The following is a 112,348-nucleotide window of genomic DNA, read 5'->3' on the forward strand; positions in this document are numbered from 1 at the left end:
CACATCCAAATGTCATATCACAAAGGACTGGACACATCCACTTGTGATGTCACAAAATACCAGCCAAATCCACGTGTGATGTCACAAATGACTGACCACATCCAAAAGTGATGTTCCAAAGGACTGAAAACATCCAAGTTTGAATTTCACAAAGGATTTACCACATACGACTATTATGACACAAAGGAGTGCAAACATCCATTAGTGATGGCACAAAGGACTGACCTAATCTACCTGTGACATAACAAAGGATTGAGCACATCCAAATGTCATATCACAAAGGACTGGACACGTCCAAGTGTGATGTCACAAAGGATTACAAACATCCAAGAGTGATGTCACAAATGACGGTCGAAATACACCTTTGATATAACAAAGGATTGAGCACATCCAAATGTCATATCACAAAGGACTGGACACAAAGGAGTGCAAACATCCATTAGTGATGTCACCAAGGACTTGCCTAATTCACCTGTGATGTCACAAACGATTTACCATATCGAATAGTGAGGTCAAAAAGGACTTGCCAAATCTACATGTGATGTCATAAAGGATTGACTAAATCCTCCTGTGATGACACAAGGGACAACAAACATCCATTATTTATGTTACAAAGGAGAGTAAACATCAAATAGTGATGTCACAAAGGACTGAAAACATCCAAGTGTGAATCCACAAAGCATTGACCACATCCATCTGTGATGACACACAGGAGTGTAAATATCCAAGTGATGTCAAACTCTGAATAGCTCACCGTCATCATCTCCTCTGGATGTGTTTCTGTTTGTTTGTACATACTGAGTTCCTGAAGTCACTTTTCTCTTTCTGCCAGTAGGTGTGGTCTGCTGCTGGCTACTTCCCTCCACAACGATAGCATGTTTGCTGCACCTCAGTGTCTCTTTTAAATCCCACAGGACGATTTAGTCATTCCAGTCCTTTGTGATATGACATTTGGATGTGCTCAATACTTTGTTATATCACAGGTGGATTTCAACTGTCCTTTGTGACAACACTGTTTGATGTTTGCACTCCTTTTTGTCATCACAGTTGGATGTGGTCAATCTATTGTGAATTCATACTTGGATGTTTTCAGTCCTTTTTGACATCACTACTGGATGATTTCAGTCCTTTGTGACATCACTACTGGATATGTACAGTCCCTTGTGTTGTCACTACTGGATGTGGTCAATCCTTTTTTGACATCAAAGGAGGATTTGGTGAGTCCTTTGTGACATCACTGTTGGATATTTGCACTCCTTTTTGTCAACACTGTTGGATGTTTGCAGTCCTTTGTGATATGATATTTGGATGTGCTGAATCCTTTGTAACATCATAGGTGTATTTCAACTGTCCTTTGTGACAACACTGTTTGATGTTTGCACTCCTTTTTGTCATCAGAGTTGGATGTGGTCAATCTATTGTGAATTCACACTTGGATGTTTTCAATCATTTTTGACATCAATACTGGATGTGTCCAGTCCCCTGTGTCATCACTACTGGATGTCTACAGTCCCTTGTGTTGTCACTACTGGATGTGGTCAGTCCTTTGTGACATCAAAGGAGGATTTGGTGAGTACTTGTGACATCACTATTGGATGTTTGCACTCCTTTGTGACATCACTGTTGGATGTTTGCAGTCCTTTGTGACATCACTGTTGGATGTTTCAACAGTGGGATGTGTTGTCAGTACTGTGCACAACATTTGTTTTGCCTGCATACAACCAGTGTCCGGTTCTTCACACAGTGGTGTTCTTGAAGATACTCGTCACTGTTTGTAACATCCTGTCTGACGCTCACTAAGCAGACCAACACACATTTTACTACAGACTGAACACAGGCAGGAGTGAAGCAAAACATACACAGGCTCAGTTATTTGTTGGCCAACCACAAACTAACAATCACTACTGTCTTTACATGTTACAGCCCTAGGTGGTGACAGGACCACTCTATCATAGAAACTGTAATGGAGGGTGAATGTGCAGTGTGCTGCTGCAGCTCTATCTGTTTACATAGAGTTTAAAGGATACAGAAATGTTGGATTTCTCTTCATTTTTAATTAATTTCTGATTTACTTTGACAGAAAATGTCTGAAATATGTTTTCATGACCATGATATGTTCAGATTCAGCCTAGACATAGAGACTGTCGTGGAATGTATCAGTTTTGTCTAATATTGTTGGTATGATGTCAATAAGACATCAACAGATCTCATTTTGCTGCAAGATATGCCTCATGCATGAAAAACAGACAAGAGGTTGAATCTCTTGATCCTGCTACGCTGACGTGATGCGAGAGACATCTTACATAGGCAGTGTGTCCACTCTGATCCATTAACATGGGCACCAAAATGAAAACCATGTGGCGCATCCAGTGTGTCTCCGGCCTTATGTTTCCCACTGACAGCTCCTGGGGGTTTACTGGTGAACTGTTGGACTGTTGGCAAACCAGCATGCACCGTCAGCCCACACTCACTGAGGTGATGTAATGAGTTGTCATCATGAGACTGTTCACTAGTTCTGGATCAACTCTCAGCCCCAAAATACAGTGTCCTGTGTTCTCTCTGTGTGTGTGTGTGTGTGTGTGTGTGTGTGTGTGTGTGTGTGTGCGTGCGAGCGTGTGTGCGTGAGTGTGTGCGAGTACTGGACATACAGGGGAAATGTGACTGTGGCTTTTACATAAACAGCCATTAGATATAAAACTGCCATCAGGTTAGAATGGATTATTATGACTCATGTCATTTAAATAAATTAAGGTTGTTCAGTATGAGTTACTGACTGGATGGGACTTATTTTAGGATTTATTTTACACAGAAACATTAAGTATCATGAAGAATCTACAATGTACATTTTCAAAACTGTGAGAACAAAACAGTAGCTGCAGGAGAAAAACCTGATAAAAGGCTAAAAGAGCAGGAGCATCAGTGTGGTGGATGGAGAGAGCACAGAGCAGGAGGTGATAATGGTTTGATTAAAGGAAAAGCTTCACCGTGCTGAACCTCATGTCTAATTCATATGTCACACATCAGTGAGAGGAGGAGGAGGGACGGAAGCTCGTCACACTCCTCCTCTCTCACCTCCACCTGCATGAACAACTGTCATGTTTCCTGCTTCACCACTAAACTCAGTCTTTAATTTCTGCATCTGGGGGGCTGTCAGTCAAAACAGTGACTAAAGAGTTATGGGATCATGGGAGTTGTCTTCTCATGGTTTGGATCCTTCAGTGCAATTGGTTCAGGAGGTTTTTACCTGGAGCTGAATTCTCCACAGAGGTCTCCTCCTCTCCACAACAAACAGACCAGCTGGTTATAACCAGTAAAAGCACTGAATAAAACAGTTTCACATTTCAAGTCAGTGATTCACTGATGCTCTTCAGTGAAACAGGACGTCTCTGAGTGGCTGGGAGCTGAGCTGTCTAACATTTATTCAGCTTGTTTCTCTGATAACTTCAGATTCAGACGTCTGATGACTAAAATCCTTCATCTGGTTCAAATATAGAGCTGAAAACCACCAAGATGGCAAAAGTGAATCTGAAAAATGTGACTTCAAACTAGATAAAAGTCAATTTGACACATGAGCATAGAGGGTATGACGTCATTGACAGGCAACCAATGAAACAGAGCCTTATCATGATTAAAATCACAGATTTCTCTGTTTGAGAATTGATGGAAACATTTGTGATGATGTAAGAACACAACTCAACAACATATAGAACACAGGTCTGGTTGTTTTAATGAGGAACAGATTATAATTCTAACACTGAGAAGGTACAAAAGACAGAGACTGCTCCTCAGACTGACCTGACAACAGAGGCAGGAGTCCTTACGCTTACACTTCAACTGCTTTTTACCTGTCAGAGGAGAGTCACCTGCTGCATGTGATAACACCAATGCTTGCTCATCAGCTTGTCTGGACAGAGGTTATCAGCTGGCCGGGTTGTTGCAGCAACATGTGAAACAGTTTGTACATTTTGTAGATTGTGTCAACAGCTACACACTTGAATCTGTTTTATTATTGAATCTGAGTTATCTGGGTTCACTGTAGAAGCCCTGTGTTCTGCATAAGAACGACTTGACTGAGAGCTGAGGTTCATCCAGCGCCGTGGAAATATCCAGTATCAACCCACCCATTAGTTTGTGAACCATCGCCATCTTGGTTTTTTGAAACCAGAAGAAACCATATTTGAAGGAGAAGGTGGAGCTGAGGAGTGAGGGGTGGATCTGACCTGCTCTGTACTCTATCCTGATTGTTAGGCAGGTCGCCATGCGTGGTACAGTCTGTCAATCACACAGTAGCTCCATCCTAATACAAACCCTGCTTTATGGTCTGTTTTTCTCTTAATGGGACCATAATTTAAAAAATGAACATCATGTTGTATTGAAGAAGACTTGAAACCAGCGGTTGAGACCATAAACTCATTAGGAAAATGTTTACTGAGGTAATATATCAAGTGAGAAGTAGAGACATTTTCACATGGACTTCAATACAGTCAGACTTCTTTTAATAACCAGTGGAGTCGCAGTCAAGCCACTGCACAGCTGTATGATGTGTGTGTTGCTAACACACAGTACAACATGTTAGAGATGACCTCACGCTGTGACACAACAAACACTGCAACTTTAACACACCATCTCTGCAATGTACAAAATAAGAAAACACATTCAAATACAGAAATGTGCTGCAAGTAACACAGATGACAATGGATGCCTGTGCTACTCACAGTATATTTCTTTATTTGTATGTGTTTTCTTAAATGCTTTGAGCTCTCAGAGCCACCGTACTTTTGGGTATTGTTTTGTTCCTATTTGCTTTAAAGGGCAGAACTATAAGAATAAAAAATCAGTTATATCATTTTAGGTCATTATTGTGTGATCAAATGGTGTCATTTATTTCCTTCCAGTATCATAACTGCCATGAAGATGAACACAATGGACGACAGACAACAACAAATATGAACAGATGTACCAAAATGTATTGAGTGTGAGGATGTTAGATACAGCAGGAAACTGAATTTAAGATGTGACGACGACTAAGAGCTTCAACTTGAGGATGTCCACATCTGGTAAACTGCATAAAAAAATTCAGCCCTTTTTCGACGTATTCAGCTAAATATCTAACATACAGTCAGCAAAGGAGTGAAATGAAGGTTGGAATCAGGCAGACTTTACAAAACTGCAAAAAAAAAAATATAATTTGATATCATGAAAAATAAATGTGGTGGGAAATATCGCAATATTCAATAGTCAGGGAGTGCTGCACTTAAAGGTAGATGTCCATGTGTTTTTTGATTATAAAGCAGGTCAAGGTTCTATATTAATACTGTGAACGTATCAAAGTGCTCAGTCCACAGAGAAATGCACACAGCCTGTATTCAGAAACTGAGCCTTAAAACGAGCTGTCACGCAGTCACGGCCCTAGGCCACACCCCAAGCCCTGCCCACTTGGACCCACCATCCAACCTTGCAGGATTTGGTTTCTTTGAGTTTTACCTGAAATCTGCCATTTTTAGTGGATCACTCAGAAAACAGTCAGCCACTCAGAAAAGAGGCTGGGAGCCTGATGGGCTCACTGACCTGTTGTTACTAGAGCCCCAGAGAGAAGCCTGAGAGAGGAGATGTAAAACTACACTGAGATGGTTATTGGTTCTTAAAACCACAAATATATCTCATGGATATCAACCACAGACTGTAAATAAAGATGGATGTAGACTCTGTGACGTCACCCTCAGGCTTCTGGAGCTCAGAGTGAGCTGACTCCGCAGTCAGATACTGGAGCATAGATTTCTGTGCATGCTGGTTTGTGGCAAGCATATTTAGTCCTTAATAAAATGTAAACAGGTGAGTTATATAAAAATTCACCTCCATACAGTTGTCATGAAGGAGGAAATTAGCTATAGAGACTAAAACTGTTTTTTTCTGCTTTAAAGTTGGACATTTTAACATGGGAGTCTTTGGGTAGTGACTCACTATTAGAGCCATGTTGATGCTTCATGTGTAGATATCAACACTTTAAATCAAACACCAGAGAAGTGTAAAATATGGGACCTTTAGAACCACAGAGCTGGATCAGAGACACAGTGGACTGTGTCCATCCTCTCCTCAGTGTGCAACATCCCTCCTTGTCCACGCCCACTCTGGCCACATATGGCACACTGTCATCAACATGAGCTACTTTACAGCCAGGAAGCACAGCCACATGAGACTGTGTGTGATCCTGCCTAACAGAGCAGAATGACAGAGAGACCACGAGACAGATGGAGGAAGAGAGGAGGATGAGGATGGAGAGCTATACAGGGACATATAGATGGAGGACGGGAGGGTGGGTAATAATGCATGGGTGGATGCTACGTTTGACCCAGCTTGCTTATTCCAATTTCAAATGTGATTCAGCTGGAAACATTAACAACAGTGATGCTGATTGGCTAAGCCGGCTGTCAGTCGTGTCAATCCGGAGTGGGGGCGGGTCTCTCTGCCCCCGTGCTTCACGAGGGCGCAGAACGAGCCTTGAGCAGATTCTGAACAGCTGTCGACTCCTCAGTCCGCTCTCCCGCGCTCTTTTCACGGATTCATCGAACATGTCCCCCCCCACCCCCCCCGCTGCGGGTCCTGGTCCTGGTCTTTGAGGGTAGCGGAGCAGCCTGAGTTTGTGGACTCCCCCTGTTGCTACAGTATGTTTGTGACAGCCTGACCACAGCTGGAGCACTGACGCCGTTTCGCGGGGCTGAGAGCATCAGGAGCAGCGCGGAGGTTTCCGAGCCCGTGGAGAGAGATGATGATGACGAGGAGGAGGAAGAGGCTCTCCGTGGCGGGCTTTTTACTCGCCTGGAAACTAGTGCTGTTACTGAGGTAAGACCTTGCTTCAGTGGTAACCCACATGACTGTTTACTTGTCTGTGAGGTAGGAGCACAAAAGTTACAGTCGCCCTGTTCCACTCTGCACAGGTGAGAAGAGTTGTTTGCATGTGTGTCCAGAAGCACCTGGACCAGGTGCATCATGGGTCAGCAGCCATAGACACTGGAGAGGGTCATGTATTTATATATAACATATAGAATCTGTTATATCGGAGTAAATGATGGAGAATATGCAAACAGAATTAAATCATATAGATATAGATAGTTGCATTCATGATGATGATTTTTTTTTTAAATTACTCATGTGTTTGTCTTTGTATTTTATGTAATGTTGTCATATTACACTTTGTCTGAAATCAAATCGACTTTAAAGCTCAATATTTTTTGTTATAGTTTTTAAAGACAAAGAAAGTGTCATAACACACAGACATACAATATTACAACAAAACAACAGTTTCTTCTTATTGTTGTAGATTCATATTTGAGTTTATGAGAAACAGAGACATTGTTGTGTTATAGTTGAAAACAGGTGGTGCACTGTCACCTCACTGTAGAGATTCTGTCGATCCCTGGGGCCCCTCTGTGTGGAGAGTGTCCTCTTGGCTTACGGCTTGTGATTAAACTATTTTAATTTTCAGTTATAATTTTGACTTCAAGTGATTATAAAAACAATTAAATGGAGTTAAAATGATTAACCAGAAAAACTACAGAAACACTCTCTCTTCTGATATGTTTTTTTATTTTATTTTTTCCTTTTCTTTGGTAGTGCTCGATATTAGCTTTACAATCGATAAGCATGTTGCCAGGGTTGATGTGTTATATTCATATATATTTAGATATTATATATTATTTGTTTTTCCATTGAATTGTATTTAAAGTTCAAGAAAGTCCACTGTTGAAGAAGTCACTCAGTATCAGCTGGGATCAGCTCCCACCCCCCCCATGACCCTGAATAAATAGTTGAATGAATGAATGGTTGGTTGAATGAATGAATGAATGAATGAATGGTTGAAGACGTTTCTCATAAGTCAGTCGTCTGTGCTGTGATTGGCTTGTTGTCTCTGACTGTGGGTAGTTTGTGCGACACTGGACACGTCAGGATGCAGACATGTTCATAGCTGACCAGTCCCACCACAGTGATAAGGGTTCACAATTCTGGATGGCCTCTTGATGAAATGCACACGTGGATAGCACAAACTCCTTCTGATGTCTGGAGGAGAGTGGAGGTGCTTGGAGGTCTCAGACCACCGAGGTGAGACTCAGTCCTGAACTGTCTTCACCAGAACAGCCACAGTGAACATTTCTATCACCGTCACTCAGAGGGAGAATCCTGCTCACTGTTCAGGGAGGGGGACCAAAACAAATCCACAGACCAGTACTCTGAGTGGTGCTCTGCAGGAGGAACTACCCAGACCACCAAAGCAGCAACCTGACCCAAGGAGAGAAAAAGACTGGTCCATGGATGCTGATGACCCTGTTACCACGGATACAGGTGGATGTTCTGATGACCCCGTTACATTCAGGAGCTGAAATCAGGTCTGACACGTCCACAAACAGGTGATGACACTGAACTCCCTCAGTGGTAACACCACCAGTCAGGTGACAACCCAAAAAGGAAACAACACACGCAGACAGTTCTTGATACTCCAATGAGAAGTGTGTGGGTGGGATCATCTGATAACTTCCAACAGACAAACCTGAAATTCAAACTCTTCATGGTCTCTTTTCAAAGAAGCTGGAAACTGATGAATCCAAACTCCTTCAGCAGAGAAGATGTAAAATGTGAGCAGTTAAAGGACAGTAGTCAGTATAAATGAAGGAGATAACACAAGATCACAACACTACTCCATTAGCTCACTCTCTAGCTCACTGTGTGCCTGTTTCCATTTGTGTTACAATCTGTTAGTGTCGTCACGACAACAAACTGAGTGATACTGAAACGACACCACGGCAGAAACATCAGGAGTTGATGGAATAAAGAAGACAGAACATGGAGCTCTTGAACTCTAAAAATCCTCTGCTATGATTCATATTTAGTTTAGCATGTTTTCACATAACAACTGGTTTGAAGCTCATCTACTCTTTCGTCCTGACTGATAAACCTGGATCAGGCCTTGTACCATGCCCACCACCTGCTTGCTCCAGGTCTCCAGGTGAAAAAGCAGAGGGTATCAAGATGGTTAGAGGAGGAAACATCAAAGAGACCTTCCTTTACCAAAGGAAAGGAGAAAATGCCGTCCCACAAGTCTTTGCTGTTGCAACATTTAACGCAATGCACCGTAGCTTAACCACAGCAGACCCATGTAAATGTAGACACATTAGAGCAGCTGGTCTATTTTCCTCTAAATTGGACCATAATTTAAAAAATTAACATCATGTTATATTGGAGAAGACTTGAAACTAGATACTAAGACCATAAACTCATTAGGAAAATGTTTACTGAGGTAATAAATCAAGTGAAAAGTGACTTTTTCACTTAGACTTCAATACAACCAGACTTCTTTTTACAACCAGTAGGGTCACCCCCTGATGGCCATTAGATAGAATGCAGGTTTAAGGCACTTCAGCAATCGCTTCACTTTTCAGACCCGAAGTCTACGTCCAGTTTTATAAACACTCTGTGTTTCCACTGTGGCCTCTGTTATTCTTAAAGTACCGGTGTTAATAACATGGTGGAGTTTTAATAGCAGGGTGTCAACATCAACCTCCAGTTACTGTGTCATCAGTTCATTAGTTGTAATATTCAGGGCACAGCCTTCATCATCTTTCACCAGAATGAACAGGAGCTTCAGACCAGGACAGAGCAGGCCTTCATGCTGATGAAGAAGAGGGTGAAGAGGGTGTGGGTGTTATGAAGAAGACTTCTACACAGTGTCTTCACAACCAAACTTTAACACAGTCGTGAACCTGGAACTGGACAGAGAGGTGTGATCAGCAGGTACATGATCTTCAGAGACTGAACACTGTCTTCAGACTCCTTCACTTCTTCTCTTTCAAACTCACAGACATATGATGCTTTTTTGTTGCTCATCATCACTTGTCCATCTGCTAACATCAACCACAAACCAAAGGTAGTTTCCTCCTCTGGTGGAATTTAGTGATGTCACTTTGAGTCTGACGTGGATGTTTCATTTATGGCATCTCTCTAACAGTCTACTGATGGTTGAACTGACGACCAGTGGGCCAGGCCACTTGAGGTTTATGATCCTCACACCACAGGCACTTAGCTGAAGATGCACACAGGAAGTGGATCAGCAGCCGTATCGTGGATCTCTGATTGCTGATCACGTCTCGTCATTAGTCATCGTGGAAAAAAGCAGCTGAAGGTTGTATTTTAGTCAGAGGGAATAAATATCTGTTGAAGAAGCATGAGTCCCAGCAGGCAGGTCAGTGTCTGCTGATATGACACCATTTCCCTGTTCTGTCATATCTACTCTGAGCTCACCCTCTCCTCCCTCAGCTGCACATCCTTTATTTATGGGCATTCATGCATGTTCGCCGTGTTTCACTTTTACATGCTGTAGTGTTTTTAATTTCAGGCTGGTTTCCCGAAAGTTGGAGCGAGCTTTAGCATAAAAAGCAGCTGAAAAGATCAAAGCTGCAGTAAATCTTCTTAGAGGGTCATGGATGGATTCAAAGACAAAGTTTAACAGGCTTATAGTCTGTCATTCACCAGGAGCAGGACCAGATCTGCATCCAGCTCGTCACTCCTGCATAACACTGCACGTCTTTGTATCTCCTGTGTTTTCTCTTTGTCTCAGAGCAGAGGGACATTATCCACGCTCACTGCTCATATCAGACTACAGCAGAGGCCCAGCATCAATGTATTGGTTTAAGTAGACATATGCATTCCGCAGCTGTATGTTTTTATGCACTGAATGAAGACAGAGAAGTTTATGTAACAGCTGATTTCATAATACTTTAGTTTTCCCCGTGTGTGTGTGTGTGTGTGTGTGTGTGTGTGTGTGTGTGTGTGTCTCACCTCCAGGCTCCACGAGGTTACACTCCTTTAATGAAGCTGTATTTACCCATGTGATGTTTGTAGCACCGTGGAAATGATATTGTGACGCATGATGGGATTTGCCTCTGTCTCCTCTTCAGGCCTGTGTTAAACTCTGGCTCAGTTTCATGTTTTTCAGTCAGATCATGGTGATGGTGAATTTTCAGTGTTGTTTGCTGAAAGCATTTATCGAAAACAACATCTGGACAAACTTTAAAAACATGTGATTATTGTCTGGAGAGAAACCAGATCACATGACTAATTTACACTATTATTTAAGTTGACAGACAAAAAGGATTAAAATCATAACTGTCCCTTGCTGCTGTGATCTTGACTGTGTTTCCTCTGCCCTGATGTCAGACAGGAAGTCCTCAGCATTAGCCTTTTCAATTTGGTGATTATTTCCTCATAAACCAGTGAAATGTCTTCAATGTTACAATGACAGCTTTATTGGCTGGACTGCAACAGTGGGACCAGGACAGTAATCTGGACTGACTGACTGACCATATTTCCACCAAAAGGAAATGAGACAATACACTTCTTGCAGCACAGCAATAAAAGTTTCTCCACTGAAACACTAGCGGGCTTTAAATTTGAAAAGGTTTGTTTTAACACAAAATGCAGTAACTTTAACAGGAGCAGATCAAAACAAGGCTTCCTACCTAAATCCAGCTGTGACCAGTTTTCCACATATCAAACAGGGGGAGTTGGATGTAAAGTTGAGGTAAATAGGACAAAACTATTGTGGATTCGGACAGAGGCTGATCTCGGTGTGAGAGACACAATAATAAAGATATTATGTCTCTTCTAACTTTCTCCCTGATCATTTTACAGTAAACCAGCTGAAATCACAGCTCAGTCTTTGTCTTTTACTGATGTGTTTGGTGATTCTGTGAGATGACACTGTGGTTATAACATCAGGATTTGACCAGAGGTGGTCCAGACATGAACAAGGTTTAAACCTGGTCTGGTTTCAATTTGTTTTGACGTGATGCTTCTCCTTCAAACACCCTTCCTGATGAAGGCTCCCTCTCTGTATGTACACTGTAATATGTGATGAAAGTTTATTTCAGCCTCAGGAGGATGTCACATAGAGCAGGAAACATGGTCCACACTAAAAAAAAAACCACACAGATTCATGTTCTCTTGTATTAAATTCAATAGCGTAGGGGAATCTACAGCACTAGGAACATGTGCGCCCGTGGCCTGCCTCAGTACACTCCACTCTGTCAGATCATGCTTTTGTGTTTATCTAATGTTTCATTGCTGCTGGGTCATAGTGATTCTACAGTCCAGTGTATGAAGAATGAGACATGATGGCTGCAGGTCCGCTACAGCATCAAACAGTCATTAACCCAGACCAGCTGAGCTGCAAGTTCTGGAGATGATTCTGAAAACTACCTTCAGAGCAGAGCTACCTGCAGGAGAGACTCCACCTGCATCAGATTATCCTGTTCTCCAACAACTGTGTGTGTGACTATGTTATTGTGTGTTACTGTGTTTGACTGTGTGTATCTGTGTGGATGGTACAGAAGTTTGTTGTTTAATGAAGTTTTTTGTGACAGAGACACTTTGTTGTGTGAGTGTGTGTGTATTTGTGACATCCTTTGTTTACCAGGTTTTGTATTTCCTGCTCGACCAAAGCAGCAGGTTTATAAACACAACTGACTGATTGACTGACTGACTGACTGACTGACTGACTTAGTGATCATAGTTCCACCACTGGTCAACTGAATGTCACATGACCACAATGGAGTTTCCCCATTAGCTCTTTCTAAATCAACGGTTTATAGCAGGTGTCATCAAGTGAACTTGGTCCTAAGGCTGATGTTTTTGTCATCCATGGAATTGTCACAATATATAACTGATTCAGATCAGCTGATTAGACAACTTCTTTGGTGTTTATCAAACCTTTTTCTTTCAAACTCCAACAAACTATTCCCACACTACACACAGGACACAATGATTTAGACATTTTTCAACAGTTATCACTGAAAACATGTTTAAATACAGTTTTAGTCAGGAGCCAGTATGTCAGTATGTGTCAGACAGCTTCTCCAGAAATACAACAGGCTAATGTGAAGCTAGCTCTGCAGTAACATTAGAATGACATCACTCATGTAAAGTTAGTTGATGAGATGAATGTAGAGCTGTACCTGTGTGAGAAGACATATTACTGAGATCAGACTAATGTTACAGTTTAAATAGATTATCTGTGGAGATCGTTCTCTGCAAAATTTTGCCATGGTTGGAACACAGGTTTTCAAGGAGAGCTGCATGATTTCTTTGATAAAATAATAGAACAAGAAGCCTTGTTGACTAGCCTTAGATATGAGAATATAAACTCAATGAACAACATAAACATAAATACAAATTGAAATAACTGACAGCTGCTATGTTATGTGAGAGAGAATTAGTAAACCAGTGGATCAATGAGTCACCCAATTAGAGAAACAGTCAATCAGAGAAGCACTAAATCAGATGGGTGAATCACCAAATCCTGAATCAGTGAGTCCATAATCACAGAATCAGTAAATCACTAAATCAGTGAACTAGTGAATCAGAGAATCAGAGCTTGTTGCTGCTGTTGTAGCAATAAATTCTACAAAAAATAAGAAAACAGAATAGGAGAGCGAGAGAGAGAAAGTGTGTGTATGTGTGTGTCACTGCCTCAGTTGTAACAGTGCGTGTCACACTTGTTACTGCTGAAGGAAACAGGCTGAAACCACAGTTAAGTGCTGCTCTGCCTGGCTGTGTTTGTGATGGGGGGGGGGTGGTGGTCTCCACACTAAATGAACATTTGGCTGAAGGCAGTAGTCGACCCTGTCCCTGTCCCTGTCACAGCACTGGGCTGTCCTAGGCTGTAATGCCAAAAATACCCCAGGGGTATCTGGGAAATGTAGTGTTTCTGATGTATGTGTTAATCCAGCAGCTAATTAGTCCGAACAAGTACTAGAGCTGTAAATAGACTGAAGAGACTGCACACCAACACAGCTCTCACCCCTTAGGGGGGTGGATTGTCTGCACCCTCCACACTAAAACATCCACATCAGAAAATCAATATGTGACTTTAAGAGAGTGATGCTGAGGTCAGAGGTCATACAAAGTCCATCCACACATGGTGACTCTTGAATTTGATGAGTGTTTTATATGTTGAAGCAGCTCTCTGCAGCCTCTCCCCATCCCCCCACCCCCAGCCTCTGTAAGACTGGGTGGGATCATGTCATGATCTGAGGTTCCCAGGGGACATGCAGAAAGAACCACACACATCTGCTGAGTGTGTTCTCCATGAGGACATGATCAGCTGTTCTTGTGCAGGCCAGTCGTCCTGTTTGCATGTTTGAAATGCCCCATGAGGAAACTCCTACCACTGTGCTGTATTATGCCGTGATACATTATGGATTTGTGAGTCCGCTCGTGCCTGAGGTAACAGCGCCCTGCAGCCAATGATCACGTCCTCTACATCTAGAGCAGTGGTTTTGGTTGTGTCAGTGCACCAGCTGATGACTGTTGTCTCTCTGCATTGTCAGAAGAGCTGAAACAACGAGCCTCTGGCAAATAATTAATTATGTTCTGCTGAAGCAGAGCGCAAAAGTGCATCCATATTTCAAGCTGAACATTTTGGCCCCAGATTAAATTATGGAAACACATCATCCATGCAGAGTAGATGCTGATCCGGTGGCTCCAGTACAGAAGGTCCCTCTCCTCCTCCAGCAGTGTCTCTGTTTTTGAATCCTAATGCACCTTTTTAAAACCAGACTCCTTTCTCTTTATTTCTTCAAGCTGGTGCTGCTCAGAACTTACACAACCTCACTGATTCCTCTTCTTTTTGGCTCTGACATCTCTTCTGTTTCAGTGGTACAGTCACTGGAATTGTACCTTGTCCTCTCACCTGCCATTGTCTACAACATCTTACTTAAATGACCCTTTTCCTGCTGACACATGCAGCAGATGTGTAGTACAGTTGGGGTGGTTGAATACATTGGTGACTGACTGAGTTCATTGTCTGTTGTTTTTTTTGCAGTGGGTTTTTTTGTAATTTTATTTTGCTAATTTAATAAACATTCAACATAACATAATAAATAACATAATAAATAATTAACCTGTAAAGCACAGGTCACAGTGTGTGTTGACAGGAACAGGCAGTTGGAGTTGGGATGTATTTGCACGTATGATTTCCATCATAATAAAACAGGGCAGAGACTAAGTGGTAACTGTGTGAAAAACTCACTCAGTTCATTCATCATATCTGAGAACTGGACCAAAAACTGTCGGTGTAGTTGTTCACCAACGTAATAGTCACCTATTGGTTCATGTGGAAGCTGCAGGAGGAGACATCCTTCATCTGATGCCAACAGACTCTTTTGGTTGGACTGAGGTCAACCCTTAAACACTGACTGATCATATTTCCACCTTTAGTCATTGAATGCCACGTGACTGAGTTGGAGTTTCCCCATTAATTGTTGCTCTTTGAAAATTATACGGCACAGTTTCTGTGAGGGGGTGTTAACAGTGTGCAGTGTTGACATTAGATGTAGAGACCAGCACAGCTTCTTTATGTCTAACTCCCTCTGTTTGACATGTAGAACTGGTCACAGCTGTATTTTACTACGGAGCCTTGTTTTGATCTGCTGGTGTTAAAGTAACTGCATTACATTTTAATATAAACTCAACACTTCCTGTAATCTTTTCAAATTTAAATCCCTCTGCCGTTTCAGTGGACAGAAACTTTTATTGCTGTGCTGCAAGAAGTGTTTCTGTTGCTTACATGTTATTCAGATCTGCCAGTTTCTTTAGCAGTTAGCGATGACTTCTCTCTTTCCTTCCCTCTCTCTCTCTCTTCTTGGTGTGTGTTTTGATTAGTTATACCTCTGCTTCCTTTAGTAATAATGATACATGTTTATTTGCTGTAATGGAGGCAAGGCTCAGTGTATTGAAGCATCCCTCCTCTTCTCTGCAGTTCCTGAGCAGCTGGGAAACCAGAGCAGCTCAGTACCAGGATTATACCCAGTCTCGTTTAAATAGTGTTGGACTGTTGAGTCTTTACAGCTTATTGCTTATCAAAGATGATCCAGGTGACTTGTTTTCGATGACAGCAGTCTCTCGACTGTAACATGTCAATAAAACTATATTTTCACCTGCACGTGTGCATCAGCGGACTGATGATGAAAATTCTTAACATGTTGTTGAATCCAGAACGTCTGCAAACCAACCTTCATTATAAACACTTCTACAGTTATCAATGCATCAGTTATGGACATTAGTCCACCTCTAACAGGTGAACGGTGGAGCAGATGTCTGCAGTGTCATGTTCTGATTCATGAGTGAAATAGTTTCCACTTCATAGCATGGTGCAGTCTGTTAATGTAGATTGATGTAGATTATGAAAATGTTTATTGGCCAGAAAGATAAAGATGCAGACAAAAGATCAGTCCAAGCATTTCACTGAGACACAGATCTGACTCCATAATAATGGAGCCTTGGTCATTTTCCTGTTCAACCTCAGCTGTGTGTATGTTGCATGCTTGTTGCCATGCTGATAGAGATAGTGTGTTATGTAATTGCAGTGTTAAACCAAGGTCTCCCAGGCACACTCGATATGGCCAGATGCAGAGGGCCTCTTCTCTGTGTCTCTTCGCGTTGGCTTCATGGGGATGTTTTGTTGCATAATCAGAGAGCTAGTTATAAATAATTCTGTCAGCACTTCAAACCTCTCCCAGACAGGGCTGGGCCTTTTAGTGTCTCAGCTGCAGAGAGCAGGTGATATGTTGTTCCTGTGTCCAGATGAATGCTGATGCTGAAGTTGTGAGTCTGTTGTTGTGTGTTTGAAGAAATAACTTTTACACCTGCAGCAACAGAGCCTGAACGTCCACAGCATCAGTGTCTTTCATTATTTATGGGCTAGAATCTGATTTTTATATATGTTAAATAAGTGTGACAGCTCAGATGTGATCATCATGTATTTGTGTCTTTGTTTTGACTTTAATTCAACCTATTTTGTTTGGTACCCCAAGTATGCTGACTGTTGCAGCCTCAAACTTTGGTGCTCTGGCTGCTCATTTTAAACCAGCTGTAAATAATCTGGGGGTTATATTTGACAGTGGTTTAAGGTTTGACAAATAGACTCTGTTGTCAAAACTAGCTTTTTCCAGCTTCGTCTTTTAGCAAAGGTAAAACCCTTCTTTAATGACCTAGAGAAGGCCATTCATGCCTTTATTAGCTTAAGGCTAAATTACTATAATGCATTTTATGTTGGTGTTAACCAGTCTTCCCTTGTCCGCCTCCAACATGTGCAAAATGCTGCTGTTCACCTTTTAACAAACACTTCCCGACGTGAACATATAACCCCCATACTCTATTCACTTCATTGGCTTCCAATTAATTTTAGAATTGATTTTAAGATGTTAATGTTTGTTTAAAGCCATTAATAGCCTTGCCCCACCTTATTTATCTGAGATTTTAACTTTCCGTAACCACAGTCGGGCATTGCAGCCATCTGGTCAACATCATCCTGAGGTCCCAAGGTCAAGATATAAGCTGTGGGGTGACCATGCGTTTGCGTTGCTGCACCTAAACTTTGGAATAAGTTACCCCCCTGGCATACACACAATTACTGACCCAGCACTTTTTAAATCTAAACTCAAAACTTATTTATTTAGAATGGCTTTTAATACCTAGTAGCACTGTGACATTTTTATTTTGTCTTTTTATGTACATTTATGCTTTTCGTGATTTTATTGTATATTGTGTTCTCTCAATTTTTACTGTGAAGCACTTTGGTCACCTTTTGGTTGTTTTAAAGGGCTATATAAATAAATGTTGATTGATTGAAGCTCAACAATATGTAAAAAGTCCTGCTGTGATTATTTTGACAGATGTTGTGATTGCAACTATTATAATGACGATGTGATGTTTGCTGGGGTCTGTATCAAACAAACTTGTTCCCTTATGTTTGGAGACAATGAATTGTAGGCCGGGGCTCTAACACAAGTATCAACCCACTGTGACGTCACCCATTGGTTTGTGGGCTGCCATTTTGAAGCCTCCAGTTTTTAATGTGTCCATTGCCATCTTGGTTTTTTGAAACCAGAAGAAACCATATTTGGAGAAGAAGGTGGAGCTGAGGAGGAATGAGGGATGGATCTGACCTGCCCTGTACTCTATCCTGTACAGGGCTGTCAATCACAAAGTAGCCCCACCCTAATGCATACCCTGCTTATGGTCTTTTTTCCTCTAAATGGGACCATAATTTAAAAAATGAACATCATGGTGTATTGAAGAAGACTTACAGTGCATCCAGAAAGTATTCACAGCGCTTCACTTTCACATTTTGTTATGTTACAGCCTTATTCCAAAATGGATTAAATTCATTTTTTACCTCAAAATTCTACACACAATACCCCATAATGAGAAAGTGGAAAAAAGTTTCCTTAAAACATTTTTGCAAATGTATTAAAAATAAACAAAAACAGAACATGTACATAAGTATTCACAGTCTTTGCTCAATACTTTGTTGAAGCACCTTTGGCAGCAATTACACGCTCAAGTCTTTTTGAGTATGATGCTACAAGCTTGGCACACCTATTTTTGGGCAGTTTCTCCCATTCTTCTTTGCAGAACCTCTCAAGCTCCATCAGGTTGGATGGGCCACTCAAGGACATTCACAGAGTTGTCCCAGAGCCACTCCTTTGTTATCTTGGCTGCGTGCTTAGGGTTGTTGTCCTGTTGGAAGATGAACCTTCGCCCCAGTCCGTGGTCCAGAGCACTCTGGAGCAGGTTATCATCAAGGATGTCTCTGTACATTGCTGCATTCATCTTTCCCTCGACCCTGACTATTCTCCCAGTTCCTGCTGCCTAAAAACATCCCCACATCATGATGCTGCCACCACCATGCTTCACTGTAGGGATGGTATTGTAGGTGTGTTCCCCTCTCTCCACAGAGCAACGCTGGAGCACTGTCAGAGTGACCATATGGTTCTTGGTCACCACCCTGACTAAGGCCCTTCTGCCCCGATCACTCAGATTGGCGGGGGCAGCCAGCTCTAGGAAGAGCTTATTGATCTTTCTTATTTTCTACAGGGAATGACCTTGTACTTTGCCTTGGAAAAGATATGTTGAATCACAAAGAACAGACTTGACAGGTTCTGATTGGTGTGAGGTTTTTTGTTTGTTTGTTTTATTTATTAACTTATTTATTTATCTTATTTCCTATTATTTTATTATTGGAACGTGATACAAGACACTTTGTGGATACAGATCACTGTGAATCCAGTGATGCTCGAATATTCATGAAGACTAGAACAGACCAGACCAGACCAGTCAATGTGTCTGGATTCTGGAGCTTCATCCTCCTGTGTTTCAGCTTTACATATAAACCAGACCACACTCAGGCCCAGTCAACTGGACTCATTCACATAGTATAACATAATACAACCCCATTTCCAAAAAAGATGTAACACAGTGTAAAATGTAAATAAAAACAGAATCCAATGATGTGCAAATCATATAAACCAATATTTAACTGAAAATAGAACAAAGACATATCAAATGTCAAAATGCTGAAATTTTATTGTTTTATGAAAAATTTAAGCTCAATTTGAATTTGATGCCAGTAACATGTTTCAAAAAAGTTGGGACAGGGGCATGTTTACCGCTGTGTTGCATCACCTCTTCTTTTAACAACATGCTGTAAATGTTTGGGAACTGAGGACGTCAGCTGTAGTTTTGAAAGTGAAATGTTGTCCCATTCTTACCTGATATAGGAGTTCAGGGTCTCCTTTGTCATATTTTTCGTTTTAATGATGCACCAAATGTTATCAATGGGTGACAGGTCTGGACTGCAGGCAGGCCAGTTTAGCATCCAGACTTTTCTACTACGGAACCATGCTGTTGAAAAACGTGCAGAATGGGGTTTGGCATTGTCTTGCTGAAATATGCAAGGCCTTCTATGAAAAAGACGTTGTCTGGATGGCAGCATATGTTGCTCCAAAACGTGTATATATTGTTCGGCATTAATGGTGCCTTCCCAGAAGTGCAAGCTACCCAAGCCATGGGCACTAATGCACCTCCACATCATCACGGATAGTGGCTTTTGAACTGTGCTCTCATAATAAGCTGTATGGTCCCTCTTCTATTTAGCCTGGAGGTCGCAGCATTCATGATTTCCAAAAATAATTTGAAATTTTGATTCATCAGACCAAAGGACAGTTTTACATTTTGCCTCAGACCATCTTAAATGAGCTAGGGCCCAGACAAGTCATGTTTAGATATGATTTCTTCTTTGCATGGTAGAGTTTCAACCTGCATTTGTGGATGAAACAACAAACTGTGTTTATAGACAATGGTTTTCAGAAATGTTCTCTAGCCCATGCATTTATTTCTACTATAGTGCTGCCTGAGGACCCAAAGGGATTCCCTAAAGAGATTTCTCCGGATTCTCTGAACCTTTTAATGATGAACCGTAGATGCTGAAATTCCCAAATTCTTTGTAATTTTACATTGAGGAACATTATTCTTCAATTGTGTGGTGAAAAAAGTGGTGAACCTCTTCCCATCTTCACTGCACAGAAAGTCTGCCTCTCTGGGAGGCTTTTTTTAATAACCAACCATCTTACTTACCTGTTTCCAATTATCCTAATTAGTTGTGAGATATTCAACTAGGTGTTTTTTTTATATATATATATATTTTTCATAAAAAAATTAAATTTCAGCATTTCAACATCTGATATGTTGTCTTTGTTCTATTTCAATTAAATATGGGTTTATGTGATATGCAAATCATTGCATTATGTTTTTATTTACATTTCACACAATGTCCCAACTTTTTGGAAACAGGATTGTAGTCTTAGCAGACCAGTACTCTGCAGGACCTGCATCAGTCAGTCTGGCTCAGATTATGTAGGATCATGCGTGCTTCGCTGTGTGTTTACTGTGTCTGTGACTGCAGTGTGAATGACAGGAATAAGGTTAAAGTTCTCAGCTCTTTCAGATGAACTAATTATTTCTGTGTTCATGTATCTGAGGATATCAGAGGCTCACATCTGGATCAGTTGAAAGCTGCTGTGTGTGTGTGTGTTTGTGTGTGTGGTGCACATCTTTACAGTTGACCATTACAGATAGATTAAACTAGAATCACCTCCTCCAAACAGCCAGTCACAGTGTACTACTTGACTACTTAATCTGTGTCATAATTATGTATGAATTCAGGAGTTATGGACAAACACGTGTTTTGTGAGGTCACAGTGACCTTTGACCTGTGACCACAAAATTGTACTCATTTCATCGTCCAGATGAATGTTTGTGCTGAATTTGAAGACGTTCCCTGGAGACAAGTTCCAGCTGGTTGAATCTCATTTACCAGTTCAGTTGGAGCAGGGCTGACAGATGAGACTCATCCACAGATTAACAGCTCAGTGGTTTTTTACTCTGTTAATGGATAAATGTTGTTGACTTGACTCTTAGTCTGAGAGACCAGCTCATTTGTTCTTAGGCAGCAGTTCTGTTACCATTGTAGTAATGGCAGCAGATTAAAGCTACAGTAGATGTATCCACCTCTGCACTTTAAAGGGCCTGTGTGTGACAGAGACAGCAGTGCCAGATTAAACACTTATCCATTATTGATAAGATGTGGATGTTACACTGTGTCTCTGTACATCGCCTCCTATTGTTCTCCCATGTTTTAAATGAGCACAGTATAGATGAAAGAGATGGCAGAGGGGTTGCAGGAGAGCAGAAGAAGAGATGAGGGGAGTTAGCATTGCAGCAGCCTAAGCAGCTTAGCAACTGATTTAAGATGCTCTGAGCTGACAACTCTGCAGAAGTGTGACTGTTAAGTGAAGCATCAGTAGCTGATCCAGGTGGAGGAGAGGATGCACAGATCATTAATGAGACATTAGCAGCAGTGACTGAAGAGGTGGAGCTGACTGACTTTCATGTGCTGCTGATGTTATAAACTTCATCACAGTCACAGATGTGTTGTTAATGCTTGTGAATATTTGGAGGAAGAGGAGCGTCAGACTCCACCTTTGACCTGTGAACCTGAGTCTGTCCCAATGACAGACAGAACAGACAGCAGGAGGGACCACCAAAATGACTGGTACTCTAATAAATGTGATGTATAATTTAATGTTGGCATGAACATTTAATCTGCTAACACTGGCAGAGGAGCTGAGGCAGAAGCTCCAGCCGCACCTGAATCCACCGCCAGGTATAAACACTGTTATGTCACAGAGATAAACAGACAGGCGCACGCACGCACACACACACACATCATGTCGAGCATGACTCACACACTCCTCACAGACTGCTAGCAGACAGAGTGTGTGTCCACTCAGGTCCCGGTTGTGTGATTCTGCGTCAGCAGACTCAGACTGAGGGCAGAACGAGGGGTTGTATTGTCCCAGAAAGCACAGCACTTCAGTTAGACGTGACAGAGACAACACGTTTATACTAAACATATCATCTCCCTGAGACTGAAATACGTGTCTTTCTTAAATCTAGGATCAAAGGTCAGAGGTCATATATGAAATATTGACTTCAGTCATTTTCTCTGATGTGATTGAACTGACTGACTCCTGGGACATGAAGTCTAAATAAGTTAGTTAATTGCATTGATGGTGTTGCACTCACATTGTTGCATATTGTTGCATTTTGTTGCACTCACAGTGTTGTCCTCATGTTGTTGCGCTCACATTGTTGTATATTGTTAGATTTTGTTGCACTCATGTTGCATATTGTGCTCATGTTGTTGCATGTTTTTGTGCTCACATTGTTGTATTTTGTTGCACTCTTGTTGCATGTTGTTGTGCTCACGTTTCCTATTGTGGCATGTTGCATGCTGTTGTGTGTTGTTTGGCTGTTCTTGTGCTAATGTTGTGTTGCGCTCACATTGTTGCATGTTTCTGCATGTTATTTCACGTTGCTGCACTCACAGTGTGGCGCTCTGCTTCGCTGGTTCACTGCTCTCTGTCCTCTTCTCCCACAGCTCATTGGAAATGAATGATAGCTGGTCTCTTTGTCTCTCTCTGTCACTGCCAGTGTAAGTGTGTGTTGTGAAGAGGTTAACTGATCAGACTCATGAACACACTGACTCTATTTCTGAGTATTTTATGAGGCTACTCCCCATTGGGCTATATGTGGCTAATTTCATCTGCCAGATTAAAGGTTGATGATTCTGAAAATACACTTGGATGTTGATTAATAGGAGATGTGTGTGTGTGTGTGTGTGTGTGTGTGTGTGTGTGTGTGTGTGTCCGTCCGTGTGTGCCTGTGTGTTCAGTAGTATGACCCTTGCTGTGAGCTGGTTGGTTATTTTTGGAAATGTTCCCTCTTGTCCCAACTGACAAACACACACAAACACAGAGAAGTTTCAGGATCATCAAGCTTTACCTTGGCATTTAGAAGCTTCTGTCCATTCACCCCAGCAGACACACACATATACACACACACACACACAAACACAGACAGTTCGTACTTCTAGCTTTATGGGGACACACGTTGACATAATGTGTACCCCAGCCCTTACCCTCACCTCAACCATCACAACTAAATACCTAACCCCAACCCAGAACTAAACCTGATTCTAACCTGAACCATTAAACCAGGTCTGAACCCACAAACGGCCACATGAAGCTGTGAGGACCAGGCAAAATGTCTTAACTCTGTAACCTCTACCACACCAACAGAAGTAAGCACTAATTGTAACAGCCCTTGGTATGAAGAAGAACCACAGTGGAAAGTCTCTGACAGTGCACATATGTTTATTTCTCTGGAATCTCTTCAAGCACCGTGAAAACTATAGAAAATAAACATAAATGCCATTTGTTCACTGCTCACAAACCAAAGATGCCAAGAAATGCATAAAATTGCAGTGTAATATTTTCTCTAATTCACATAAGTTCAAATTCACCCATTTATCAACTTATTTGTTCAAAATATGTACAGCTCAAATATTTAAGTGTACAAATTAAAACCTTCAACATCTGCAGTTCATGGAACAACATCATACATCACATTCAACTATTTCACGGTACAAATCTTTCTCGTGCGTTTAACCAAGGGATGCAAAACTCCTCCGACTGCTAGCCAAACATGTGTACTGTTAGCATCAGAATGCTTCATGGAACGCTCACTCGCATGAGCATGCTAATTCCCACAGAGGCACAAACAAGCTGAGCATGAGCACTTCCCAGTGTCTGCCATATGTTTTCATAGTCTCCTGCTCTGTGGCGCTGTAACACATGACCGCCCCCCAGAACATGAATAACAAAACTACAGCTTTGACCCCATAACATGAATGAACAAATAATGACTGCTCTAGCGGCCACTTACACTAATAATATTAATAGGGCTGACAGCGTTAATGTGTTAATCACGATGAGACTTAGGACTGAGCATAACGCGTTTTTTGTTTTTGTTTTTTTTTCATCGTGTTAATCGTGTGCCGCAAAAGATTCTTTATTTTATACCACCACAGGTGCTGTTACCAAAGATTCTAGTGCGCTATGTTCTAGAATCTGTGGCTGCTATCATTTTTACCGATTACGCACCCTAACTTGTTGTCAAGCTGCCACAGACACTTGCTACAAAGATTTTACATGGCAAATCTTGGATACTTCATGGCAAGTCATGTCTATGGGAGAAAAAGGGGGACATTGCAGCCTGCATAGAGGGGCATGTCGGGAGACCTAAAGTGTTTAAATCTAATGCCTGAATCATCGTTGGTGAAGATCAAATGAGTTGGAAAATAAAAATTTTACCCAGAGCTCATCTACAGATAAATAATTATCAGACATCGTCATAATTACATGTCAGACATGCTAACTTTAGCTCATAGTTCAGGCAGTCTGACGGTTATGTGTTGTCAAGCAAGAGAAAACTGTTCTGAAATGCAAAATAATAGAATTTTAATCTTGTAATAAAATATGTAATTAATCATGATTAACTATTGAAATTCGGCAATTAATTGCGATTAAGAAAAACATTTTCCTTTGATAGCCCTTAATAATAATAATAATAATAATTTTATTTGTAGATGCCTCTCAAATAACTCAAGGACACCTTACAACACACAGAAAAAGATAAAATAGCAAGTACAAGGCATAAAATACAAAACAAATCAGAATAAATATAACTGCATAAAATAAATCTGATTGTAAATCACTGCAGTGCTGGAGTCAAACACAAAAGGCAAGATTGAAGAGGTGTGTTATGAGGTGGGATGTGAGGGGATGTCTTTTGACATGAATGAGTCAGAGTTAAGGGGCATCATGGCTGAAGGCTCTGGACCCCATGGTGCTCAGACAGGAAGATCAGTGAAATTAATGGAAGAAGACGGACAGGTTTGCAGGTGTGAAGTAGATCAGAGAGATATGGAGTGACCTAGAAGTGAGAAGGAGAATCTTGAAATCAATATGTTAGTAAACCAACATGGTTAAACTGATGAACACCTGAAGTACAACGGTTTCTGTTGTTTACACAGGTAAAAAGAATATTAAAGGGGCAGTCCTTCAGAGAAAAACACCTTTTTTCAGTCCTGTGCAAGTGGAAAGACTGGGACTGTCTTCCATCATCGATAATCATCACCAGGAAGTGAGCCTGAATGGAACCATGGTTTTAGGAAACACCTGTGTCGCTGTCATACTGTGCATGTTCATTATGTAGTTACAACAATGGTTCAAACAATGGTTTTGGGAAACAGTTGCATTGAATCAAATTTGCATCTCCATCCACAGTCAGACCCCTCACATCCTAATACAGTCAGACTCTGACAGAGATGGACAGAAAGCATCACTGTCACAAAAGGAAAATTAGTTTGGAGAGCTTCATTTATCTTTGCTTCCAAAGATGAGTTTATAAAAGTATCAGCAGTTTAGTCTCTCTCCACATGTTCTCAGAGACAACCTAAAAAACCCCAGTATAGATCTATGTTGAGACAATCAGCTGTCAACTGAGGAACACATGAACAATTGAAATCACATTAACTCCTCATATAAACTCTTCACAACAAACATGAAGTGCTGCTAAAACCAAAACAGAGCTGCACTCATTTCTGTCTGATTGTATCATACTGTTAATTGCTTTGTCTGTTTGTGTTGTTGTTGTTGTCTCCTCTTAGACTGTACGTCATGATCAGTGTATTTCAGTATGTTCTTTTAGTTTACAGTCATATTTGTAGTGTGTTGTGGTTTTATGACAATGAAAACTGTTTCAATGACACAGCACATGTAGAAGAACTAAGAGCTGAAAATTTAACAGCTACAAACATCATGAACTGTATCGTCCCTATGAAACAAACTAAAACTAAAAAAAACTGTGTTAAAACTATGTAAGCTGCTAACACACACACATCTCATCAAGCATACTGCACATAGCATCTCCACCTGTGTCAGTTTTACGGTGACACAGTCAGAATATTATTTGAATTACAGGAATGTTTCATGTTGATGTTTCTGGCTGTTTGACGTGTTTGAGTCCAGATTCAGAGTCACATGGTCCAGTAGGTCCCCTTTGTTAGGACAGACAAATGACAGGTGATTCTACTGATGGACTGAGCTTGGGTCAGCTGCAGGTGGATCCTCATCATGGTGGTCCACGTGGTCCCAGGTGTTTGAACATCAGAGCTGTTATAACCCATCAGTACACACACCCCACTGTGAGCATGTCACAGATCTCATATGTTATCTGTTGTGTCTCTGTGACAGTGTGGGTCAGTGTAAGGAGGTGGACAGTGCTGCGAGGGCACGGCAGGCCCCGATGTCTCCCTCTGACTTTCTCGACAAACTGATGGGGAGGACATCAGGCTACGATGCCAGGATACGGCCCAACTTTAAAGGTATGTGTCATGCTGTGTGTGTGTTTTCTCCACAGGAACAGACGTGTGAGGCAGTGGATGGTTGTGTAACACCGACATGATGCTCTAGTTTGATTTGAGAGGCAGCTACAGGCGTCACCTCTGTGTGACACAGAACACAGTGAAGGTTCAAGACATGAAAACTGCATACATACAGAAGCTCAGGTCATGTGACAGAAGGGGAGGGGGCAGGGTGACTCTGGTTTTCTACGTTGTCTCATGAAGTTAAACCAAAAGCCTCATTATTAGCATTTCCCTAAATGCTGACTCACTCAGCAAGAAGATGATCAGTGAAAGACCTGAGACTGTTTCAAGACAACGAGCCCATAGGTCCTCTGTCAGCAGGTTATTATGACCCATAGTTAGGTTTTGTTGCTAGGCAACATCTAGTGTCTGTAGTAATTATGACAGCAGCAAAGGGAAAAGTGTGGTGATGTAGTATATAGAGCAAAAAAGTCCGCACCAGGAGGAGGTTGTGGTGGATGGATGGGTCAACAAAACACAGGAATTTGACACAGGAGAGTGGTGTTCCATGTGAAAGTAGCAGTTTATGTTGTTTCTATTATCCATGATATATATATCATTGTTATTATTGTAACCATGACAACAAAGAATGTCTAATGTTGATATAGTAACCATGGCAACGAAGGTAGGTAAGCCACTCTCAGTACAGTCTGTGTGTTTATTATTGTAACCCTGACAACCAACCTGGTTGAAGGACTGATCAGAGGACTGGTTGGAGGACTGGTCACTGGTTAGAGGACTGGTTGAAGGACTGATCAGAGGACTGGTTGTCAACAACAACAAGCTGCTTCTGTGTTGGACCCCCATGAAGCCCTGACCCTGATGTGTTGCCACCCCAGCAGTGTTATCTTTAGTGTCCACCATCCACAACACAACGATACACAACAGACCTGAGTTCACACCTGTGTCACCTCACAATAACTGTATTATCCTTAAACTGAAGTGTAGGTATTTGACACTTGCATGTTCGCTGTGTTGCATCATCTCTACTTTTAACAACGCTCTGGAAACATTCGGGAACTGAGGACATCAGCTGCTGAAGTTTTGAAAGTGAAATGTTGTCCCATTCTTGCCTAATATATGATTTCAGCTGCTCAACAGTTCGGGGTCTCCTTTGTCATATTTTTCGTTTCATTATGCGCCAGTGTTTTCAATGAGTGACAGGTCTGAACTGCAGGCAGACCAGTTTAGTGTCCGGACTCTTCTGTTGAACTGTGTTCACAGACAATGGTTTTTGGGAGTGTTCCTGAGCCTGTTTTTAATGCAGTGCCACCTGAGGACCTGAAGATCACGGCCATCCAATACTGGTTTTCGCCTTGTCCCTCACACACAGAGATTTATCAGGATTCTCTGAATCTTTTAATGATGTTATGAACCATAGATGCTGAAATTCCCAAATTCTTTGCAATTTTATGTTGAGGAACATTATTCTTAAATTGTTGCACTATTTGTCCATGCAGTCTTTCACAGTTCCCCATCATCACTGCACAGAGACTCTGCCTCTCTGGGTGGCTCTTTTTATACCCAATCATCTACTGACCTGTTGCCAATTCAACCAGGTGTTTTTTTAGCATCACACAACTTTTCCAATCTTGTTTGCCCTGTCCCAACTTTTTTTTAAACGTGTTGCTGGTATCAAATTCAAATTGAACATATATTTTTCATTACACAACAAAATTTCAGCATTTCAACATTTGATAAGTTGTCTTGTTCTGTTTTTAATTAAATATAGGTTTACATGATTTGCAAATCATCGCACTTTTTTTGGAAACAGCGTTGTATAATCGGTTGTGAGCAGGTTAGACAGACGATAGTCAACTTCACTGTAGCTCAGGTTCTGAGTTCTAGAAGAACCTGTGGAATCCTCACTTCTGTCTTGTTTTGTCTAATGCAATATGGCTCCACATGAAGGAACTTGATAGAGAGGGAGCAGGAGCATCAGCAGGAGACTGGTCCAAGGTTTATCTGTGGGCCCTGGTGTTTTAGGGACTGATCAGACAGACTATTGTAATGTAGATTATCACTGAAAGTACTCTTGCTTTAATGATGGTGCCTTCATTAATGAATTAAAGGTTTCTTCCCAGGATGCCTTTCTAAAGTTGTCATGTCAGATTTAAGAACACACTGGATTCATGTTGGAAATGTTCAGTTTATCCCCCAAGGTTGTGCTAATCAAAGGTCACAACTTCAGGGTCAAGCCTTCATGTACTCGAGCGTCTCAGTTTTTCTTATACTGTGTGTTTATAGTGAGCCCACCTGATCATTGTGTCTCTCCTCTGCAGGTCCTCCAGTTAATGTCTCCTGTAACATCTTCATCAACAGCTTTGGCTCCATCGCAGAAACCACTATGGTAAGTAAATGAGACTCTGCAGTGAATTAGTGTAAAGGCAGTTTTACATGAAACTGATTTATGGTACATGCAACAGGCTACATTAAAAACAAAATGAACGTCCTGTGTTTTGTTTGAGGTTTACATTTTACCATCTTCAGAAACACTCAGACCAACAAACTTGTCACAGTCAAACTCATTAACTGAAGCTGCTCACCTGCTGCTGTCACACGAATGCCTGATTGGATAACTGCATGAATAAACAGTTATATAGGTGTTCCTTATAAAGTGCTCAGTGAGTGTAATTTTACTAGTAGTATCATTTATATTGATATCAGCTGAGTATTGAGCTAGTGTCAGAATGATTAGTTAATTAATGAGCAGGTTTCTTTATAGGATAATGTCGTTAACACGTACGGAGGCCAAATGATTACAGGAGGGAGAAGAAGTTGAAGTGGTCAGCTGACAGGAAGTCACAGTGACGAGCAGAGACAGTGACAGAGGGAGGCAGACGCAGATCAGAGGAGACAGACAGGCAGACAGGAATAGCAGATGTGCACTGAAGACATTTAGTGAGTCTGACAGCAAATACTTTAAAGTGACATGAAGTCAGTCCAGGCTACACAGACACACACACACACACACACACACACACACACACACACAGTTTCATGGTATGTTGTAGTGATGTTTGAAAAGTTTTCACGATTACTAAAAATGTCCCACAGTGTCAGAGTGGCATTGATCAGCATGTTATCACTGTTGTTTACCGGTGACAGTCAGGGGCCACAGCGGCCACAGTCTGACCTCTGTAAGCAGACCCCTGGCCCTGGGGCCCACAACAGGACAAACGGGATGTACCTAAGATAATGTGGTGAATGAAAAGTATCAGTGACTCATACAGGTGGATGAACTGAACTGGTGGTGGTATGTATGTATGTATGTATGTATATTGAGTGACTCCTCAGCCAGCAGAGGTCATTAAATAATATAGGTGGGTCTGTCAGAGCTGGTATGATACCACAGCTCAGTGCTGAATCCTGCAGCTGGTTAAACATTCAGTTCTCCACAGGAACCTCCAGCTGCTCTCAATTGGGTTAGTCCTGTTTTGGTAACAAGTGTTGGTTATTGAAGTACTAAGCACTTTAACCTAAACTGATTGACCAATTGGCTGACTGATAGATGGAGCTGTTTGTGTGTGTGTGTGTGTGTGTGTGTGTGTGTGTGTGTGTGTGTGTGTGTGTGTGTATGCCTGCGTGCGTGGGTGTGTGTGTGTGTGTGTGTGTGAGAAAGACAGTACCACCACCTCTGTGTTGTATAATGAGCAGAGCTGTGATCAGTGAGGCTTCTCTAAAGATGGATGATGAATCAAGTGACAAGGTCTAAGTGCTTTCTGCTGTGTGTGTGTGTGTGTGTGTGTGTGTGTGTGTGTCTGTCTCTGTATGTGTGTGTGTGCCTGCTAAGCAAGAACTGTCATGAGAAACTTCAGAATGTAAAATATTGCTTTCATTTGACTTTTATTATTTACAGACCCACATGCATTTTTCAAGCGTGTGTGTGTGTCTTTCGAGTTGCCTTTACAGCTTCTGGTTGTAGTTTCTGGGGACATCTGTAGTTCACAGCGGCCATAAACCATTAAAAGTCTTTTCACTGGTTTATATAAAAACAGTTTCTATTTCATGGCGCAAAGTAAACATGTTCTAACCTGAACAACTTGTGCTGTTTGTCGTTACCCTCTGATGTGACCACAGACTGTAAATAAAGATGGATGTAGCCTCTGTGACGTCACAAAGAGGCCATGCCCTCAATTCTAGTCCTGAATAACATAACTGTGGGTAATTAGCTTCTTCCACCAATGACCTGTAGGTTTTTTGTGACTTGATATCTATGTAGTTTTGATGGTGCTGGTCAACTGTGACAGGCTGTTGCTGACATTTAAAGCTGCTCAGTTTTTCCTCCAGAAAACAGGATCAAACCTCACAACCATGTCAGATATGTCCTATAGGTCACTGTAGGTCCTAAAGTCCTGACAGAGACATGAGAAGTAGGATGAAAGCTTTAAGCAGTGAAGACAGAGGATCAGTTTAGACTTAGAGAGAAGCAGACACACAGAGGCCATATGTCACAGTGGGATTAAAACCTTTCTCTCTTCTCACCATCTGGCTTCTCATCTACCCTCCTCACTCCAACACACAACTTCTAACACACAACAGCCCTGTCACACATCCTCAACACACAACCCAGCCCTGTCACACAACCTCAACACATAACAACACAGTCACATATGGTTTATTGCCAACACAACAGACACATTATAAATAGATAAGATGAACTGTTGCTGTCAGTATGGACACTACTACTGATGATGATGATGATGATGATGTTGATGATAGTATTAATGATGACAATGATCGTGATGGAGATGATGGTGATGATGATGATGAGGATGATAATTGTTCCTCTTCTATCCTCTGTCTGCTCTTAAAGCTACAGTATGTAAGTTCTGGAGATCAAGCTAGCTTTACCATGAGCCTCTGCTCCTAACCCATCGCTCTGATACTTTCACAGTATTAATATAGAACCTGGACCTGCTTTACAATCAAAAAAGACATGGACATCTACCTTTATAATATATGGGCCTTTTAATGACTACATGTGTCACAACAGGTTCATCTGAACCCAGCTCTTATAAAGGTGTCCCTTCTGAACACCTGTGACGTAGAAACAGATCACTTAGACTGACTTCAATTTTTATGACTCAGCTGAACCACCTGTACATTGTCAGAGGTTAGACTTATGGAGCCTGCAGTGTAGTGGTCATAAACACGAGTGTCTTTAATAATGGTGGAACATTTTAATGGTAATGAAATCGTTTGTGACGTGACACAGTTCTCCTGCTTTATTTTACCCAGAGACTGAATATAAAGGTTTTACTGTTACATCACTGAAAGACGAGGAAAAACGGAGGAGCAGGGATTCAGTGTTAATTTTTTGAATGCCCAGTGCCACACACACACACACACACACACACACACACACAGGGCTTAGAGACAGGTTGGTTCACTCTGGTCTGTACACGCTATCTATGCTAAACAGATTTACTAGAGTTAGACTCTTTTTCCATTTGTTCCCTCCATCCCTGTTAATCCACCGTGTGTGTGTGTGCGTGTGTGTGTGTGTGTGTGTGTGTGTGTGTGTGAGTGAGCAGAGTAGAGTTGATCTGACTGCACAGGGAGGAATGCGAATGAAATGGGTTCATCCTCACACAAACCACTTCCAGTTAAAACCTGTTCTCTTCTGTGTCCCTGTTTTCTTATCCTGCTGCTTTTTTATGAATCACTTCATTAATGTACATTAGTTGTCCACTCGGAGGCAGCAGAACAAGATTTACTGACATCATACTAAGTTGTTAGGGTAAACCTGTCTGTGAGCTGTGGTCAGGGCTGAGCAGTGAGTCGCTGCTTTGATTCCCGATTACACAGCATTAATAGCTTCCATTTGGAGTCATTTGTGAGTGCAAATAATGAATCTAAATCCAGTGTTTGGTTTTTCAGCTCTGTCTTGGTCTCCTCTGACAGCCTCACCTGTAACCGTGTTCTCCAGGTAGACAGTAGGTGTGTCTGGCTGCTCTGGTTTCTGTGAGATCAGCTGGTTTATGACAGCTGTGGGTGATAAACATCAGAGCTGCTGATGATGCTCAGTTTACACAGTGATGTGTGATTATTACGTCATAACAATATAAATTTTATTGATCGAACCTTTAAATGTAGAGTTTACAAAGAGCTTTGACAGCACAGCAAAGACAACAACATCAAACAACAGGAAGTAGAACAGAGACAGGACAAAGTGATAATCACAGTGAGCTGGTTCTCATGGGGTTAACACTTATTCTGTGATGTAGCTTTAACAGTGATCAGTGAAATCTTTACATCAATTCTAAAACAACAGGAAGCCAATGAAAGGGGGTGAGGATCAAAATGACATGACGTCATCTGTTAAAACCAGTAAGAAGTAAGTATAGGACCAGTTAGAGGAGGAAGAGCAGAGACAGGAGGGAGAGATCGGGGGGAGGAGGAAGGGGAGGAAGAGGAGGGAGCAACAGTACCTGGTCTTTAAAGGATCGGGCCTTGAATTTTGAATCTTGAGTTTTTCCAGATCAGGGTTTGGTTTTGGAGATGGTCCATGTTTGGAAGAAGCAGGATGTGGTTTTCAGAACATAGATTTGAATAAAGTAGAACTTCCAGGTTTCTGTTAAAGGACTGTATGCTTGGACCAGGGACCAGGACTCTGAGTGGACTGATGTGGTTTCAAACAGGATTTTTCTGGTTCTGTTGTTGAGTTTTGTGTCCTCAACAGCTGACGTCGTTGAGACAGTCCAAGGTCTTAGAGGAGCGTCTATCTGTGTGTCGACCAATCAAAAGAGACATTGTGGCGTTGTATGATTTGGCAGAGTGGAAGCATGTAGACAGAAGCCTCTTGATTGGATGACAGATTTTGCTTTATATGTACTCCCTCTTAGGTGTTTCCTCATTTTACAAATGTGGATGCATCACAGTTGAGTGGAGTCCTCCACCATCCTACAGTCCCCCACAGTCCCCCTCCATCCTCCACTGTCCCTGACTGTCCCCCACAGTCCTCCACAGTCCTCAGTCATCCACCAAAAAGACTGAGGACTGTGGACACTGTGATGATCCTGAGAGCAGAACTAGCTGCTCTGTGATAAGTGGACTGTTGTGGCCCCTGTATCTGCCAGCAGAGATCTCGTCTGTAGGTGTGGACACACAGGAGGACCCAGCAGGCAGTGAGTCACTATACAGTGGACTGTACTTCCTGTCCTCCACACTTCATCTAACAAAGACTCATGTGGGTCACAGTTACTGTTCCACCTAAATCAAACGCACCCTGCTTTAATTTCATTAGCTTCACTGTGCGATCACGCTGCCTCTGAAGTGCAGTGAACTGGAAGAATAGTGATGTCACTTCCAGTCAGTGAGCAGAGCCACTCTCTGCCTTTTATAGTGCATTCTGGGAGTTTTCTAGAGAGCTGAATTTGCAGTGTGGTGGAGAGATCCTGGTATCAGGACTCTGATCAGTGTGTAGAGACCAGTCTGAGACCTACTGAGTCCTGCACATGTTTCTGCAGCTTTACAATCACAGAGCATTTAAATCATTCAACAAACAGAAAACAACATGAAAGAGTTTCCTCCTCCACATAAGCACCGCCTTCTAAGGCTCAGCTCCTCCCACTGTGAACAGATTAAAGCTGCTGCAGGACTGTTTAACAGCTCTGAGGAAAGGTACCATTCAGACGAGTGCTTTATACAGGCATGGACACATTAGAATAAATAAAAAATATTTAAATAAATCACATCACGATAAATAAAATCATGTCAGAACCTTAGGTAAGCCTTTTAAAGGAGGAGATGCAGTGATGAAGACAACAACATTAAAGAGATGTTAGTACAAGGTTTATTGTTGAGCTGCAGAGAAGAGTGATGTTTGGTGTCCTGGTCTGGGTCAGGGCCACTCAAGTATTCAGGAAGCTTGTTCCACAGTTGAGGAGCAGAGAAACTAAAAGCATATCATCTAACACAGTAAGGTCACAATGAAGATGTTTCACTGCCAAAACAATTACATGACTTTTACTGAGATAAGGCATGTAATTGTCATGCTAGACCTGAATGAAACCCTGTTTAACAGTTGTAGAAAATCTGTAGGATCCAGAACTGAGCCAAACGTGGGTCATCATAGAAAATTAATTTGATTTTATAGACATGTCCATGTTGTTGTGTGTCCCCAGGACTACCGTGTGAACATCTTCCTTCGTCAGCAGTGGAACGATCCCAGACTGGCCTACGCTGAGTACCCAGATGACTCTCTGGACCTGGACCCCTCTATGTTAGACTCCATATGGAAACCAGACCTGTTCTTTGCCAACGAGAAAGGAGCCCACTTCCACGAAGTCACGACAGACAACAAACTGCTGCGGATATTCAAGAATGGAAACGTTCTGTACTCCATCAGGTGAGTATGATTGGTGTTCATCAGCTGCTGAAGGATCTCTCTGACTCAGAGAGGACCCAGTCCAGAGGAGGTTCAGGACAGGAACAAATGAGAACGCCAGACTCATGTTAGAATGAGAATAAACTGAGGAATTGGGCTCATTTACTGGATTTAATCAAGTTCTACTTCCTGCTTGAGTTGAGACCCTTTAGTCTTTGTCTCTGACTTTGTCTCTGTCCCTGACTCTGACTCTGTATTTGACTCTGTCTCTGACTCTGTCTCTGCCTCTGTCTCTGACTCTCATCTCTTTCAGACTAACTCTGACTCTGTCATGTCCCATGGATCTGAAGAATTTCCCCATGGATGTTCAGACCTGCATCATGCAGCTGGAGAGTTGTAAGTCCAGCTTCCACCCACACACACACACACACACACACACTTCTATTCTTGTGAGGACCCTTGTTGACTCCATGGTAAATGGTCTGCAGTTATATTCTTGCCCAAGGACACTTCGACACATTGACTAAAGGATCTGGGGATTGAGCCACAACCCGCTCTACATCCTAAGCCACAGCCACCCTAATCTTAACCCTCACAACGAAAAACTCCAACCTTTACCCTAAACTGAACCTAAACCTGATTATTAAAGATATTAAACGTCCTCCAGATGTGTTTTAAACTTTGTAAAAATTATCTGCTATGATTCATATTTAGTTTAACATGTTTTCACATAAAAACTGGCCTGAAGCTCATCTACTCTGTCTTCCTGATTGAGAAACCTTGATCAGGCTTTGTATCCCACCCACCACCTGCTTGCTCCAGGTCTCCTAGTGAAAGAGCAAAGAGTATCAAGATGGTCAGAGGAGGAAACATCAGAGATATTGGAGCCTTAATTGGACTCAGACTCAGATGAGGAGTCTGTTGAGACCAGAATCGGAGATTAGCAGATGTATCAGAACAGTTAGCGTAGTTAGCATCTTTTATTTGTTCATGTTGTTTGTTAGCTTGTAACTGGCAGTGGCTGACACAGTGTTAGTGGTTGTGCTAATGCTAACTCTGGCTCTCTGTACTGATAGGTGTATTTCAGGTATTTTCAGGTGTATTTAGCCCCACCCCCCATCCATACAAGTCCACAGGATTGGTTCATATACGTTTATATGACGTATGAATCACTGGATGTCTGAATCTGTTTTTATTAGACATACTCAGTCATGGTGTTCACTGATGATTTCATTCATTATAGGTCTTGTATTATATAAAACATCATATGGACGTTAACAAGGTCAAACACTTGATCTTCGTCAGAGGCTCTTTAAGAGAGCTCTGTTTCACCCTGACATCACACTCAGTGACAGGCCTCTATGACTTTGACTTCCTTCTCCTCCTTCTCTTCCTCCTCTGGTTTATTATTCATCACATTGCTGATGGAAGCTGTTAACACACTGGAGCTTCTGCCGATGAACACACTCACGACTGCTTCAGAAATAAAGTGTCCTACAGCTCAGCAATGTAAATCACACATCATCGATTAATAAGTTAACATTCCTGAGCCTGTGCTCCTCCTGCTCCTCCTCGCCTGCCTCCTCCTGCTCCTCTTTATTATTCATATTTGCCTCTCCTGCTCGTGCCGTATGTTCGTACCTCGGTGATGAGTCTTCAGGCTCTGAACCCACAGGGACTTTAAATGCGCACGCCACTGCCTGTGCAGCATGCTGCTGAGAGTCCTACAGGGAGCACGACTTGTAGCGCCACCTGTGCAGACAGGAAGTGGATCCTGCAAAGACCAAATTAATAAAGATATGAGGATGCTGTGTAAAGTCAGACACTGTGAGTCCAGATGTGTGGACAGATAATTCTTGTTTATTTTTTATTCATCCATGCATCGTGTTCAGTATCATCCTCCGTCCTCTTGGTTCTTTTTAAGGAAACACAGTCCTGTTTAATCATGTTGATAGAGCTCTGATGATTAGTCTATTCTCTGAGCGGGATCTGGCCCCCTGGGGCCAGAGGACACTTGGACAGTCTTCATTGGTGGCTTTATTCGGCTCCAGCCCGGAGGCATCACTACACATAGATCTAGATCTGCTTATATACAAACAGGGGGACTGGGTCCAAATACATACAATACGTGTGTATATGATGCAGCAGAGAAAGAGAACACAGCGGGGGGGGGGTGGGGGGGGGGTCTCTTCAGCGTCTCATGATGTGCAGATCTGCTGAGCTGATTACAGTATTTTTGTTATTTTTTAGATAGAAATGGGGGATGGAGAATGGTGGGTGGGCAATAAAATTCTATGACATCAACCCAGAATCATTTTACTGCTAGGCAGGAACACAAATGACCCTCCAAAGCCATGGCAGCACAGGTTATTTAATCTGTGTGGAGTTCAGTATGATTGAAATCAAGTTTTTAACTGGGTGACTTTGTTGTTAAATCAAATTTTTTTATCATTGGTGATTTCAGGGATGATGTAGAGGGAGAAACCCTGAACATCATTACGATGTTGAAATCATACATATTCAGAACCACAAAAAGACAACAATTAAACATGGAGTATTTCAAAGTGTATTTGAAGCATCAATTATTTTTCTTTTTATTTATTTATCTATTTGTCTTTTCTTTTCTCTACTCATTTTTGATATCTTTTTTGTATTGTTATTTTCATTCTGTATGTAGCCCTTTGTGTAGTAAATAAAAAAAGTAAAAATAATAATAACTTTGTATGTCACACAGTGGGATATGTAATCTGAACCCTGTAATATCTTTTCCCATTGCTCTGTGGTGGTTTTCCACTGTAACTTAATGACTATACAACAGTTATCAGTTGTGTGAGATGATAATTCATACAATAGAGACAGCTCTTCTTTGTTAATTGATGTTCCATCAACCCTTGATGATTTAAAATAAATCAGCTGATCACATCTGATTCAGTCATGTTTCCAGACTGACAAAGTAGAAATCTGAACAGGAGTGTGTGAGGTGGTGCAGGGAGATGTTGTTCTCACCAGAGGCTACTCAGACATAAAAACATCCAGAGTCAAACTCTGACGCTGGGGGCACACTCTCCTCTCGTCTGTCTTTGTTTCTCTGACTTTTCAAAATGCACACACTTCTCACACACGTTCAGCTGAACCTGAAGAGGAATGACATCTTTTGTGTGTGTCTGTAGGCGTGTACCAGATGAAGCAGCTGGTTTCTGCTTTCACCAAAAAGCCCTGCAGAGCTCTGAGTGCAGCTCTATGTTTGTCTGCATTAGTAACCTTGAGCAGGCTTAGTGTGTGTGCATGTGCATGTGTGTAATGTGTAAATAAGAATATTACTGGAGCATCCCTGGACATTGTTTTTAAAAACTTGATGGAATTCTTTTTATTTTCACAGTAGGTTTCCTTCACAGTTTTGTGCAAAATAAAAGCAGTACACTGAGTTCAGGTGAAAGTCACCTTCCAGAATTTCCTCTACTGAAGAAGAAACTACATTTTCATCTACAAAGAAAGAGGTGAGGCCAGAGCACAGTAGGATTGGACATCCATAAAGTTTTTACCTCCTCTCTCAGTGTCTAATGTTATTGATAACTTTAATATACTTACCAACACTACTGATCACTCTTCAGTTATGCTGACAGAGGCTGAAGTAGCAGCCAGCCTAACTAGAATTAAACCTGGTAAAGTACCCAGACCTGATGGATTAAAGGGTAGGGTGATTAAATCATGTAGGTTGCAGCTTACAGTAGTTTTTACAAAACTATTTCAGCTTTCATTGAATGAGCATTCTGTTCCCAAAATATGGAAAGTCTCCAATATCATTCCTGTTCCTAACAAGCAACAGAGCTAAATGATTTTAGACCAGTTGCATTGTTGCACTATCTCTCAGTGAATGGTTTGATCCACTGCAGTTTCCATATAAGAAGAGCCGAGGTACTCGAGATGCAACACTGACACTGATGAACACTGTTAATACACATCTGCAGCAGTCAAAAACCTATGGCAGACTTTTATTTACTGATTTTAGTTTAAGTTTTTTAGCTTTTAATTTTATGCAGAAAGAGACTCTGATTAGAAGGCTGTGTGACATTAACACCAACAGCCAGTTAGTGTTAATTACAGTACAGTGTATTACAGAGTTCCTCACAGATCGACCACAGAGGGTGGCGTGCTGTGGTATTACTTCTAACACGATTATTCTAAGTACAGGAGCACCTCAAGGCTGTGTGCTTTCACCTGATTTGTTCTCCTTGTACACACATGAAATGCAAATTACAGTGCATCCGGAAAGTATTCACAGCGCTTCACTTTTTCCACATTTTGTTATGTTACCGCCTTATTCCAAAATGGATTAAATTCATTTTTTATTTCAAAATTCTACACACAATACCCCATAATGAGAAAGGGAAAACAGTTTGCTTGAAACGTTTGCAAATGTATTAAAAATAAAAAACAAAAATATAACATGTACATAAGTATTCACAGCCTTTGCTCAATACTTACAGCCTCAAGTCTTTTTGAGTATGATGCTAAAAGCTTGGCACACCTATTTTTGGGCAGTTTCTCCCATTCTTCTTTGCAGAACCTCTCAAGCTCCATCAGGTTGGATGGGGAGCGTCAGTGCACAGCCATTTTCAGATCTGTCCAGAGATGTTCAATTGGGTTCATGTCTGGGCTCTGGCTGGGCCACTCAAGGACATTCACAGAGTTGTCCCAGAGCCAATCCTTTGTTATTCTGGCTGCGTGCTTAGGGTTGTTGTCCAGTTGGAAGATGAACCTTTGCCCCAGTCCAAGGTCCAGAGCACTCTGGAGCAGGTTATCATCAAGGATGTCTCTGTACATTGCTGCATTCATCTTTCCCTCGACCCTGACCAGTCTCCCAGTTCCTGCTGCCGAAAAACATCCCCACAGCATGATGCTGCCTCCACCATGTTTCACTGTAGGGATGGGATTGGCCAGGTGATGAGCGGTGCCTGGTTTCCTCCAGGCATGATGCTTGGCATTCAGGCCAAAGAGTTCAATCTTTGTTTCATCAGACCAGAGAAGTTTGTTTCTCATGGTCTGAGAGTCCTTCAGGTGGCAAACTCCAAGCAGGCTGTCATATGCCTTTTACTGAGGAGTAGCTTCCCTCAGGCCACTCTACCATACAGGCCTGATATGTGGAGTGCTGCAGAAATGGTTGCCCTTCTAGAAGGCTCTCCTCTCTCCACAGAGCAACGTTGGAGCACTGTCAGAGTGACCATCGGGTTCTTGGTCACCTCCCTGACTAAGGCCCTTCTACCTCGATTGCTCAGTTTGGCCAGGCAGCCAGCTCTAGGAAGAGTCCTGGTGGTTCCAAACTTCTTCCATTTACGGATGATAGAGGCCACTGTGCTCATTGGGACCTTCAATGCTGCAGACTTTACTTTGGTGGCCCAGAGAGCTCAAAGCACTGCAACTTCAGAAACCACCTGTAAACTGACAGAACAAAAACATATTCAGAAACATCTTCAGTTTGAGCTGCAAATACTCACAACACAACAGAAGTATTTCCAGGGGACACCAAAAAGTGATGAACCAGGCTGAGACACAGTTGTATGGATGTATTATAACATGTCATCATAACTCACCATTTTAATAACTGCTTTTAATGTGTGATTATTGATTAATGTGTGTTAATCAATGTATAGTTTTCTTTGTTTCTTTCTTTGAGTACCACCTATGAATAAAATGTATCATTATTATTATTACTACTACTACTACATGTATTATAATACATTCATGTGCACTTGTTCAAAGCTTCTAACATGTCACCCTAATTCACACTTCTGTTGTGTTGTATTTGCACCTCATGTTGTCAAACTGAAGATGTTTCTGAATGTTTGTGTTTTCTGTTTCCATGTGTTTTCTTAAGTTACAGTGCACTGAGCTCTCTGGGCCACCGTACTTTACTCATTGTATAATTAATTGTTAATATTAGTTATAATTAATAATGTCCATGTACTGTAACTCATGACTGGACCAGTGATTCACAGGCTGAAAGAAGAGACCTCAATGTTACTTCTTTTTCATGATATCTATACCTTCAGTGATTTCTGCTCCATGACCTTTGTGCTGCACTGTGCTTTGTGATGTGTTGATAAGTTGTCGTGTGCTCTTTTCAGTCGGTTACACCATGAACGACCTGATCTTTGAGTGGCAGGAGAATGGACCGGTTCAAGTGGCTGAGGGCCTCACGTTGCCACAGTTCATCCTCAAAGATGAGTCAGACCTCAGATACTGCACCAAGCACTACAACACAGGTGAAACACACACACACACACACACACACACACACACACAGACACACACACACACAAGGTGAAACAGTTGCCACATTACATCAGTCATTTTTTTCTTCTTATGGGAACAAGTTGAGGAAAAAAAACATCTTGAAGAGGGAGAATAAGACACACCCCTTTCTGTGTCATCACCAGTAGGTTTCCGAAGGATAGCAGGGAGTGAATCCTGTTTCATAGAAAATCCAAATTCAGGCAGCGGGTGAAGCGCAGGTCAATATGGAGATCAATAATTGATGACTGATAAGCTCATCATCACTGTGCTGAATCTCTCTCTGTTGACTGACTGTTGTTTGACTGTCTCTGCTCTGCTGCAGGTAAATTCACCTGTATTGAGGTGCGGTTCCACCTGGAGCGTCAGATGGGGTACTACCTGATCCAGATGTACATTCCCTCTCTGCTCATCGTCATCCTGTCCTGGGTCTCCTTCTGGATCAACATGGATGCTGCCCCAGCTAGAGTGGCACTGGGCATAACCACTGTCCTCACCATGACAACACAGAGCTCCGGCTCCAGGACTTCCCTGCCTAAGGTCTGTGCGTGCGTGCGTGAGTGCGTGCGGGTTGTGGGTTGTGGGTTGTGCATGTTGGTTTCCACCCAGATATTCCTTCTTGGTGTGAACGAGATGAAAGTGCAGAGTGAGCAATGGAAAACGTAAAGAAACAGTAATTCAACCTGCTCCATCTTCACTGAAGGGAGCATTTGACTTTATAACCTGGAGGAAGGAGAAGCTCAATCAAAAATTGTTATCTGCAGCTTTATACATTAATACATAAGGTGTATTGATTGATTTCCTAACATCAATCATGCACTGAGTAACAGACCAGCTCAGTCTGTGTAGTGTCTGGGTTAGTGGTGTCGATCAGCTGCTCAATCAGGGAGAGGAGGGGCAAGTACTGTGTGGGAGGACAGGACAGCTCTGTTGTGTAGTAGATGACAGTGGACTGAACCATGTGCTATGCTAAATCATTTGTTTGTGCTCATTGTCAGCAGAAACAGAAAACCCAGTGTTCACCAGGTGTGTGTGGTTCGGTAGCTCAGGAAGTCTTGTATTTGTTCAGCTCACCCCCATACTTACCCAAGCAGGTGGTATGGTCCTTTTTTTTTTTTTGGTCCATTTTTGTGGTTGTTATGGCCTCAGTGGTTTTTGTTAATAAATCTCACTTTTTTTCTGCCAAACTGCTTTTTGGAACATCAGCTGCCTTTTATACAGGGTGGCAGCTGTATTTGACATGTGAATGGTACTACACATGTTAAAGGGACAATCTAATGTGTCTTTGAACACGTAGAATATGTGTATATTAGTGGTATAGAAGATTAAGTCGTCTCAGGGATAGAAGAAGAACATTGGTCAAACAGTCTGAGCCTTACAAACAGCATCGAAAACAAACAGCTCATTGGTGATGTGTTATGTTGCTTCCATTATTTTTTTTAAATATTTATTTATAAGATAAATATTATTTGAGTTTCTTTCATCATTTTCCCGTCATGCTTTGGGTGATGTAAACAGAAAGTGTAATTTTGCCATAGGGTCAGCTCACTGTGGGCGAGTGTTTTTTGTATTGTGGTGAATCTACAGTCACACATCATCAGCTGCAAGTAGCTCTGTTTAGGCTGTGTGTGTGTGTGTGTGTGTGTGTGTGTGTCTGTGTCCTGGTATTACTAATGTAACAATATGAGACAGTGTAAACAAGGACATTGCGAATCTGGTAGTTGGTACAAACACCAATGAAATTCCACGATTCTTAACACTGTGCTCGCCCACACACATACACACGCAAGCCTGAACAAGCTTTAGCCTAAAGAAGCTAATGTTAGCCTAAACAAGCTGACGTTAGCCTACAAACTAATCCTTGCCTGGGCACGCTGGCGTTAGCTTAAACAAACTAATGTTAGCCTAAACAAGCTAATGTTAGCCTCTGTGAATGTTGTGTGAGGAGCATTGCTACAACAGATGTCAACTGTCACAGTTCACTGACAGTAACAGGAACATTTGAGGACATGGACATGTTGATGACATGTTAATATAAAGTGAACAACTGAAACTCATTCATCCTGAACTCCTCCTGTGGCTCCGTTTACATACTTACATCTGCTCATCTACAACCTGTTGCTGCACATTTTGTTTACTGTGCCAGTCTTCTTCTTTTTTTTTCTTCTTCTTCCTCTTCTCTCCCAGTTTGATGTCAGAATACAACAGTTGTAGTGATATTATACTGCTCTCCTCAGTCCAGGAGGAATCACATCTACAGTACCTTCAGTACCTATTCAGAAAAATGTACCATCACATTTTGTCATCAACTTAGTTATGAAGTATTGGTTCTCATGATGTCCCTATTTAGAAGGACATAGTTTATGTATGCATACAGAGTATAGGTATGGTAAAACCATAGTACAGAAACCAAACCTCTTAAGGTCATTAATGACTTAAAGCTGTTCGTTGCTGGCCCTCAGTCCATTCTTGTTCTCACAGACCAAGTTGTGCCTGGTGTCATTTTTAACTGCAGCCGCAGATAAACATGTTAAATCAATGGTTCAGTCCTGTTTTCTACATCTCAAAGATTCAACCTTTCTGTCTGTCAGACATATGGATGTTATTGCCCACACAGTCATAACCAGTCGACCACACTGCTGTCATTCCCTGCTCAGTCAAAAATCCCTCTCCTCCTTACTCCTCATCTGAAGTAAAGCAGACCTGCTAACTTGTGTTGTGACATTAAAGTACACTGGTACAATTTGCCGCTTAAGGTATGCAAAAGTTCTGAGTCCAATTGTGTACATGCAGAGGTCAACTCTAACAGCAGGGGGCAGCAGCATCCAGTCTGCTGAACAAGAGGGGTTTGACCAAAAACAGCAGATAACCATCATTTCAACACAGCAACCCCCTCACCCCCACAACTCCAACACAAGTGCTCCAACACAAAGGTGATGGTGCTGCTCCATCAGAGCTCCAGACTCTGGAGCCACTTACCCGAGGAGAAAACGGTCTCATCTTTTAAATATCTTTTAAAAACACATTTTTTCAAACTTCTCATCTGTGACTTATTTATGACTTTGTTGTTGTTTTACTCGGTTGTTTTCTTCTGTGTTTCATTGTAAAGCACTTTGTAGTTGTGTTTTCAAAAGTGCCACATAAATAAAATTTATCATTATTATCATTAATATTATTAAGTAGTGGTAGAGGGGTCAGAGTGTGCGTGTGTGAGTGTGTGTGGATGTTTGCATGGCGAGTACACATCATGCGTGTGAGGACAAGGCTTCAGTCTTGCTCTGGTATCTTGTATGCATGAGGAAAGATCAGACATGGAGCACTTTGTTACATAACCCTTATTAACACACACATCTCTCTCACACATACTGTATACATACACCTCCACAACATGACCGAGCTCTGTGTGTGTGTGTGTGTGTGTGTGTGTGTGTGTTTAGAGGTTAGGAGGTTTCTCATGTTTCCAGTGCTTAACAGAGCTTTGCACTCCAGTAGGTTACACATGTCTGAATAAGTCATTATTTCATAAAGGAATGAGGTTACCACATTTTGACGCCACACACTTCAGTGGCACAGCCACTGGGGGGGGGGGGGGCTGTAGTAGCTTTCTGAATGTACATTTAAGAAGAATAGACATGGTTCAGTAGTGAAATTAAGTTTTTGTGTAAAGATATTATTGACTTACTATTAAAGTGGGGACAGTTTTCAGTCCAGTTGAAATAGAACTATTGGATCCTGCTCTGGCTGATTGCTACAGAGCTTCAGAGGCAAAGTAAGAAACAGCCTTTAAAGTCATGATGAGTGATGAGGATAATCTGGGATCATGATGCTGCACCAAACTTTGTCCTAGTCTCTCTGGAACATGCAGATTTATTTTACACAAAACAAAATCATATCAGCCTCATGGTAGCACTAGAGGCCATCTCAGTTTCACCAAAGTCCTAAGGCAGTGGTTACCAACCTGTTATTCCAAAACTGTGGACCATGAAGGTGTCGCAATTGGGCCGACAATTTATATATACATTTAATATTTAAATGTTTTAAAACAATATTTTATTTATTGACTGATCATAGTTTCTTCTGCTTAAGGTGTTTTAATTAAACCAATGTCAGAATAAAAACCATAGAGAGGCATCTTTTTATTACTGTGGAACAGCCTTCCTGGAGACCTGAGGGCAGGAAACTGAAGACCAACCTTTTTATTCTGGCTTTTAACTGAATTTTATTTATCTTATTATTATTATTATTATATAATTTGGGCATTTTACTGATGTGTCCTTTTATTCTAGGTTTATGTTCTGGAATGTTTTACTTTTTTTCGATTTTTTTTTTTTTTTCTACTTTTATTTCTGCTTTCACTCACTTCCAACTCAACAACTCACCTACTCTTTTAGTATTTTAATGTTTTATCTTTATCACTCAATCTTCAAGACTTTCCTCACATCCTGTAATTGTTGTCTTATTTCCATCGTTTGTGTGTGCGTGTGTGTGTGTGTGTAGGTCTCCTATGTTAAGGCCATAGACATCTGGATGGCCGTGTGTCTGCTCTTCGTCTTCTCAGCACTGCTGGAGTATGCTGCCGTCAACTTTGTGTCGAGGCAACACAAAGAGCTGCTGCGGTTTAGACGGCATCACAAGAGCAAGAGCAAGGTACAGACAAACCCTACAACACACAAGACAATCAACACTACATCAGCCACACAATTACACCTGTACATGTACATGTATACAGGTAAGCTCATGCAGTCTGCTGAGGAATATTTTGTTTTCTGTCATCACTGGTTTGAGGCTGCCACCTTGTGATGACATTTTATTATTGCAATGTGAAGCTCAAAGGAGGGAGGCCCTGAGGAGAGAAACACCTGACTGTGCATGTTTGAGCCTTCTGAAACACCACATCTCACTCACTGTATCAGTGCATGACCAAGCATGACTGCAGCTATGCGGCTCTATGATTCCTCTGACAGAGGGCCATCCACACTGAGGATGAGTCCGCTGTCAGTGCATGATGAAGATCTCTGTGGACAGGGAAAGGATGAACTCGGCATTCAGTCAACTTACATTCACAAACAGCATTTACTGCAAATTAAAAACGTAAACTAGTTGAAAATGAAAGTCAGTTAACAGTGTGATTATAAAATACCACATGTGCAGATACCTGACTGATTGAATTTACAAGTTGTTCCAGCTGGAGGAAGCTTGATCATGATGTAAGACCTGGAAACTGGTCCAAACATAAGTGGAAATAATATTAAAATAGTTTGAAACCCCCACTAGTGCAGGGGATAACTTTAATAGTCTTTTAAATGTGGATACAAGCACCAAAAGGTGTATGTTGGTCCCTCTGGGGCCATTCATTTGAAAAATCCCATTAGCCACTTGACATTTCAAAATGGCCATTTACACACAGGACAGATTTCAATGATTATGCAGCGTCATCCTGTTTTTTAACCCTAAGGATGTCAAATTCACAATTCTTACATTTTTAAACCATTTATTATGAGTGATGAACCAAAGGTTATGTAAAAATCAACAGTCTGCCTGTTTTATTCAACCCTTAAGTCAGCATTGGTACCTAACATTAGCTTGCTACGCTAAATCGCTAGCAGGCCAGGCTAGTTACTGAGCTAGTTCACAAGTTAGCAAACAAACCCTGTCAACTGCATTTCACCCTTTGACATTTAAAAAGCACATCTTTCACTTAAAGCTTGGACTTCATGAAAATGTAGCTGATATAAGCTACGCTAACCAGCTTGCTTGTAGTCAGACTGTCACAACATGTTGTCCTGTTGAACTACAGGTGAAAACATTTTACCTTTTGTTTTCTTTTTGTCTGAAAATCACCCACACTAAGTACAATGGACTAGCCACATAAAAAAAGACCTGGCATCAGTGATTTTGCTATTTAATCCTATGTTTTAACCTGTCAAAAACATAACATTCATATGATCGATGATCCAAAAGTCATGTAAACATCAAGTCTACTTGTTTTAATCAACCCTCAGTCAACATTAGTAGTTAAAATTAGCTTGCTAATTAGCGTGCCAGGCTAGTTAGCTAGCTAGTTTACAAGTTAGCAAACAAACCCTGTCAACTGAATTGCACCCTTTGGTATTTCAAAGGCACATGATCAAAACATTTTTCCTTAAAGCTTCAACATGAAAAGTTACTTCAGTGTGCGCTTGTTCATATTTGAAGGGAAAAATGTTTGGTTTAAAAAGATTTAAAAAAAAACTTTTTGCTGAAATGTACTCATCAGTAGGTTTAATTTTCTCCTTCTATACTGTTAAAAATATTATTTGACACCTACATCATTTATATGAGAAAACGGTGGGTAAACAAAAAAAGACATTTTCTTGCCAGAAATAGTGGCCATCTTGAATTTTTGAGTGGTTATAATGTGTTTAATCACAAGATGATTTTTACCAGGTTTTGCAGAGGAGACTGGGATTGCTTGTAACACGGGTCAGTTGTAACACTTAAACTAAGAATTTCTCCAATCAGGAACAAGTTATGAATCACCTGAGTCACTCTGCATATGTTCAGTTTAGTCATTATTCCAAATAAGAGGACGTGGCGCCCTGTGGCAGACACAGACAAGTTTAGAAAGAAAAGAAAAAAACTTATTTTGAGGTAAGAAAGAATTTATTTCAACTTTATTTATTTTTGTAGTTAAATTCTTAAAAATTAAAACTTAAATCAACTTTATTGTGTGTCTGTGTAGATATCCATCTGCTAATGTTTTGCTGTTAGCTGTAAGGTAAGCTAGTGCTTGGCTACAAGAGTCTGGGTTAGATGTAACAACAATACACATACATAGACACATATAGGCACACAAACACACACACACACACACACACACCTTGACAAAAAATCTTTCAATATAAAGTTTTTATATCACACACACTGGCAGAGACAGAAAGAATTGTTACACCATCCCTCTCTTCTCCATTTGTGTCCACATTTGAAGGATTTCCCTGAAACATGCAGTTATCTGCTGCACTACACAGCTGACAGAAAACAGACCCTGAGCCCATGTGACAGTCCTCCTCTCTGGTTAGGAACCAGGTTTGTAGGATTCAGGTGCTGGTATATTTCTGACAGCAGAGAGAACTGCTGATGCCTCTATATACTGATGCAAACTGTCCAAAGAAGACAGTAGTTTTATTAGACTGGGGGAGTTGATTGTATAGTGTGTAGATGAGTACAGGATGATTTGTTAGACAGGAAAATGTTGTTGATGGAAAAGAGGATGGGATGTGTGGAAACCTCTGACAGGAAGTCTGTTATCTTCACCTGGAAAATGTTTGATGTTCACCTGTTTGTTTTCAGCTTGTATTAGTTAATCAGTCAGCTGTTGTGTGAAGGGAGTTGACCTGAGCCACTGTAACTGACCTGTGACACACATGTTGACTGAATCAGTGGGCGTCCCAACCCTGTTCTGGATGCTGTCTGTTCTCCCTATGGTCTGTGTGGTGTGCATGCTGCCGGTCGCTAGAACAGTGGAGGTGCAGTTGATCCAGCGGAGCTTGCTGATTCCCTCCGCCGTGTTCACACTGACAACGGGCTCAAACCAGCAGAGCCTCTGTACGGATCTATGAGCAACATCTACACCAGCAACCACAGGGTAATGCACTGTATTTGTGTGTGTGTTCATGCATGTTTGCATGTGTTTATTTCATGAGTCACTTGCATGTTAGTGAGTAGTTGTGAGTCCTTCAGTTCCTGCTGCTCTAACAAACAGGTGGTCGACAGTCAGTGGTAGGGCATTGGGACAACGACTGTCACAACCATTTTACTTTTCTAACTAAAGTTAGAAAGGACAACATGAAGTTATTATGTCAGTAAAAAACATTATATAAGGAGAGAAACTACTGTACAGTGAACCAACATCCCGTATTATATGTAACATAACATTATATATAACACAACATATTTATGTAGATACGGAGGTTCGTACACACATGGTCCTGATCACTGGTCAGATAAGAAGAGTGGAGCAGATTGTCCTGTAGGTGGACAGTGGCCTAATACAGAGCTGCAGGAATATATAGTTGTCGGCCAACTTGGATGTTATCACCCCTTGATTCCCTCCACAAACTCTATTGTGTTTGAATTATTACAGAAAATAAACAGTTTCTGATCCTGACAGGTCTTGTTCAGCAGGATAATCTTCACTAATGAACACCACTTTGTGATGTTTGAAGCCAAAATGCAATCAGCAGAAGTAAAAAGCTAAGGCTATAAACCGACTACACCACAGTCACATGACTTCAACGTCACCATCACTAAACTTCATCTTGTAGTTTCATTTAGCTCTGACCTCTTCTACAAAATCTTTTCCTCTTACAAAGTTAGTAACAGTTTGTTAGAGCGCAAGTATAAACTCAACAAGGCTGTAAAGGTGGACTTGTGAGTAGATCAGTTTTCATGTTCGGACTGACAACATTTAACATCCCCCACAACCTCTGTAGTCTCATTTAGACACTTGTAAGGTCGTTTTTAACAGACGGAAGAGCTTTGAGAAGATAGGACTCGGGTATTTACTGATGGATTTTACATCAGAGAATAAAACATGAAAATGTCCTGAGCTGGTGTTAAACACAAACCTTATTTCAGTCATAAAAAAACACATTCAAACAACCAGAGACTGCAGGACCAGGGAACAGGAAGTGACACCATGTGACTAATGTCCGGGTTTTAGGATAATTTCGGTTTTTGAACGGTGAGTCAATGGACCACAACTGAGCAGCTAACAGCAGGTTCAGACCTGTTTCATTTGAAGAACTTTTCCTGTTTCTAATTATCTTGTAGAATTATCTTAGACCACCTTCGGGGATCCGGACCCCCAGGTCAGGTGCCACAGTCAGAGGTCATATTGATGAAAATTGCACATTGTCTCTAAGAAAACTGTTCAGTGTTCCATAGTGGCCAGTTATCAGCCTATTGATTCATTTTAAAAGAATGAACAGTGCCTCTAAAACAAAAAGCAGTGTGTAAACCACATCACAGTGTCTTCAGTGTTCAGACCTCCAGTCTACACACAGTGATCCATAATGGCAAAGACATTTTTCAAACATCAGAAACTGAACTGAGGCTTTCTGCTTCTCTGTTTACTCAAATCTCACATGTTACCAAACTGTCAGACATTTAAATTAAAGCACCACAACTTAAAACAGTGAAGCAGGTGGTTTCCCCTTCTGGGCTCAGACCATTCAGGACTACAAACCAGTACATTTGACTCAGTGGCTGGTCAGACCAAGTCCAGTACTTACTAGTCAACTTCAACACTTCCTGGACCTTTACTGATCCAACTGCAGTTAATAAAAACTGGTCAGACTTAACGAGACGCTGTTATCGGTTTGTCAGAGATTAATAATTAAATCTAGCTACGTCTGTGCTCACTGGAGAGGTTGGTTTTGGTTTTTTTATTTTTCCAGTAGACTGTGATATGAACGAAGTCAGTGACTGGAACCATCTGACAGGAATCGTTGAGAAGAGGTTGTTGACCTGAGGTAGGATTTTAAACTTGATAGTTGCTATTCATGAAGTTAGAGATAGGGAGGAGGTTTGACCACAGTTTTAGATCATTGTTGATTTTTTTTTTCTCATGATGAAATGAATCTGAGTAAACTCTGACAGTTTAACACCCAGCTGTCTGGGATTAGTCAAGGTGGAGGAATTATGACCCCATGAGCTCACTTAGATAAAAAGAATAGTTGATTTGGACCAGTTTATGTTGTAGTATGAGAAAGGGGTGGGTAATCTGGCCAAAAGATCATGACAATCATTTTGGGTAGAATTGCAATCCATGACGGTTTTACTGTAAAAGTATCTTAGTTCTTTCCATGGATCCATGGTTCACAGTTCATATGGACTATTTGTTCAGACAGCGCTGTTATTTATTTATGAGGTTCTATATGTAAGTATTTTTGTTTGAAAGTTTAGTCTCTGCCCAAGCTCATCCTATCTCCTGTCTCCCTGCCTGCTGGCAGGTCTCTGGTCCCGCAGACAGACTGGAACTCCACCGTCCTGGACTGCAGCTGGTGACAGTGGTTCTTGTTCTGCTCACGTGGAGTGTTAAATGATGACGATGTTAACTGTTTAACAGTTAACATCGTCTAGTTAGTAGCTAGCTGTTTAAGAGTTAACATGGTCTGGTTAACAGAGACTTAACTTTTAAATATCTAATTATATCATATCATCATTAATATATATTTTAATGATGCGATCTGTATGATTTATCTCAAAAAGTAGATCGTATGCCAAATTCTCCATGATATAAGATCATCAGCTCACCCCTAGTCTGAGTTTTATTATTATTAATTTGTTAATTAGTTTAAGTACTTCCTGCAAAGAGTTGTGTGCATTTGTAGAGTAGAGGAAAGAGAATAGAGTAGAAGTTTGTTGGCGCATGAATACATTTTGTGTTCCCTGTCTGGTGCAGTGTAAACGTTACTACTAGAAGTTTATATCTGCACAACTGAGCAGTGTGCTGTGAACGAGCCGCCGTCTTCATGCATCTACAATAATGTGAATATCAAACAGTCAAGAAGCACCAACAGAGCACAAAGAGACATCATCCAATTTTATTATCTCTGAGATGAGGCCAGAACCTGACTGAGTCCAGTTCAGTTCGGACTGACTCAGTTCACCACTGAGTGGTGAACTGAGCTGATTTGAGAGTTTATAAAGACACACACCTGTTTATCAGGTCCCAGAGTTCATCCGCTGGCCAGGACAGAGGCCATGAAGTCCAGTGGACTCTCTTTAGACCTCTGAGAACAAACAAACAAACTGTGGGGAGACAGAGATCAGGACTAAAAGCTCTGAGAAGAACAGTAGAACAAGAACTGGAACCAAGACTCCTCTAGAGCAGGGACCAGGTAAGAAGGACCTGGGTCAGGGAGGAGACCAAGAACCCAATGGTCACTGTAACACAGTTTCAGAAGTCCTCTGCAGAGATGGAGAACCTGACTGTCCTTGAGTCTCTAGACCTAAACCCCATAGATCATTCGTAGAGAGACCTGACAAGGAAAGTTCACAGAGACTTCCTGTCCAGTCTGATATAGCCTGATTCAGGGTCTGAAGAGTTTTGTTAATGAGAGTTTTCAGTTTTTTCAGTTTTTGATTTTTAATGAATTCACAAAAAAATGTAACTCATCATGGATCATTGAGAGCAGACTGATGTACATTTACATCTACAGTATAAAGAGTCATGTCTGGGTCTGAATACTTCCTGAAGCCACTGTACATAAACAAACCTCTAAGGGATCAGTTCTGATCAGTTTTGATAAGTTATGACCAGTTATGACCAGTTATTAAATTCCTAAACACAACTAGAGTGAAATTAATAATTTCTATACTGACCAACATAAATAATTTATGAACAGAGCAGTTTAACCTTCCCTCTGTGCCTGGCTCAAGGGCCCATCAGTGGCATGTGGAGCCAGTGGACAGAATAATGAATGAGTTCTCTGAAGTGAACTCTGACCCCCCCACCCCCACCCCCCACCCCCTCCTCCTCTCTCTCTCTCTCTCCAACAGGAAGGGGAAGTACATGAGAGCAGGCTGACCTCCACAGCGGCTGTGACCTCCACTCCCAGCAACAGCAAGGACTCGAAGGCCAGCACCAACAACACTGTGACTGCTCTGAACACCCAAGGAGCCACAGCAAACACTACCCAGAGTCCACCTGCAGCAGCAGCAGGTGGTGGGGGTAAAAGCACTGAGGAGATGAGGAAGTTATTCATCGACAGAGCCAAAAAGATAGACACTGTGTCGAGGGCCGGCTTCCCTCTGGCCTTCCTCTTCTTCAACATCTTTTACTGGGTCCTGTATAAGATCCTGCGACATGAAGACGTGCATAAGCAGTAGAGAGAGAGAGTATCACACATAGTCTGTGCACACACACACACACACACACACACACACATAGACACACTCTCATATGAGTACACTTCAACTACCTTCATTTTTCTGTCCCTTAACCCTAACCTTTCAGGATGACCATTATCCATCCATTAGATCTCAGCTGTCCCACATTGCATTTCTTTTAATATGAGCAGTCAGCTGAGGTACAGACAGGTGTGTGACAGGATGGTGCAGAGAGCAGGTGTTAAGATTTGGTTTATACATGATCCATAACAGTAGCTAAGTGGAGTTGTGTCACTTCAAGTGCTTCTGTCCTGGAGGAAGTGGAGGATTTCAGTCAGCTTCGTTTGTGCCAAAGCAGCATGGATAATGTAGTGCACAGAGCAGCTACATATAAGCTGTGTCCCAGTTCAGGGCCCACATCCTTCAGAGGGCCCAGTCTACAAAGGTGTGGCCATTCATCACTCTCGTAGACCGTGAAGGTCAAACTGAAATGAGACGGTCTGGTCTACGGAGGATTTTCACTTTCCATCACCAGCTGTTCCTGCTTTTACTGTTGCATCACAATGCGCAGCTCCTGTTGCAGCCATGCTTTACTGTTTTTTCTCAGTAACTTGAGGTTTTAAGGCCCTTGGTTTTAACAGTTGTACCGTTAGCTGTGGAACTTAGCTAAAACACAATACTTACATTTAACAGTGTAATCCTCAGGCTCTCTGTCATCCACTTGTTGGAGCTTTTGTGGTCCAGGAAAGGGAGGACATATCTTAAAGAGGCTTTGAAATGAGACAGTCTAGTCTCTCTGCTGTAACGCAGTCTGAAGGATGAGACCCTGAACTGAGACACAGCCATAATCAGGTGTAGTTGAAGTTTCCTGGACAACCAGGAGGATAATTCTCAGGATTAAGTGTTAGACAATATGAGCTGAATAAAACACAAAGACATGTTTCCTCACTTTCCTCTCAACAACCAGTAAAATGTCTGAGTTTAAATACATATAAACAGATACAGCACTAAAACAAAGTGAGACCAGTAACTGATAGTCACTGCAGCAGGAATGATCACCTGTTCATCATCACACACCTCTTCATCACCGTAGAAGGTAAGATCACCTGTTCATCATCGCACACCTGTTCGTCACTGCAGCAGGAATGATCACCTGTTCATCATCACACACCTCTTCATCACCGTAGAAGGTAAGATCATCTGTTCATCATCACACACATGCTTCATCACTGCAGCAGGTATGATCACCTGTTCATCATCACTTGTGTAAACAAGAAAAATACACTGCTTCAGGGCTGTTTATTAATATTTTAATAATCATTTGATAATTTGATAATCAATGCCATTATCAATAATATTAGCCAATAAGAGAGGGCAGATACTGGACCACCCTGCCTGATAACCTCTGACGATCTTCACCATGATTAAAGATGGTGTCACTACAGTGTAACCCTGCGTTGATGGACCAGCAGCTGAAGCCAGATGTTCACGGTCACATGAGACCAAAACGTTCCTGTGGTCAGAAAATCAAAATTTAAAGAACCTCAGGAAAAAAAATCTACCATTAAAACCAGTAACACACATCAACCAGTTCAACCTCTGACCGGTTCTTCTGAGACATTGGTCCTCAGTCTTCAGTCTGTTCAGTGTCAGTCTGGTTCAGTCTCTTTCTCCGGATGTGTCTGATTGTGACACAGTCCTACCTCCCTGGTATCACCACATGCAGGTGGACAGGTGTCTTCCTCTCTAGTGATTCACCATCTCCTTTGGTGAGAATCCAGAATCCAAGGTCGGGAGTCTCCAAACCTGGTCTGTATAACAACAGGTCAGGTCCACAGGAAACCTAATCATTAATCTCATCATTCCTCTATAATCTACCAAGTGTCTCCACACAAGATCATTAGTCTTTCATTAATGATGAGGTCTGACGGTCCCCTCTGATTCCCCTCTGGTCTGTGTCAGTCTGCAGACTGGGTGTCTTCACTGCTATGACGACTCATTCTGTCAGTCACAGGTTGTGTGTGTGCTCTGCCCTGCTGCATAAACACATCCCTACACCGTATCTAGTGAGTCCAACATGTTGTACAGGACAGATGACTGTTGGTTTTTGGTTCCTCCTTTCCCTGGAAGTCCAATGTGTTATCTAGGAAACAGTTTGGCTCCAGTCTGAATTCCTGTCTGCTGATAGTGTAACCAGTCAGCTTCAGTCCAGCATGTCCTGTAGAGACCTGTTTGAGACAGTGATCACACTGATATGAAGGTCACTGTTTCAGGCCTCCACACGTGGATTTACATAACTCCATGGAAAATGGAGGGAAATCACATTCCAGAGTCATGTTTACAGACCTGAAGATTTCACCTCAGATCGTTCAGAGCTCTGTTGTGTGAAGTCTGAGGTCTGGGGCTGGAAGTGCTCTACAGGTTATTTACTCCACATTTCCCCTCAGAAATATTCACATGGTTCTACTGGAAACAGCTTCCTGTCGTCCTTCTCCCAGCTGTCACTGCTTCATCTGCTGCTGTCGGCTTCACTTAATATTTCCTGACTGTACTAACAACACTGCTCTGTGCACATCCCCTCTGTACACTGATAGTATGAATATGTCCTGTGTACAGTGCTTCTCATCCACAAGAAGGAATCATTCTGCTTCTTTCTTACTATGAACTCGTGCCAACAAAATCAAACTGTTAAACTTCAGATCTGCCTTCACCAACTAACTGTAGCTGCTTCACACACTCAGACTGTCTCACACTGAAAAGTATGGTAACCTGGATGGTGAAATGATGGACACTTCTCAACCTCATCGGTCGCCATCTTGGCTACGTAGCAGAAGGGGAGGAGTCACCGATGTCACTGGCGATGTCAAGGAGGACAGGTCACTGGCGCTGATGGCAGTCTAATTTCCATGTCACATGACACAGGAGGGACACAGAAGGTAAAACGTTAGCGGCAAAGCAGCCGACAAGCAGGCGACACGAAGGTCACGTTACTGTTGTCATTTCTGGTGAGGTCACAACAGCAGAGTTTGATTTGAGGCAACACTAAACTGTTGACAGTCACAAACTAAAGCAGAATGTACTGAGTACACAGAGTACTACATGTGTGTACTAAGTGAAGTACTTGAGCTGAGAAAGTGTGGTTGATAGTGAATTTGTGACGACACCTGTGGATCAGCAGACGTTAAACTGTTCTGTGATGACATCACATTATGAACAGACAACATGTGATCTGATCTTTTCCTGATTTTAATTTGAACAGTCTGGACTCTGTTACCACACAACACAAACTATCTCAAGCAGGTTTCCAGGTGATGTTACCTGTGTGGAGAAGACTGGTCATTAGTGCAGCTGTTCGCTCACCTGTAATGAGACGTGATCAGTCAGAGCAGCTGAGAACACCTGTGTGGGTGTGTTTCATTTTTCTACTCTAGGCCTTGTGTTGTGTTTGTGTTGCCTTCTGACTGTGTTATGGCTGTCAGTGTCAGTCACAACCTGTAATGGTAGATCAGAGACGAATCATTTTGTACAAAATAAACTCTTTAATTAATGATGCATATCAGTAAGTCTGGTCCTGAGTTTAGTGTTTTCTCTGCAGCCTGTCAATCAAAGAATTTTATATGACTGCTTCCCTCCGCTGATTGGCTCGTCACTAACACCTGAGAGGTCGCGTCACTGCAGGTTCCCCACAGGACAGTCAGTAAATTGTAAGTAGAACGTGTTGATTTGTGCTACACTGCAGACACACTTCACCATGTGAACAGACGGTGTCAGGGCACCTGGATGAAGCTGCAGTTGTGTCACAGTTGGAGGTTTTATCGTAAACTGAGATAAACACGTCTCTAATGATAACTCACTCCCTTGTATTAAGTTCCCTTCCCAGTTAAGTGTCACCAGTATCTCTAACAACACAACTGTTGGCTTTAACACGTTTGTTGAGAGCACACTCACTATTTTTTGTGAAATCAGAAAGATGTGAATATTTTACTTTGTAATAAATTAATTAAATTCTGTTGGTTGAAACAAATTTGGTAGCCACTTCTTAATGTGAACTTGTCCTGTCTTTTCTTGTGTCAGCCTGAATCAGTTCCATAACACAGCCATGCTTCACAGGATAGTGGTACACTGGGGATGTCAGTCACAACAATGACTTTGACCAGCTTCTGGTGTGAACAGCTAATCTGAGTCAGACCGGGCACACCAGGAACACGTCAGGCTGCCGCATTGGTGGATCAGTGGACTGTCCAAAAATCCATACAGCTTTTATCCTGGTCCTCTGTGTGCCCATCATCCAGGGACCGGTCAATCACAACCACAGACCGTAAATAAAGATGGACATAGTTTCTGTGACATCACCAACAGGTTTCTGAAGAGCCATTTAGAAGCTGCCCTGCTATCACCATCTTGGCAGTTCCTGACTCCACCCCTAACTCCTGGCTAGCCTAAAGATGGTCAAAGAGGTGGGGCGTGGGTGGAACCAGTCTAATAACTGTGGAAAGTATATGCTCCTGTTAGCCTCAGTAGCACAGCTTAGTGTCTTACTCAAAGGGCAACCTAAGGCTAATTCATTTGCTGGGTGATTAGCAGGTTAACAAGCTAAGCATGGTGAGCTCAGACACAGATACCTGCCAATTAGTGCTAACATATAAATAAAATAGTAGAAGTTGACTCACCTCTAAAAAGAGGAACTCGGACTTCTCTGTTAGTCAGTTAACAACAAGCCAAATTACCAGAAGAACCAACATCACAAACACACAGGTCACGTTCACTGACTGAATCAGCTGAGCTGACACAGAGCAGACAGCTAGCAGCTAGCTAACTGTGACTACACCCCAAGTCACTCAGAGAGGCCACGCCCTCGATTCTCCATAACCTTTGATAAATTGTACACTGGTGAGTTATATAAAACTTCACCCCTGTACAGTTGTCATGAAGGAGAAATTAGCTATAGAGACAAAAACTGTTTTTTTGCACCAGCCTGTAAACATGTTTATTTCTGCTGTAAAGTTGAACATTTTAACATGGGAGTCTCAGGGTATTGACTCACTGTTGGAGCCAGACTCCAGTGTTCATCAGAGGAACTGCAGGTTCTAGCTCTTCACTTTTGATGCTTCATGTTTCAGCTCCAGAGGTTGATGCTTGGTCACAACCAATTTTCTACTTCTATCATGAGTTGAATATAGTGTTGAAAATATGAACATGCTAAGCAGCTAAATATTATGAAAGAAATACAGGCTTCTTTTTTTATTTATAACACTGGCACTGTAGCTCAACACTGCAGTAAAGAACAATGCTGTTTCTTTATTCACTCTTCTGCTTGGTGTGGGGATCAGCTGGTGTGGGGACTGACTGACTGATGTTAGCATCAGGTTTCTTGCTTTAAGACAAGGCAGCTGGAAACATTAAAGGTCACATATTGTGGAAAGTGAGATTTTGTTTTAAACTAGCTAACATCTGCAGATTAAAGACAATATGTATGTCACCCACTGCTACCTACGTTACAGAAAGTTCAAACAGCTTTTGTAGAGCCACAGCTAAACAACTTTGCTGGCCTGTAACGTGTTTACTTGTTATTTTTATCTCGACTCCTGTAAGTGTGGGAGCAGCTGTACAGACCAAGACACCATGTGTGAGTCACCAGTTGAATTGTCAGCTGCACAGTTCAGAGTTTGCCTGTATAAATGTGTAAACAGGTAAATGTGAAAACTGAATGATAACAGGAAACATTTCAGAGGCTGGCAAAACACAATAATGCACATTAATCTACAGTGACCAAACGTCCTGGTTTAAAGCTGGGTGTCCTCAGTCCTCACAAATATATATGAAACACTAAAATTTCCTGGTTCACCCTACAATTTGAATAATTATAATATTATACTTCATTGCTTACATAGACATTTAGCATGTTGTGTCCCAACCATCATCACAATATAAGATGTTTCTGAGTTCCACACTGATTGGTCTGTGTTTGTGTCAATAAATCAATGTGTCGTTGTCAAGTGTATTGCTAGGCTGTGAGTCATTGACATCTGTCATGTTGAACACACAGTATGCTAACTGTTAGCTGTCAGGCTTTGAGTCATAGCCAGGCATCATAGGTTACATAAAAAAACTCAGACTTTGGTGCGAGGGAACTTATTTCCAGGTTTTATATTGGGGACACACTGCCTGCTTTGCGTGTGTGTGTGTCTGCTTCTGTCAGCTCTGTCTCTCTACACAGAGTTTGCAGGCTCCTTGAATGTTGGATTTCTTTTCATTTTAATTAATTTCTGATTTATGTCTGACAGAAAATGTCTCTAAAACTCCACTCTCTCCACATGCAGCTGCCAAAATGATTAATATATATATATATATTTATGTTGTCATATTCAGCCTAGATATTTCAACTATAGTGCAAGGTGTCAGTTTTATGTGATGTTGCTGGTATGATGTCACCATGGTCCTTGTCCATTTTGCTGGGAGACGTGCATATCACACGCAAAAAATTAGATACCTAATCTCTAGACCACGTGGCGCAGCCAAGAGGCATTAGTGCTGGCAGTGTGTCCGCTCTAACGTGAGCGTTGAAATGAAAACAAAGACGTGCTGGCACAAATGCCACACGATCAGTGTGTTCCCACCCTTGGGTCTCATTCCTGAAGCACTCTATTAGTGTTAGTAATTGCATCAGCAGTGGTATCGACACTGATTGAAATCATGAATGCTGAAACAAAGGAAGACCAGATGAGACTGGAAAGGTGAATCTCCCAACGATGCTAGGAGCAGTTGTTGCCTCTGACCCCCCTGTTGCTGGCTATTGTAGTCATGACGTATTAAACCCTGTCCAGACACTGGATATGAGGCAGATGTTAGAACTTGCAGTGGAAACAGCCTGATGAGTATGATCCTGATAAACTGACAGTACAGGATATAATCAGTGGTATTGATCATGAACAGAGACTCTGTGCTCAGTCTGCTCCTCTGTCACCGATTCACAGACTGGATCTATTAACAGGTTAGACACAGACCCTCAGCAATACTCAGGGGCCACATTCGAAGGCTGCATCATTTTCCTGGACTCCTGGCTCCAACAGGTGAATCCTTCATGGTCAAACATATCCCAAGATTCATTGCACTGGTCATGAAATATAATATGCCAGTAAACACCACAGACAGAGAGCCTGAGGATTACATTGTGAAATGTAAGTATTGTGTAACTTTTTGTTACGTGTTGATACAACAGTAAGGGCTGGGACAGCTGGTGACGCAAAGTGGAAATCCTCCATAGACCAGATCATCTCATTTCAATTCAGCCTTCATGGTCTACGATGGCCACAAAGGGCCACACTTTTGTAGACCATGTCCTGTGAAGGATGTGGCACCTGAACTGGGACACAGCTGTTACCTAACTGAAGTTAGCTAGCATTAGCTAGCTTTTCCATGGTTAGTGGAAAAACTGTGACCACTCACATGTATCTGTACAAACAGAGGGAACAAAAAAAAAAAAAATACACCTTAGGCAGCAGAGCCTCTTAAACTCACCAGGTCGCTTGTGAGTAGTTTCAAGCTCATTCAAAGGAGCATAGCAACATGCAAAAAGATGCTTCAACATTAGTCAGTTTGGAGGTTTGTAGCACTGTTTGCTGGGTAACAGAAGTCTGTTCCTCAGTTATTTGTCTTCTTTTAGTCCACAGATCATCACATTAAAAGGGGTTCACTAAAGTATCCCAGGTTGTGAATATTGTCATGTGAAGTCAACTGCAGTCTTCTTCTTATTCATGTCTTTCAACATGAAAACAATTTCTTCAACTTCCAGCTGGAACATTTTTGTATGCTTGTTTTTGATGGTTTACCACCCACAAACTGGAAGTGTCCCCACAATGTTGTGTTGATGTTTCACCCGGGAGGTCCAAGTGAACACAGCGAGCACACCAATTTGAAACGCCAGTGTGATCTGTGAGAGTGCTGACCTTGAGCCTTCAGGAGGGACTACAGGAGTGATGTCTGGTCATCCCACTATAAATCTAATCTGATTGGTTAATTTAAACACACACAGCTGTGTGGGCGTCAGGCCTTCTGACCTTTACTCTGCCTAGAGACAATATAAAAAGAAAGTTCAGATTGGACAGTGACCCCTAAAAAATTAATTATTAGAAGACAATTATAAGAGAAATAATAATGAAAATGAAGGAGATTGTATATAACATTTAAAATGCTGGTATGTTTGACCTTGGGGTTCCCCACTGACTGCATGGTTACCTAAGAGGTGAGAAGATGACCAACTTGTACTGTGTTCTGGGACAGGGACCGTTCGACATCCAGGATGTGAGGGTTCTGATGTGACTTTTCCCACCTCTTCCCTGAGTCACAAAGAAAGGGCACAGGTTGGATTCAGTAATCTCTTCTGCAACTCTTACTGTTGGCTACAGTCTGACGAGGACTGTGATACAGGACATGACCAATCACCTGCTGGTGGGGCAGGTAGGACCTCCTCACCTGGAGCAGGAAGTCCATCCTCTGTTGGGTCTCTTCATCGATGGTTGTTGTTCTGGGAGATCTGAGAAACCTTATGGGTGAGTATCACCAGATTCCTGTTCAAGGATGTAGGAAGGAAGTAAGACAGGGAGGAGGGAAGGAGCAAACAAGGAGGAGGAGGAGGGAGGTGCAGAGACGTTTGTGAAGCTTAACATGATTTTGTGTGAGGAATAAATCTGATTCCTTGTTTGATTGAACTTCACTGTCTGGTACATGTTAGCCTAGCAGGTAGCAGCCATTGGTTTCCATTCACTTCAGCACAGTGTGAAAATATACATGCAGAGACCTGAACCCTAGTGTAATGCAACTCTGAGCAGCACTGCATGCTGAGTAACAGCGTTCCACAGAATGAACAAGGTGAAGAGAAGAATGTGAGACTGACAGCTTCTTCTCCACATTAGTGAGTACAACAGGTGACCTGTTTGAGGAGCTCAGGTGTGTGTGTGACACAGGAGTGGGAGGAGTCAGAGTCAGGTAGCAGGCATAGACGGGGGCAGGTACAACAAGCTGAGTAAAACATGTAATTATTATCCTACAGAGTTTACCCCCCCCCCCCCCTCTCTCTTTTTCTCTCTCTCTCTCTCTCTCAGCTTATCAGTCTATACAAACACTGCATGTGTGTCAGAGGGAGGGAGGAGGGAGGAGGGAGGAGGGAAGACAGCCCAGCTTAAAGAGTGAAAACACAGTGAAGGGTGAGAAAGCCTCTGATTGTGTTACAGGGAGCAGAGAGGTGCATGAACACACAGTGACCTCAAGAAGAAGAGTGAGAGAGCAGGAGGAAGACCAACTGTGGGGGGATCATGTCTCTGAAGGGGAAGGTGGCTCTGGTGACCGGGGGGGCTCAGGGCATCGGGAGAGCCGTGGTCCAGTCACTCCTGCAGAGCTCAGCCAAGGTCAGTGCTGCTCTGTGTGAGTCTGATCCAGCTGCACATTAACAGCTCGGCTCTGCTGCTTCACTTTACTGGAATACCTCTCAGTGAACTGGAACAGTCTGCAGCTTCACTGATTCAAACTGAGAGCACTGACTCTACAGCAGCTGGAGTTTCTGTAATGAGCCTGTTTAACAGATTCTTATGAGCCTTTTGTCTTTGTCACATTTTCTAACAACACTGCTGTTTCCTGCCTTTAAAGGTTTTTAGATCAATGTTGAACTTCTCACATATAACATGAGAAGAAGAGTTTAAGACACTGAGTTTTAACCTCTTAATGAGACCAGTGTTGTTATGTTCAAACTGAATTTAAATTAGAAAGACTTGACTGTGAGGAACGAGGCTAAATGTGGCACAGGCCTGAGATTAAAGTGTCATCACGCTTGTATTCTGGTTCCTCGTCAGAACAGTTTGCTGCTGACTGTGCTGTTCACAACCATACTGTTAAAACCACAGCTCTAACTCAGCACCATGAGGAGAGGAGAGCAGTGTAGTCCTGCAGAGCTAGATCCACACTGAATTCGATTTAAAAGTCCTCCCTCTGTCCTCCAGGTGTCCGTGGTCGACCTGAACAAGACCTGTGGTGAGGAGTGTAAGACCCAGTTGGATGCTGAGTTTGGAGAGGGCCACTGCACCTTCATCCAGTGTGACGTGTCCAACGGAGATGCACTGAGAGGTAACACTGACTTCTACATCACCTGTCTCCACCTGAGTGACACAGCATGACAACTGTAGAGATGACTGCACAGCTCAGCTGAACTCTGCACACTCATATTAAACTTTCTCAGAATGAATGAGGAAGTGGCTTCACAAAGCCAAAAGAGTTAGTGTCGGTGCTCAGTGCAGTAGCTGCAGCAGCCTCAGCGACATGTGTGACCACAGCAGGTTGAACAGGTTACGTCAGTGGTCCAGTCAAACTCAGCTTGTCTTATCTTGTTTTCAAGTGTTGTTTGTCATCCTGTGTCAGTTTATGGTTTAAACGCCTGCTCACCACGCGTTGAAGATCTGTACTGCTGCTCCTCACTCTTATCCTCCTCTTCTACTCATCTGCCAGTTCCACCGTGTGTGTGTATGTGAGGAAGCAGAGAATTAAAGAGTGTATGTAGGTGAATGAGTGAGTCTCAGAGTGAGTGAGAGAGGAACAAGGTTTCATTGTCTGACATTGAAAAAGTAAATCCCTGCAGGCTAATGGCTCAGGAATGCTGCTTAGTGTTGCTCCTCTCTGTGATAGTGCTGCTGTTGATGTGGTCATAGCGTGAGCCTACACCCAGTAAACAGCAGTGTGTCTGTGTGTGTGTGTGTGTGTGTGTTCGTGTGTGTGTGTGTGTGTGTGTGTGTGTGCGTGTGTGTGCGTGTGCGCGTGTGTGCGTCATGCAGATGAATCTGTTAAGAGCAGGTATGTTTCTAATTGCCGGGTGTCCATGTGTGGAATGCAGCAGGTGGTTACACAGGCAGGTTTCACCACCTCAGCAGCACAGTGGGGAGAGAGTGAGAGAGCTGCAGCAGCAAGTATTCTGAGCTGAGCCTGAGTTTAGTCTCATGGTTTAAACTGAGCAGTGAAGGACAGACAAACATGCAGACTCTTTAATAAAGCGTTTCAGGTGGTATTTTCTAATGTAAAAGGTGAACTGGCTCATTAGGAAACATAAATGTATGTCAGGTGTTACTGACTGATGACAGAGGAGTTTGTAAGTTTACTGTCTGATCCTGATCCTGTCAGTCATCTCATTCCCAGCAGCAGCAGCTCACCTCAGTGTTCACCATAACTGAGCTGATGACACCTATACAGGTGGGCACAGTGTGTTCATGATGGTGCCCACTCTCCACATTGAATGTACTATCTAAAATTAATTACTTGAACAACAGTGGGGAAAAATTCTGGTCTGTTCAGGTCTGGAGTTTTCAGGTGGGGGTGGGTTGAGGCTGAAGGTCTTGGTGTTCAGCTCTGATCAGATCCTGTGTCCATGTCTTAGATGCCTTCCAGAGGACCGTTGACCGGTTCAGTCGCCTAGACATCGTCATCAACAACGCTGGCATCAACAACGAAAAGAACTGGGAGAAGACCATAGAAGTGAACCTGGTAAGACAAAAGGGTTCAATCATGTCAACTTTATTAGTATGGTCTTAAATCACAAATATATGACAACCTCTATCCCATGACCCCGAAAGCAGGTGTAAAAACAGGACTGTTGAGGTTCTTCGGGACCGCGTCACCCTCAGGTAGTGGACTCCCAGCTGTTGGTTTCAATGATAGATGTAGTTTTACTGAGATTCTTTACAGAGTGACGCAGAGTGAGATCAGACTGATAACACACAGACAAGTTTCTCTCTGGGATGTGAATATTCACTCTGAACTTAGATGAACTCACTGTAACTGGGATCTCTGAAACCAGTGTGACAGAGTCCATGTGACAGTGAATACCAAGAATGATTGACAATTCAAAGCAGTCAGGACACGTTAAATGTGTGTTGTGACCTATGACCCCGTCTGGATCATAGGTCACCTGACAGCACAGGTAGTGCTAACGGTAGTAGGTAGGTAGTGCTAACCTGTTATACAGTGGTTTGTTGAGGTTGTGGGGACTGGTGTCTGCTGTGTCAACCTCGTTCAACACCATTAACAAAAACAGGATGATGAGTGGATCCATGACCAGTGGTTCACACAGACAAGGCAGATGTAGGACCCACTAGGCCAGTGGCCCCTACAAGCCCCTGGGCAGAGATGTGCTGTGGTCAGTCGTTTTTTACTAGGCAGACAGAACAACACCCTTTGATCAACCGTTCTATACCTGTGCCAAGTGTTGCATGTGTGTAAGAATGGACAGTTGAGGTTCTCAGTGACCAGACTTGAAGACCACTTCCCCTCAGGGAAGTTAGTCCCGATGCTCTACATCCAGAATCTGCCCATTCTTTTATCTGTGAGAGATCAGACTGAGACTTCTTCACACCAGAATTACCAGCTATAAGCAGGTTTTTTAAACATAGGTAAACCTGCTGAGGAAGGTGACGGAGTCATTTTACATTGCCAGATGAGTTTGCAGGAGAGGACACACACACACACAATTTCACTACCTGTAGTAACACACACACACACACACACACACACACAAACATGTGCACACACACAGGTAGAAACAGTGAGCTGCTAGCCACCATGCAAACTGTTGCTCCTGTCATTGTCAGAACCTCTGTGTGAGATGTTTCGATCAGTGATTGGGTATTTTTAAAACTTATTTCAGGGCTGCAGCTCAGTCTGTCATCCCTGAGTGCAGTGCAGCTGCAGTGTGTCTGGTTTCACAGCACCGTGCTGGACAGGTGACAGGTGTGTTTACAGTGAATTAGTGTGTTCACCCAGGTGTTGTGTTTATATCACTGCCTGACAAAAGCCAGATGTCATAAAATCATAGCTGGTTTTTGGACTAGTGGAAAAGGGGCTTCAGACAGGAAGTAGAGTGAATGAAGCTTTGGTTGTCTGTTTAATGTTGTTGACAATGAATAATAAAATGACAGATAAAATATATAGAAATACAATTTACCACATACACTCCATAGATAAAGTGACTAATGGCTAAAAACCATATTTAATTAAAAGCCAGGATAAGAGGAATGTTTTGAGTTCAGGCTGCTCTCAGCTCGGAGCAGAGCTCGGAGCATCAAAACTAAAGCTGCTTCACCAAAGGTTTTACTCCTGCTCTTCAGAACAATAAACAGACTTGTGCCAGAGGACCTAACTCCTCATTGAAAATTAATAATTTGTTAATTATAACAGATATGAACAAGCGGTTTTCAAGCTATAATTGTTTAGTCCTGCTTGAGACTTTAAAAGTGGAACCATGTTTTTAGACATCATCTGGGAGTAGTAGTAATTTTTATTATGTGATTATTGTTTTAGTGTTACAGCGCCCCCTGGCGTTGAAACTGCATGAAACTCAGTATTGTTATTCAGGGTGTCAATCTATATAACTAGACCAAATTTGTTTAGAGGTGGATGAAACTATCATGAGTTATAACAGATGTAATGAATTTGACCACGCCCACAACAGTTTGTTAGCCAATCATGGAAAAACGATTAATGATACCTCAAATCTAAGACATGCGCTGTGTTCAGGGCCCTCAAAACATGATATTTACCAATTTTGGTGAAACTTGGATCAAGGATGTACAACCCCATTTCCAAAAGAGTTTGGACATCAAATTCAAACTGAGCATATATTTTTCATAAAACAATAAAATTTCTCAGTTGTCATGTTGTCTTTGTTCTATTTTCAATTAAATATGGTTTTACATGATTTGCAAACCATCAGATTCTGTTTTTATTTACATTTTACACAGCATCCCAACTCTTTTGGAAACGGGGTTGTAGGATCGTGAGTCAATGTTTTGCAATATTCAGAATGGCAGGAAAATTTAAATGACACAGGTGTGGCCTACATCAGTCTCTTTAGTGTCATCCACAGAATCCATAGACATCAGATTTATTCTTCTTTAAAGATTTAAACCAAAACATTTTTCAGTATTTCTTAGCTCATTTCTTACCACATGGTGGTGTAACCTAATGTATCTGGCCCTCCACAGAAAGGCCTCAACTGGCCCTCAGGTTCAAACCCACAACCTTCTTGTGCCACTGTGAGGTGGCAGTGCACCACAGTGCTGGCCCATAGGAAACCATAAAAAAAAAAAAAAAAAGAAATCATGAAAAATGCATATAAAATTAGCTGTTAGAGAGATCAGCACTAAAAGTTACAGCAGCTATCTCCTGAGCCTGCTTCACTTTTAGCTTGGCATATAAGACTAGTAGCATATCAAAAAACGTATGGGAGAAAAACGTGGCCGCCAGGATCTATGGTCTATGTTGTATTTTAGATTAACAGGAAGGCAGGAAAGTCACATGATGTAAACATAATAATGAAATATAAGAGTTACAGTATATCACATATTTTATATTAACCAAGTTTGCCTATAGCAGGATTCAAATAACAGAGCATCACCTATTACTAATGGCACTGGATGAGTTTTCAATGCAGTCCTGCTCAATGATAAAACACCAACTAAATAAACCAAAATCATGACTTCTACTATGAATAATTATTTCTTATGTAAGCAGAAATGGCAGTAGTTAACTCCACCACTTAAAAAGCAAAACACCATAAGTGTTTTTCCTCTGACTGATGTGCAGAAGAGCTTTCACACTAATGTGATGTGTTGTCTGGAGGCTGCTGGGTTTCAGTGGTAGAATGAAATGACTTTTACAACCAGTTTGTAGCAGCGCTGCCACTTTGGGTCAACAACCACTGGTTCTGCTGATAATGTGTCATGCTGAAGGCCTCGTTGTCCCTGAAAGACCCTGGCTCAAACCCCCAACCCTCACATGCTTTTCATGACACCGAGCCCGAGGCCCTACAACCACACTCCTGCTAAGTGGAGTCCCAGCAGGAAGTCCAGTCTCCAGCAGTGGGTCAACATGTCCAGTGTACACTCACAACCCCATGACTCCAAAGGCAGGAAAACACAGACACTGACCTTCAGCTGCTCCCATGCAGTCTGTGGATCCAGGAGTCTGTGCACAGTCAGGAGAGCCAAACCAGGCAAATGCTTGGGGCCCTCAAGGAGAAAAGGGGCTCCCGATGCCCCCCCATATTGGCACATTTTGCAGTGACAACTATAAATACCTTAAACCTCCTATGAAGACACTAAGCATTGGTGCCCCTGATGATGTACATGTGAGGCGTTTAGGGGACCTCTGTAAATTGTAGCAGCTGCTGATAGTCTACATGTGAGGCGTTTAGGGGACATCTAAATGTAACTAGAAGGTGAGAGAGTTCCTCAACTGATGACAAGTGTGTACATCTGTGGTCAGCTGCTAACAGGATCCTTTCTCAGCAGAGGGGTCAAGGACTTCAGGGCTGGAGGAAGGTTTCTCATGCCAGCTTCTTCCACTTAGCTGCGTTATTTTAACATGTATTTTAGGAAGTCTGCAGCTGCAGATAGACCTGCTGAAAAGGGTATAATGTGTCATTTCCTTGATAAGAAAAAGTCTGTTGAATCTTTTTCCTCACCGGATGAATCACTGAAGAGCCTGTCAGCCTGTGGATCAGGGCACTGGGCTGATGACTGGGTGAACAGGTTAACTATATTGTACTGTAGTTGTACAGAGTCAGCACAGTTAGCTGTCATGACTGACAGTGCCTTCGTCACAGGACCAGTAAGTGCCAGCAAGACCATAGACTGTACTGATGTTTGAAAACTGTCTCCAATAGACTATTACTCTCCTTAGTTGAATAAATAACGAGTTGTATCACTTTAAACCATGTGTAACTAAATGTTGTTGAGGATAAATTAACTCACTATCTGCTACAAGTTCAGACTGAAGTTATGTTTATGTCAAACTGCTGCTGGAGACATCATTTAAATGTTATCACCTTAACTGTGTCTGTGTGTGTGTGTGTTTGTGTAGATGTGTGTGTGTGTGTTTGTGTGTTGTGTGTGTGTGTCTGTGTGTGTGGACATTCCTCCTCGTCTCTCGATGTTATCAGCTGTTCTTCCCTCAGGTCTCTATATCTTGGTCTTCATCTGTTTTCCATGTACATGAAAAAACATTGTGTTAGTGAGTCAGTCGTCATTGCGTGATGTGTTGTTATAATCTCTCCTCTCTCAGTTGGAGGTGTTTACAGATGAGGATGTTATGACCTGGACCTCACGGCACCATGTGGCTAATGTAGTGACTGGTAACTGCAGTGTAGTAACAGTCACTGTCAGTGACCAGGTGATGTCAGGTTGTTACTGTCATGGAGCTGTAGTTGATAACTTGTGATCCTCACAGGATGATTCACAGTTATTATTGTGACTCTGTTAACTTATACTGTAGCTCCACCATCACCATGGAATTTCTTCTTTCGCACAAGAGATATCAAAATCTTATTATCAATTATCATAACCAGCACCGCTTATGACTGTGACAAGGCACTTTACCCTGAAACACAGTCAGCCGCAGATGTTGTTTGTGAAAACACAACTATAAATACCTTATCGTTCAGTTCACTCATCTCTGTGTTTAGTTTCAGTTCCTGCATCTGTGACTATGTTGTGTCTTTATCTTCACAGACATCTGTAATAAAGGGGACCTACTTGGCCCTGGAGCACATGAGTAAAGAGTACGGCAAGGAAGGAGGCACCATTATCAATGTGTCCTCTATGGCAGGTAACATGCACACATACTAACACACATTCATAATAATGTGAACACAATGTGAATTATTTAATACTGCAGAACTGGAGAGACAAACTGTTGAAGAAAAACATGACTATAGACCGATCCTGAAGACTGACCCTGAGGACTGATTCTGAGGATTGACCTGAGGAGGGATCCTGAAAACTAATCCTGAGGAATGACCCTGAGGACTAATCCTGAGGGCTGATCTTAAAGACTGACCTTGAGGACTGACCCTGAGGACTGACCCTGCAGACTAACCTTGAGGCCTGCCCCAGAGGACTGACCCTGAGGAGTGATCCTGAAGACTGAGCTTGAGGACTGATCCTGAAGACTGACCTTGAGGACTGATCCTGAAGACTGACTCTAAGGACTGACTCTGAAGTCTGATCCTGAGGTCTGACCCTGAGGACTGACCCTGAGGACTGACTGATTCAGGATCTGGGACCTTTCTGCACTGTGTTACAATTAGAATATTGTTAAGAGGAATCAGCTAATGTGTCATTAGCTGATAAAGAAAATCTCCACAAACTGTAGCTGAACCCAAACATGCGCAAATGTATCTTTGTTAATCTCTGGTCATACTTCATGAAGAAGATCATCTGTATCTGCAGAACTAAAATCACAGTGTTGGGTTTGACAGAGACTCTGCTATAACCCTGACACTTCAGTTCTAGCTGGAAGCACAAGTGTTAAACTTTCTCCTTTCTAAAAAAGACAGAAACACAAAGGGATTTATTTATGTCAAAATGTCGTGGAAGATGAATTTCTCAGTCTCTGGAAGCCAAGTTTATGAAAACAGTCCCCCTCTTCCTCGATTGTGTATTGTGTGGGAAACACAGGAGACAAAAAGCAACCATGATGTGTTGGCAGAGGTCCACTATAACTGAAACTACTGAATCTGGATCATTCTTCACCTCCATGACCGTCATGGAAAAGCTCACACTGCTCCAAATCTTTTGTTCATGCCCACACTCTCTTTCCCTCACTCACAGACACACACACACACACACACACACACACACACACACACACACACACTTTTAAAGGCAGTTTAAAGCAGTTTTTCTAACTTTGTAAAAATTGTACACTCAGTGATCACTTTGTTAGTAACACCACACTAACACTGTGTAGCTCAGTTCTTCAGGTCATGGAGCCAGATGTTATAACTTTCCCTCTGAGACTCTGCTCCATGTTGACATGACTGCATCATATTCAGGCTGCCAATCTCCCATTCTACCACATCCCAAAGGGGTTCTACTGGATCCAGGTCTGGAGATTAAACTGAGCTCACTGTGATGTTGATGAAACAAGTTAAGTAACATGGAGCATTATCTTGCAGGAATTAGCCATTAGACGATGTGGCCATAAAAAGATGAACATGGTCAGCAACAACACTCAGTCAGAGTGTGACATTCAGACCATGACTAATTGATATTAAGGCCCAAAGTGAGCCAAGGAAATATCCCCCACACCATCACACCACCACCAGTAGCCTGGCCTGTTGACACAAGGCAGGTTAGGTCCATGGATTCAGACTCTGACCCTACCATCTGTTGACTAAGCAGAAATCCAGATCCATATGACCAGGTCCAGTGTGAAGAGTGGTTACCTGAGTGACCATAGCCTTTCTGTCAGCCTCAACTAGTCTGTTCATTCTCCTCTGACCTCTCTCATCAACAAGGTGTTTCTGTGTGTTCCTGTTTGGTTGAACTGCACATACACAAATCCTCATTATTCTGCTGTGACCTGTGTAACCAGTGGAGGCAGACCCCCCACTCCCCCACCCAGAGTCTGAGAGTTTTTCCTCCCCCCTGTCACCCAGTGCTGCTCATGGTGTAACTGTTGGTTTCTCTTTATAATATTGTGAGGTCTTGACCTGACTCTGTAAAGAGCCTTAAGATAATATATAATCATGATTTAGTGCTACACAAATAAAATAAAATTGAATTGAACTGGGTTGCAGGACTTATTAGGATTCAAAGTTAGCTCCTCTGACCTGAGTCCCTGAGGTTGATTTGGAACTGAGGGGTTCAAGCAGGTGTTGGTTTGAGGTCAAGAAACTTCCTGCTGGTGCTGCTATTGCGTGTATTTGTCAGTTTAGGAAAACCCATGGAATGACTTTTCCTCTGATGTCGGTTCAGTGTAGTTTTTGTCATGTTTATGTGGAGGAGGTTCCTCCTGTGTACAACGTGACCTGTATGCAGCTCAGGAGAACAAGAACACAGACCTGTTTATGTTTTTGAAGCACTCAGCTAATTCTGCTTAAACCAGACTTACTTTCACTTCTGTCTGTGGCTGCTGCTCTTTAATTTTGGACCTGAAACGTGCCCAACCAGAAACCTGGAGGGTTACATTGAGATCAAATACACTCTGATACAAGAGACAGACAGAGGTGGTCTTCAGCCGGCTGTGTGGCCTTCAGGAACATCTTCCTCCTCCTCAGTGAACACCACTGTGACTTGAATTTACCACAGTCTAAATGTTCCACAGTGAAGAACATTTTAAAGATCCAGAAGAACAGAGTTACATGAGTTGAAGTTCTGGGTAGTACCTCTGCAGCACTGACAGCTGTAGCCAGAGGCATTATGTTTTCAGTCATCCATCCATCCATCCATCCATCCATCCAGTCATCTGTCCATCCATCCATCCATTCATCTGTCCATCCATCTATCTGTCCATCCGTTCATCTGTCCATCCATCCATCTCTCCATCCATTCATCATCCATCCATTCGTTCAGTTATCCATCCATCTGTCCATCCATCAACATCCATCCATTTATTCAGTCATCCATTCATCCACCCATGCATCCATCCATCCATCCATTCATCCTTTAATCGGTTCATCTGTCCATTCATCCATCATCTTTCCATTCATTTAGTCATCCATATCCATCCATTCATTCAGTTATCCATCCGTCTGTCCATCCATCAACGTCCATCCATTTATTCAGTCATCCATCCACCCATCCATCCATTCATCCTTTAATTGGTTCATCTGTCCATTCATCCATCATCTTTCCATTCATTCAGTCATCCATCCATTCATCCATCCGTCCATCCATCCATGCATACTTAAGTCCTTATCCATTCAAGGGTCACGATGACATTAAAAAACTGCAACAAGACTGGTTCAAGGAGGCAGTAATTCTAGTTTATATTAATATTCAAACAACCAATGAAAAACACTGCTCACTGCTTTGTGTATCTGTGTGTCTATCTGTCCAGCACAGAGAAAGGGAGACATCACATCAAACATTTATTTGGAGTGATGTTTGTGTCCAGTGTTGAATACAGTCCAGTGTCCCCTCTCTTTTACCTCTGTGTTTGGTCTTCACCAGCTGCTGGGGGAAACAACTAGCTGTTTAGCTGCTAAATGTTTCTATGTCTTCACCAGCTGCTCTCTAACTGACTGTCATTTGGTGCTGAGTGGCTTGTGTACAGTGTGTTGTTCAGAGCAAACAGCTGCTGCTGCCGCTCGTAGATGAGAGGGGGGCTTGCATGTCACGCTAAAAGAGCTAAAACTGTCTATCGTCTATCGTTTCTGCAGCTGCTGTAATATTATTTTCATTAGATACCACTGAAATCAAGAAACCTCCTAAATGACCTTAAGGCTCCTCCCAATAAGTCTCACACTGGTTTTGGCTGTATGACTGCTACACGTTGTAAATATGACAACTTAGACACACAACAGTTTTTCCCTTTCACTTTAAATGATGGGTTTAGAACTTTATTGTGTTTCACAATAAGAGACGTCTGGGGTCACCTGCAGTTCACATCTCTCCTCTATGAAACATGGAACACATAAATATGGAAATATGGTGAGACTGAGTCAGTCCTTACAAACAGCAGGAAGTAGACACCAGTGTTGTTTGTGTTCAGTTGTAAACTACATTTGTTTCAGAGCTGTGTGTTGTTGAAGGAGACTCCACAGGATTGTGTTCACTGTCCTGTGGAACAGTGAGCCTCTGGTGACAGCAGATGGGAATCATTTTACACTTATCGCACTATACAATCTGTGTGTGTGTTTGTGTGCATATGCGTGTGTATTTGCGTGTGCGTGTGCTTATGTACTTGCCATTCCCATAACAAACATGGACTTGTCCAAACATGGGCAAACATACTACATATTGTTTTGGGGGAAAGAATGTGTCTATGTGTGTGTGTGTGTGTTCTCAGATGCCACAACTGTTGTGGTTTCAGTCTGTGCCTCTGTCAGTCATAGTTGCAAACATCTCTTCCTGTTGTTCAGCTGTGAACACTGTGACGCAGTGAAGTCAAACTTTACTTTCTCATTTCTCTCCACCGTTCCCGACACACCCACTGTTTTGGATGGTTCTCACGTATCATCATCAACAGTTTCCAAAATCCTGTAAACTAACCTGAGAGGCTGAACAAAACTGCCATCTTGTCGTCTAACAGACACTTAAAGGTCCTGCAGCACATTCAGAGCAGCTGATGAGCCTCTTATACAGCAACATGAGCAGCTGAGGGATTCAAGGTCAACACTTGGACTGTGATTGAAACAGAATATGTTTGAATGTTTAGGTTTTTCTTGGTGCTATTAGTGTAACAGGTTATGAATGTATTAAATCGACAAGGGAGACAAAGCAGAGAACTATATATAAAACAAAAAAACCACCTTGGGATAAATCATTTTTGTTTATTAATCTAATTAAAATATTATTATAGGATGTATTTTTCTTTGACGTGGGAAAGTAAAACCTGTAGACTGAGATGTTCTGACGCAGCTGAGCCTAAATTTGGATGCAGTGACCCTCCAGTGTGAAGCAGCTGTTCAGAGGCAGCTGTGGTTTTATGAACAGAGGCTGCTTCATGAACAAAAACACATCATGTTACTCTGCTTCAATAGCCTGGATGTTTCGATTCACAGTAATGAAAAACACTGTTTATGTAACATGTCTGCTGTCCTCTCTCCTCAGCTTTCCTCCACTCTCCTCATCAGCCTGTCTACACTGCTACTAAACATGGAGTCATTGGTTTCACTAGAGCCATGGCGGTAAGACACACACACACACACACACACACACACAGAGTTATGGTAGGCCCTTCAGCAGCTCACTCTACATGTTCCTGCAGGACGCATCCTCTCAGGGAGACTACGGGGTTCGTATCAACGTCCTGTGTCCAGCCTTCGTGGACACTCCTCTGCTGCACTCAGTGGAGCACGAGGACAACATGGGCAAGTTTGTCAAGTTCAAGGATGATTTCAAACGCAGCATGAACAAGTTTGGAGTTTTACAGTGAGTTTATACACATTGGCACTAACATGCATGTTTATTTCTATGAGATCATTTTTTACTGTGATCGAATGTCAGTTTGTTTATGAAATTAGCTTTAATGCAAACTAATGAATGTTTTAATTGCAACAACAGAGGTGGGATGTTAAGTAATTTACACTCTTACAAATCTGTTTGATTATACTGGGTTTCTAAGTGAAGCTTCAGGGATGATAGTGGTGAGGTGCATGAGACAATCATCAGAAGCAGCTGGTTGAAAAACATAAGATTTATATTGATTAGTGTGTGTGGTTCCCTCGTGGACAAAAGGTGTGAAAATAATTCAGCTCAATTCACTGGATGACACAAACCAAGAAGAAGCTAAACAGACGCACTCAGAGTGACAATGCTGACATGCTTATTGTGGCAATGCTTACATGTGCTAACATGCTCACAGTGATAATGCTAACATTCTCAAAGTGACAATGCTAACACTCACAGTGACAATTCTAATGCTCACAGTGACAATGCTAACTTTTTTGGCAATGCTAACATGCGCTAACATTCTCACAATAACAATGCTAACATGCTCACAGTGACAATTCTAATGCTCACAGTGATAATGCTAAAATGCTCATCGTGGCAATGCTAACATGCGCTAAAGTTCTCACAGTGAACATACTAACATGTTTACAGTGACAATGTTAACATGCTCACAGTGACAGTGCTAAAATGCTCATCGTGGCAATGCTAACATGCTCTAACAATGCTAAGTGACAATGCTAACAATGATACTAACAGTGACAATGCTAACATGCTCACAGTGACAAATCCAACACACTCACAGTGACAATCACCAGAAAAAATTCCTTGTATGTGAAAACATACTTGGCAATAAAACTGATTCTGATTCTGATTCTGATAACGCTAACATGTGATAACATTCTCAGTGTCAATGCTAACATTCTTGCAGTGATAATGCTAACTTTCTAACAGTAACAATGCTAACACACTTACAGTGACAATGATAAAATTCTCACAGTGACAATGCTAACATGCTCACAGTGGTAATGCTAACATTCTCACAGCGTCAATGCTAACATTCTTGCAGTGATAATGCTAACACACTTACAGTGACAATGCCAACACGCTCACAGTGAACATACTAACATGCTCACAGTGACAATGCTAACATGCTCATAGTGACAATGCTAAAATGCTCATCGTGGCAATGCTAACATGCGCTAACATTCTCACAGTGTCAGTGCTAACACTCTTGCAGTAACAATGCTAACTTTCAAACAGTGACAATCCTAACATTCTCGCAGTGACAATGCTAACATTGTCACAGTGACAAAGCTAACACACTTACAGTAACAATGACAAAATTCTCACAGTGACAATGCTAACATGCCCACAGTGATAATGCTAACATAATCACAGTGACAATGCTAACAATCTCACAGTGACAATGCTAACTCCCTCACAGTGACAATGCTAATATGCCCACAGAGACAATACTAAAATTCTCCCAGTGACAGTGCTAACATGCTCACAGTGACAACGCTAACACACTTACAGTGACAATGCTGATAATAAGTCCAGCTGATTCTGATGGGAACATAATTTGTTTTGCAGGATTTTGGTCATAAACCAAAGAGGTAGAAAGGGCTCGTGTGTTCCAGTTCATCCAGAGGTGAACCTGATTTCTGGACCAGGTTTCTGTCCTGTTGGGATAGCTCAGTCTGGGATGATGAATGTCCTCATGTATTATGATTAGCTTGATGAATGCTTGACACAGACTTAGTGATTTGGCAGAAGACCTGTCAGAGAGCCTGAGCTCCTCATGTGCGTCAGCCAGCGGATGTTCAACAAAGTGTTGAGCTGTGTCTGCTAATGTGCTAACAAACTGCTTTTACTATTGTCAGATTTGGTTTTTCTTGTGTTATTTTGTGTGTGTGTTTGTGTGTCTGCAGTTAAAACTTTGTGGTCTTGAAAACATTCAGAGTCACTCTGCTTCTTTCATTTCTGATTACATTCTTGTTGCACACAAGCGCTACAGTGGACTCAGCTGTGGAACATTACTTGATGTTTGAGGAGATTGGACGAGTTTTTGTTTGGAGCAGCTCTGAGTAAAAGCCCTGAATCACTTCACTGAGCCTCCATCACAGCTGTTCACACTGCAGTGACCAGGCTGGGCTTACTGAAACTCACAGCACGAACCAGTTTAATGTCACAGGAAATTGAGGCCAGATGACTTCCTGATCTCACACACACAGAGACACACACACACACACACACACAAACTTAGTAGACTTGGTAAACTTGGTCTATTTCCTGTGCAAACTCCCATCCTTCTAAAAATACAACAAAAACCCAGTTGTACTGCCCTTACATAAGAATGTGTGTGTGTGTGTGTGTGTGTGTGTGTGTGTGTGTGTGTGTGTGTGTGTGTGTGTGTGTGTTGTCTAATGCCTCTCTTCCTCTCTGTTTCTCTGCAGACCATCACTGATAGCAGAGGGCATGATGAGGCTGATCCTGGACACCAGTTTGAACGGGGCTGTGATGAAGATCACCTGCTCTAAGGGAATCCACTTCCATACCTATGAGCCCTTGTCTGCATGAGCTCTGACAGACTGGACTCCTGGACTCTGCTGCTGCAGGAGGATGCAACGCTTTGACCTGCCGGACTGCAGGACGCCAGAGACTGGTTCAGGACAATCTCTGGATGCTGCTGGAATTCAGTCTTTTAATAATCATGTTAATCATAATAATCCCAACAAAAAAACAGTGTCTTGGCTGCAGCGAGTCTGAATCCTCAGTGAACCAAACAGATCTGTATGTTTCTATATGTGACAATCATTGTCGTCTGCCTCAGACATGACTGATAATGCAGCTTTTTTGATTAAACAGTGTTATATTAAAAACTGTAACTGTTAATATTATTACGAACTAAGCAGATTTAACAATTAAAAAATCCAGTGGGGTAGTTTGAGATGGGACTGTATTCATTGGTATTTTACAATGAAACTGAGGCTAAGTAAGAAAATCAACATGGTCAGATGTTGGCAGCTGTTTCAGCCTGTTCTCTGTCCTCCACATTCACAATTGAGCTCCACTCTGTATTGGTATGAAATACTGAAGCTGTTTAATCTAATTAAACCAGGTTAATGTGGACGTGATTTTCAGCCTCTGTCAGCAGCAACAAAACAATGTACTGATGATTTTGCTGTTCTACAACATCAGTGTTAAGATTTTTATTCCTCCACGCCAGAGACATCCTGTTCTCAGGTCGTCTGTCTTGGTCTCGTGATATGTCAGTAACACCTTGAGGGAACTTCTTCTGATGTGACACAAACATTCATTATTACTCAAGGATGAATTGATTAGATTTTGGTGGTCGAAGGTCAAAGGTCACTGTGACCTCACAAAACTTAATATTTGATCTGATTGAAAAGCATAGACCATAAAGCAGGGTATGCATTAGGACGGGCTACTGTGTGATTGACAGACTCTACCACACATGGCAACCTGCATGACAATCAAGATAAAGTACAGAGCAGGTAGGATCCACCCCTCACTCCTCCTCAGCTCCACCTTCTCCTCCAAATATGGTGCACGCACACACACACACACACACACACACACACACACACACACTGTGGTACCTGAAAACTTCAGTTCCTCAGTTAAACATGAAGCTGGAAGATCAACAGAGACTCTCACACTGATGAATCACAGTCATGTTTACTACAGAAACTCAGGACGTCAGCTGGACAACATTTAGATATTAGATATCTAGTGGATCAGGTCCAGAATAGAATATTGTGGCCCAGTTCTAGTCAGCGCCTCCTACAGCCTCCCTGTACCCACTCTCACTTTGTTTGTGCATTCACATGGAGGCTCCACCACATTAAATTCACAGTCTGTAACTTCTGTCTCTAGTTGTCTCTCAGTCAACACATTAACAACAGACAGCATTGGGTGACATGATGAAGCAGCGTGGGATCATGAGAGTTGTTGTCTCCACTTGGTTTGGATCCTTCAGCGTCAGTGGTTCAGGAGGTTTTTACCTGGAGCTCAATTCTCCACAGAGGTCTCCTCCTCTCCACAACAAACAGACCAGCTGATTATAACCAGTAAAAACACTGAATAACACAGTTTTGCATTTAAAGTCAGTGATTCAGCAACACTCCTCAGTGATATAGGATGTCTTTGCAGAGCTGGGAGCTGAGCTGTCTAACATTTACTCACCTTGTTTCTCTGATAACTTTGTCCAGTGACTAAAATCCACAAAAACACAACAGTCAGTGTTGTGTTTGTCTGACATGACCATGTGACCAATATGACGTCATTGACAGGCGACCAATGAAACAGAGTGTTATAATTAAAATCATCAATTTCTCTATTTGAGAATTGATAGAAACATTTGTGATGATGTAAGAACACAGCTCAACAACATATAGACCATAGGTCTAGTTGTTGTGGGAAGTGTTAATGTGAAAAGTTACAGATGATAACTTTAAGTGTCATTCCAAACTAATGACCCTTCAATGGGAGTGGGTTATAAAGTCTCCAACACCAAGTCCACATCGAGCCAGACTCACAAACCATACTCTAGAGAAGTGCAACATCACTTTCAGTCAAGGATGGATGAAATGCCACAAATTAAAGATGTGAGCTCTGTGTGTTTATTTACAAAGTCGTAAATGACCTCAAACAGACATTTGACTGTTTTCTACACAGATGAAACAAACATGTTACTCTGTACCAGATAATTCTGTACATGTTTTTTTATTTGATTTGTTTATTTCAAAAACTATGGAAAAAATACAGATCTACTCAGATTAGGATTCAGATTATAACAATAAAATAATGATGATTATACAGTTTATTTATAGAACACTTTTCATGATACTTAAAGACGCTTTACATGAGTTGTGGTTGTGGTTGTAATCAGATTATAATCAGATAAAGATGGAAAATGAAAGAAGAAATGTGGCCAAAGAATCATGGGAGTGAGTCTTTTCATTATTCCGTTAATAATTTTCCTTTCACAAGCTCACTATGTCATCAGTGTAATGAAGCCATGTCACTGCCTAATAACCTACATCTTAAATGATGTGTATTAGATTATCTTTTAGATCAATATGATTTAATTACAGTTTTCTTTCTGAAATTTTTAACAATTTTCACTCTAAACAAACACTCCTGCTACAGTACCATGGTGTTATGGTGACTGCTCCGGTGAACGTCTTAGTGGTTCCATCACAACCTGTGCAACTTGTCTCTTACCCACTTTTCCGCTGTGCTGACTTTAGCTCTACCGCCTACTACCACTTTACTACTACTACTTTACTTACTTACTACCAGTCTGCTCTATTCTGATCTCATCCCTGAAAACCTATCATGGAACAATCTCCTCAATCCAAACTAGTCAGGCTTTAAGAGTGGCCACTCCACTGAAACAGCCTTGTTGTCTGTGACAGAAGCCCTAAGGGCAGCTAGAGCTGCAGGTCAGTCCTCATTTCTGATCTTGCTGGACCTTTCAGCAGCCTTTGATGTAGTGAACCACTCTGTGTACTCTCTAACATGGGAATCTTGGGCAAAACTCTTTCTTAGTTTGAATCCTATCTTTCTGGGCACTCCTTCACTGTGTCATGGCAAGGACAAACGTCATCAGCCCATCCCCTCCCAACTGGAGTGCGCCAAGGATCAGTACTGGGACTCCTCCTCTTTGCTATATACACCACCTCCTTGGGTCCAATTATCCACTCACATGGCTTCTTGCATTACTGCTACGCTGGTGACACCCAACTATACTTGTTCCTTCCAGATGACCTGGCTGTCTCTGTGTGGACCTCAGTCTGTCTCTTTAACATATTTGCATGGATGAAGGAACGCCACCTTCAACTGAAGATCTCTAAGACTGAACTCTTAGTCATCATCAGTCTCTTCATCATGATATCAACAGCAAAATCTTCTCTTCATTTCTGACCCCAACCAAGATTGTGAGAAACCTGGTGTCACATTTGGTGACCGGCGAGCCTTCTCTGACCATGTTGTATCTGTCTCAGGTCCTGACTCTTTGTTCTGTACTACATCAGTAAAATCAGGTCTTACCTGACTCAGTCCTCCACCCAGCTCTTGTTCCAGGTCCTGGTTATCTCTCACCTCTTCTGACAGACCTCCCTTCACTCACAGTGAAACTTACAGATGGTCCAGAATGCAGCAGCCTGTCTGGTCTTCATCACTCAACTGCTCATTGACCTCCACTACTCATGACCCCTGAATCAGATTCAGTCTCTAACGCTGCCTTCAGACTGACTTCTGGATTTGAACTCAGTCATTCAGCCTTATGCTCCTTCCCTTCCCCTTAGTGAAGAGACCATCCACACTGTGGCTCCACACAGAGGGTGTAGGGCCTAAGAACGGAACTGCAGATGTAGGCAGAGCCAACACACCTGAACTGTCCTTGTACCTCTCCACAGTATACAATTTATCAGTGTGTGTGTGTGTGTGTGTCTGTATGTCTTGGTCATAATTTCCACTCCTGTAGTAATGAACACACCTGACTGTCAGTGTGATGACGCACATCATCTCCAGCTGTGTTTATTCTTCTGCATCACATCAACTGATGCTGTTCATCTTTTGTGTATCTGTGGTCAGCTGCTGCGGGCAGAAACACACACGTCTCCTCATGTGTGTATCTGCTGTTTACTGTAACAGTTCTCACTGTTTTCACCACCTGCATTGTGTGTTGTCAGTGTGAGTGTGACACAAGCCAACAAGTCTTTTCTAAATCTGCAGTATTTTTATTCCAGTTTTTACAACAGAAGAAAGTCTCAGCTCAGGTTTCTACCCTGAGTCCCCCTCCTCAGATGAAGAGCCCCCCCTCCTCCAATGAAGCATGATGATGTTGTTTTCACATAGCGGAATCATCCTCAGTCTGTATGTCTGTTCATGTCACCATGTGTGTTGGCTCAGTAAACTATAAAACACAGAGGCCACAAAGCTTTTGTGTGTGTGTGTGTGTGTGTGTGTGTGTGTGTTAGAATGGGTTGATGCGGACTCCAGTTCCCAGTGGGGAGAAGGGGTTGACCTTAGCCCACATCAGTGCGTCGTTGAGGGAGATTGCTGATTTACCATCCTCCAACACAAACACTGGACCCTGCACATGAACAGGAAGAAACATGAGAGCATCTCACGATGGCAACACACACCATCACATATACACAACACAGAGACACACACCTGTATCCTGTGTCCAGTGAAGCAGGACAGCTGAACATCTGAGTGGCTCGGCAGGTTGGAGCCTGTCACATAATCAGCTCCACACAAGATCAACGCAGCTGAGAGGGAGGACACACACGCACACACACACTTTACTTGTTACTTGTGATTACACTTCAAATGTTATTACTCAGGGTTTGAATTACAGGGGGGGCTTGGGATGGTATGACACTGAGCTGTGCTGAGGAACCTGGAGTTAAACGTGTTTACCAAGGTCTGTGGGCTGGATCCTCCTCTGGAGGCGGCTGAACTCTTCTCTCTGACGCTCTGATGGAGGGCTGCTGAAACACACACACAGACACATGGTCAAACACAGTGCAGTCTGAGGGTAGCTTAGCATCTCTAGCTCCACTGATGCTAACAAAGCTGCTCCAAGGTGCCTCAACATGAGGCTCCATCCTCTTCATCACTCAGATGTGGTTAAGCTGCTCTCTGTGTGTCTCCTCTCCTCTGTTGCCACGGTAACTCACCCTACTGACTGAGACTAGGCCTGATTACAGAGGAACGGGTGAAGACCTCCTCAGTGTTTCCACTGAGTAGATGACAAGGAGGAGTGATGTCACCATCTTCCTCTTTAAACCTCATCACAGTCTGAACCACCGATGTTCACTGATGATTTTTACATTATTGTGCTCCATGGTGTTTTTAATGAGATGAAACTTAGAACTTAGAACTTAGAAAGTCTTTATTGTCCCCAAGGGGCAATTTGGTTTGCAGCAGTAGTGAACAAAACTAGTACACATCGTAAATAAAATCATACAATAAATAGAAACATAAAAGCATCTAACATACAGTAGATTCATCATAATAAATTACAGTAAGATATGAAACACCAAGAGTCCATTAATATTTGTTACTTGCAGTGACAACTAGGCCAACAGCCTGTTTAAAAACCCAACAGCTGATTGGACAAATTATCTCAAATATCTGTTTGATTTGGCCCTCCATGGGAAAATATACCTTCTTCCTGATGGCAGGAGTCGAAACTCTGCATGCCCGGGGTTGGATGGGGGTTTGCCCTCTAAGTGGCTCTGACTTGATAAACATGGCAGAGTTAATTCAAGTTAGTGCCAATGATCTTTTGGCAAAGTTTAACAATATTTCCCAGCCTATTCAAAAAGTTCAAATTCACTTGATAAAGGATGAGTAAAACATTCTTAAGAGCAATCTGTCAACATGAAACCCCCTCAGCTTTCTGAAGAGAAGAAGAAAAGAACAGTCTCTGATTGGGCCTTTTGCAGATGAAGTCAGTGTTGGCCTCAAAAGTCATTTTATCATCCAGAATGGTGCCCAGGTACTTTTATTGGCTCACTGTCTCTACAGCTATACCATTAATAAAAGATGGTGCTGTGATTTTCAGGTTCCTGTGGAAATCAGCATCTCCTTTGTAACATTATCTTTGTGTTTGTGTGTTTGTGTGACCCACTTGCAGTTGCTCTGTGTGCAGGCCCTCCAGGCATCCAGCTCCACAGACAGCTGCTCGATCTTCAGAGGAACACACACCTCCCTGCGTTTCAGCAGCTGACTGAGAATGGACACACAACAGTCAGACACACAACTGTCAGACACAAAATAGTCAGTCAGAGGCATCAGTCACCCAGCTTCAATCAGATTATCTCATCATCTGAGTGAAAACTGGTTCCTGCAGAGTTTAATAGAGATGAGCACAGATCCTGGATGGACCACATGGTTCTGAGTGATCAGGCCTCTTTCTTTATTAACACATCCACACACACAGTTGTGTGTTACCTGGTGTATTCGTAGAGTGCAGGTATGATGCTGGAGTACTGTCTTCTAATGGCCAACAGACCTCCAATATAACCACACAGGATCAACAGCTCACTGCGAGCTCTACACACAAATACACACACACACACCCAGAGAGATTATCAAGTCTGACAATGTATGGGAGGTAAAAACATTCTGGAAATTAATTAAAACAAATATTAACTATCTATCTATTTGTGATGTCACTGATGACATCACAGACGGCTGCTGACAGGTGCTACAGTAATAAATGGTTACTCAGTCATTTTGGCCATGATGAGGCGGTCAGTCCTGATGTAACTCATCAGGTCCAGGATTGGCTGAACGCTGTCTACCGTCCAATCAGATCCAGTCAGCTGTTCTGGGGAGGAGGAGCATTAAAGATTAATTAGTGTCAAAATAAAGGATGTACAGAGACCTCTGTAATCTACAGCCCTGATTCTATATTCTCGTCAGAAGTCACAATGCTGGGTGACCAATACTGGGTGAAACAATGAAGACACACACACACTGACACACACAGACACACACACTGACACACACGCAGACACACACAGACACACAGCTACCTTTGACCTTCTCTATCCCGATGGTCAGAGCAGCCTCAGGCTCACAGCTCAGCAGGTGGAGTTTAACTGCAGAGAACAGGTCTCCTTCAGACATGGCTGCCTGTGCCAAGGCCCCACACTCCTCTGAGGAGGGGAGTCCACACTGGAAGACACACAACACATTTGATCACTCTAATATCACTGACAGTCAATATCACTTACAGTTAATCAGAGACTGCCCACTCACCCTTTCATGTAATTGGTTGATTTCAGCAGCACTTCCCGGGTAAAACGCACACAGCTTAGCCAATAAGATGGAGTTGTCTGGAATCATGTGCAGCAGGTCAGCTGACACCTCCCTGAATGTAAACACAGGAGTGAGAAATGCTGGTTGTGAACAGCTGCACCTTTTAAGGACTAAGACTAAGCATGTCAAAGTTAGAGCCCTGCTCCACAGAGGTCAGAGGTCAGAGGTCTGCATAGAGTGGCCTTCTCAGGGCTCTAAGGGCTTTCATACTTGAAAAATCTCATGATGTGAAGCCAAACACAGACTGTAAACCCAGTGTTGCCACAGTCAGCTGGTTACAGTCAGCTGGTCAGAGTCACTTAGCTGGTCAGTAAGTCAGCTAGTCACAGTCAGCTGATCAGTCAGCTGAGCACTGTCAATCAGCTGGTCAGAGTCAGTCAGCTGATATGATCACAGTCAATCAGCTGGTCACAGTCAGTCAGCTGGTCACAGTCAGCTGATCAGTCAGCTGGTCACAGTCAGTCAGCTGGTCGGAGTCAGCTGGTCAGAGTGAGTGAGCTGATCAGAAGCAGTCAGCTGATCAGTAAGTCAGCTGATCACAGTCAGTCAGCTGGTCACAGTAAGCTGATCACAGTCAGTCAGGTGGTCACAGTCAGTCAGCTAGTCAGTCAGCTGATCTGATCACAGTCAGTCAGGTGGTCACAGTCAGTCAGCTAGTCACAGTCAGCTGGTCACAGTCAGCTGATCAGTCAGCTGATCAAAGTCAGTCAGATGGTCACAGTAAGCTGGTCACAGCCAGTCAGCTGATCTGATCACAGTCAGTCAGATGGTCACAGTAAGCTGGTCACAGTCAGTCAGCTGGATATGAGCATGTTCACATGATAGTCTATAATATCAGAATCAAATTATTAATGAGCAGGAAAAAACAAAGGTCAGAGCTTAATGAAAAATGAACTGGACTTATGTGAGTCTGGATCACTTATAGTAGAGTTCACACTGACTGCACACACACGAATGGAGACGCACCACGTAGGTGTGGTCATATACTTCCTGGCCAAGAGTTCAAGGCAGTACACTGTGCTCTGATTGGCTACTTCTCCCAGGACGATGCCCATACATGCAGCCAGCTCCAGTTCGTTCCCTCGGATCAGACTAGACATGGCTAACTACAACACAAACACACACACACATATTTCAGCCACGTTAGAATAATTCTTGTGCACAGCAAAGTGTATATAAGGTGCCGTGCACAGACTGAGGTGTATACCTGGATGTTGTCCACAGCCAAGTGACAACATGCTGCCAGGACAGAGCATCCGTCCTGGAAGTACCACTCAGCGAGCTCCTCACACACCTTGTGGAGAAGACTGGACAGAAGAGCAGCAGGTAAATAGATATCCTGGGCCCCGTGTTACAGAGTTGATAAGTCTGAGATGTGTCAGTTGCAATGCTGAGCTTCTCTTGTTTTCTGTTGGACCTTTACTGGAGTGAGAAGGCCTGGCCAACCAACCCTCTCTTTTTATAAAACTGCTATTCATTCAGATCACACATAAGGAAACACTCAGTAATCACACAGATATAAACACGGAGACAGAGAGGATGGAAACATTTGTGTGTGTGTGTGTGTGTGTGTGTGTGTGTGTGTGTGTGTGTGTCTTCACCTCTGGTACTGTTGTATGCTGTCCACATCATTAGTTGTGTGGTTGACTGGGGAGCTTTTAGGTGCACGGATGTTGCCTTCACATGCTCCCTGAAAATGGGACATATGATCATTATTGTCATTACTTCTGGTCTGTCTTTGTCTCCTCATACTCCACCATCCACTCCTCCATCACCTCCTGGCTCCATCAGCCCCTCACTCTGTATACCTGTGCTATCATTACAGCCTCCAGCAGCTGTCCTCTGCCAGTGAAGAAGGTTACAAGCTTTTTGATGTCTCCTGTGGCAATGCAGTATGGGATAGCGTCATCATTATCCTCAGCCATCAGCTGATCAGCTCTCCTGCAACATGAGCATGTTCTGATATATCAGCATTGAAAATGTGTAAAAAATAAGACTAACCCAATTTAAAATCAGACTGTTAGGATGTAACAGTAATGACACAGAGAGCTCTTCAAGCTGATATCTCACTGCTGATTAATTATCAAATATGATTTTAAATGATTTTCACAATGAACAGGGTTCAAGAGCAACATGTTGATGCAAACAGACAACAGCTTTAAATGAAATGTGACTCTAAAAACATATCCTTCTTACAAAATCTGAGGACGTTTGATGAAAAATTGGTAAAAACCCAAAACGACAAGTTTAAATTGGTGCAGAATTAATGCAGGATTACTGCTCTGATTTTAACTGTACTGTACCACCAGAGACACACTGACATGAAGTATTTGTTGTATTTCTGTTTTACTTTAGTCAAAGTGAAGCATGGTTTTACCTCTGCATCAGTTTCTTCCAGTACTTCATGGAAACTCCTGGAGCCACAGCTAATGCTTTCTCCCACTGAAAGAGACACAAGAAACACTTCCTCCATTCATTTGAGTCACATCATCAATATCAGGTTCTCTTTATTTCTGTCTTTTTCTGATAATATGAACAGAACCTTTACTGTGATTGTCTCTAAATATACTTTAACCTAAGAGCTTACAAGTTTGTATAAGGCCCAGATGTTACTCTCCATAACTCTTCTACATCTGGTTTCTGGATGTGCAGTGCTGTTTCATGCACCTGCCTGCCTGCCCCTGCTGTAGCTCTCCTCTCTGTCAGAAGGCCTGTAAGACCTCCAGGTAGGTTTCCACTATGTTAAGCTAAGCATGATGCTGGTTTCACTGGCTCCATGATGGCAGAGCCAGAATGAGGATACTGATATAACATCGGCATTTTTAGAACTGATGGAAAACTTTGCTTGGTTCAGAGCTTTTTTTATTTGCATTTTAAATATATACAGAGATAACAGAGGGACTACAGTGGAGTCAGCCAATGATTAAAGAACATGGTGTAGAATATTAAAATGGTCAAGGTCATACATAGGATCAGTGCCAACTCAACTAACAGTGTCTCACTACTGCCTGAGTCATATGCTTTTTCCTCTATACCTGTCCGAGCTCCACCATTAATTCACAGTATCGTTGAATCTGTCCCAGTCTCAGATGGATGTCTGCTGCCTCTCTCAGCCTCTCCTCCTTACTCGGGGCTCCAATGCCTCCTCCAAACTTAGACATCTTGACTATAGTCAGCTCCTGGGCTTCAGACTGGAAAAAAAGATAAGATCTATGTGGTGCTCAGTCACCTCAAAAACTTAAATATTTTCTTCTGGTGGACATTAGTGGAACATAACAGATTAAAATATTAAGAAGGGAATTAATGCTGACGCTGTCTGTACAGTGCTGTAAGCATCTGATGATGGTAGTGATGGTGATGATGGTGCTTGTGATGGTATTGGTGGTGATGGTGGTGATGCAATGGTGATGTGATCGTGGTGACGGTGGTGGTGATGGTTGTGGTGATATTGATGGTGGTGATGATGATTGTAATGGAGACGGTAATGGTGATGGTTGTGATGGAGGTGATGGTAGTTTTAACATTGCTGTTTGTCTCCAAATCTGGAGAGTGCTGTTGGTGAGTAATGGATGTTTGTTTTAGTTTGATGCTGAACTCACAATGTTTATTCCAGACTGGTGAGTAAATAGCTGCTAAGATTTAATATATATAAGTATATTTTGTTACATGTAGGGAGAAACAGAATTAACATTAACATCATTTGTGGTGGTGTCAGCTATGGAGATTTAGGGACAGAAACTGCTGTATGTGTTTACTTCTCCTTGAATGAAGCACATACCTCTGAGTCCGCATCCAGTCATTTGATTGGCTGTTCTCATCTGAGGTAGAGCTTGAAGACTTTTCTGTTTCTAACAGTGACTCAGGGAGCGAGAGCGACTTACTGTCTTAAACTTGAGCAGGTGCTTCATGTGCATCACTCCTTTGCTGTAGCTGGCTGGAAGCAGTGAGTCATCTTGGCCGTTAATGACTGACACCAGGTCCCACAGGTTACTGCTGCCTCCTGGAGGCTGGCACAGGACAGAGGACACACAACCGTGTTCGTAAACACCCATGCAGCATGCACACAAACACACAAGGAAAACAATGCTCACCTGTGTGTGGATCAGTCTACAAAAATGTGTGTCTGCAAAATCTGAGTAAAGGGGTTGGACTGATTCTGAAAGGTGTTGCAGCTTGTTAAAGGCCATTCATCCGTCTGATATGTACATATATTAGTACTACAAATGTGTACTTGCATTTTTTTCCTGTGCTGTTGTGGAGGCATTGCTCCACATGCAGAGAGGAATGAAACACTTTCTGTGATTGGTGAAGTTTAATTGAATATTATATAAGGTCTAAATTTTGCACAGTGTTTTATTTGAAGTGTTAATATTGATAAGATATATATTTGTGGTTTTAAGAACCAAAAACCATCTCAATGTAGTTTTACATTTCCTCTCTTAGGTTTCTCTCTGGAGCTCTAGTAACAACAGGTCAGTCAGCCAATCACTGACCTGAGTCAGCCAATCAGAAGAGAGGCTCAGAGCCTCTCTTCTGAGTGATCCAACAAAATATAGCAGATTTAATTTAAACACTCAGTGAAATCAAATCCTGCAAGGTTGGATGGTGGGTCCTGGTGGGCGGGGCTTGGGGCATGGCTGAGAGTGGTGACTGCTTTGTTGTGACATCACAAAGTTAAACAAGTCCTGACGGCTCGTTTTAAGGCTCAGTTTCTGAATACAGGCTGTATGCATTTCTCTGTGGACTGAGCACTTTGATACTTTCACAGTATTAATATAGAACCTAGACCTGCTATATAATAAAAAACACATGGACATCTACCTTTATACTATATGGACCTTTAAAATGTGCTTGTGTTTCAGTGAAACAGCAGAGAGCTCTCTTCTCACTGACATTAACCTCAACACAAATAAAAGCTGGAGCACTGTTCACATGAGAAGCTGCAATTAGGTCTTTTCTTTCTAATCTGTGTTTGATTTTCAGTTTGTAAGTACGCATAATGAAGGTGTGGAGCAGAGAGCTGTGGACGTTAGAGAGAATAAACCTATGAGGCTCCTTCAGTCGTCTGACCCTTTAATTAACTTTAAGTATAAATAAAACACAGAAACGTAACAAATCGTTTACAAACAGTTGAGTTTTATACTTCCCTAACTTATTTCTAGATTTATAATCATGAATAATGTGACACTGAATAGGACACATCAGCTGAGCAGTGACTATGTTGAATGTCCCTGCAGTGGACAGAGGACCACTGCATGTTAGATAAACTGCTAATAACACAGTCCTCAGCTGTGACCAGGCATATGATGGTACCATGTTGGGCCATGGTATGACACAACATCACCACCAACCAATCAGCATTCAGAGTGTAGTTACCGAGAAGCACTCAGAGAACCAGCGCAGCTTCTTGGCCCTGATGTCTGTGCTCAGCTTGTCCAGCTCCTGTTTGATGTCTCGAGACACTTTACCACAGAGCAGTGGAGGAGAGCCAGGAACCATAGCAGTGTCTGCAGAGACACAAAGCCACCAGATGGATGAGCACTAAGTACAAACCACAGAGAGCAGAAGACGCCAACAGCTGCTCTCACCTGTGTTTCCTATGATCTTTTCCCACGGCTGCTCGGTGAGGATGTTCAGCAGCAGGGGGGAGATGAGCGGTGTGAGAGACCACAGCCTCACCGTGCTGTCTCTGCTACAGCTGGCCATGGTGAACGGACGGCTGTGGTGACAGGTCAGACCTGCAGACACACACACACACACACACAAGATAGAGAAGCATGGCTCAGGTTCAAGGCTCTATGACACACAGAGGATCAGAGTATAACAGCACTCTGGGTAAAGTAGTACCTAATAGTACCTAAGTATACTACAGAGATACAGTACATACAGTATTTATACTATAGATACACAGTATATATACCATAGATACACAGTATAAATACTATATACCAGAAATTCTCAAGTTAGTTTGTCCTTGCACCATTTTTTTTCTACTCCATTAGAAGGTGGTCAGAACATAATCAATGACTAATTTAAGAAATTCATGGATAAAAATTGCAGCGGAAATTTACTTTGTTACTGTCCATGTGTGACTTATTATTAACAATATTTATTATTACAAAAACACACCACGTGTTCTGTGTGCTGTTAACTGAGTTTACAGTGTGTTGTATGTGATGTGAATCGAGACCATCATGTCCCTGCAGCAGGTTGTCCTGTGACTGTCTCACCATACACGTCAGCTCCGTGGTCATAGGCTGTGTCCAGACATGTGCCGTCTCTTGTGTCCCACACTCTGATTGTATAATCCCAGGAACCTACAACATCACGCAACATGTCACCACTTCAGTGCAACAACTGACAGTGTCATCCCCTCACTATAAACCACAGTGTTGTGTATTGTATTGTGTACTGTGTATATGTATTTACGTCCTGTGTTCAGTTCAGGGGCTGTTTGTGTATAAAACACTGTTTAATGTGCAGTTTCAGGTCTTGTCTGAAGAACCATGTCAGCTGTTAATAATAAAAGGTGTCATTCAGAAACACTCGATCATCATGATGCTGTCATTTTAAAATCTCTCTACCTACACATGATGACTCTGTCCAGATGTTTCACAGCTGAACATGTCTACCTGGTCCTCCACCACACCTCCTCTGTTTTCTCTGCTCTGTAGCTTTCTACCTCACAGACTGAGGTCACACACACAACTGACAACAATACACACGTGTAGACACTAACAACACACTGATCACAACATACTGATGGAAGGTGAGTGGACACACTGTGAGCTCACCTGAGATGAGAAGGTAAGGAACCTCAGTGTTCCACATCAGACCTCTGACTGGAGCTGTGTGACCACTCAGCACATTGATGCAGGCGTCCTGTGTGTAGTCCCAAATACGAACAGTGCTGCACAGACACACACAGGGTGAGTTCATGAATGATCAACAGATCAGGGCAGACGTTACTGATGGAAACAAACCAAAATGACTTTGTTATTTCAGGTTAAATAACAAAGTCAGACTGGCAGATTGTTGTTTAGACAGTCTGTCAGTCAATTAACAAGCTCTGATCATGTGATTTCAGTTATTAGTAATTTATAGTTAGACGATTTGGTAATTAGTTAGATAGACACAGTGAAGTCTCACTCAAGCTCTTCAACTCATGTTTCTGTTTCTTTTGTTGCTGCAATGAAACTGATTCATTCTGCTCCTCCTGGACTTTTTGTAGTGCTTCCTGTTTTATTTTGAAATCTCTTTCCTGTTGTGTTTATGATTGTTTTGTATGGTTTTTTTTCCTGCCTTTGTCATTGTCTCCTCCTCTGTCTGTCTTCATTCCTATGTAGTTTCTCTTCCTCCTCATGTCCCCCAGTTTCTCCATGTATTTTTGCCACCTGAGTCTGGATCACCTGAGTCTGGATCACCTGAGTCGGGATCAGTCTGGTTCTACTGAGTCTGGATCACCTGAGTCTGGATCAGTCTGGTTCACCTGAGTCTGGTTCATCTAAGTCTGGTTCATCTGAGTTTTGATCAGTCTGGATCACCTGAGTCTGGTTCAACTGAGTCTGGATCACCTGAGTTTGGATCACCTGAGTCTGGATCAGTCGGGTTCACCTGAGTCTGGTTCATCTAAGTCTGGTTCATCTGAGTTTTGATCAGTCTGGATCACCTGAGTCTGGTTCAACTGAGTCTGGATCACCTGAGTCTGGATCAGTCTGGTTCACCTGAGTCTGGTTCATCTAAGTCTGGTTCATCTGAGTTTTGATCAGTCTGGATCACCTGAGTCTGGTTCAACTGAGTCTGGATCACCTGAGTTTGGATCACCTGAGTCTGGATCAGTCGGGTTCACCTGAGTCTGGTTCATCTGAGTCTGGATCAGTCTGGTTCACCTGAGCCTAGTTCATCTGAGTCTGGGTCAGTCTGGTTCACCTGAGTCTGGATTAGTCTGGTTCACCTAAGTCTAGTTCATCTAATTTTGATCAGTCTGGTCCACCTGAGTCTGGATGAACTGAATCTGGATCACCTGAGCTGGGATCAGTCTGGTTCACCTGAATCTGGATCACATGAAGCTGGATCAGTCTAGATCACCTGAATCTGGATCACCTGAGTTGGGGTCAGTCTGGTTCACTTGAGTCTGGTTAACCTGAGTCCAGATCACCTGTGTTTGTGTCAACTCTGAACTGTGTGTGTGTCTGTGTTTGTGTGAACATTGTAAAATATGTGTAGGACACTGAGGTGTCTGTGATGTCCTTACCCGTCATCTGATCCAGAACACAGGATCCCCTCTCTGAGTGGAGACCAGCGGACGTGGAACACTTTGGCAAGGTGTCCTGTGAAGACCTTCAGAGGCTGGTCCGAGCTGGTGGCCAGGTAGTAGACCCGCACATTTTTATCTTCACAACCTGTCGCGATCATGTCCCTGCAGAGAGGAGACAGGAGGACATGGACACCAGAGACATGGTCTGATTTGTCTCTGTACGTTCACCTGAGTCTGAGCTTCACCTGAATCAGTCTCTGTCTATTTATGATCCTGCTTTAATTATTGTTCTTTAATCTGTATACAAATGATTGATTAAAACAGTGGTTGTGTTGCTGACATGCAGCAGCTGCAGCGTCAGGTGACGGTGGCCAGGTGATCAGGCAATCAGGTGAAGTCTTACTTGTTGTTCTGGCTCCAGTCACAACCAAACACAGCAGCAGGATGTTTGTACTTGTGGAGGATTTTACCATCAATGGTCCGAATGATACTGTTAGTAAAACAACAGGAAACAGGTAAGACTGGCAGTGAGGGACAAATTTAAGGCTTTGATAAAAGAACACACTCCTCCCCTCTCACCAGAACCCGTCTCCACTACAGGTGGCGATCCTCTTCGAGTCTTTATGGCTCCATGAAATACAGAAGATCCCGTTCTTACCATGCTGAGGGGGGACAGAGAGGAGGTGTCATCACTCCATCCAGCTGCTCTTCAAACAGTTGAGGGACACACAGGTGAGGGACACAGGTGAGTGACACACAGGTAGGGGGCACACAGGTGAGTGACACACAGGTGAGGGACACAGGCGGGGGACACACAGGTGGTTCTCACACATGACTGATCCACACATTCAGTCTAAACCCTTCAGTAACCTCATTGAAGCGAGTGATGATCTTTCCCTTCCTGACGTCCCAGATGAACGCTCCATTACGAGATGTTGCCCCCGCAATGCAGTTCAGGTCTCCTTCAAAACACACAAAGACACACAAAGACACGGAGATAAACAACCTTCACAGATGATACACTTTGTGTTGATGGGGCTGTTGGTCTTTGGTACCATTTAACTGAGCAGTTTGTGTGTTTACCTGTCCTGTGTGTTCAGTTGTGTTTGGGCTGTGTTTGGGTTGTGTCTGGGTTGTGTGTGGGTTACCGTACCTGGGGCCCAGGACAGGGAGTAGACCACACCCTCGTTGCCAGGTGAGGTGTAAACAGCTGTGAGTGTGTTTGTGTCCCAGATTTTGATGGTTCCATCAAAACTCGCTGTGGCCAGCAGGTTGGGGTCGTCTGGTTTAAACTTACAGTCAAAGATGGTCTCAACGTGACCCTGGAACCAAACCAGATCATCATGGTCTGTATTAGTCTGGTCCCTGTATGAGTGTGTTAGTGTGTGTTCACTGTGGAATTTACAAAGGATAAAATACCAAGTCCCGCAGGAAGTCCCACTTTTTGGCCCCCATGTCATAGAGTCCCACCCCTCCATCCATGAAGCAGCACACAGCGTGGCCGGGGGGCAGAGAGAAGGAGCGGTTCTGGGACAGGGTTGGCGGAGGCACTGCCTCACTGGTGGAACTGGTGTGCTGACTCTTGCTGGGAGAACAGGAACTGGGAGCTGTGGAAAGAGTGGAGGAACATCCTGACACCTGTAAACAGAGAGCTGAGGAGAAGAGCTGCTGCTCAGCATCTGATTGGCTGCTTTATCACTGCCACATGCAGCTGTCCCTCACAAGCACAGAGGTCTGGACTACGAAGCAGGTTCAACAGAACCTGGATATCTCTTTCTAAAACAATAGTGGACACTCAAACAGCAAAACATCCACTGATCAATACAAATCCACTGATCAATACAAATATCTACTGATCTTTATTATAATCACTTTATCCTAAACTCTTTTCTCCCTGTCAAGATCCTGCAGAGATGATGACTTTTTTCCAGGTATCTGATTTGTCAATAGTTTGGCTGTTGACAGGTTTTGATCTGACCCGGAGCAGGTTAGGAGTTCAGCATCAGTTACCATAAATCACCATGGTAACTGTGAAATCACCAAAGTACCCAAGTGAACCACTGTCGTAGGACTGAAAACCTTCAGTTACCTTGCTGACCTACAGTCCTGCATCATAGTACAGACCTATGGTCTGATATGGATTTTTAGACTCACACTTGTTACACAAACAGACAGACACACAAACACAGCAGTTTGTAACAGCTGTCACTTACCTTTCTTGGTGAGTGGAGAGTTGAGGACATGCAAAGCATGAAATCCAGTCTTCTTCAGTTTGAAGCTGTCCAGAGGAGTGGACCGGGACACATTCCACACCCTCAACACCCCGACCTGGGAGTCTGACAAAGACAAATACAACCAGCTGAAACACTTCAGGTCTCTGTCAGAAAGAAGATGTGTTGAAGGCTTTATCTCGACCAGTAAACTGTCCTCTCATGATGTGTGATGGTGTTAATATGAACCACAATGACTATCTGAGTCATATAATACTTTGGTGTGAGAAGCCTCATTAACAAGATTATATCTACAGCATGTGACACCTAATGCCTGACTGAAAGGTAAATCTGACCCACAGAAGGGAGCCAGATCACACACATTCCAGTCAGAGGGGACCAAGATCATATGCACTGCACACAGAGGGGACTCAGATCACACACACACCCCACACACATATGTTTACCTCCAGTAATAAACATGCCTGGTGCAGAGGGGACCCAGGCCAGACACTGAACTGATGCAGCAGCTGAGGGGAAGCAAAAGGACGTGATACAAGTCAAGGCCTCACTGTCCACCAGTCTGATGCCATTATGGAGGTTAGACACTGGGAGAGAGAGAAGACATCTGTATATCAATATCTTTTCTAGTCTTATCCACCACTCAAAGCACTTTACAATGGAAGCCACATTCACCCATTCACACACACTCATACACTGATGGAACAGCCCTCAAGGGCAATTTGGGGTTCAGTATCTTGCCCAAAGACATTTCGACACGAAGACTAGAGGAGCTGGGGATCAAGCCACCAACCTTCTGATTAGTGGACGACCCACTCGACCTCCTGAGTCACAGCTGCCCAAGTGTATGTTTTCTTTTTTAAATTCACATCTCCTCAGCTAACTAAGTGCTGGTGATGTGACCAGTATTGTGTCTAACCTAGTAAATAGTCAGTTGACAGAAGGTCCCACTCCAAAGCACTGACTGGATCCTCTTCGTCTGTCCCCTCCAGAGACTCTGGGCGCAGCACATGCTTCTGGCTTTTACTCCCTGAAGAGACAAAACACAGGTTCATGAAGGTGTATTTACAGGTACAGGACTCTGCTGAGGGAACATGAGGAGGAGTTAGACAGGTTCAGTGGTTTCAGGAAGTATCCAGACCCCTTCACTCTGTTGGGCTGTAGCTTTAAATCTGAAAGGATAAAATTGTCATTTTCCCACCAGTCTTCACTCCCTAATCAATAACATTTTTGTAAATTTGTCAAATTAAAAAAACTTAAATTTCTTATTAATAAAAGTCCTCAGACATTAAACCAGTTCTTTGTGGGACCCCCTCCAGCAGCAGTTCCAGTCCTCTGAACCTGGATATGGTCATCTCATTCTTCCTGTCCTGTCTTCCTGACCTGGTTTTAAGCATGTCCAGAGAGTCCTGATCCTGCTCTCTGTCAGTCAGACTCATGTCTGGTAAGTCTTTCTTACCTGGTCCCTGAGTTTGTCAGGATACCAGCTTTAGTCTTGATCTATATCTCACCACAGTTTGATCTGAGAGGTCTAGAGAGAGTCCACTGGACTTCATGGTACTGAGTGTAAACTGATGAACTGAGTCTAGACTGATGGTGTGAGGGTGGACTGATGGACTTCAAATTAAATCTTTAGCATAACCCTAACCTAAAGTGAAGGGTCTGAATCCTTTCCTGTGTACACGGTGCGACTGGCTCAGAGTGTGAGACTCCACCAGGTGATGAATGTACTGTAGGTTAATAGATGCACATGTGAGTGTTCATCTGTACCTGGCTGAAAAACAGACAAACTTCCATCAGTGTGTCCAAACACCAGCTTTCCCTTCTTGGTGGGGTGCCATCTGAAGAGACAGATATCAGATAGGAAGGAGTGGGCTTCTTTGTGCACCGTGAGCCCAGGGTCAGGACCTCCATAGACCCAGATATACAGCGGACCACGCTGGGAGACAAACGCCACCCCATCAGCTGAGTTCCAGCACCAACTTACAGATGCAGGGACACCTGGGAAAGCAGAGCAGATGCTGTGAGATCTTAGAGATGTGAGGAAATTCCACTGTGTCTATAAGACCTAGTGTGGATCAGCCATCTACCTTTAGTGTTGTCCAGTCTCGCTACAGCCTTTTGTTCTGCTACGTTCCACACAATGAGCAGGTTATCAGCAGAGGCTGATGCAAACAGATCAGGGTTGTCAGGACACCAGCTGATGGCTGTTATGGTCTTCTTGTGTTCAGACATGATGGATCGCAGCTTGAATTCATTGTACTGTTGGTCCAGCTACAAGACAGTGACAGAGAATTAACAACAGACAGCGCTGACGGTGTCCTCTCTGTGGTAGTAAACAAATGACTGAAGACAGTTTACATGGGACACTGTCCACCATCAAGATCACAGTGTGCCAAGAAGTTAGTGAGTTAACTAAAGAGTCAAAATGGACTGCATTTACGTGAGATGCTCCAGATCTGTGGAGAAATACAGTCCAACAGGTACATAAAGCCAGCCTGACCCCCTCCAGCTGCACTGGAGAGAGTCATGTAGTCTTCAGTCACCAGTGTATCAGAGAAGACACTGCAGTTAGTTTAATTCAGTTCAAAGAACGAGTGAGACCAACCACACTCTTGTGTCTTCATCACAGCATTTCAATTAATGTAAACTCATAGTTCATCATTTGTCCTCTCTGTGATACAGAGGACAAAAACTTGAATGAAACTCTGTGTGTTCAGGAGACAAGTCATGATGTCTCCAAGGAGTCTAGTCAGGACTGTTCAAAGGCATCCTGAGTTATGAGCAAATATATGATAGGCCACGCAAGGGTAGGAATTTCATGGCAGTTGTTGCCCCTCCCTTTGGCCGTGATGCCCCGGAAAAAAATTCCACGCCCTACGGCCACTGGGGCCTTTGTGCCTATGCTAATATCGAGGTTGCTTTAAAAGCGTCACTGTAGCAGTCCTTGGTCTCCACTTCGGACACTGCATCACCGCTGTCTCTCTCTGTCCCCGTCTCTCTCTCTCTCTACGCACACAACCAACATACTGCTCTCCTCCTGTGACAATAGTCTGTCTCAAACTTTTCAAACTTACAGCGGATCATGATAAATCAGAGTAATTTGCTTATTTTCTTGCTACTGCTACCTCTTAATGAACAACTTTAGTTTCCACACATGTCTGTGTATGCATATATTGCAATTTCATAACTGATCTCAAAACAGTAGGTACTTAATCAAGGACAGTTTGACAAGCTCCAGTCTTTGTTTACAGGACATTGTCACACCATGAAAACTACAGAAACTATAGATAGAATATTTGAACTTTAATGACTTTACTATAAAAAATATTTTTTGTAATTTTGTCACTTGCAGACTGTTCTTGCATTAATCTAGCAAAAGTTTCTTTGAAATGAAATATATTTACATATTTATAGATACTGGTTAATCGACACATGATAACGTGGTATGTGCTCTAACCACTCGACTACTGGGCTGCCCTGTATGCTAAAACTTTTTGTGACCTGAAAGGCTAAATGGCCTAGCCCCTAAATCCTGGCCTGGGCCACACCCACTTGCACCAATCAATATGTCACTTCAGATTTTGGTTAATACATACTGCTAAATCATTTTTACCTAATTTGGTAAGATTCCGTCTACCAGGTTTAGAGGAACATGTTCTTGGTATTTGTGGTGCCCCCTATGGGTCAGACTCAAAATGCTTTGGCAGGCCTATTACAAAACACAGACTGAATCTGTCTATCAAGATTTATGATGATTGGACAAATCATTAATGAGTTATGGCCAAATTCCTGCTAAGCCCGCCCCCTGAGAAATTCATTGGTCAATATCTTGAAAACTTAAGAAGACATCAACAAGATTTACACATTTTTATATATGTCTTTTTAAGTTTGGTTAACTGAAGATCTACAGAGTAATTGACAGAAATCAGACCGTCAGCTTAAATCCACCATGGCAGACTTTTATGGTGCAAGAGGCTTTTTGTAAAGAATACAGCTTTTTTGTGTCAGTATTTTAAGTCAATCAGACTCATAGTGTGAGGGGCGTGGCCTTTACAAAACTGCATTTTTGCGCCTTACAAATAGCACCACCATGTGGCCAATTGGGCTCATATTGCTGGTGAAGCACATGCACGTCATGTCCAGTTATGTTTCTACTGTTTCCGGTCATCAGAGCAGATTCAACAGAAAAATAAATAAAGAGATAACAAACCAACAACTAACACAATAACAGAGGTTCACCACTACCTGAACACAAATGCTCGCAAAGGTAATTCACCTGGTAGATGTATATAGCCAAAGTAGCACAGTAGGCAAAGCGGTCTCCACTAGCAGCACACACGTCCTTGTTCCAGGGCTGACAGCCTGCTGCCAACAGGCCCACCTGCTTCACCTTTGCCATCCTCACCTGGAGACACACAAACACAAAGACCTTTCAGCTCTGTTTCATCACATTCAGTTTGAGATTTGATGACTTGTTAGACTGTCACAATTCATCCATTCATCCATTCATTCATTCAATCATTCATTCCCTGCCTACCTTTTCCACATCACTAAGGCCTCAGTTATACAAAGACGGCTGTAGTTGTTTTCCTTTATACTCTACTTGGAGGACGTGTTCCACACATGCTCAGTAGATCATCATTTACGTATTCTGTACATGTGCACTGGGAACCAAATCATAATGGCAACATCTATGCAAGAAGACTGAAGTGAAGTTAGGGTAGTGGTACACAGCCTCTCTTCAAACTCAGCATCCATGTTGGTACCCAGTCTACCAGAGCCTCGAATACACCCTCCAATCACTCAGCCTACGTCTCGTGGACCCTAGCAGACATTAATGTACTCACAAATGTGTGAAGTATAACATTCAAGTACAACATATAACACTTTTTTCATTTCCTGCCATGCCCTCCTGCCCTGCAGGAACCCCATCTTTCACACCTTACAGCCACCTAACTCTTGCCAGCCCATCTACTCACCTGTTGCCAGTCCTCCAATTACCTCTCAGTATTTATTCTGGTCCATTTCCTCTCTTTCATTAGCAGCTTGTCTATTGTCCACACTGAAGCTTTCCAGTCGTTCTTGCCTGATTTGGGATTTTTTTCTCTCTGTAACCAACCACCACCAATGCCATGACTTTGCCTGCTGCTTCCCTGCTTCTGCCTGCTGAGCCTTAATTAAGCTGAAGTGTTTTGAACTTTTACCAGTGTCTCTGAGTCGTGATACTGAGTCCTCCTGAACCTGAGCCATGACAACAGACAGACAAACATTGATCTCAGATAGTCATGAGTAAATTAATGACAGTAACAGCCAAATTTAGATTTTTACAATTGGCCTCTCTAATAACTGATCTTCCCCAGATTCCCAGTGTCTCTGGACACATTAAAGCAAACACTTATCTCAAATAGTGTCTAAAGATTAACTGACAGGTGTTTGCATTGTTCCCTCTGCCAGGGAGGTTATGTTTTCACCTGAGTTTGTTTGTTTGGATCAGCACAAAGAACTGAACTGGGCTGGACCAAACCTGGTGAAGGGATGGGCTGTGGACCAGGAAAGAACCCATTAAATACTCGGGCAGATCCAGTTACAGGGGAAGATCCAGGAAATTTTAATCAGTTTCCTCAACATTGTGAGACATTTTGCAACATTTTCATGAGTTTCTCAGGAAATAATGTTCAGATCTAGAATAAATCTGCGTTATGGTGTTCTAAGAGTCTGTAGTGTTTGGTTCATCTCCATTCTAGACATGTGTAGCATTGTTTGGCTTCTAATGCAACACCAACCGCACTGCCTGAACAACAGAAGTACAGTAACACCTCTCTGACCAGTGTTTATTACAAGGTCTCTGTATCAGATTTTATCGGTAGACAGTTTTACTATATCCATGGTAACACTCACAACTTGAATATACAGTAGATCGACAGGTTAGAGAGGATAAGGTGATTAAAGGAAGAGAGGATTGAATTAATCTGTGCTGTGACTGGCTGAGACTGGTGCTTACCTACTGACTGAACAACGTCTCTATGAGGAAGTGACTGGAGACTCAGCATGCAGCATGTCTGAGTGGTCTGAGTCCTGAGCAGACCTCAGGACATGTCGCATCTTTTGTATTTGTTAATTATCTATGTCAAGGGGTATCTGCTTTCAATTCCTCTTGTTGGGCTATAATTATAAAGTAATTGGGTTTTCCTTATGTTGATCTGGTATCCTGATAATTGACTATATTGTTCCAATGATCAATTTACGGTAAAGATGATGATGGTTGTCCTAGATAGATCAAAATGTCATCTGCGTAAAAAGCCAATTTATGCTCTGTCCCTTCAAAAATAATTCCTTTGATATCTTCATTTTGTCTGATGTATTGAGCTAATGTTTCGAAAGATAATGCAAAGAGTAGTGGAGCCCATGCACAACCCTGTCTTGAGCCTCATTCCAAGGCAAAACTATTTGACAGGTGTCCATTTATTTTAATCCTTATAGTATAATAATGTCTCTGTCTCTAAGGAACATTAGATTATTTTTACTTTCTCGCATAGCTGAACTATAAATTTAATTCCTAATTCCTAATGTGTCCTGTGCCATGCTTAATTTTTTTTTTTCTAATTCCTCCATCTTGTTTTGTTGTTTTGTTAATTTCTTTTTAATCTGTTCTGTAAAATGTGGATCTTTTATAAGACTTGAATTTAGTTTCCATGTATTACTCTTTGGTTGCAAGTTAAAGTCAACAGATAAATACATAGGTGCATGGTCACTTACTGTATATATATTGTCTCTATCTAGTTGGTCTATATCTAAGTATTTATTTTATCTTTACCTTTTCCAAATGTTATAAAGAAATCTATTGTTGTGTATAAAGAAAGAAGAGCAGAGTAGTGAGTATAATCTCTTCTGTTAGGGAGAGGGTCCCTCCATATGTCAATTAAACCAACATCTTCAAACAGTGAATTAACTTTCTTATATGGGGACTTTGAGTCATGAGTTTTTCTACTGGAAGAGTCTAATTTTGGTTGTAAGAGTGCATTTAAATCTCCGCCACATAGTAGAAAACCTTCTGATTCTGTTACCATGATATTAGTGATCTTCTGGAAGAAGCCAATATTACTTCCTGGTGGTGGGTATATATTTAAAAGAGTAACTAAATTCCCATCTATATTCCCCCTCACTAGAATATATCTGCCCTCCTTATCTCCCATTTCAAATACTTTTTCAAAATGTATTTTGTTTGAAATAAGAATGGCTGCTCTCCTATATCCTGATTTATATGAAGTGAGACCCATTCTCTTTAACTTCCCATGCTCTTTATCATTTAGGTGAGTTTCCTGTAGATAATGTACATGGGCATGTTCTATTTACATGTTGGATAAAACTTTACTACTTTAATTGGGTTTAACAGCTCATTGATGTTAGAGGAAATTAATTTTACTTTGCCACTTGCCATGTGTAACTATCTGTCGGTATATTCTTAAAGTTAGTGAGATAGTACTTCACTGATCTACTCCCTGAATAAGCAAACCACAATAAAGTCAAACCAAGTGAAAACTAAGAATAAGAATGGATAATGGATAAGACTCAAGCGTGAATCCGTATCCATTTCATGATAAAGTCTTCCCCTTTGTTTCTGCCCATGTATGTGATCTTATTTAGATGGGAAAAGGACTAAATGTAAGAGATAAAAATAAAATACTAGAGTCTATCTTGCAGTATGTTTTTTTAAATGGATCTATATCCATTTAAAAAAAACAAACATTGGATCTATATCCATTTAAAAAAATATACCATCTATTTTAGATTTCCAACACTGTTGAGGTTAATCAGTACCTATAGCTCCTCTGGAGGAGGTGAGAAGACTCAGTCTCTCCTTGGTGTTCTGCTCCTGCTCTTTTCCTCTCTCCTACTGTCTCAATCCTTCCACCATCTCCCAGACATGGCAGCACAGCTGCTAGTCAGGCTCTCTCTTGGTGTGATCACATTGATGGGCAGCCCTCTATCTTTCATGTCTACAGTCACCTCCTCCGCTGTCTGGTACAGCTGCAAACCATCCTCATAGTGAACTCGTAGTTTAGCAGGGAACAGAGTCAGAAAGCGGATATTTTTCTCAGAATATTCCATATGTTTCTGAAGGACTCTGGGGGGGGGGTCAACCCACGTGTCAACCCATATTCACCTTTTATCTGTATTTGTCAGTGAGCTGAAGTAAACAAAATGAACTTTTGACGTCTATGTCCTCTGCCAGAGAATTCATGATCCCCAGGAGACAATAATCTAATGACAGTGACAACACCATCATCAAAAAGCACTTTCCTTTAGTGCTACATTTTTCACTGTATTACGCCACAGCCGCAGGTCAGCTTAGTGAATCAGATAGGGCTAAACTTCACTTTGTTGTGACAGAAGTTAAAGCCCTGAAAATATTCTCATGAAGAAGAACATTTAAACAGATATTGGATTGTTTAAATGGGCGTCTTTTTTAAAGTTTCTAAAACACGCTTTTCCTGCTGACCCTGAACACAGCAGCTCATCACTCGGCTCCTTCCGCTTCTCTAAACTGATCTGAATCTGCTGCAGGTAACATACTGACTGTACATGACGACCTCACACAACCCCACGTCACATTACCACAACTATTACTTGAACACATTGGTCCTTCTTGGTCCTCAACATGAAAGGAAACTATAACAGTGTCTTCAGCTCAGCTTCAGCCTCTGTATCAGTTCAAGTGCCTCATAATGAATCCACTCATGCTATGTGTCAATAACCTGTGAGGTATACACACACACACACACACACACACAGAGTTAGCACTTTGATGTTTACCTGGTTGGAGTGAGGGTTGGAGCTCAGGTATTTTCTTCCTGATACCTGATCAGTGATGGACCTGCCTCATCTATGGCCTCCATCACTGCTGTGAGTTACAGCTGAGCCTTTTGGACATGTCAACATGTGTGTGTCGTTATCAGCCTGACACAGGTCTCCTCCTCAGGTGAGTCCACAGGTTCGGTCTATCTCAGGTGTAATTATGCTAAAGGTTAAAGTTGTGTGACATGTCTATGTTACCTGGTCTCAACTGGTCTCATGACGGAGCCGGTTTAACACAGACGTGTTGGTGTCGTGTCTGTGTGTACCAGACCAATGGTACACACAGCGTCGGTGTTACTGCCACATAATAACAATAACTAACCGATCATCTGACCCACGTTAGATCAATAAGCTAACCTGTTTATCAGCGACCGGGGTTGACGAGCTGTTTTTCAGCCTGAGCTGCCTCCAGCAGTGGCGGGGAACCAGACCCGGTCTCCTCCGTCAGTGTCCCGGTCTCTTTCAGGACCGTGCAGACCCATCAACAGGTCTGATGCGGGTCAGACGCTCTGAGACTGACACACTGTCGCAGATGTTCTCCGGCGGAGCAGCACGGAGGTAACACGGAGCTGCAGTCAGCTGTCTGCTTCATGTCTCTCTCTCTCTCTCTCTCTCTCTCACACACACACACACACACATACATACACACACACACACACGATGTGTATCCGGGATTTTCTTACCGTTAGGTGTCGGCTGGCTTGTGCACGACGGACAGCTCCCCGGTGCTGAAATGTGCCCTGCTCACCGTCCTCCGCGAGGTGGGTCTTAGCCGCAGCGGTGATTGGTCCGCGGGGGTGACCGTCGTGATCAGCCATTGGTTGAGCGGACTGTCAGTCAGACCGCTTCCTCTGTGGAGAGGCTTGGTCTGAGATCTGGAGGCTCGGGGTGAGGTGAAAGTCTGCTTCTGTGTCGCCGTGTATTTCACCTGACCTCCACCTGTACCTGACCTCCATCTGTACATGACTTGAATCTGAGCCTAACCTCCACCTGAGCCTAACTTGAACCTAAACCTGACCCTAACCTGACCCCATCAGTTATCTCTGCCTATATCTTTTGTATCGCTGCACACTCACCACCTGATCCACATGACTGGACTGGATAGGCTGGTTCAATTCAATTTAATCTGTACAGCACCAGATCATAATCTTTCACTGGTCGGACCTTTACTATAGAGAGAAACCAACAGGTCACACAAAGAGCAGCACCTGGTGACAGGGGGGAGGAAAAACTCCCTTTAACTGGAAGAAACCTCCAACAGAACCAGACTTAGGATGGGGGTGGGGAGAGGATAAAGAGCTCAGTGCATCATGGGAGTTTCCCAGCAGGCTAGGTCTATAGCGGCATCTCTACGGGATGGTTCAGGATTCACCTGGTCCAGATAAACAGAGGACAGTTTGAAGCCTGATCTTAAATGTAGAGTGGAGGTCTGATCCTTGACGCAGACTGGACCCAGACTGGGAGCTGGTTCCACAGGAGAGTAGCCTGATAGCTGCAGGCTCTGCCCCCCATTCTACTCTTAAAACAACTCTAGAAGCACAGTAGACCTGCATTTAGAGAGTAGTGTCCTGTCAGAATAATAAGGAACTATAAGCTCTATAAGACACAATGGTGTCTGACCATTAATGTCTTTGTAGGTGAGGAGGAATATTTTAAATTCTATTCTGGATTTTATAGGTGCTGATGAAGTTAGCACAGGAGAGATGTGATCTCCTCTCCTGGTTCCTGTCAGGACTGATGCTGCAGCATTTTGGATCAGCTGGAGGCTTTTCACTGAGTTACAGGGACATCCTGATAATAAAGAATTACAGTTGTCCAGTCTACAGGAAAGATGCATGAACTAGTTTTTCAGCATTCTTTAGAGAAGGGAAATTTCTGATTTTCACAATAATGGTCAGGTGGAAGACAGCTTTCCTAGAGACTTGTTCTTTGATCATTGATCATTAGATAGATTGATCAGCTCTTTCTGATCACCAGTGAAGTTGACCCCAGTGACATGAAGAGGTCAGAGCTCTTCTGGTGATGAACAGGTGTTGTACTGTGTCGAATGAATGACCTCAGTCAGCAGACGTACAGAGCAGGTTTACAGGTGTAAAACCATGGTCACCATCATTACATCACGTGTAGTATCCTATATAAAGAAAGGCGTGTGGTGTCTCCAGTGTAACTGTACTTCAGGTCAGGTATGTGGACCACCAGTGAGAGGTCAGCCTGTAAACATATTTTAAATATGGACACGGTTTCACGTGTCCATATTTAAATATTAGACAAACACTGCCACACATGGTTAAATATGGTGCGCTGGAGATTAATGAAGGATAATTATCCTTTATCTTCAACAGAACAGGACAAAACCACAGCAGATGACAGGCTTTAACCAGAGCACTGCACCTGTGCGTCCAGAGTTTCCTCACCAAACTGAAGACTGTCATCGTCCTGGTTCTAGCTGCACATCCACATTAACTTGACAGCACAGAAGGTACCACCTGACCCAATACTGTTTACCCCTCAATTCTTCAAAGTATTGTAATAGATGTCACTTTGAACAGAGGCTATGGCTTTAGGGCCCCTGCTGTTCAGTTATCATTAAACCCTGATACACACCTGGCTGCAGTTTACATCACCTGGTAAACACACCTGAGCCCTGCGTTAGTGCTGCATATCCAGGTCTGATACAGAGGGACAGATCAGATCAGTGCGCCTTCAGAGGAAGTTGCGGACCATGTTTATCATCACTATCAAGTGTAGTCAGACTACAACACTAATCAGCTGAAACTAAGTGTTGACTGTGACATTAACAGTGTTGAGCAAGAACCTCTGTTTCTGGTTTCCCTTTACCTTCATTATAATCAGCGACATGACAAACACGTGAACGACAGCTCCACACATGGATAATCAATATACAAAATTTTATTACAAAAAGAAAAATTCATTCTACATGAAAGTTTCATAGTTCCACATTAAAAATGGCTGCAAACATTTAATCAAACTAGATAGAACCCGGTAGTAAAATGACAGTGAAGAACAGCACCACTAACAGAACATGAGCAGTGCTTCCAGAACAATAACTTTAAAACTTTATGATTTGCTGCTGTCCACTGCCTGTACAGGTGTCTCAGTCCATTACATCATCACAGGAAGTTCATTTCTGGCTGCCATTCACATAGCAACGAGGACCTAAAACGTAACAAACCCAAGTTCAGCAGGGGGGAGGGAAAAAAAAAAAATCATAATGGCGCTAAGTGACAATCAAACTAAATCCCTGAATTAGAGAAGGATACAGGTCTGGAGTCCTACAGAGGCAGACCAACAGGGACAGCAGGCTATACTGATGGAACCATACACACAAACAGGTAAGCTCAACAACGCATTGCAAACTTCACATCCTTAAACATAAACTGCTTAGTCATCATCATCGTCCTCATCGTCGTCATCTTCCTCCTCGTCATCGTCCTCATCGTCATCATCATCGTCATCATCAGCTGGCTCTGCTTTCTTGGCAGCGGGCCTGCCGGGGCCACTCTTCTTGCCAGCGTCACTCTTCCCTGAACCTCCTTTGGCACGGTAGGCAGCGACATCCTGAAAACAGAAGAAACCATTGAAGCGGTGACGCAGACGACATCGCACAGCTAAGATAAAACATGAGTTACCACCTTTATACCTAAACTGTCTGTGGTCTGTTACCATAACATTAAGAATTCTGGTGCCGAGTGCGCATCTGTAGTTCCCAATTTTATCAAAAACACCCCCATGTTTAAAGTGTCTGCTGGCACTAATGGGTGGATACCTTCTCATATTTCTCCTTCAGTTTGGCAGCCTTGGCCTCATACGGAGCCTTGTCTTTGGAACCCTGTGTGGCCCACAACTCGCCAAGCTTCTTGGCAATATCACCAATGGAGATACCAGGGTTCTCCTCCTTGATCCTGGGACGGTGGTCGGAACAGAACACGAAGAAAGCAGAGCTGGGGAGGAACAAGGGGGGCGTTGAGGTCAATGCCAATTTAAAAAAAAAAAAACCACAGGCTACAACCCTGCATATGAAGTAGCTAAATCCATATCCAAAAACTCATTGTTTGAGACTTACGGTGGCCTCTTTGGGGCATTTGGGTCCTTCTTCTTCTTGCCCTTCTTGGCACCCTTAGGGGGAACATATGATTTCATCTCTCGGTCATAGCGGACCTTATCATTCTTGGCCATCTCCTCAAACTTCACCTTCTCCTTGGCTGTCATGGTCTTAAAAAAAAAAAAAAAAGAAGAAAAAAAAAGTAGTAAAATGATTGAGTTCAGTCGCAAATGTTTAATCTTGTTCATAAACAATTGGCTTGTATCTAAAGTTAAGATTCTCATGTCAGTTAACATCCTTTTGTAGGGTTGTGTTATTCCTCTCTAAGGAGGTGGAGTTAAAATAGGGGCAGGGGCAGAGCAGCTGCACTAAAACAATCAGTCTATTCAATAAACTACACAACACAGTCTATAAATATAGAAAATATGTCATCCCTAAACATTTCCGGTGTGAATATTATTATTAAGTTTTAAATCTCATTGGTGGGACTTACCTTCCATCTCTCAGAGCACTTCTTGGAGAACTCTGCGAAGCTGACACTGGTCCCTGGGTGTTTCTTTTTGTGCTCTTCACGGCAGGTCGCGACAAAGAAAGCATAGGAGGAGGTTTTTCCTCTGGGCTTGTTTGGGTCTTTTGTCATGGCTGCGTTTAATCTGTGAACAACAGCACAAAACAACGCATGAACAACAGGCGCAAACAAAACAAACCTATTCAAGTATATGCGCAGGCAGGGTGAAGTTACAGATCCACTGTGGTTTGTATCCCAACAATAACACATACGTACATATGTTAATGTTAACTTTTTGTAAATGTCGACTAAATGTTCACACGTTTGACGTCGTTCGTGTGCTGCAAATAACGGTGGCACAAATGGGACAAGCAGACGCCCGGGGCTGTTTTAAGGCTCTAATCGGATTTCTGCCTCTCTGGGACAAAAAGACGCGACTCCATTTTGTATCTTCCCGCCTAAACTAAACTGCGCTAAAACTTGCCAAACAATGTATTTCAAAAGCAATCACTTCCCCTTCACACGACTGCTATTCTGCTTTTAACCAGCGACCGACTGAACACCGGAGTGAGTCTAAAACCCAATTCAAACTTTAAATGCCGGAGCCGCCGTCCTGTAGCAGGCTAAGCTATCAAACCAAATGGCGTTTGAACTGCATGCTGCGCACACAGCTACAGACTACAGCGCCTGTTTCAGTGTCGATTAACTCTCGAAACTTCACCGTTTCTCGTCTGAAATCGAAGATTCCGATGGTTTTCTTCACGAGGACAATTTATGTAACTTGGTGACTAACACAAACACACAATCGGAAAACTTAAATATGTATTATATGCATAAAACGTATTCATTATTAGGTTTTAGGCAGTAAACATCCTGAAGTATGAAACTCAGTCGCCATAGACATTACACAGAATTACCAAAGAAATCCGTCACTTTAAATAGCAAAGTTGTCTAAATGCAATGGTACAAAAGGCCGCTCTTACCTGTTTACTGCAAGACAAGTTGTAAACGAGTGAATGAGGAAGAAGGCGCAACTGTTTTGTCACCGTTTGCGAGGCTGAACTAACTTGACCAGAACTACTTCTGTAACTCCTCCCCGCTCCTAGCTGATTGGTCACCCTGGACCATTTCAATTTGAACGCAGGATATAGGACAGACACGCCGCTGCGATTGGTTGTAGTGTGCACGATTAAGAAATCAAGTTTGTGTGCGTCGTCTGTACGCTGATTGGTTTAAATGGTCTTTTAAACATTCGGCGCGAAAAGTCCTTTGTTAGCACAGAGTCAGTGTCTGTTGTTGTGTTGGTCCGTGTACGTTTTAACCGTTTGTTACCTCTGTGAGATGAACAGCAGTATAAATAATTAAAGGACCGCTTCTGTCTCTTTCTACTAGCTGTCCCCGTTAGCCTAAAAACAAGACGGCTCACGTTATTTTATAACGGTACAGGTGACTGCTAGAGCTAAACTGGACAAAAAAAGGAAAATAAGACTTCCGGATTTATCTCCCCCTTCAAAATATAACGTCAGTGTGGCGTTTGTGTTCCCTCATCGAATGAACGAGATGTTAAAATAATATTGTAAACTACTTTGTCACATTGACTGAATGTACATATACACTATATAGCATAAATGAGTCCATAGAATATCAGACTGCGATGTATAAATGGCTCTTTTATTATCAAATTGACAGATTTTCTTAACCATAATATGGTATAATATAATATGAGCACTTTGTTCTACACGGAGTCTTGACAATAACAAAACCTACACAGTCGGTGATGTGTGGGTCAAGGTTATGATAGTTTTGGATTTTCATTAGTTTTTATTTTTATTTCAGTAAATGAAAATGTTTTTCAAATCTAGTTTTTGTTATCTCATTAGTTTAAGTTAACAATAAAGTTGGTGTGGTTTATAATCTCTCCTTTTCTTCACAGGCAGGAACATGAAATTATTCATGTAGATAAAATCTCATGACAGCCCCTCATCCGTGAGCTGCACAATGTAAATTAGGCTATAAAGCCATAATGTAAAAACAATGCAAGCAGGAGTAGGAAGTGTGTAAGTCAGGTAAAAACAAGTAACAGATGGCCAGAGCTATTGTTCTACTCAGTCTCTGCCTTTGCTGCAAATCATCAGTAACTTCCGGAGTTATAGGTTTTCTTGTGTTTGGTTCGTTTCACACTTTTGAGATGATTAAACGAAGAAATTGTTTTCACTTCAGCTTAGTGCTGTGGTGATGCAATGTGCAGCTGAGGGGACTGCATCTGCAGTGAAATAAGTTCAGTCTCATGCAATGCCTCTAAACCAGGGCTTCAGACTCACCTGGTCTGAACAGGGCCTAAGGCAGGGCCTAAGAGAGTATTGTAAAGAACCAAATCTCACCTGTGAGGACGGATGCAGAATGTAGACCTGATCTACTTCTGGAATAAAATGTGTTGATATCATGGCAGAACACATCTTCAGTGTATGAATAACTGTGGTCCTCCATCATGCAGCCAGAGAATATAAAAGTCAGTAAAATGACTTCTAAAATTTTAGGAATAACTTTTCAAATGCAGGACAACTTCATCTTCAATAAAAGTCACTGAAAATAAAAATATACATAAATAAATAGATGAACCCAGTGCACTGATCTGTCCAGAACTCAGCTGGTCCACAGATACCTCACAGAGGAGTTTTGGAACAGACAGAAAGAAAGATTGTGTTGATTGACTTCTGCGGGGCCTTTTCTAACACTGACAGGACCAGCTTCAAAACCCTCTACACATCAAGTGTGTACCTGCACTGAGAGAGACATGCACACATTCATGCTATTACATCAACATAAATGAGGAATGCACCGCCCAGTTTCCATAATCAGGACACGCAGTCAGAGAGGATGGAGGGTGATCAGGCCTCAGACGAATTGTCTCCAGGTCAACCATGCATTAAGTAGATGGGCTATCTCTGTGAAGGGGGGGGGGGGGGGGAATACATGTCAAAGAGAAACTTCACCTAAATGTTCCCTTTTGACTCACATGACTTGTTGTAGATCTGCTAAGTCTAACGGGCTGAACACAATAACAACAGACTGTCCTCACCTTCACCTTTCCACAGCAGGACACAGTCTTCGCACGACACACAGATTATACTGCTACATTCTGATTGGCTGTCAGTGGGGTGCCGATTCAGCCACAGGATCTGTTTATTACTGAGGTTCTAGGTATCAGTGGTGTTGTCCTGGAGACTTGTTGATGTGTTTCTAATTTCACATATACAAACTAGAGGGTTTCAAAATATTAGAAACACATCTGAATATAATGTAGAGCAGGACAACACCATCAGTCATTAATACCTGAAATAAGTTTTAATATGACTCTACATCATTCAGCAGATGTATTAGACTGCATCAGACTGTATTGGTGTACCTAATA

The 112,348-nt window shown here is 42.4% G+C and overlaps 4 protein-coding genes and 1 long non-coding RNA gene across 10 annotated transcripts; 2 read left to right on the forward strand and 3 right to left on the reverse strand.

The window, feature by feature from the left end:
• The first annotated feature begins 3,544 nt into the window (after window positions 1–3,544).
• On the forward strand, window positions 3,545–56,775 carry LOC139637172 (glycine receptor subunit alpha-3-like). Of its 3 annotated transcripts, XM_071505777.1 has the most exons (11): window positions 3,545–6,840; window positions 26,547–26,677; window positions 29,002–29,069; window positions 34,849–35,072; window positions 35,365–35,447; window positions 41,177–41,314; window positions 41,668–41,882; window positions 45,840–45,989; window positions 48,310–48,407; window positions 48,838–48,966; window positions 52,887–53,023. In XM_071505777.1, exons 1-10 carry the CDS (start codon window positions 6,764–6,766, stop codon window positions 48,938–48,940), a joined length of 1,287 nt encoding a protein of 428 aa, XP_071361878.1. In that variant the 5' UTR covers window positions 3,545–6,763; the 3' UTR covers window positions 48,941–48,966; window positions 52,887–53,023. The 3 variants fall into 3 exon arrangements, 2 of the variants coding, with proteins under 2 accessions (XP_071361878.1, XP_071361877.1); XR_011694551.1 differs by lacking the exon at window positions 52,887–53,023 and having other exon boundaries at window positions 45,840–47,972; window positions 48,838–48,867; XM_071505776.1 differs by lacking the exon at window positions 48,310–48,407 and having other exon boundaries at window positions 52,887–56,775.
• On the reverse strand, window positions 54,609–61,525 carry LOC139637175 (uncharacterized). Its single transcript, XR_011694552.1, has 4 exons — window positions 57,887–61,525; window positions 56,535–56,576; window positions 55,986–56,113; window positions 54,609–54,729 (listed from the first exon to the last, which is right to left on the reverse strand). It is a non-coding gene; the product is annotated as an uncharacterized lncRNA (long non-coding RNA).
• An 830-nt stretch (window positions 61,526–62,355) lies between these two features.
• Window positions 62,356–78,278, forward strand: hpgd (15-hydroxyprostaglandin dehydrogenase). Its single transcript, XM_071505778.1, has 7 exons — window positions 62,356–62,620; window positions 63,209–63,332; window positions 64,630–64,736; window positions 69,758–69,854; window positions 74,807–74,883; window positions 74,964–75,127; window positions 77,605–78,278. Exons 1-7 carry the CDS (start codon window positions 62,528–62,530, stop codon window positions 77,726–77,728), a joined length of 786 nt encoding a protein of 261 aa, XP_071361879.1. The 5' UTR covers window positions 62,356–62,527; the 3' UTR covers window positions 77,729–78,278.
• Window positions 78,279–81,897: 3,619 nt separating this feature from the next.
• Window positions 81,898–107,120, reverse strand: wdr17 (WD repeat domain 17). Of its 4 annotated transcripts, none has more exons than XM_071505773.1 (32): window positions 105,049–107,120; window positions 99,786–99,914; window positions 97,597–97,780; window positions 97,277–97,507; window positions 96,426–96,536; window positions 95,953–96,015; window positions 95,489–95,611; window positions 94,695–94,882; window positions 94,429–94,597; window positions 94,146–94,237; window positions 93,855–93,937; window positions 93,679–93,765; window positions 93,273–93,437; window positions 91,813–91,928; window positions 91,249–91,335; window positions 90,607–90,756; window positions 90,395–90,525; window positions 88,900–89,025; window positions 88,054–88,209; window positions 87,396–87,460; window positions 86,827–86,959; window positions 86,620–86,708; window positions 86,226–86,325; window positions 85,985–86,124; window positions 84,959–85,070; window positions 84,733–84,874; window positions 84,422–84,524; window positions 84,146–84,247; window positions 83,823–83,921; window positions 82,607–82,677; window positions 82,358–82,455; window positions 81,898–82,274 (listed from the first exon to the last, which is right to left on the reverse strand). In XM_071505773.1, the coding sequence occupies exons 1-32, from the start codon at window positions 105,181–105,183 to the stop codon at window positions 82,155–82,157; spliced, it is 3,900 nt and encodes a 1,299-aa protein (XP_071361874.1). In that variant the 5' UTR covers window positions 105,184–107,120; the 3' UTR covers window positions 81,898–82,154. The 4 variants fall into 4 exon arrangements, with proteins under 4 accessions (XP_071361874.1, XP_071361873.1, XP_071361872.1 ...); XM_071505772.1 differs by having other exon boundaries at window positions 82,607–82,674; window positions 95,953–96,093; XM_071505771.1 differs by having other exon boundaries at window positions 95,953–96,093; window positions 105,049–106,610.
• Window positions 107,121–107,257: 137 nt separating this feature from the next.
• hmgb2a (high mobility group box 2a) lies at window positions 107,258–110,078 on the reverse strand. Its single transcript, XM_071505779.1, has 5 exons — window positions 109,920–110,078; window positions 108,922–109,081; window positions 108,450–108,598; window positions 108,153–108,327; window positions 107,258–107,944 (listed from the first exon to the last, which is right to left on the reverse strand). The coding sequence occupies exons 2-5, from the start codon at window positions 109,066–109,068 to the stop codon at window positions 107,768–107,770; spliced, it is 648 nt and encodes a 215-aa protein (XP_071361880.1). The 5' UTR covers window positions 109,069–109,081; window positions 109,920–110,078; the 3' UTR covers window positions 107,258–107,767.
• Window positions 110,079–112,348: the final 2,270 nt, after the last annotated feature.

Source organism: Trachinotus anak, unplaced genomic scaffold (assembly GCF_046630095.1).
Source record: "Trachinotus anak isolate AG129_WGS33_773 ecotype Australia unplaced genomic scaffold, CSIRO_AGI_Tana_v1 ptg000019l, whole genome shotgun sequence".
NCBI lineage: Eukaryota > Metazoa > Chordata > Actinopteri > Carangiformes > Carangidae > Trachinotus > Trachinotus anak.

Coding starts and splice junctions, on each gene's coding strand:
- LOC139637172 (XM_071505776.1), top strand. CDS start 6,764: ATGATGATGACGAGGAGGAGGAAGAGGCTCTCCGTGGCGGGCTTTTTA. Junction 26,678..29,001: donor GATACGGCCCAACTTTAAAG/GTATGTGTCATG, acceptor TCTCCTCTGCAG/GTCCTCCAGTTAATGTCTCC. Junction 48,967..52,886: donor TCTACACCAGCAACCACAGG/GTAATGCACTGT, acceptor TCTCTCCAACAG/GAAGGGGAAGTACATGAGAG.
- hpgd (XM_071505778.1), top strand. CDS start 62,528: ATGTCTCTGAAGGGGAAGGTGGCTCTGGTGACCGGGGGGGCTCAGGGC. Junction 63,333..64,629: donor CAACGGAGATGCACTGAGAG/GTAACACTGACT, acceptor TCCATGTCTTAG/ATGCCTTCCAGAGGACCGTT. Junction 74,884..74,963: donor GTTTCACTAGAGCCATGGCG/GTAAGACACACA, acceptor ATGTTCCTGCAG/GACGCATCCTCTCAGGGAGA.
- hmgb2a (XM_071505779.1), bottom strand. CDS start 109,068: ATGACAAAAGACCCAAACAAGCCCAGAGGAAAAACCTCCTCCTATGCT. Junction 108,599..108,921: donor AGTGCTCTGAGAGATGGAAG/GTAAGTCCCACC, acceptor TTTTTTTTTAAG/ACCATGACAGCCAAGGAGAA. Junction 108,328..108,449: donor AATGCCCCAAAGAGGCCACC/GTAAGTCTCAAA, acceptor GTTCCTCCCCAG/CTCTGCTTTCTTCGTGTTCT.
- wdr17 (XM_071505771.1), bottom strand. CDS start 105,183: ATGGCTGATCACGACGGTCACCCCCGCGGACCAATCACCGCTGCGGCT. Junction 93,766..93,854: donor TGTAGTGGAGACGGGTTCTG/GTGAGAGGGGAG, acceptor TTTTACTAACAG/TATCATTCGGACCATTGATG. Junction 86,709..86,826: donor AGGCTGTAATGATAGCACAG/GTATACAGAGTG, acceptor TCCCATTTTCAG/GGAGCATGTGAAGGCAACAT.